Source organism: Brachyistius frenatus, unplaced genomic scaffold (genome assembly GCF_029030835.1).
Source record: "Brachyistius frenatus isolate BFR_SWC_R1_liver_20210118 unplaced genomic scaffold, ASM2903083v1 Contig_4, whole genome shotgun sequence".
Classification (NCBI taxonomy): domain Eukaryota; kingdom Metazoa; phylum Chordata; class Actinopteri; family Embiotocidae; genus Brachyistius; species Brachyistius frenatus.
Window position 1 is genome coordinate 7,202,175 of NW_027210603.1, and position 125,762 is coordinate 7,327,936.

Consider the following 125,762-nt stretch of genomic DNA (forward strand, 5'->3'; position numbering starts at 1 on the left):
AACTGTTATAAATAAGAAGTACATTGAAATGGTACTCAAGTAGACAGCAGCCTGGTACAGGTACAGGTGCAGGAGCAGCGCAACAAAAAAGGCATAGACTCTAATCAACTAATGCCAAGACATCGAAGAACGTATGATAACTGCACGACTACACCAGACGACCCTGTGTCACCCTACCTCCCTCTGGAAGTGAGTTTGCTACAACTGCAGTCCTTTCTGCCACTTTTTCCTCTGATTACCATCCCAGTCTATATTTTGGTGTTGAGCACAATGACTTGCTTACCTACTGTATGTTTTCTCTTTAGATATTTGATAATGAGGATTATGACTGCCGGACACCAGAAGACTGGCTTGCCCAGGGCAGTGCCGAAGGATCACTTGGTCGAAAACCTATTCATGCAAAAGCCCTGCTGCTTACAGATGACGAGATTCCTTCTGGTGAAATGTCCTTGTTATACTGTGTAAACACAAACAGACATTCTTTTCTGCTCTTTGATGGTTACTCTCTTGTCTCTCTTTTGTAGATGTGTCAAAAAGCATATCCCTAGAGTACAGCTGGCATTTAGTTGTGGTTCTCCGCTATAGTAAAGAGAAATGCCAGTAAATCTCTTTGCTGTTTTTTATGTCTTTGCTCTATAGTAACACAATATTGTATTATCATTTTCTGTGGTCTCTGTGTCTGCTGTTCCTGACCATCTATCTATGCCTTGCTAGCAGGCTAGGCCCTACAAGGAGACAGGAACCTACATTCTGAAGAGCCCAGAAGAAGCGTCCCAGCTGCTGGATGACCACATTGTCTTGACACAGAGCATGTCTTTCTCACCCTTCAAAAAAACCTTTGAGGAACGCATCAACACCTGGGAGAGCAAGCTCAGAATAACTCAAGTACACACATACACATGAGGAGGTCTTATATCTTGTGTTATTGTCCTGTAGTGTCTTATATTGTGCTACTGCCCTCTTCTGGTACTTGCAGGATGTGCTGGATGAGTGGCTGACGTGCCAGCGCTCCTGGCTCTACCTGGAGCCCATCTTCAGCTCCGATGATATCAGCCAGCAGCTTCCTGTGGAAGGAAAAAGATACGAGCAAATGGAGGACATATGGAGATCTGTCATGCAAATGGTATTTAATAACCGAAAGGTCAGAGCTTCTATTTTTTTCTGAAAACCAGGTGATATTGGTGCTTACTATTTTGTTGTAGACTATTTCTGTGCATTTCTGTGCTTGTCTCTAGGTGATTGAATTGTGTCCTGATGCTCGTCTACTGAACTTACTTAAGCACTGCAACAAACTTTTGGAACAGGCACAGAAGGGTCTCAATGAGTACTTGGAGACAAAGCGAGGCTCCTTCCCCAGGTAAGCCAGACAGTGGTCCTTGAAATTAGTTTGACACTCAACAACAACAACAACAACATTTTGTGTATAATGCACTACACAGTAAATTCTTGTTTGTAGGTTTTACTTCCTCTCAGATGATGTAATTGTGAGATATTGTGGGTGCAGAATGATTGTTACGCTGATCTGATACTGCTTTCAGATATTACTGGGCAAATGGTGACATGTGCAGTAAATGCAGAGTTCTTGTATGGATATGAGTACCTTGGGAACTCTGGACGTCTGGTCATCACTCCACTAACTGACAGGTAATCGTGGAGTCTAATGAATATCCATTCTCATTTTGCCTGAATGCATTACACTCCTTTGAACACACAGTCTTCTGGCACTTTCAGATGCTACCTGACCCTGACAGGAGCTCTACACTTAAAGTTTGGAGGGGCACCTGCTGGTCCAGCAGGGACAGGAAAGACAGAAACCACTAAAGATCTTGGCAAGGCTCTGGCCATCCAGACAGTGGTTTTCAACTGTTCTGATCAGCTGGACTTCATTGCAATGGGGAAGTTTCTCAAAGGACTGGCCAGGTAAGAGCAGTTAAGTGTGAAGGAATATCACAACACATGGCATCATACATGTGTAACTCCTTACCTCTCCTCAATTTTGCAGTTCAGGCGCCTGGGCATGCTTTGATGAGTTTAATCGTATCGATGTGGAGGTGCTGTCTGTGGTGGCACAGCAGATCACCACAATACAAAAGGCCCAGCAGCAAAGGGTGAGAGGCTGATTCACTGAAAATACAAACTCTGGTACTTGTTGCTCTTTTACACCTACTGTACTGAGTTGTACAAGTACTATACTGGAAGTACAAGAAGTATTTCCATTTTTTGTTAAAATTGCTGTCCTTTTTTTCTGCTTTAAGTACATTTTACATTTCTTATATTTGAGTTGAATAAATAAAAGTTACTAAGTTACGTCTTACACATAGTTGTGTTGATATAAATATTGCTTATATGAATCACACACAATGAAAGGGAAATTATCTGTGATGTTCAGAACTGCCTGACAATCTCAAGGTTTGAGATACTAATTCAAAATTATGTTTAACTGCATAACACTGAGGATAAACAAATAGGGTTCAACAAACAACATTATATCTTCTACAGGCCCTGTTTCGTCCTGTGGCCATGATGGTCCCTGACTATGCTATGATAGCTGAGATCTCATTGTACTCATTTGGCTTCAGTGGTGCCAAAGTCCTCTCCAAGAAGATCACAACTTTCAAGCTGTCCTCTGAACAACTTATCTCGCAGTTATGGACTCAGAGGAGGTCAGAATCTATTTGATCTCCTCATATCTCTAAAAAGACCTGCTTTTTCACCTGGGTGATGGTTTAAATGATACTGGAAAAGAAAATGAAACTGACAGTAATGTATGAAAGAGGTGAGATAATGTTCCTCATCGTTTGATCTAAAAAGCCATGAGAAACATTTTGAATGGAAATTGAACCTTCCACATTCTTGCTGTCCTGCAGGAGCTGATCTGTTTTCGGGCCAATCAAGACGTCAATGTACCTTTTGCAGGACGACCTGAAACTCTGCTCTGAAAGCCAGTCAATTATGGCACTCTGGAAGAGTCTGTGCGTAATGTCTGCACCACAAAGAACCTCAAAGATGTGGATGGTTAGTGTTTCTAAAGGCACAGAGTATTTTAGCTGTTGCCTTTATATTTAGAGTGAGTAGATAACAGTGTTGTGATGTTTGTAGGGTATATTAATAAGTGTATTCAGCTGTATGAGACCACTGTGGTGAGACATGGCCTGATGTTGGTGGGACCTTCTGGATCAGGTAAAACAAAGGTGAGTCATTTACATGTTGTTATACTGTTTACAGTTGTCTGCACAGAGATTACATTGATTTCTGTTTAGTTCTGCTGGTTTGTAATGCTTTCTTTTCAAAATTGGAGACTCCAAGCCAAAGATGAAATAACCCTGATGATGTCATAATGATGTCATTCGTATGATGTCATCAGTTTACTTTCAGCCACAGCTTTAAAAAGCTCCTCCAGAGACACAGAGTACATACTGTGTATAAGAGTTACAGCTGTATAAAATACTCCTAATGGCCTGTATTCAGATTTTTCTGTGTAAAATGAGTGGAGTGTCCCTTTAATGATTGTAATAATTTATGTAAATGAATGAGATATTTTTGTTTGTCACCATCTTGATGATCCCCTGACCACCACCAGGGGGAGAAGTAGTCACAGCCTGGAACTGAGTTAGTCCGGTTTTAAGGCACACACACTTGAACACAAAGTAGATCAGCTGCCCTGTGTTGTTGCTCCCAAGTCTTTTTCTATAATTAATACAAAAAGTAAATCCCTGTTTTCTCAAATCAAGTCACTGTGGGGTTAATTCCCCAATACTGCTTTAAACGTTTCCGTTGAGCAATCACATTTTTCAGTGGCTGTAAATGACGAGTAGAATGGAACATTCCTGAACAGCTGAATGAGCAAGTTTGAAATGATAAAGTATGAAAAGACCATTTTCAAAATGATATGCACACAATACTCCATTATTCAGTTCTGCAATTGGCACTGCTGCATTGTGCAAGAAATTCATAGATTGCATTCATGAACAAAAGAAACCTTCTCAATAAGCACAAGCCAGAGGTGGCACTCTTTCTCCACAGGCAGTATGGATAACGCCTGATAGATGCCTTTATTCATAAACAATAAAGGATGTAGAGTTTAAGAGTTCGCTCTGAGGCCTGTTTTGGCTCCAGTTTCTCTTGACCTCAGCACAGGGGCGACTTGAAGTTTCCCCAACTCAAAAATGTTCCCAGACTGGGAGAGCCCTGTCCACCTTCCTAAGTTTTTCTGCACAACATTTTTTTTTTATTAAATAGCAGTTAGCTGAGTGGCTGACCCTGAAGAAATTGATTGACATCATGGTAAATGTACTTTTTTTTATTGCTCTTGCCTTGAGTTGAGAATTAAGAAGATTGATAATATGATCAAAGCTAGCAGTCAATTGTTTTAGCTAAAGTCTGTCTGAATCTGTCCTAAACTGAACAAGTTGTTCCAACCCAGTGATCTGATTGGTCAACTGTACATATGGGATGTGCTAAAATCAGCATTACAGCACACCCTGCTCATCACTGGAAATATCACTCCGCCTTCTCAATGTGAACATATAATTGGAATTGAATTTCATGCAATATGCAATACAATGTTGTTTTTACGTGTTATAGGTCTGCTAATTGTGACCCATTTGGCGAAATTGGGTTTCTTTTGGTCCATATTTGTCGCTCCGAGCACCGGAACCATAACACTAAAGATAATCGCGCAGTTAAAAACCTGCTGGCGGCTCACATAACCGGTTATGTTTTAACACATGACACCGTCGATGTCTTTTTTCTGCGGATATCTTCCTTACAACAAGATTGAGTGAACTAAGCAGTTCTGTGTTTCTATGTGCTGTATTTATTCAGTTTGAGAAAACATCTCTAGAAAGCAGTAAAACGGACTAGATCTCGTCTCTGTTACTCGTTCGGCCTACTTTATGAAGTGGTGAACATTGCAACCTTTTATGTGGAAGAAAACACAGAGCGGTCATTCCGTAGCAGAACTATCAAGCTAAAAGACAGAAGAAATCTGTTGGTTGTCCTCGGTGTCAAGAGTCAACCAATCAGAAGACAGGGTTGATATCAATGTGCTTTAAAGACTCAAACACAAAACAGTCTGTTCTTGGTAGAGCTCCAGAGAGAAACTTAGAAGTGGAGATGGAAAACCATATTGAGATGCTTGTTTGATACTTAATACCACAAAAAAATACCCTCATATGGATATAAAGACTGCAAATAAAACATCAAAATGTGTAAAATATGGGATCTTTAAACCTTCCTATCAGCACCTCAACAGCTCACTCATCAGTGTCATATCTCCACAAAAACTGATGTCAAAATATCAACTTGTGGTTTTAGTGGGGTTCATGTTCAATATGTCTTAGCCAAGAGTATCAACTTCCTGATGTCTCCATAAGTTGCCTCGCAACTGTTCTCTGAAAAACTCTTGGTCGTAATCCCTGTTAAAACCGCAACTTGACCTTTTTATATTTTGTCTTTTGTTTCACCAAAAACTTGAAAATGATGTGTTAGTTAATGTGGTTTAGATGTGCGTGTTTGATTAATTTTGTAAGCTTCTACAGAGCCAGGCTAGCTGTATTCCCTGTTTTCAGTCTTTGTTACGCTAAACTAATTCCCAGCTGGCTGACGTGACATATGTAACGTGCATGAATGATATCCATTTTGTGAACTGTCAGTAGGAAAGCACATAATTGTAAAACTAAAAGCAACAGTTGAGATCCTCTGACGCTCTTCTCCACCTGATCCTCTGCCTTGTTTCTCACAGGAAGAGATGACCAGCGCTTTAGCGACCATGCGTGTGGACTACGACCAGGTGAAGATCAAGGATCTCGACACGTCCAGCAACCCTCTTCTCAACAAGAGGCGCAAGAAGGCTGCTGCAGGGGCCAAGAGTGGGTCCACAGTCTGCCAGAGTCAGTGAGACGAGGAAATCCAGCCAACAGAGAAATGAAGCTCAGAAATGGGAGAAAAGTTCATGTGCAAAAGAGGAAATTATTTAGAGCTGCTGGTGACTCTTCAAAGACTGGACGTTCTCTGGAAAGGAAATGTTTTTTTGTTTTTTTTAAAAAGGGAGAATATCGGAACACCGGTATCAAAGCTGGACATTTATCAGACATATCAAGACATGATATCATGTGTATCTTGTCAATGGTAGGAATCAACATCTATGTTCCCTGTGGGCCTGTTTTTAATTATTTTTATGTACGTATGTAATTTTTTTTAGAGCTTGCCTGTTTGTAAGTGTCTGAGCAGACTTGATGTATTTGTAGTGATTTTGTGTATTTGAATGCTGGATCGCCTGTTTGCGGTCTCCTTTGCAACTATGCACTAGAGTGCAGATCACACACACACACACACACAAACACAGACACACACACACACACACACACACACACACACACACACACACACACACACAGAAACCAACTACACTGTGAAACTGGAACACTCTTTATTGCCTGTGTTATCTTAATGTTGTCTTTCTTGTGCTGCCTTCCTTCCAGGGTTTAAACAAGTCTAACTCTGACTGTCTTGTCGAACTGCAGCCTCCATAATGACCTGACAGTTCAACCCCAGGGAGTTTTTTTGAGGCAAGTATCAAGTAAAATATTTGACTCTGCGTGTCACTGCTGCACGTCAACATTGTGTCCTATTAATGGAGCAACAAGAGGCAGCTCACAGTCTGTCTGCTTTCTGTCAGTGTCTGGCCAGAGAGCTTCATGGAAGCAGTAGTTGGGCAACAGTTGATTGTGCTACACTGAAGAGTTGTGACACTTTTCTTCAGAAAGGTGCGTGTTTATGGAGGTTGAGTAAAATGGTTCCTGTAAATAGTGGCTGCAGTTTCCTTTCATAACGCAACACAAGCAAGTCAGTGCAACCTTTAAGGTAATCTCACTAAGGTGCTCTTCTTCCATGTAGATTGTATTTCTTATGTGGTTTTGGATTAAATTTATGTGGTCTTCAGGCTGATGTTTTTTTTAAATCATGCTGCTTTGTGCAGCAACTATAAAAAGCAGCAGTGGAGTAGCCATTTGGGGGCTGTCTCACTTGTTTGACAGCAAAAGGTCAACATTATTATGTTTAGATTATAAGGTAAGAACCTTTCCCCCACTTTGATCACATGGTCCTCCTGCAGTATTTAGTGGATAGGTTAGGGGGAACAAATCATAAAAACTCTTTGGCTGCCCTGCTGTAAATATGGCACTTGAGCCATTAATAGAGCGAGACCTCTGTTTTTGTCTCAGGAAAAAGCCTAACAGACAAACAATGAGAAAGTCTGAGAGTGTTTGTGGATGGAATTTTACAGCATGTTGTAAATTACATACTTCCTCATTTAGAGACAGTGGTGAGACTTTTCATCTTTGTTAGTCAGACATTTTGTGGAAACAGCCCAAACAATGATTAAGCCACCTGTGTTTCCCATTAATAAGATGTTGACATAGTGACAAGTGGCTCAGACATGTCTGACTTCAGCTGCTGATCCTCCCTCCTGCTGCACAGAGCTTTGCAATGAAATTTAAAAAAAAGGATGACTGATACTGTTAAGTAAGGGGTTAGTCATGGATCAGTTTCATTTCTGCTATTGGTTTATTTGTCTGTGAAGATTAATTTCAGTATTCAGAAAGTATGTCATTAATTGAATAATTAAGGCTTTTATTAATAAGCTATAACTGAAAGCACTGTTTACTGAAAAGACAAATCGCTCTCAAAGCACAGCACATGAAAATTGTTTGTGTATGAAATATTGTGGTTTGTGATGAGGTGGGTTGATCTTAAATGCTGCCCATGACAATATAAAAGGTTTGATCGAGGCTCAGGGTTTGGTGGGTGTTGGTGGTGGATGGTGGTGGTGGTGGGGGCTGGGGGGGGGGGGTTGATCACTTTGGCCTTTATGGAGGAATGTGTTGAAGGTCAGAGGACAGGCGATCTGACCTTCAGCTGTTTCTTCTGTGTTGTCTGAACCCCTTCTGAGCCACGTCCCTTCCCCTATCTGCACGTTTCATTGTCTGTGTCCTGTATATACCTCAACATTATCCCCGATGTCTGTCTTTCCGCCATCTTTTTATATGCATGTCTGTGTCTGAGACTGTCTTGTTAATTCACAAATGAGCCGTTAAAGGCCTTGCTTGAAAATTTGTGTCATCATTATCAGAGGCTGCTGGTATGAGTATCATTACTGCCACCTGAAATAGCCTCAAGTCCTCACAGACAGGTCACGTGATGTTCACATTATCTCCAGAGGGTCACAGTGCTGGCAGCTCAGCGCCAGTGTGTGTTTGGGCCTCCTATAGCCAACTAAACTGACATCACAGCATTGTGATAAAATCATTATTTCAATGCTTATACACACTTTGTCTCCATCTTTACTTTTTTTTTCTCACTGTTATTTGTTTCACAGATTTGAGTAAATGGATCATGTTGGGTCTTTTAACACAGCTAAGAACTGGAAAAAAGGAAAAAAAAAAAAAATCAAGTTTCTATCATTGGAACCATAGAAACTCTCTCACATAGTCCATAGGCCTCAATTTCCACAAGGGATGACTACATCTAATCTTCACCTAAAAACAAGTTCTACCACTTAGACTTGTCACTGTAAATCTCATTTTCTCTTCTTGTTATATTGCTTTTTGGGCATGAAATTTGCATAGCAACACTCAGGGGAAGTATATACGTGATTTTCTTTTATGCTGTGTTGAGGGTGAAGGCAGAGAGATGAATTCTTTCTCAGCTCAGGTTCTGGGTTCCATACACAGTCCGACTCTAGAACTATCTCCTTATTTGGCTCCGGAACCAGCCGTCGACTTTCACACTAACACACACATCACAGGCAGTTACATTAATGCCCAACTCGTGTCAGTCATGGTGCTTACTATGAACATTCGAACAACCTCTAGGCATTCTGGGAAGAACCGTTGCTATCCCGACGCTGCGTTATGGTTGGTGTTCATTTTTGTATCATTTAATCAGTGTCGAAGACGTGTAACAAAATATTACAGCATATTTATCACTAATGTTGAACATTTGTGAATTTCTATTGATATGGCTGATCATGCTGGACTAGTTTATACGGCATCCTAAATGTCACCGTGAAGTCCTGCCCTGATGGGGACATTTCCCAGTTGTCCCAGGGTGGGTGTGGTGGAAGGAGGGTGCAGAGGGCAGGTACCTCGTCACATCCATTTTTAGTGTAAAGCCTTCCTCCTGTTTCCAGCTCTCACACACACCCCCAGCGTGTGTACAGTGAGCATCGGCGGAGGACAGGAAGCTGTTGGACGCACGTACACACACACACACACACACACACACACACACACACACACACACACACACACACACACACACACACACACACACACACACACACACACAGGCTCTCCGCTCTTCATCAGACAGACGCCCATGATGAGAGGCTGCTCCAGCCGGTCCAAACTCGCGCACAACCAGGACAGACCGGGTAAGAGACGTCGCTTTGAAGGCTCTTATCATCCTTGCGTAATGTAATTTTAAATTGTGCACCTTGAACCGGATGATAGGCGGACAGCGAAGGGCAGGTCGAGCAGCTCTTAAAAAAAAAAAAAAAAAAAAAAAAAAAAACGTAAACAAGAGGACGTGCTCGTCGGCGTGTTGGCGCTGTCACCGAGACCTTTCCCCTACATAACAACAACAGCCGATGATCTTTGGTTTCATAGGAAGCGGCCTCAGCACTTGTTTTACTAGAACACAAATGAGGAGAGAGGCGGATATGACAATACAAATAATGCTGATAATAAAAGAAATCTGTGGTATCCGAGTAGAGAATCGGATCTCCAGGGTTCTTTCAGTTTCTATTGGGCTGTTGTTATAGTCACATTTCATTCACCGGTCGTTGTAATAGATGTTGCAGGAACTGATTGGTGGTTTTATGGCTGTTGTGGTTGTGCAGCTCACACTGTTCTGCTGCGATGCGATGCACGACACTGATGTCTTACTGCAAAGGCTGATCTGTGACTCGTGAGCGGAAAAGGTCTGGGCATGCTGAATGTTGCTGCCAAAAGTAATGTTAACATAGACTACTATATAGGGAAATGACTTGTCCTGTATGACAGACACAGACTAAAGGCAGCTAGCTGCAATCAGAGCCTGGCAGCTGCTGGGAGGAGGAGCTCAGTCCTGTTTCCTGTTCACATTGTTTGTGTACAGTGTGTTAGACACCTCATTTGCCCTCCCTGGGAAATATCTGACTTCATACAAAGCAGATATATACAGAACTGTGTAAGTCCTCTTAAAATAGGGCAGATGACTTTTAATACCCATATGCCTCTCAACTTGTATACAGCTGACAATATGTCATGGGACTATCAAAAGTCTGCACTGCAGCATGTTTACTTTCCACTCGCTGAAAGTCTAAAAATAATCCTTAGCATGCTTTACTGTGCCATTTCTTTGCACCTTTTGAACCTGACATGAATTATATTCTACTAGCAGGCAGGGAATTTGGGAGCGTTTAATTAGAAAACCTACATCTCCCCATATTTAGGTCACAGGCCCTGTTGCTCCACCACCAAGACTGACTTGAAGCTTAATATAATCAGTACACCATGATAACACATAACACACAACAGATGAGCAGATAGGCCGACTAACCTGAAACTGTGAGCTATAAGTACACCTGTGCAGTTTCATTTAATCCAGTACAACAGCTCTGCAAAAGTCTTTGTTTAAAGGCTTATAATGTTCAGTTATTGTTGACGGTGTTAGTGTGGTGTGGGTCATCTCTGAGGTCATTTCTATGGCCACTGTTGGGCTGTCTCACTTGACTGCATTGTACTGAAGGCTATTCTGTTTACCTGGTTTGAGCAGAATTTTAAAAAAACAACTTCTTGAAACAGAAGAATCTCTGACACCTTATGAACAAATGTGTTATTTGTTGCAGCACCATTGAGTTGGATTGCATTCCTAATGTGTGGTGTATAGATAGTTTGCCAGCCTGGGTCAATATACAGCAAAGGAGAGAGAGGGTGTAATGCTGCCATCTCATGGACATTGTCAGCCCATGACTGAGGTGTTTTACACAATAGCTCACCTTGTTGGTTAACATCGCAGATGGAACAGAAAATATTTTTGACTTAATGACTGACAATTTCCCAGCAGATAGTTTGATTGATACCATTTACAATCAAGTCAAGTTTCTCAGTTAGCCATTAGTGTGGGAGTGGTCAGTAAAACCGAAGCAACTAAACAGAAAACAGCCATGAATAATGTGAAAAGGCCAATTATCAGTAGATTGTCTAATCAGAAGAGATGCTGACGAGTTCCTCAATATGAATCATTACTAAAAGCAGCTTTTGAGTTGTATTCTATCCCTAACGCACGGCATCATGGCCAGCTTCACATCTTCGGGGGGTTGTTTCATAAGAGCACAAATGACCAGCTGGGCTACTCGTGGATGACTCTTGAATTGACACTAAAGCTTGAGTGGTTACCTCAGATTTTCACATTCCTGTGAAACAGGCAAACACAGCCAGGTGTCTTTTGCTGGCAAAAACTACACCAAACCACTGTGCTAAGATAAGATCAAACAGTTTTTAAGCAACACTGAAAATGTGGTTTCTTGAAGGCCCTTCATATCCACACTGTGCTTCCAGGGCCTTTAGAGCCATAGGTTTACTGCAGCAGGTTTCTTTGTCGCTGTTTAAGAACTTCTGATGCTGTTTGACATTACAACATTTCAAGAAAAGCATAACTACTCGCTTTTACATCCTTGACTCTAGCTAGGAAGGTGCTCTAAGCTTTCCTTATCAGTCAGCTGCCGCACCTGAAAGACCAAAATAATATGGATGAATTTGCTCAAAGGTTACTGTGACCTCACAAAACATGTTTGTGTCCAAACCTCAAATGTTCTTATACTAGTTCATGACAAAATTTCACACATATCTATTGGGACAAAAATATGACCTGATGACATTTCATATCCAGAAGGTCAAAGGTTAACTTCACTGTAATATCAAAATGTTCTGCAAAAACACTTTTAAGTCCATTATTCAACACCATTCAACAGAAGGGGAGAATAGTGACCACACTTAACATTTGGTCAGACTCTTGGCTGATTGCATGGATCTTCTACTGTCAGGTTGAAGATGTGTTCATTCTTTCCAAGTCTCCATTACATTCATAAAATAAGTATTGCCAGGATATGGATGTAAATTTCAGCTTCACTGATTGGCGGAGGTAACTGCGAGGCGCTGATTTGTAAAAAGCTGTAAAAATGGACTGCACACTTATTGCTCAGAATAGAAAGCCAGATGGTAAACATAGGGGAGCACATTGTGCAGCTGAAGAGCATTTTTTTTTTCTCCAGAAGACCAAACCAGCACTTTCAAAAACAGTCAGTTTTGTAGATAAAACAAGTTAGGTAATTTCTTAGCAATTCGTTCTAATTCTAATTCGTTGATCTAAGTCTGCCAGAGTAGTAAATATATAGAATAAATAAACTTTGCTCAAATCTTCTCCAAGACAACTCCATAAGGTGGCAACATCAGTGTTTTGTGAGAAGCTAAAAAAGATACTCAACACTGCTGTAAATATTTGTCAACTAAACATTTTTACAGGAAACAGTTCGAATCATCGCAGGAACCTGAAGTGAACAATGACATGACTCTTTCAGCATTTCGCACAATTTTGATAAGTTCAGGAGTATTATCATACTCTCTCTGGTGCATTCAAATTAAAAAAAATTCCCCTCGGGGCTTAATAAAGTAAATACCTACCTGCCTACCTTCATGTATTCCCTGTAGCTTGGGTTTTTGGGTGCGCTCAGCATAGGTCACTTACGGTTTGAGCAGAAAACCTTGTTGCGCTCGCGCTGCGGTCATTACGGCTGCCCGTCGGTTTCCAGTGTGGCCAGACCGGGGCACGTGACAACGGCACGGGGAGAGAGAGGGGAAGCGCACGAGCGCCGGGACCTTCTCCATCATCCCCGCAGAGCCTCGCGGATGAAACACCGGTCACCTTCAGAGCAGCATCACGGGAAAAGGCCCCGCGTTCCCGTTCCCGCTGCGGCTGCCTCCGCCTCAGCGCAACACGGAATGGAGGACGAAGCGCCGTCAAATCCGCGGGAACTCACCCAAAACCCACTGAAGAAGATTTGGGTGCCGTGTAAAAATGGCCTTCCTGAAAAACACATTTCCCAAAGAAAGGGTGCGTACGACGAACGTGGCCGGCGTGGTTAGCGCCGGCGCGGAGCTGCTCGTGCGCGGTTTACCGAGCAAAGCGTATTTGAACGTGTCCTCCCGATGCTCGTGGTTGTCCAACCCACCGTGGAGCTCGCGCTATCTTGCCCGGTGTTACCACCTCCGTCTGGTTTCATGTGCTAGCTAACGTTACTACAGGTGAAAGCGCGTGGCGCTCAGTTCTCAAGGGTTCACGTGTTATGTAAGGTCTCATTCACACGATGTTCACCGCAGAGGAAGGCTGCTCGTGTCGAGGAGAAAGGACTGGCACCGGGGATGCCCGCGTTATTGTTGCTCTGTGCCAAGTTAAGCATCCGTTGTTGGTAAACAGGAATTGTATCCCTGCAGTCATGTGAGTGATTCGCCTTGTTGATGTGCTGCGGTGTTTTTATCATTGGTCACTCGACTGTTTTCCTCACTGTGCCCTGAAAGAGGATTTTTTTTTTTTTTTTTTTTTTTAGTTAAAAATGTTGGAGGAATGGTGAGCATTGGGGTCTGTTTGGTTGGTGTGACATGTTGGACATAAGCTGGTTTGCGGCATATACACATATATTCAGATTGCAGAGAGGTAGTGTCGTGCTCAATATGTTAAACTTCAAAACAAACGCATGAACCAGCACCCTTGAAAGCCATCGTGCTCTCTGACCCAGTCATCTGTGCACACACAGCGGCTCAATGTGGAAACTAGCTGTTTGCTTTCTCCAGATGTCTTTGAGTTGTAAAAATGTTTCACAAGTCCTCTGACACATCCTGAAACCAGCATGATCTCTGCTCTTCGCCCTCTCGGTGTCTCAGAGTGGGCAACTTTATGCTTTGTACTGAACTCGGTTTTATGTCTTCCATCTACCTTGTGTGATCATCGCATGACTGAAGTATCCACATCTCTTTTGTGTTCCAGTATGTATGACCAACTGTCCCACCCTGATTGTGACAGTGGGCCTTCCTGCCAGAGGAAAGACCTACATCTCCAAGAAGCTGACCCGCTATCTCAACTGGATCGGCGTGCCCACCAGAGGTACAACCTCCACCAGCTGTTCGCTGCAGCCTAACAAACTAGAGTGAAACATAGCACGGCTTTAGAAACATCACTTAATGAGACTTAAATCAGTGTTGTGTTTGAAAGTCAAAGTAAAAGGGATGTCAAAGGGTTTTGCCTCCATATTTTTCTCCACAGAGTTCAATGTTGGGCAGTACAGAAGAGAGTTCGTGAAGATCTACAAGTCATTTGAGTTCTTCCGTCCAGACAACGAGGAGGGGTTGAAGATCAGAAGGTAAGAGTAGTTTATGGCCTCAGATGGACTCTGCAATTTCATAATCACCAGTCATGTAATGTTTATGGGTTATCTGTGATTTTGCAGACAGTGTGCTTCTGCAGCGCTGAGCGATGTGCGACAGTACCTCACAGAGGAAGGAGGCCAAGTTGCGGTATGTCAAATGATAAATGCTGTATTGGGAGAGATATTATATACAATTTAAATAGCATCAGTTGTATAAATACATACAGTCCAATGCTAAACGTCTTCTCCATTGCTGTTCTGTGTTTAAAGGTTTTTGATGCCACAAACACAACCAGAGAAAGAAGAGAAACCATCGTCCAGTTTGCGGAGCAGAATGGCTTTAAGGTAACTTGTTGGGTCGCAGCGCTCAGTGAGGACACTGCTTTTTGTGTTGATACTGAGTCAGTGTTGTTTCCCCTCTCCTCCCAGGTGTTCTTTGTGGAGTCGGTGTGTGAAGACCCAGATGTCATACAGGAGAACATAGTGGTGAGCGGCTGTGTTTGTCAGATGTTTTTGTCTCGAGGAAATAAGCCCGTGTCCTTGTTGTGCTCACCGCTCTGCTGTTGCTTCGTTTATAGCAAGTGAAGCTGGGCAGCCCCGACTACACAAACTGCAACACCGAGGAAGCGGCGGAAGATTTCATGAAGAGGATCCAGTGTTATGAAAACTCCTACGAGACGCTGGATGAAGTTCTAGACAGGTGAGGTGGAGGCTGTGTTAGACATGATGTACCACCAGTCCTCGTGTCACAATGAAAAATGAAAATATCAGTCAGAATTTCTTAGCGCAGGTTTCCCTAAGTATTGAAAGCCTATGCTCATAAAACTTGCTCAGAACCATGTGAAAATTAAAGCTTATTTTACTTTATATTTTAATGCATTTCAGTACGGTTAAAAACATTAGTTTGGCTGTTTTGGGTTTTTGCTCATTTGCAGATATGAATACATTTTTAATGAGCCTTTTCTGGAAAGTTTAACAAATTTATAAAACAACCTAACTTTGTGTCTGAACTGTTTTTCCACTAAGGGGTTCAACTACCTCATTAAATCTCTGTTTATTCTGTCTATTTGATTATGATTGGCTTCTAAACTTATGATGTCACACGTGCAAGATCTAAACTGAGATTTAAGGTGAACACAGAAACCTTCCCTATGCAGCCGATCGGTATCAATGAGAACAACCTTGTGGTGTCAGACTCTGTACAGACAACATCCTGCACACTGAAACTCAAGTGACATAAGAACAACACAATGATGAACACAAGTCTTTTTTTTATTCATGGTCTCCTCTCAGGGATCTGTCCTATATTAAAATCATGGACGTGGGTCAGCGCTTCCTGGTCAACAGAGTGTTGGACCACATCCAGAGCCGGATCGTCTACTACCTCATGAACATCCACATCACGCCGCGCTCCATCTACCTGTGCCGCCACGGAGAGAGCGAGCTTAATGTTAAGGGTCGAATCGGAGGAGACTCAGGCCTCACGTCTCGGGGCAAAGAGGTACAACAGACTTCGCAGTACAAGAGAAGTGTCCTCAGAACTGCGACTTACTTTTTCCTGATGTGGTGTATTAAAAAAAAAACCAAAAAAAAACGTTGTTTACCTCTCTGCAGTTCGCTAAGAAGCTGAGCCAGTTCATCGAGGCACAGAAAATCAGCGACCTGAAGGTGTGGACAAGTCAGATGAAGAGAACCATCCAGACGGCCGAGGCTCTTAGTGTGCCCTATGAACAGTGGAAGGTCCTGAATGAGATCGATGCTGTACGTGTTGCTCTCTTGGCTTCCAAGCACTTGTGTTCACGGTCTCTTTGTGCCGTGTTGGTAGAATTTAACCTGTGTGTAATGACATTTTAGGGTGTGTGTGAGGATATGATGTATGAGGAGATCCAGGACCACTACCCTCTGGAGTTTGCCCTGAGAGACCAGGACAAATACCGCTATCGGTACCCTAAAGGAGAGGTCAGTTATATTTGTCTATTGATGCTATTAAAGTGTGTTGCTGTACGTCCACGTAGAAGAAACATGCTTGGAGACGGCGTCTGATTGAATTTTGGAAATTGCCAAAGCAGAGCCGAATCTCCTTTGTGAATATAATGACATACTCTCTCCACGTGTGTGTGTGTGTGTGTGTGTGTGTGTGTGTGTGTGTGTGTGTGTGTGTGTGTGTGTGTGTGTGTGTGTGTGTGTGTGTGTGTGTGTGTGTGTGTGTGTTTTCACCTCCAGTTCACCCCATTACTTCTCCATTAATGTCACACAGGAAGATGGATGTGGGCATTAGTTGGTTGCCCGGTCAGACCGTGCTGATGTAGCACTTTGGGACTGTTTTAAAGCCAGCGTTAATCTAAACAGCCTGTTTGGAGTTTTCCACTTGTTGTGCGTAATTACTCAGAAGAACATGTGAAGAAAATGGATAGAGAGAAAGTGTTCATTTACAGAGGTCTTGTTTTTTATGACGATGCGGGTATTGCTCTGATTTCTTATCTATTTCTTTTGTCTTTTTTCAATGTCTCGTCTCACTCAGTCCTACGAGGACCTGGTGCAGCGATTGGAGCCGGTCATCATGGAGTTGGAGAGGCAGGAGAACGTGCTGGTCGTCTGTCACCAGGCTGTCATGCGCTGCCTGTTGGCCTACTTTCTGGACAAGACAGCAGGTCGGTCATTGAACTCGGAGGTCCCCGAACTTCTTGGGTCATGCACCGGTGTACGAATTTCCCAAGCATGACTTCCCACTGCAATCACCTAACAGTTCTTTTTCATTAGATCAAATTCATCTACTTAACCATGCAATGGCCTCATAAAGGGTAAAGAACATCAACATAGGGCCACCGTTTCATAATCAAAGGATACAGCTCTTGATACAAACGGTGCCACTCTGCATCTCAACTTCTAACTCCGACTCCTCTTCAGCATTGAATGGCTCGTCTGACCCGTCGGGGCGAAGCCAAATTCCCCTCGTTCCAAAAATCAACAACCGAGGAGTCCGTTCTGTCGGCGTCCAGCTAACATGTGTGCTCTAAAGTCTAGTTTTCATCCAGCCAGACTCTTGCGTACCACCAGTGCTACTCGTACCACAGTTTGGTAATCACAGCAATAATTGAACCTAAAGGAGCCTTAATGTAAAAACCTACATCCAGAGGCAGCATTGTGGCAAATGACACTGAATTCAGTTAATGCATTTAAATACAGTAAGTTTGGGGACAAGAAGACACAGGATGAAACTATAAAATAGTTGTTACTGGAAAACAGACCAAACCCATAACTAGGACGAAAGGGTCATTTTTTTTTTTTTTACTTTTTAAGATCTTTCCAACAAATATCTGCCCATTTTCCTTTTACTTACTCCTGCTGAAGGCCGTGCGAGGAATGAATTCACGTGTACGGTGTGTTTCAGCACCGTCTCCAGCTGCTTCGTCACTTTATCGGTCCGCGTTAACCTCTGTTCCAAATTTGACCGTGCGGACGTTCGTTGTCGGCCAATACAGACACGGATGCTCCGTGTTTGGAAACCGAGAATTCATATTTGTAGCAGGTTTCATCACCATGTTTGGTGTATTGTCACACTACCAGACCATGAACTGTCGTGTCACTCTCATCCACTGTTGAGTGTTTGTAATTGCTCTGCTCAGTATTCATTTATTACCCGCATATAGAGAAATATATAAATCACAGCCTTTTTCAGGCCTGTGTGCCGGGCAGTTTTATAAGACGCACATGTCATAAAGTATTTACACCTTGCTTTGAATAAGGTACTGGATAAAATGTTTTGTTCACTCACATGTTCCGTGTAAAGCTCTGACATACTTTTATAGAGTCTCAAGATGTGTGCTTCACTCCTGGCTGACCGACCTAATTTCTATTTTGTAGTTCAGGGCATTGTAACAAAAATAGTCCAATTTATCTTCTTTTTTTTCTTCTTTTTTTTTTTCTTTTTTTTCTTGATTTCTCCTTTTCAAAGTATGGTTTATATCGAGTGCAGGATACACAACAAGTTGGGCTCTTTCCGTCGCAGGGAAAAATGCCACCAGAAATCAGATTCCAGAAATCGTCTGAAAATACAAGACAGGATCCGCTGTTCCTCTTTTGTTCTGCTGGTTTAATGAACTGCTGATTTGTCCTTACAGAAGAGCTGCCGTACCTGAAGTGCCCGCTGCACACTGTGTTGAAGCTAACGCCAGTGGCCTACGGTAGGACTGCTCTCCTGTCAGTATGTAATGAACCAAATAAAAAGAATCACGAGCTAACGAAACAAACCTTCTGTCTGCACGATCAGGCTGTAAAGTGGAGTCCATCAGCCTAAATGTGGACGCGGTCAACACACACAGAGAAAGACCAGAGGTGAGTGTAACGACACACAGACACGCAAAACAGCACAACTGACCCACTTTTGTTTTTTTGACAAGATGTCTCCATAACGGGTTAGTCCGACAGTTTGAGGTGCTGAACCATCTTCTGCAGCTGTTATGTTGTGTTTTTCCTGCACTTTATGCTGATGGACATTTTTTTTCATAATCAGTGCAGAGCAGGTTTTTGTGTCAGACTGTGTGTGGATTAAAGGTCCATAGAAACAACCTCTAATGCTCTTACTGCTTCTAAGGCGCCACATTTTCACCCTCACATCCATTAGGTCAGCATGCCTCTCAGTCGACGTGTTACAATCCTGATCAGCATCAAAAGCTGTATATGAAGTATTATACCAGTGAATTGACAGTATGAACCGCACATGAGTAAACTGATATGATGCAAGGCAATCAGCACAAGCAGAATAATTGAATTTAGATGATGGTTCAATACAAATACAAATACAAATACAGCCTCTTTGTGTGATCTTAACTTTTTGCAGCTGATAAATCCAGATTTTTTTTTTTTTTTTTTTAAGGATGAGCATCAGATAAACAAGAGCATTAAAACTTTGCATGCAGTGGTTTCATTTCTTCTGGACACACAACTGATGGACACGTCTGACAGATAAAACCCTCAACCATGTTTAAGAACTAAATGTCATACATGTTTTCAAGTCCTGGTGCGTGCAGTGGATCTCATGTCTCCCTTGTGTTTTGATTCCTCCTCCTCTTTGTTTTTTGTTTTTTATCGAACAGAACGTAGAAGTGTCGCGGATGTCAGAGGAGGCTTTGCTAACAGTGCCAGCTCACCAATGAGTCCCCCCCTTCCCCTTCCCCCTCCCTGAACCCCCTCCCCTCCCTGAACTCCCCCCACTCTCTTTTAGCCTTCATTACGCACACTGAACCCTTCCGACGCACAATGTACCCTCCAGACGCACAATGTACCCTCCAAGTGAATGCTGCTGTCTTCTGTTTTATCTCCACTCATATTTTAAGACGTGATGACGGTGGTAATTGACTGGAATCCAGTTTCTAATTCTCAACTATTAATCCTGTCACGGATCTTGTGTCATGCACATTCTCTCATTTTTGGAGAATGAATGAGAAGCAGATAAAGGTTTATTTGAACTGATACTGCACTCCCAACTGTGAAGCAAAGAAACTCACCTTTCCTGTTGAAGTATTAATTACATGTAGCTGATTTTCTTATTGGTCTTGTCTGTTGAACTGATTTAACAATGTTTTGCCGGTGTCTCATCACTTTATATTTCTGTTGGTAGGAGTCAGGGAACTGTAATCTTAATTTTACAGCACTGCACAACAGAACAATGTTGTGCATTATTTCTAGTTTGCACATGAAAATCAACTGTTTAGTTATGTTGGATGTCTAAAACTGTCTAATGAAAACCCTGGAAGTACAGAAGTCTCTTGGTAATTTGTTAAACTGTGTGAAGTATATTCATATCACTGATCAGAATTAAAAGCAAAGTATCTGTTTATTGTTTCTAAATAAACTCCACTCAACCATTTCATGTATCCTTACCACACTCTGTGCTTCATTTCAAAAAGATTGGCGTGAAAGTTTGCTTCAGGGTTCAATAATGTTAAGTTAGGAAAACATAAAATAGGTACAAAACGTTGGTCTGGTCATCTCTTCCTGACTCGGTATTTCCTTGATATCGTCACTATCTCTAGATCCAAGGTTCAGTGGCTTCCTGCTTCACTCTGCTGTTTAAACTGAACACTTCATTCAAACACTCCTCTGGGATGAATCTGCTGCCATTCACCAGCCTAAACAAAATACTCGCCGTGTAACACAGATTTCTGTCTGCTGACAAAGTGAGCGCTTGTTGAAATATCAGCATTGCGTTTTTAAAGTATAAATCATATTTTTTTAGAAATATAAAGTAACATTTAGTACAAAAAAGTTGCAACGGATTTGAGTTCTACAGAAGCAGGTATTAGGTACATTTCAGGATGAATCACATTTACACAAATAAAAGGAGCATATTAGTAACATCTGTTGGGAAATATTCAATTTGATCCACGCTTCACAGAGAGAAAGGAGGCTTTCAGCACTGTACCAGAGACCAGTCTACTCACTGATGACTGTCTGGGTGATGTGGCCACCCGATACAGTGCCTCAGTCCAAAAGCTGAAAATGTATCTGAAGTCTTGGAAAACTGCCATAAAAACCATGACAACAAGAGCCAAACACATCACTGACAAAGAGCAACATGGGTATGATGGACAGTGTAAAGAGGCGTTGACAGATGGAAAAAGGAGCCGGACACCTTGATAAAGTGTTTTAAGGATGGTAAAGCTTCATTGTTTTCTTGCCTCCTTGTAAAGGTGGATATATGTGTGTGTGTGTGTGTGTGTGTGTGTGTGTGTATATATATGTGTGTATATCTGACGCTGCTGCGTTCGTCCTTACAGAATGTAAACATCCACCGGACGACTGAAGACGCCCTGCAGACCGTCCCTCCTCACCTCTGATGCCTTTGCTGGCGACGTCGGACCTCTCCTCCCCTCTCGCCACCTTTCCCGGTGACAAGACTCTTCGGCTTTCCCCATCTCTCCGATCTGCACCACCCGCTCGCACCGGTGACCGTCTGGGTGGTGTGCCTCCTTCACCGCTGTCACGCGCACACACACACACACACACCTCTCTGTTTATCTTTTCTAAGGGATTTTGAAGGAGCTCAACCAGAGCACACGAGCATCGGGGCCTCAGAGCTCTCATTTGAACACAGTGTTGCACGCGGCATAGCTGCTGCTGTATTTATGAATCAAACTGCTGTCTCTCTTGCACATAAGGGTGTTGGCTTGCAGCAGATTCCTGCTTGTTGCTCTGCTCCGTATGGTTTCACTGCGTTGATATTGTGCCGCTGTAGAATTAACACGGAAGGTTAATGTAATGTGTTTTGAGGTATTAACCGTGTGGTTTCATCTGATGAGCCTGTGATTTTTCTGCTACGTGATTGGTCAAATCAGAAGGTGGCAGCTGATGAAGGGAGGAGGGGCTGGTGATTGGGAGGAACAGGTGGAGCATAGAGGTGTAGGTTCCATGAATACAATCAGATAAAGTGGGATGGTAGAGTATAAATTTATGATAATAAACCAGGAGTGTTCAGGAACTAAACACCTTTTGTACGTGGTAATTAGGCCATACTGCTCCTCCTTGAAAATATATGCCTTCTTCAAGCAGTATCGATGCAGTGCAAATCAGTTTACCTCCAGCAGTCACACGCTTTGTGTGCCTCTTCTGTAGGAATGCATTGCGTGTCCAGGAAATACTGCTGATGAAACAAAAGTGAACTTCAAAAGTGTTTGAATCGATTTTGTAACACCACGTCCTTGTCGTTGAACGAGTCTTTATGTAAATCATTTGGATTCAGTTGTGACGCTGTCTGCAACACTTCCCCTTCCTCTCAGCTGAAATAACACAGCGACTGTGCATAAGGTGACCAAAGTTTTAACTAAAAACAACTTCCTCTAAAACAGAACAAATGCATTTATAGATACGGCGGCAGCACAAACTATGAACAAGCAACAACCGGTAGAAACAACTGACTTTTATTGTCTTTCACTTTTTCCTTACATGGGTGATGGTGGCTTCTTTACAGACAGCTCTTTGCTATATGTGATTTAATGCCACAATTCCTTATGTCCTGAACAGAGAAATTTTGGAGACAAATTTGAAACAACAGTGACAGGACACAGACTCACACACACAAAATACAAAAACCTGGTTGTTTTATTTGCCACAACACGTCCTCGATGCCCCTGTATTCATGGCTATCAACTTGATTAATACTTTAAGGACCCGCCTTTGTTTGGGGATTTGTTCTAAGTGGCTGAAAATGAAACTGGTAAATATTTCATTATATACAGTAATTGATACTCATGAATACAGGGAACTATTCGAGACGGATGCAAAGGGTGTCTCTGCCGGATTGGTCACGTTCCTCTCATCTCCTCGCTGATTGGCTGTTAAATCCTTTAGTTCTGCACTCTTGTGCTGATTGGCCCACAAGAGTGTTCCCAGGCTTGTACGGGACCAAGGACAACACCGTCATCAGAACTGTGAAGAAGACAGCATTTCATTATTTTTCATCTTTGCATATGTGTTGTTGTTTTTTAACAATAAAAACCACATGCAGTTTGACCTTTAAATGCAGAAAAAAACCCACAAGCAATATCCCAACTTGAGCAGCAACAGCAGAGAAGAAGTTGCTTACGTTCTTGAGGAATTCTTCAGCGACGATACGGGCCCTGGCATTAACGGACAGTTTCATCTCGCTGATCTCCTTGTCGATCTCCTCCATGAAGTGGATGACAAAGTCCACAAGCTTGTGTTTGTACATCTGCTCCGTGTGGAAGTTGGTGATCAAGAAGCTAATATCATATCCCTGAGGAACGATACCGAAAGGAGTCAGAGAGACTGGTCAGCACATCTGACAAGAAATATTTTGAGGTGTTTGATGTTTGTTTACTGTCTTGACTATATTTGAGCATAAAGAGCCTTAAAAAAGATCCCACTGTTCCTCATTTTATATATTTGTATTCTTCCTGTCTTACTGTACATTGATTCCTCTTCCGCCATTAGCTGCTTTTATTCTATTATATAAAACCCATATTACCCCTCTCCCTGTCCATCCCTTACCTCGACTGGTTTCCTCCTCAGAATGAAGAAGTTCTCTGCTCTCATCATCATGAAGCGCATAAACTTGTGGCAGAGGATCTTCTCAATCTCATCAGCCTGTAGTCAATAACAACATAAGTTTGTTTTGATGCATATTTAGACTGTGAAAGACAATTATCAATAGTTCATGAAACCAGTCAAAATCATGCTGGTTTTAATGACCTGCTTGACAGCAATGCTGACTCTGACAGAGTTGATGGATCCCTCAATGAGAATTTTCTCCTTGTCATTGCGGCTGATCACCACGGGCTGAAGTAGCAGCTCCTTACTGCTCCTGTAACCACATCAAAACGCATCATAAACAGTCCTTTTCACTTAAGAACTAATCTGTTTTCCAGATACAGGGACTTATTATTGTGCCTAAGACCCTACAACGCAGTGTAGTGACTCTTACAGGATGGAGCAAGTCTCAATTTTAGAGTCTTGACCCTGCTTGTTGTCATTTTTTCTTCCCTCCTAGATTTTCTTATGCATATTTGCACAAGTCCTAACTTGTGTGACAGCAGCAGATGATCTGCACACAGTTTCAGGGCAGGAGAAACAGGAGGAAGCAAAGACCGCGGACAACTAGGCGACACTTCTACCTCTACAGGCCAGTGTTGGTTTAAACATACCTGACCTCCACCTCCGGCTTGTTGTGACGCTCCACCACCTGAGAGGAGAAGTTTTCCAGACAGAGGGCAGCCTGCAAGGTGGCCCTCACAGCGTTTAAGTAGGGGCGCAGAGTCGCTGTCTGGGGAGAGATGGAATAAGATCAGTGGCTGGGTGGGTCACTACTGTGCATGATGTTATTCTTATATAGATCAGGGTACATGCAGAGTGAAGCTCCCAGCTGCAGGGTCAGACGATGAGGTCAGGTTTGATGAGTGAGCTGTGGGTAACCTGACGTCCTATTAACCCACTTACAACCAGGCTTGCCCACTTTGATTTGAAAAATAAAGCTATTCTTCGTTATTTTAGGCAGAAAAAAACCCATAAAACCTTTAACAAATGCCAGTTTTCTATGAAGATTTCGCATGGAAGGAAGTGATTTGGCTGGCAGTGGATGTGATGCGTTCAAGTGATCGAGATTGCGGTTCATCCAAATTCATCACGTCTAGCTTCATTATCGTGTCTTATGCCAAGGATATACGCTATTTAATGACGGAGCTCGGGGAAGCAATGAGGAGAAAAGTGGCTGAGATGAAAAGACAGTTCAGTCTCTGGTTTCTGCAAACCGTGTCAAGGATGCCCGTCAGCTCATTTTACTGCAGCCAACCAGAAACCCTGTCTACGAGAGACACGGAGCTAGCTCGCTAATTTTGGCCTTAAATGTAGCCGTATTTAGGGAAAGTAAATCGCTAAATAACAAAATATAAAGATACATTCAGTGGAGGGGACTTACCATTTTTGCGCTGTAAAAGACGGAAGTTCCTCAGCCACGCCTGCGACGAGTCTTCCGTAAATCCTACATAGTCAAGTAAAGCTAGGGTGCGTTTGTTTTGACTTTGCTCTTAGTTTGAGGAAGCGGATGTCCTCACACTGGCGTTTGAGTTATTTGTCTCCGCCCAGGTGGAGTATAATTGTAGAAAAACGAGCGCACCCTAAGGTGTGCCCATTTCGGCCCAGGAATGGGAGGTATATTTTTCGGCGGCCGTCTGGTTATGAGTTATTTTGACCTTCTGTAACACGTTTTTTTAAAAATAAATGATGTGAATGAATACGTTATAACACACGTATGACATAGATGGACTTCTGGATGCTAGGTTCAGTGGCACAGTATTTGTTTTAACGCAGCTTGACACAAAATGGTTTCTTCCGATTATACCATTGTAGCGTGAGGGCCATGTATTTACAATTTGTCACGGTTGTTTTTCTAGCTACTACGATTTAAAATGCTACATTAATTTTCGGGGCGCTGTCTCATTCTCCATGGATTTAAAATCATTATCTCTTTGTAAAATATTTTCTAATTTCATTTGAATCTGTTTCACACACCCCTCTTACCACAATGTTTGTTCCCAACATGGATTCCATTCACTGACGGTAAATATCGTTGCTTCGGACTGTAAATATGTAAATATGGGCTTTCTGTTGGTACCATTCAGCTCCTGCAGTTTTCAAACAATCGTGTGCAAAACGTATGTGTACAAACAAGCGACCTTTATCAGATTTGAAGCGTTCTCGGGGTCAGTTTGGGCCGAGCTGGCTGGTGCTCTATGAAGCAGCCCGTCCTGTACGTGTTTCGGGGGAATGCGTGTCCGCAGTCTGTGGTTCAAGTACGTGTGTGTGTGTGTGTGTGTGTGTGTGATGACAATTTATCATGAACCGCCCTCTCGTTTTAGTTTAATCAAACACTGCCGAGTCGCTGCTACAAAGCACCATGAGTGAGCTGAAGGACTGCCCCCCGCTGAAATACTACGACTTCAAGCCCGTCGAGCATGTGAAGGTGTGTCCCCGCTACACTGCCGTGCTGGGCCGCTCAGAGGATGATGGCATTGGCATCGAGGAACTGGATACCCTGCAGCTGGAGCTGGAGACACTGCTGTCCTCAGCCAGCCGCCGTCTCCGAGCCCTGGAGGAGCAGAGACAGGTAGGACAGAGTGGGAAACCCTTTTTCCATTTAGCTTGGTTATGTGGAACCAGGTTTCCATCCCAGTTCAATGATACGTAACTGTGAATGCTAAAGTTAGAGACCTTGTACATTGTCTCCTTTCTTCTGCACTGCATCCCAGATCCTCACAGACTGGCAAGACAAGAAGGGCGATAAGCGCTTTCTGAAACTAGGAAAAGACCCAGACCCCGCTGCCTCCTCTCGACACAAACCAAAGAAGCAGAAGCTGGATGGTAAAGGAGGCCACGGGCCGGGCCCAGGTCCCGGCAGACCCAAATCCAAAAACCTGCAGCCAAAAGTTCAAGAGTACGAATTTACGGACGACCCACAAGACATTCCCCGCACTCCGAAAAATGATGCTCCCAACAGGTGAGCAACAGCAGCTCTACAGATCGTTAGCCGTCAGTTCAGTTTAATCAACTGATGTCTTATTCAACTATTAGTGAGGTTGTTCTCAGACGTGTCAGAAGAACAATAAGGCAAAATAAATCTTGTTTTCTTCTGGTACTTATATTACTGTATTGCAAATGTTTTTGTTTTTCAGATTCTGGGCGTCAGTCGAGCCATATTGTGCCGATATTACGAATGAGGAGATACGGTTGTTAGAAGAGGTTTTGAAGGCTCCAGAGGATGAAGCTGAATATTTCAAAGTATGACACAAAAAGCCATGAACCCGTTGCTCTATTACGAAGAGCTTCATCAGCAGAAACTGCAAAATGTCGATGCCGTTGAGTGAAATGTGTCATTCTAAACAAATGCTTGGTGCTGATTGTGTTCACTGAAGATTCCAGCATTGGGGAAACACTACTCTCAGCGGTGGGCTCAAGAGGATCTGCTGGAGGAGCAGAGGGAAGGTGCCCGAGCCAACGACAAGAAGAAGAGCCTCATGGGAGGACCGCTGTCTGAGCTGGATGCAAAAGGTGAAGGAAGACTGCAGCACATGAACTGATTTGCTTTTAGTCTCGTTGTGCCAGACTGTAGCTGCTGCGCCAGTGTGTATCCACCTTCATACTCATCTTCGTGTTTAACTGCTGCAGACGTGGACTCGCTGCTGAAGAAGTCGGAATCCCAACATGAATCTCCAGAAGACGGCTGCCCCTTTGGTCCTCTCACGCAGCGTCTGCTGCAGGCCCTTGTAGAGGTCAGACTAGTTTTTTTTTTTTTTATGATTCAGCTTTTACTCTTGATAAACTGAGATACAGCATCTGAAATATTGACGTACGTATTTTAAAATATTGCAAAATTAGACCCTGATTTTAAGATGATTTTGCCTGTTTTCGTCCAGGAGAACATTATATCCCCCATGGAGGATTCTCCTATACCAGATATTTCAGGGAAGGATGCTAACGATGGCGCTGGGACTTCTCCTCGGAGCCAAGGAAAAGCTTTTAGGTGCAGTATTTAAAACATCAAATCAATGTTTTGCATCTGTTAAGCCTCCACATATCTCATATCAACTGTCTTCCTTTCCCCTCTCCAGTGTTCCTCACACCCGTTCCTTGGAGGCGCGTATCAAAGAGGAGCTGGTAGCCCAGGGGCTGCTGGATTCTGAGGAGCGACCCGGACCAGGAGGAGACTCTGAGGACGAGATCCTTGCAGAGCTACAGAAGAGACAAGCAGAACTCAAAGCCCTGACCGCTCACAACAGAGCCCGAAAGCAGGAGCTGCTCCGGTGAGGACAGAAGCTGAACAGTGGTTCCATTTACCACCTAAACCTAACGACCTTTTAGAAATTGTGAATAAGCTGACTTGAAACGTGATTTTCTGTCGTCTAAGCAGGCTGGCGAAAGAAGAAATGCGCAAGCAGGAATTGAGACAGCGAGTCAGAGTGTCTGACAACGAAGTGATGGAGGGATTTCGGCGAATCATGGCAGCCAGGCAGAAGAAACGTACTCCAACAAAGAAGGAGAAAGACCAGGCCTGGAAAGCACTGAAGGAGAGGGAAAGCATCCTCAAGTTACTGGATGGATAAATGAAGCAACACTTGGTGTGGCTGCAACAGCTGTGAGTGAAGAGCTGCCTCCATAAAGAAGTGAGCTGGTGTCCTGCAGGTCTGCATGATTTGAGTAGGGATGTCTCTGTAGTAGTTTTTTTGTGTTGTGTACAGCAGGAAGCTCATTCCATCGCCAACATTGAGTATGCAGCAGAGCAATTTTACATCTTTTGTTGGATTTTTGTCATCAGTTGAATTGTTTTTGTTGCTTTTTATTTTGTTAACCAATGTAATGTTATGAAAACAATAAATAACTCTTTGAATAAATCTGAAGTTTAACTATAAATTGGACAAATCAGAGGAGATGTGCCTGGAAAAACATAAACAGACTGTCGCTTCTTTTTCAAAAAATAATTAAACATCATCAGATCTGTTGATGTTTCTTCTTTTGCTCTTTTTATGTCTTTGCTGTCCATTTTCATGCCTGCTTTAGTGACATTTTTTCATTCATCAGCAGAGATGCATCCATTCGCGAATGCTTTCCAGTTGAGCATGAAACAATGAGGCTAACTAGTCATTGTACTGACTAATGTTTCACTGAAAGTGTCAGCTTCTCATTAAACAATATAACTCAAAGGCATTACAGGACGCATTATGTTTGAAGAGATGGAGAGGTCCATTCACTCACACAATTGCAGGTACAGTATCTATGTATATACCTGCATGACACCAGGAACACTGAAAATGAAATTATTTTCAGTGTGAAAAATATCTTCATGCTTTATTTGTCTGTAAACATACAAACAATCAAATAAAATAAAAAGGGTGACAAATATAGTTTTGCAGTAATATTCTAACACTCCTTAACATATTTACCAACATATACGGTGACACCTGTGGAAAAAATGTTAATGAGCTACAAATTAACATTAAGACCATTTTTCCTCTAAAATGTGACAAAGTTGGCCAAAAGCTTGAAGTGACTTATGTTAAACAAGCTCCACTTTTCATTTCATGGCAGTCAAATAATGTGTATTACTATAATATTGTTGTAGCAGTGAGCATCAGAAGAGCTGAGAGTTCAGACATAATAATGCCACCTATTTTTTTGTTGGTGTGGGTGACATGTTGGCCAGCAATTTCTACTTTTGTGCAAAGATCTCTTACAGCAGCAGTATTTTCCTTTATTTTTCTTCATTATGAGGCCACATTGACAATTTCAGTATCCTTTGTTTCCTGGAAAACCAGAAAATATTTCAAAGCTCTCCTTTGCACAGAGGCACCAGTAGATGGCAGTCATTGCCTCTTGACATAGCTGAGGGACTGTGGTTGACTATGCCCTAGCAAAACGTGTATAGTTTTCACTTGAAGGTATTCCCACTGGTCTTGATCCCACGATAAAGCAGGAGACTGTGTCCCACAGTGAGCAGCTGTGTGTGAGGCTCGCTCACTTCATCCTACAGAGTGACAGAGCAGCACAGTCATCCAGAGGGATCTGACAAGGGTAAGCAATCAGAAACGCTGATTTCCGACCAAGCTATCACGTTGTCCCAGCAGCAACTCTCGCGCTGCTGTTGCCCTGAGTGGATTTGGTATGTAAACTTAACAGGCACTGAAAAGAAAAATGTCCTCCATGTCGTCACTGATGCTTAAATTTTATTATCCCTCTCTGGCTGAGAGTAGTTCCAAAATGCTTCTCCTTGTTTTTTTTGTTTTTTTTTCCATCATGTGTTTCTTTCTGTCCCCTAAAAAACAAATCCTAAAAGAAGTATAATTCATGTAACTTTCCAACTCAAAAGACGTGAACAAAAATACGCCCTCGCATGATTTGCTTCCTGATGAAACTGCAGTAACTTTGTCAGTCGAGTCACTATCATTTCAGTAACATTTAGATTTTATTGTTACAAAGTAATGCTCCGACACTACAGCATTAATGTCACTAAAATCTTCACCATCCTTTCTAAAGTTGATGTCAGATCTTCCAACATTTCTGACACTACAGATTTCAGGCCTTGGTACCACATAGTCAGCCTGCTTGTTTATAGTTTAAACAGGAAAGAGGCGACAGACTGCAGGTCTGTCAGAGGGAATTCAGATTTTTTTTTTTTTTGTGTTACCTTTAGATTCAAGCAGGTTTGCATTTCTTTTTCTCAATTTCACGATTCAGCAGCCTATGAGACAGAAAAGTGTCTCTATAAACCCCTTTCTCTCCTTATTTGCATGTTTAGTACGTGCTGTAATGGCACAGCCTTCGGTGGAAAAAAAAAGATCCATAATAGCACAGCTACTGTCTTTTCAGAAAAACGGTACACGCATGGAAAAGTAAAAGCTTAAGTTCAGTGTCCCTGAGCCCCATCATCATGTAAAACCTCCTGTATTTTGGCCGGTGTCCTTTACACAAATTCATACTGCCATCCGCCTGTGTGTATGAAAGCTTTTAATGCCATGCAGACCTATTGAGTCCTCCTCACAGGTGAATGAGAGGCTGAATAAGCTGCTGTGGCGGCCCCTCGAGGCTGGGCGTATCACAAGGCTTTTGTTGCATTTGGAGACCGACACTGAAGGGCAGGTGGGCTTTGTGTTGATAAACTGCTCATACATGCTCAATGATGCTCGTCCACTGTTTACACATACCATATTGAACTCTTTTTTTTTTTTTTTTTTTTTTTAGGCCTTGCCAGACTCCTTTTTGACAACCAGGTGGTGTGTCCCTGAGGTTCCTGGGATCTGCGAGGCTCTTAACTTCAGCCTCAGCTCCACTCGGTCACGTAACGCTCTCCTCTCCCCATGTGAAATTCAGCTACATGGTGAGCTTCTTCACTCCTCTCTGTCAGGGCCTGTAAAGCTTTATGGCTGTTTGAAGAAGACAGCTCTCCATTGGAGGGTCTGGGTTTATAACCTGATCTTAAGTATTCCAGCACGAGATTGCTTCACGTCAGACAGATAGAGAGTAATCGCAGTGCTGTCATGTGGGCAGAATGTGTCTTGTGTGTTATGTGTTTACATGTGATCACGTACACACTTATCTATGCTACCATCACCCCCAATCAGTGGGGAGCTTTTCTGTCCATTGGCTCTTTGTTTTGCCACTGATTACAAACTATGTTTCTTTCTCTGGGGCTCTCCTACTCCACCTCCGTCCCTGCGTTCCTGAGCTGGAACTGAGCATGGACAGAGAGAGGCTGACACATACACACACACACACACACACACACACACACACACACACACACACACACACACACACACACACACACACACACACACACACACACACACACACACACACACACACACACACAAGCACACAGCAACAGGGAGAGATACACAGGGGTAAAGAGCTTTAACATAAATCTGTTGATCCTTTGTCCTAATGCTATGTCAGCTTTCATGCTGAATTGAAATGGTGTGTGTGACAGAGATACAGACAGAGGTTGAGACAGCTGCTGAGGCTGGCTGGTCCACTGACAAGAGCCTCTGTCCGGCCAGGCCACGCCTCGGTCCTTCTCCCGCACAGAGAAGTATTGTCTTCAACGCTGCTTCCACTATTCTGATGTCATGGCTTGTCCTTCCCCAGAGGGCTGCTGTTGCTGCTGTAGTAAAACTGGACAGACCTTCGAGCCCAAAAGTCAGACGCACAAACAACCGCAGGGATGTATGATACACAAAATAAAATTGCTCTCCCCTTTTTGACCGCCTCCTTTAACTTGGTCTGGTTTGAATTTGATTTGGTTCCCATTTGCATGGCAGTTGATGCTTTTCTTGTGTGACCCCTGAATCTGTCAGCTCATATGCAAAACAACCCCTCATGCCTTGTTCAGCCCCACCTGTATGGGCTTTGCTCAGTGATGAGGTAAAGATAAAGATTCTTGGGCCCCTTTTCCAGACAGTTGTCATGCCTCCAGGCTATTTTATGGAAGATAAGCATGATCAACTAGGGACAAGCTGTTTACTTACATTATTAGAGGAAACAATCCAGGTCATAAAAGACTTTTCTATAAGTTGTGGGGATGTTGTCTATTATTTATGGGCACAAGAATTTTCATCACTGAAGTTTGGGGACTTAAGATGGGCGCAAGTTTTCATTATAGCCCTTGCACCAAATATCAACTAAAAAACAAATAAATATGGGCTCAATTCTCAGCCCAAGTTTGCATGGGGTTTTATGAGTCTTTTATTTGTTAGGGATCAAGCCAAGTTCAAAACCACTACCAATTTTAAGCTATATGAGCCAAACTAGCAATGGCACCTGGTCCATAAGTCCATTGAAATATCTCGAAAACCATTTGAAGGATTGTTATGAATAATTGTTATTCGTGACTTCTCATCAGTGTTTGTTTTTAGGGACATGTTTCAACCACTATTGGATGGCTGGATTTTGCCATGAAATGTGACCCAGATAGAGATGGTGCTCAGTGGATGAATGACTTTGGTGATTCCCTAACTTCTGATCTTGTGCCACCAGCAGGTCAAAGTTTTCACTTGTTCTACAAAAATATCTCAGCGTCTGTACATCGTATGGGGTCGTATAAATGAGAGGTTATTACCAAACTGTCATTTCTTCAATAAATTGTTATTTACTACTAAAGATTTCTTCTTTATTGAAATACAGAAAGTCAATTCTGAGCACATGTTTTCCTAAAGTTTTATGAGCCTTCTCTTCATAAGGGCTGAAGTCATGCCAGGTCCATGACCAGCACCCGTCTGAAGCTAAATTGCACCAAAGCTTTTAGTCACCTCTGCCTCAGTAGCAAAGGTTCCTGAGTGCTGGCACAGTGCCAGTTGGGTTTGACTATACTTTGTTAGAATCACCGGCAATAAGGAAGATAAGGGAGGAAGAGATAGGTGGATAAGAACACACCTTGTTCAAGAGCTCTGTTTGTCATTGGCAGTAAATTTGGACAGCAGAGGTCAAGGCTCTTGAGAAATATGCTATGCACTGGAGATGAGGCCTGTTAGCATGGGTATGTAGAGGGGGACCTATAAGTGTACAATGCATGGATATGTATACACATATTTACACACAGATTTAATGCAGCAGCGTTTGCCAGCTTATGTTGCGGGCAAACCGGAGCAGGACGGACTGAAAGAGACCCATCCGGTGGTTGTGGGATACAGTGAACTGCCAGTCTCCTCCTTGCGGAGCCAAATGAAAAACATTCCCCTTTCCTGAGACTTCCTACACTCTGGAGGATTGTGGAGCAGAGAGAGGACATCACCGGCAGTGTCGCTAATAGCTGTTGAGGAGCGAGGGAGACACATTGAAAAAGGCTTCTCTCACCACCCACGGCTTCTTTGTCATGCTCCCTCCATCCTCTCCCCATCTCTCTTTCGTTTCCTCTGCTCTGTTATTATCAGCCAGATCATTATCAGGCTCACTCTCCCCTTGCTGTGATGGAGAGGAGGGCCGGCCTCCCACATGACTTTGGTGAGAGATTTCTAACAGCAGCAGCAGCACAGGAGGAGGGAAAGGGGGGGGGGGGGGACTGAAGACAAGAGGCCCAATAAAGACTATCTAAATATAGAGGCAGCAGGGCCTTTTTTCCCTTGTCCTTATAAAGAACTGCTGGTAAATCCGGGCAGACTATCCTCCTCGCTGTACTGAGCCCTGATCACTCCCTCCAGCATTGGGAACATAACTATTGGTGCATGGAAACACACGCTCATGCACACAATCACACAGGCCTAGGCTGTTTTATGAGAGAGAGAGAGAGAGAGAGAGAGAGAGAAAGGGGGCTTAGTGAGTTTTTTTTTCTTTACACTAGAGGGCAAATCATGTTTGGTGGAACAGACTAAAATAGGAGCGGTTTTGAGGAAACCACCAAAAAGAAATGATGGGAGAAATGAGTGACTGGGGGAAGTTCCTGGCCCAAGAGTTCACGTGCAGAAGATTATGAAAGTAGATACAGAAGAACCTCTGGCCAAAAATATCTCAGGAGGATGGATTATGTATTTAAATTTATATCATCAAAATCTCCATCCCCTGTCCAAATGATGCCCCTATTTGGTTCTCACTCATAGTCGCAATGTTTTCTAAACTAGGTCCTAAGCTCTAGTTTGGGAGAACTGGTTTCTTGCCGAGCCTCATTTGGGTCGATTGATACCACACTCATGTTGGACCCTCACAACATAAATTTTTTTTTGATTTTGTACACTTTATTAATCCCCGAGGGGAAATTTCTTCACTACAGCAGGGGGGCTCTCAGGGGGGAGATGCTGCAGCAGGCTGCCACGACCGCGGCGCCAGGTAACCTGACCTGAAGTGCATGTTTTTGGATGATGGGAGGAAGCCGGAGAACCCGGAGAGAACCCACGCAAGCACAGGGAGAACATGCAAACTCCGCACAGAAAGGCCCAGGACCGGATTCGAACCCGGAACCTTAGACTGGAAACAGGAGGAAACAGCGAGTCCGGGTCTGACCGAGGGGAACAAAACCCATCACCATCACATGAAGCTCACTCTTTAACAAGTTTGTTTGTATCTGTGCAAAAATATTGATGTAAAATGACCATGTAATGCATATAAGAGAGTTGTCTTGATCTTCTTATCTAAATGTAATGCTCAAAAGGTCTGACTACCCTTTCATTATATGTTGTTGACCACTTAGTTTCTCTAATAACTCTCTCCCTAATCCATCCTTCATTTGCATCTGAATAACATGCTCTTTGTCCAGAGTTGAAGCATCCCACTATAAACAATCAGGCTGCAGTCTGCAAACATAAAAGTAACCTCTTGACCTAGGATGTTCTCCTCCTGATAAATTAACAAATTCAACAGCTGTGTCATCGGTGTAAGCGTCTAATGTGATTTCCTCCCATATGCTGCCCACTGTTGTTGTCTGTCTGGAGTGCAGTTACCAGTAACGGCCTGTCCTGTGTGTGACATCAGCAGCTGCTTTTATACTTTATACCTTTGCATAAATAAATACCTGAGTAATACACAGGTCATGGGCTGTTTGAAACTGTCAGACATGTTTCTACAGGACACACAGAAACAGATCAATTATGGTTCACCTTTTGACACGTAGGCACAGATAAACGGTTCTCTGTGTGAAGCAAAGAGGAGGTCATTTTAACAGCTGTCTTCGTATGCCAACAGTGACAGCAAAGGGTCAGATGTCAGACTGGGGAAAAAAAGCTTTACTGTGTGTTTTAAAAACCTCTTTTACACCTGTTGCTTTATTCTGCTCCCTGTGGTGTATGGCTACACACCAAGACACTTGTGGACACACATACAGGCACCCACACAAATTGGTATTGTTGTGGCTGTCTGAGCTGAGATTGTGCACCAAAGGCAAGCATGGAAAAATATCACACTCATCCAGACTCGCACACTGAATATCAGAACTTGTTACATAAGAGCTTCTCTTCCACACTCCGCAGCAGTCTGACAGAGTCAATGTCAAAGTCTTTATTAGAGGCAAAATGGGTATAATTTATTCATGGCCACTGTGCTATGTGTAAAGCTGAAATGGATCAATCTGTGTGTGTGTGTGTGTGTGTGTGTGTGTGTGTGTGTGTGTGTGTGTGTGTGTGTGTGTGTGTGTGTGTGTGTGTGTGTGTGTGTGTGTGTGTGTGTGTGTGTGTGTGTGTGTGTGTGTGCGTGCGTGTGTGCGTGTGTGTCACTATGTCAGTTTGTGGTCATGAAAGCCCCCATGAGAGAGGAAGCTCAGCTGTCAGTAGTTGTCAGGCACTGGGCTTTCCTTTCTCTCTCTCCCTCTCTTTAGTTGCTGCTCCTGCTGCAGTTAACCTCAACCCGCTTCTCTTTCCCATCCTCCCTTCCTCCTCTTTCTGCCCTCCAACAGCGGCCGGCCCGCTGGGTTTGAGGTCGAGATGGAGGTACTGCTAGTCAGTATAGGCATGTTGGCCAGAGATAAGGAAACATGGCACAGAACCAACAACCCGCCTGACCACCGCTCCTGGGCTGAACATATTGAACACACACATACAGCAAACAAGTGTCAAATATGTTGGCTAAAGGTCAGAGTATTTACTGTCTGGTGTAATGTCTAGAGTTGATTATGGCAATGCTTTTTATAATCTGGGCTTTGACCCAGCTTCACTCTTGGATTTAGCACTTCTCGCCTCCTCACCTCCTCTCTCGTGTTCCTGCCCTCTACCCCACTGCTCTGTCTCACCCCATGCAGGGTGTTACCCATGCTACATTAGCTGCTCACATGCAGAATGACAGAACAACTAGCCTCTCACTGCAAATCTCGCTCCACGTTTGATGGTGGGTGGAAACATTTCCCTGTGTGCATGCCAACGCTGCCAGACTAGTGTGGCATGGTGTGAGATGGACATGGGGGGATGATGTGAGGAAGTGTCTATGGCGCCTCAGCTCCACTTGCTGCTGTGAGCGGTGGGGGTGGGACAGACGTTGTTGTGGAGGTGAGCATGGGGGTGTCTGAGTTTGGGATTACAGCGTAGCTCTGATGGACATGCCCTGGCTCTGCTGGAGTAAGACACTCAGATCAGATCACATTACAGGGATGGGGGCTTGGATTATTGAAGAGAAGATGGATCAAAGACAACAACTACAATTCTTACAGGAGACACACAGAAGCCCAGGTTTCTGGGATGAACTTAATCACTTCACTTCAGTCAAGGTCCCATCTCTTCCTGCTATCATTGTGTCTATGTTTTTCTGTCCTTCAAACAATTAAACCCTCTTCCTTCCCATTTACCTCACGGTAAGTATCAGTCCTTTATAAAAGCTATCTCCTCTGGCTCATCTCAGAATCACCAGCCTGAGTGCCAGAAGGAGCTGGAGGTGTGAGAGTGGCACGTCTAACAGCCACTGATGGGACACAGGCCCGCTGTCGGATAAGCACTTCTTTCTGCCAGAGCCCTGAAAACTCACACTGATCCACATAGATCATCATACCTCAGCCCTGGTTGTGCATATTCCAAATCACTTTCCAGTAACTTCACTGACTTACCATGGTTAGCATGCTACGCACACTTTACACCGTCCAGGTAACATCAGTTATGGCCAGTAAAGTAAAGTATTTCCAAGTTAATGTGAGTAAACGTTGGGATTCGGTTACATTTTGTTTTAGGATTTAGGTTTAATCTGTAACTGTGTCCACATGGCTTCGCTTTAAATTGTTGGGACATGATTCTTTTAATCATTGGGGCAAATGGACATGTTTATGTAGAAGACAATGAGCAAAAGCACAAAAAAGATGACATGAAACATTGGTATTCAACGTAACCTTGAAACAATGTTGTTGTTTTTTCTAATAAGAGAGCGAGAGTTAGAGGCGATTTACTTTAAACTTCTTGTTACACCCAGGGCCAAATATGCAAAGCACTGCAACATAAAACAGAACAAAATAAAAGTTTGAGAAGATGTGAGAACCTCCAACATACACACCTTGACTAACTTCATCTATTAAACATAATTTAGATCATGAACATACATGTTAACGGGGACAAATACACAGTTTTGGCACTATTCTACGAGGATCTCCTCAGTCTTTATGGGTTCTAGAGGGGTGCCAGAATTGGACAAATCAGAGCCTTCATCTTTGGAAAATTCTTCACGCTGCAGCAGCAAAAAACCTTTTTTTCCCCAACACTTGCAAAAACATTGAGTGCATCTCAGAACAACTCAACGTTTTTGGAAGTTCGACAGCACATTTCCAAATTGTTGCAGAAATCGAGCGGACAGAAAGAACGGGGAGAGAGGGAGAAAGCAAAAGGACGAAGCAGCTGGAGAAGAAGGGGAAAGGTTTAAAGAGGGGACGGGACGGGTACATCTATTGGTTTAAGGCTCTCCTATGTGCCCAGTCTTACTGGCCTCACCTGCTGAATTCTTCTGTTCTCCTCTGAATGATCAGCTCGTTAGGGGTTACTGGCAACTTTTCAATGAGTTAAACTGCTTTCAGTCTTTATCTCCTCATTTCTCTTCCTACTTTGTTCAGGATTGTGACACCTGTGTAAGATACAAGTTGCCACTTAGTGGTTTTATTTCCTCCTTCATTCCTCCTCCCTCATCTGCAGTAGTTTGGGTAGTTAAAGGTAAACAATACAGTGGTATTCTGTGTGATGTGGTGGCATCGCAGGCTTCAAACACTTTAAATTACAGCAGAGATTTGCACAGCTGTATTGTCACACCTTCAACTCAAGGCAATTTGATTGCTCTGTAGGTGCTTAAAAAAATCCACTCTGCTCTGACTATCTCCAGACCCCTACATGTTATCTCAATGAGTTGTTGGTGTTGGAAAAGGCCACAGGAGAGAGCATGTGATGGCTTTCTGGGGTCTGGTAATTTCTTATGAGGGGCCGGGTAAATATAGTCTGAAGCTGAAGCCTATCTGACGCCACAGCACCAACACTCTCCAGGCCCAGACAGGCCCACCGGGAGCTGGACTCTGATGTGCCTCACAGACACAGGAGGCCCTATAGACAGAGCCAGTCAGGTGTAAGATGTTAGGATGGAGGCTCAAGGGAAATTTAATGAGGGAAGATTTGCGTGAAATGATATTAATGCATGGTCAAAGCCCATTACAAAATAACAAGCTCATACAATGTACATTTACGTCTATAAAGCATTAACTGCAAATTACTCTTATAACTATTTATTACTGAAGGTTGATGCAACTTTTTGATAGATGGCCCCACTCCACTTTAATATAAGAATTCATGCTGTTACAACTGTTTACTAGTCCAAGGCTTGTAGTTATTTTTTAATTAAGCCTAAAAATAATAATCAATGTTGTTCCATATATAGCCTATCAGGTAGTATATAGTATTCGACCTACCTACCTACCTACCTACCTACCTACCTACCTATCTATCTATCTATCTATCTATCTATCTATCTATCTATCTATCTATCTATCTATCTATCTATCTATCTATCTATCTATCTATCTATCTATCTATCTATCTATCTATCTATCTATCTATCTATCTATCTATCTATCTATCTATCTATCTATCTATCTATCTATCTATCTATCTATCTATCTATCTATCTATCTATCTAATAAATACAAATAATAAAAATAGGTATTTAAAAGTGTGATGGGAAATATGTGATAAGGACAGGGGCACTATATCAAATTATACATTACCTAAAATTAGGGCACAAATATGCCTTATTTTTGTTCTAAGTTTAGGAAATCTTCTGTTTCTCCTCATAAACTTGATGTAACTTAAATAGCCCACGTGTTTTTTTTACATGACATTACCAGATCATGAAAACGAGGTGTCTGTGCCAGGTTGTGATTAAAGTTGAGCTGAGGCCTGATAAGGTGGGACGGTCTTAATGACACTTCTGAGGAATCACTTGACGTCAGAGTTGCACGACAGAGCGAAGAGTGTGCCCAGAGTGAGATTTGACTGAACCTATTTTACATGTGCATGTGAAAGAGAGATGGAGGGAGAGCCCGAGAGAGGCCTTATGGTGACTCAGCATAACGAAGTCTGCTGGGCCTGTATGACCTCGTTCATCAAGCTGACACCCGGCTCCGTTTCTGCTGTGTGATTCACAGGGGGAGTGCAAGGAGGAGAGAAAGATAGTGAGGATGAGAAAAAGGCGAGGAAGGAGGGGGAAAAAGAGGCATGTGAGGAGGAACAGGACTACGAGCACTGAAGCCGGGGGTTGAGGGGATGGGAGGGGCAACAAAAAGCACAAATGACATGCAGAAAAGTTGAGTAAACAATTGTGTGAGAGATCACAAACAGAGACCAGGGAGGTGAGATAGTGAAAGATAAACAGTGACAGAGAAGAGGTGGACCAGAGCCGCCTCACGACAGTAACAACCAGCAAAGACAGCAACAGCAGACACATCCATTCTGCTGAGTGTTTTAAAATTCTGTGACATGATTCAGCCAGAAGAACTGCAACTTGTCGTCTGTGTTGGCATCTTCTACTGCATGTCCTGACATTCTACCTTCAAGATTTAAATTTTTTCTTACCTTACTTACTGTAAAGTGACATAGTCCCTCTAAACACAAACACACTCTGTTATCACTGACAAACAAAAAGCTCATCTATCGCACACCTTCACCAAATCTGTTCAATACACATCAATGTCTGTCCTCTCAGCACACTCACTCACACTGACCTCTGTGGCTCCCATGGCAGCTTCCAAAACAAAGAAACCTAAAAATTATATTGTGATTATTGTGATATAATTTAAGATTTGGGCACAGCAATATGTCCAAATACCTGCAAAATAATATCATTCCCATCAGCCACCTGTTCTTTGTGATAGTAAGTGTTAACATGCAAAACTGAAATGGTGAACATAGTTGAAATTATACCTGCTAACATCTGATGATAGCATTGTCATGTCAAGATTGCATTTATGTACAGCCTCAGTGCCATGGATGTAGACTCTCAGTCTTATTTTAATCTCTCTCTTGCATACCCCCATCTTAAAAGGAGTTAACATCAGACTAAAACTTATTTTTATTTTTTTATTCTTGGGATTATGTGTAAAAGGAAACTGAATGAGGGATCACAACACAAACAGCCACATGAAAGTAAACTCGCTGGGTAAAAGGGAAGCGTGTCCATGTAATTAAGAGTAAACAGGGTCTGAATGGGTTTTAATTGAAACAAAACCATCACAAAAACAGCTATTGAACTTGAGCCTTATTGTAAATCATTACCGAGTGGATAAATTACACTTTGGGTGAGGACAATAAGATAATGGATGTGTTTTTGTTTTTAACAACCTTGCCTGTGTTTTGTTCTCTGGAATTTAGAAGTGTCACATCGCAAGAAGCTGATGTAAGCACAAACATGGAAATACGCTGCAGGGAAGAGAGCTTGTTTAGCAGGATTAAAAAACAACAACAAAAAAAACAACTTATTTCCAGCTTTGCAGCTCTCTTTTTTTCTTTTTTTTTTACGAAAAACTCTTAGCAAGGGAACGAAAGCAAGTGTGGTGGCCAAGGGAACACCCAGCACCCCTGGCAGTGGTGGTGTTGTGGCTTGATAAAAGTGTGGGCCTCCTGCCTGCCACCTCCTCCTCTCCCCCTTTGCAGGATCTGACAGCACACACAGCCTTGATAACAAGCACACACACACACACACACACACACACACACACACACACACACACACATATATAACTGAACCTCCCCACCTCACAGCAAGATCTGCATTTCAGCTTGGTTGTGACTCCAATGACACTGCAAATAACATGTTGTAAACACAAATAACTCAAGCTGCGTCATGTTGATCTGCCTCTTCACCAAAGAAAGAAAGAAGTCAGGAGGCATCTTCAAGTACAAATTCTTTATTTTAATTTTTTTTTGGTATGGCTTCTTTGAAGGGACTGCAAAAGACATTCTTATTGAAGAAAAAAAAAAAAAAAAAAAAAAAAAAAAAATCGAGAGAATTTCAAATGAAACCAGTCAGGGATCTACAAGCGAGCACGCTGGCAAATCCACTGACATGGTGACATAAAATAGACATGACACCTGTGGATCTGCAGCTATATCTCGGCAAGTTATATGACATCAGTGCCACAACTAGACATAGTAACATTAAAAAAGCTACTTTAACTTAGTACCTCTTATAAATACCTACATATAAATATTGTAAATTTACTTGATGAATGAAAACATTTAAAAATGCTGTACATGAATGTCCTTTTGAGAGCAACAGTTCACGACAATCTCAGTGACAAAAAAAAACAAAACACTGGTGTTTGAGCTCAGTGTCAGCTACCTTTCAACATTGATATACAAAGCTCCAGGTCCCCATATGCCCACATACTGCTTGTGATTATCTACATCCATCTGAAATTCTCTTGACCCCAAAAAGTCAGATTAATGTGACTGTTGAAAACAGTCAGATCAGTTACAAGGGGCTTTCTGCACTTGGGGGAGAGCACATACATCAGGAGATTGAAAAAGGATTTTATTTTTTAAATTTTTTTTTTTATTATTAAGGCCTCTTGAATTAAAATTATAATAAAAAAAAAAGTGTGTAGTCCTGACATCATCTCAAAACAATGGAACTCCCACAGTCTTGTACAAAAACGTTCTATTTTGTCCTTGAGGGGAAATCTCTCGTCCTCGTGTGAGGAGCCCAACGCTGGAGGTTTGTTCATGGGGCAGTGATCAGCCTTACTAAGGCTGGCTGTTTGCCTCCTCAATCACCACCATGTCTCCTCCCTGCACCCTCATCTATGACTCTCCCCCAGACTCCTAAAGCAGCGGTGCCCATCATACCCACTCCAGATACCCTGGAGGAATGCAGTGTTACATGTCCCAGACAGCTCTTCACACATCAATATGTACCACGGACATATAGAACTTCCACTGATTAACATTGATAATAATGGCATACAAACAAACATTGACAAAGACATTAATACAATAATAAAAATAATAATAAAAAAGGAAGTGTCAGCTTCTGGAAGCCCTTGGAAGCGACCACATACTTTATGCTGTTTAGCTTCTCAACCTGAACCCCAACAGTCCTCCCGCCCCTTTTACCCTTTAACCAATGAGCAAACAGCTCATCCTGATCGTATAGTGCAATAGTCCCACCCTTTTTCCTGAAATCCGCTGCCAACAGCAACAGGGTCACCCTGTAGGGCGTTTCACTATTCTCCATCCAAAGGTCTGCAACGACAAACCGCCAACCTCCTCCTCCACCTGTACTGCTCCCTCTTTTCCACTCCGCCCTCAGCTCACTGCATACGGTCCGGCTGGATGTGCTGCTGTGGGGCGTAGTGCAGGAAGGCTGGAGCTGGGCCGGCTGCAGAAGGGAGCGTGGGGTGTACGGTGGCTGGAGCTGTGGCGGCGGCCGGGCCGGCGGTGGCTGTGGGGCTGGTGGCGTAGCTGTAGCTCAGAAAGCCGGCTGGGGAGGCGGCGTACGGGTACTGCTGCTCAAAGGCGGCCTGGGCGTACTGGCTGTAGGCTGTGCTGTAGTCCAGGTAGGGGCTGGTGCTGACTGAAGAGGAGACCTGAGTGGGCAGCACCAGGCTGGGCTGCACATATGCTTGTGGGTAGACGTATGGCTGGGCCAACCTGCACACAGAAACAAAGACCGAATGAGGGGTGGGTTAGACATAAGGGATGCAGCATCAGAGTGGAGAAACCCCACCGTCTGGCTTGTTTCCATTTCTCCCGGTGGGCGATTATGTTGGGAATATAAACTCTGTAGGTGTTCGGAACTTAAAGCGTTCTCACATGGATATCCACTGTTATTATATGTATATTAAGACTGAACAGACGAAAGGCAGAGGAGGTTAGGAGGCGAAGGTGACTCATCCCTCTGTCTGTGTCAGTTAGTAAAACCTACCAAACCTGTTAGGTAGGGCCTCCTGAGGGGAGCAGTGGAGGGGGTGAATGACAGAGTCAGCCGTTACTGGCAGGTTTTCAAGCTCAGGCATCAGCGTAGTGTTTTAACAGCTGCTGCTCTTCACTCACTGAACACACACACACACACACACACACACACACACACACACACACACACACACACACACACACACACACACACACACACACACACACACACACACACACACACACACACACACACACACACAGGCGTGCACACACAGGCGCAGACACACAAAAAAAGGGAAGTGCATGAAGGGTGTACAGAAGTTGCAGTTTCCTACTTCTCACTTAGTTTATAAATCTCACACAGACTGTCACAGGTGATGACGCTGGCTAGGGCAGATAATGGTGGTAGGGGAGCTCATCAGGGTTGGGTCCGAGTCTCTGCCAGGCCTCATGGGCTGCCTCTCAGTTGAAGCTGATTAGAGCTGTGGGGTTTGGGGACTCTACTGTCTTTGCTTTGCCACACAGAGGACAGGGAAGGGGAGTGGGTTTTAGATGAGCCTATTTTTACTCTTTATTTGAAGAATATTTCCAGAGTGGTTGTATAAAGGGAGGGATGGTGGGAGTAGCAGGCAGAAGACCCCCCTGTTTCATATAAATGGTGATATAACCGACTGTTTTGGGAGCCTTAACAACGCTTGTGGGGGGAAACAGCCATGGACACACACACACACACACACACACACACACACACACACACACACACACACACACACACACACACACACACACACACACACACACACACACACACACACACACACACACACACACACACACACACACACACACACACACACTTTAGGACAAAGGGAGGATAGTAACAACAAACTTCACTTTGACTTACGCTCTTCAGCTGCATCTCCATGATAAAAATCTTCCTCTCATGGACTGTTCTTTAATTTCAGTCTTAGTTCTTTTCTACAGACCATTTGAAGAAGATCAGTAATAAAAGGCAGCCAAGAAGTCACAGCAAAAGATGGAGGCATGCATGAATAGGGATGTCATCACTCACACATATATATACACACACACACACACACACACACACAACACACACACACACACACACACACACACACACACACACACACACACACACACACACACACCAGCCAATTACCTCTGCCCCCTTCTATCCACCCACCACACACCAGTTATCACTGCAAACCCCAAACCATGCCATAATAGGGAAAGAGTCACACCGCAATCAGCATTAACCTCTTCACTTCATATCACACAAGATAAAAAAAAAAAAAAAAAAAGGCACTCCAGTCCATCACAGCACACTGCACTGCACTCTCAAGCCATCACTGGCACCTTGGAGAGAGGCTGGCTGAAGGAGGGAGGGACGGAGGGAGGGAGGGAGGTAGGAGGGGGTGGGCAGATATTTTCTGTCATACCCCTCCTCTGGACTGTACTGTGGGCATCTTCTGATCCTCTGCTGGTGCACTGGTCAGCTGGCAGCAGAGAGCAACCATGGCATGAGGGTGGATAGGAGGAGGATTATTATCATTAATAACATGAAGGTCCGAATGTATCATCAAGTCATTACATGGAAGAGTACATGAAGCATGATGAGAAAAGAGAAATGTCAGGCAAGCATAACCTGAAATTCAAAATCTTTGAAATCAGAAAAAAAAAAGTCAAGCCTGTGATATGATACGATTTTAAACAGCTGCGTTTCAAACAACAGTTACAGAAGCTAAATGAGACATCTGGCAAGCGAAAGGGAAGTAAACTCATCGCGTCAGTTCCCTGAACACAAAACTAGACAACACTGACTTGCAACTAGTAAGCATAAGCAAATGAAGGCAACCCCCACCCACAAGCCCAATCTACACTTTGCCCCTGCAGTGCCATTGAGCTACTTACAAAGAGGCATTCACTCTCACACACAGCTTTCAAAGATGACCATACATTAATGCTGTGGGGCATATGTGCTTTCACTCGCCTCGTGTATAATGAGTCTGCCTTCTCCGTGGCCTTGGCAGCGTGTCGCTATAGGCAAGTGACCTTGTGTAGGTAAAGTGGAAAAGAGAGGAGAGACAAAGCACTCCCCGTGTTATATCTCTGGTGTGTGCACAGGGATGAAGATGCCAGCTGCAAGTTTAGCTTTTATATGAAGAGGAAAAAGGAATGGGGGACTAAGGCAAGTTTGGGACAGAAGAGAGTCCCCTGGGCCACAGAGATGCCAAGTGGATTGGAGGGGGGGGCAATAGCAGGGGGAATGTGGATGACGGCCGGAAGATCATAGGTCAGCTGGTTTTGTGCTGACGGCCAGTCGGGTGTGTGTTTGACACAGTGCCACTCTGCTAACGGCAGGCTGAGACACGAGCGAGGACAAGCGCACCAGAAAACATTTGATGCCTGTCAACATTTTCAAACAGCGGCTAGAATAGTCATCAGTAATGAAGGCCACATCATGAGCTAATGTGAAAAGCCTGGGCGAGATCACACCGAGCAGCTAAATATTTCTACACGATAACACAAAATGACCTTCAGTGAGTGACTCACAATGACTCAAAGTGTGAAAACAGCCAGGACTGGCTGGGCAGGGGAATTAAACAAGACCTTACAATACTTGTAAGAAGACTTGATATTCCTTCTTTACCTCTTTGTTTAAAAAGAACTCATTCTTCTTTGAAAGCCCGAGGAAAGGGAAAAAAAAAGGTGTTTTGTTTGACACCTGTAGGAGGTGAGTTTCCTTGGGAACACACTGCCTCATTAAGCATTAAGTCTCAAACAGCCCCCTTCCCCCTCACTCTTCTCTTTAAGCCACACCTCCTTCCCAGCCTCACAGAGGTGTCTGTTTTTAGTGTCTCCAGCTGACACACTGGTAGTGGCAGAATTGTAACTGGAGAAATTTAAGTAATAAATTAAAAAAAAAAAAAACCAGACAGAGTGGAGGAGGTGATGCATGAGAAGAGATGAATCTGCAAGCCCACTGACAACTCCTCCCCTCCCCATCAAAACAATGTTCCTGGCCTCGGTGACCCCCTCTGGCCCTCCACAGCATCTGCTGACCACAGCTACACACACACACACACACACACACACACACACACACACACACACACACACACACACACACACACACACACACACACACTGTTAAAAATGCTACCTCAGACCATGTCCTTCTCATGCCATATGTTGTCAAGGGGTTTTGTGTGCGTGTGTGGAGGGGGAGAGGGATGAGGGAGTGGGGGCTGAAAGAAAAGCCACTTGTATGCTCTGCATCTTAGCGAGGCCTGCGTCTGTCACCCGCCGTACAGGGGCAACTCGGAGACAGGAGGACAGGTGCTCTGTGTGCCTGCCTACGTCTCTGGGGTGGTGGTGGTCATGGGAGATTAAGAGGGTGTAAAAGGCTGTAATATGAACCAGCACCTGTCAGGCATGGCCTCAGAGGCTCAGCACTGTGCGCCACATTTCAAACCCTCTAGGTTTTCGTGGCTTCCATGCTCACTGTGGTAGCTTGGATGGGTGTATGGACATGGGGACTTTCCTGTGCCCTCCTGAGGTCTTGGATCATGATGGGACATGTCTCTGGGAGACGCCTATATTTAAAATGTAGATGCAGTGAGATCTGACAGAAGGTCGATTAACGCTCCTTGTCAGTTCGAGAGCGTGCCCTATTTTGGGGTTCATTAAACTCCAAAAACCACCAAATATTTAATATCTTGTCATCGTCCCTGGGGACTGTCCTGGGATTCCCACAGAGCTCACAAGCTTGGAAATCATGTACTGTATTATCTGCAAGCTATATGTTTGTCTTCCTGTGGTGTTTTATTGAAGAGATGGGCCACACCATCTGAAAAAGGTGAATATGCCCAACACAACAGAAGAAGCCAAGGCCAATTTCATATAAAAATTCAGTTCACACCAATATAAACCAGAAAAAAGTGAAAATTTGTTTGTGTAAGAAGCCAACTCTAGCAAAAGCTTTGCATTTTTGGTGGATTCATGACTGAATCCATCACTCGCTCCTTTGAGAGAGGCGTTATAAAACTTAACTAAACGTCAAAGTTGTTAATGATTGATTTTCTGTTTATTGATTAGTCGATTATGTTACAGTAGCTTAGCAATAGTAAAGACATTAAAGAAATGCACATGTTCATCAGTTTGTTGTTGTTTATCTAGAAGAACAGGACTTTTGTTATTTTATCCTTCCAGGCAGATTTAAGGGTTTGTGTGGAAAGTTATGAATGGTGCTGAGCTGTAGCTTGAAGCGTGATGTCTGGGAGCTGCAGGGGGGGAGGAGAGTCATTATTACACTGAAATGCACATTAGCTGCTCAGCAGACTATGGCTCCTGGACGCCATGCAGGCTGTTTTTACAACAGAGCCACTTCTAGAAAGCCTTCTCAGTAACGGAGCCCACTCGGGCAGGTACAAAAGACAAGAGGCTCCCGACCGAAAGTCAACAAGCGAGTCACACATTCACCTCTGGAACGCACTTCTATTACCACAGATATGTGAACAATCTCCCAGCCCTGCAAAACTCGAATATGCTAATAGACTACTTGTGGAGTTTGCATGTGGACACAGAAACTGACATGTACTTTCCAGAGGCCCTGTTTGTCAAGGAAAGAGCAGCCTAGCGGCATGGCACAAAGCAGAATACAAGAGAACACAACAAGCGCCCACTCCCGCTCACTTACCCATACTGCCTCTGGATGAGCGCTGGGTGAATGGGCTGCACTCCGATGGATATGCCTGGAAGAGAGGAGGCTGGCTGTCAGACACACACATCTGCATTTACAGAGGAGGACCAGAGAACAATACACAGAGGGCATGGAGAGACAGAGGCATAGTCTGTTTCTAGCCTAGCAAGGACTGTTTCAAATGTGCAGTAGGCAACAGTAAAAACATGTATGCAACTGGGACACTGGACGTTAGTTGGAGTCAAAATAAACTCTGCATGAACTGTCCTAATGGACACAGCGGCAAGCAAAGACCACGTCACACACAGTGTTCAGTGATGACCTCGTCCTGTCACACATTGAGTAGTTTGTTGGGTGTTTGAACCCCGTTATACCTGCTCACATGCCTACTTTTAGCCGTTTTAATCTGTGGTTTTATGTTATGGGTATTCTTAACTTGTGTTCTATATCTTATGTTCCAATCACAATAAACCTTGAAATAAATCCTATCTCACCCGTCTGTATGCTGCGAGGCTTGGCCCCCAGGTAAGCCAGGTTGACATTTGCCTTCCTGCCATCGATGATGGGGTTTGGATCCTTGCAGGCTCTCTCTGCTGCTCCTCGGTCTGTCATTGTTACCTGGTGACACGGTCAGACTCGTCAACAAACAAGGAAATTATTGCCTTGTGTTCCAAACAGACAGCATTGTGGCATTGGTGTGTTACATGGACAAGGCATTGCAAAACACACACAAAAATACAACACTCAAATCACACAAAAAACAAACAGGCGCTTGGTCTGTTAGTCTCATCATGAAAGTCCCCCTACAGGCTTTTTTTCTGCTATGAATCTTTTTCTCTGAAGAAGAAACTACAAACAAAGCACAATGATAAGCTTTGAAAACGGCCCACAGCAGCAGTAGCCAGCCACTCGACTGCCACTCAGCCATGGGCAGAGCTGCTGAAATATGGATCTGGGAAGAGCAACAAGGAGCTTATCCAATTAGGGACAAAATAAGGAGATTGGTATTAGTCAACCCCTCCTCTCTCCCTCCTGGCATTAGACGAGCCCTTCTGTTTTGATTGCCATGTTCTGCCAACTCACAGTCACCTCTGTGCAAGGACCGGGTAGTGAATGTAGGCCACGGATCACATTGTTTTAGGAGGACATTTTTAAAAGCAGTATTCCTCTACATAGTGGAAGGATCCGGAACAAAGCCCACTCCAGGGCCACTGTTGTGAACACACAGGAAGGAACAAGGCTGTGTTTACACTGAAGAGCCTTGCTGTGTGTGTGTGTGTGTGTGTGTGTGTGTGTGTGTGTGTGTGTGTGTGTGTGTGTGTGTGTGTGTGTAGTGGGAGGTTGGGGGGGGGGGGGGCCCTACTAATCCACCTCTGAAGTGTGTTTAGAAAAAAGGTGTGCTAAACTTTGGCCACCCTCCCTCCCCTCGTGCCAACAGCTACCTCTCCAACTGGAACGCTCAGAAAACAGAAGTAGCAGGTTGCCATGTTCCACGCACAAAAATGAGCAGCGTATAAAAGTGCTGATCACTTCACTATCACAGGTATGTGTGCAATCATCCCGGGAAGCACCCACACTGCCGTGAGCCTGTTTAACCTGTAACACCAGACTCCAGATGCAGCCGTTGTTCGATACCAGCTAGACTCACTGGACAGCTCCCCCCCCCCCACAGCTCCATGTGTAAACACAGAGAGCAATTGTCTTACAATTCTGCCTTTCGAGGTAAACACGCACACATAACAGTTTTCCATTCCTTCTTTGGCCTGATAGTACGTTAGTGCTGATGTGTCTGTCCAAGGTTCTGGTAAATATTTGCATTTCTTGTGCTGCTTCTGCTCTTTGTGTCAAAGAGAGTGGCTGTCTTCATCGGCCAGGAACAGTATAAGTCACCAATTAATATAGATTTAATTTGGGCTCTTGGATATTTATCATTAATCCAAATTAAAGGAATAAAGTATCAGTGAACCGCACTGTTTACATGAGCTGAGATCAGAAAGGCAGATTACACACAATAAACAACCTGGAGTATGTTCTTTTGAAGTTTACAACATGAAGGTTTGGCCTGTCCGCAGACTCAAAAAGATGCGATCAAAAGAATATTTAGCATAAATTTGTGGAACAGGATAGAGACAATTTGTTCATGTTGGAATTTCTAATCATCAGCCAAGACCTGATGTAAATCATGTGCTAAGGCTGACTGCTCTGGTACTTGACAATGGAGAGTAGGGTGGGCAAGGTCAACCTCCCCACGGCTCCAGAATAACCATATAAAGCAAGTAAGAAGTGCAGACGGTCTCACACACACACACACACACACACACACACACACACACACACACACACACACACACACACACACACACACACACAGAGAGAGAGAGAGACATTAGCTGGGGCTGCTCAGGGGTGAGTGAGGGGGACTTCATTGGGTGGGTATGGGGGGTTGGGGGGGGGACATCAGACATATGTTGAAATATAATCTCCTTAGTTACCCATCAACCTGTGTGATCCCTCCTCCTCCTCATTAAGCTAAAATAACAGCCAACCAGGCAGAAAAAAACAGAGATGCTGTGCAATTATGCGTTTAAGCCTCAGTGGGAGATTACCATTGACATTCATCTGAGTAACTACACGCAGTAGATAAAACGAGCACGTATATTTTAGTCTATAAACTCACATATGAAGCGAAGGGGGCATATAAAAGGTCATTGTCATGCAGAAACAAGCACTTAAAGCGTGTTTTTAAAAGACATTCGCCTGGATCCAAGTTGTGATGAGTAGTTACAGCAGATAGATAAAGGGAAGTGTGGTTCGATGGTATGAAATGTTGTACTGGATATTATGCGTACTTACAAAGCCGTATCCTCTGGATTTACCGGTCTGTCTGTCCGTTATCACCACGGCTTCGTCAATGTCCCCAAAGGCTTCGAAGTATTTTCTCAGCGAGGCATCGTTTGTGTGGTACGGCAGCCCGCCGACAAAGATTTTGGTAAAAGTCGTGTCTTTCTGCAGCGATGTGTGATGCATGACTTCCAGACCTCCGTTCATGAACTGATGCAGAAGCATTGGCCAGCCGGAGAGAAGACCGAGGCACACGGAAGAACTAACCAAGCGCCTAACAGTGTCCCAGCATCAGTCAAACTAAACTCAGTCTCTCACAGCACTTTGCTGTTAGTTTCCCTCTCTTGTTGCACAAAAGTTATGGCAACCTGATGACACCTTCGAGTCGAGCTGAGTGAACTCCTCCGTCGGCGTATAAACCGGTTGCTTCTTTACGGTTGTGAGAAAATGTGCCGGGAGAATTTATAGAGCAGAGCATACGCCCCGCCCCCGAATAACTATCGACCAATCAGCTTCAGACTCTCGGTGCTGAATTGCACAGCCGCTCCTCCCATTTTCCCGCCCTCTCGCGGCGCCGTGCTGCACCTGCTTTTGTCTTTTACAACACAAAGAAAAAGCCGCACTGTACGGCAAAAAGCGGGGCTCTGCCACATGGTGCATTGTACTACTGTAACGAGGAAGTAATTGTCTCGGCTTCTGACCTAAGTCACCTTTATTAAACGTAATAAGCAGCAATCTGAGCTTGCCTATTGTACTGTCCCTTGACTTTAAACCGTCACATGGCAGATATAGCCCGACGGTCATGCTAAGTTTCTAACCTTCACGTTAAACAATTCCTGTCTTTTTAGACACAAACAGATCAACACTGGCCTGCAGCACTGAGACACTTCTAGTAGGGATTTTATATTATTAACATTGTTAATAATGTTTTTCCTAGTCTTCCTAATAGTGTCAAAAATATATTCTCTAAAGACACTTGATTGATGCACAACAGTACAACATACCACAAGAATAAATTAATAAAACTATTAGCATGTGTTAAGTTAGTGTGATTCTATCATTTTGGAAATGTAAATTTACATTGTGTGTTCCTTTATGAATCTGACAGGCTAAAGTACATATCCATATTGGGCAAAAATTAGGTGGGTTTGAAGTGTGAATGGTGTTTTAAGCACCGTTTTTTAAGCTGCCAGACGTTTTCTGCATGTTTAGGTAGTGGCAAACACACTGATAAGATATGTGCAGCACAGGACAGCTACAAGGGTCCAAAGCAACAGGTCAGTCCTGATAGTCCTGTAATTACTTCTGGTATTTAGAAGTCAGTCTTTAGGATCATGAGTGAGGTCAACCCAGAAGACCTTTCTGTTCAAAATAAACTTGCAGCCTGACAGAATAGTTGAGGAGGCAGCTGCCCAAAGAAGTGATATGTCATCCCATGAGCGCTGAGAGGAGTCGGTGAACTGTGGCAGCAGCAGCAGCAGCAGCAGCAGACCTTCCTGCCCTCAGTGCCTCGGAGCTCCACTGCCAAGTACTGTGGGTCAGCCTAACAGTGAGGTGATACTCTAATGACCTCAATAAAAAGGCATTTAATTCTCACCTTCTCCTCTATGAACTGGTTCACTTTTCACACATGGCCTTTGTAGTTGGCCATGCTACCTCATTCATATCCTCTTGATAAATTCCCCCCTCTTTCCAGCTGTGGATCCCAAAAAGTAAAAAGGAGTGGATGAAGAATCCCACTGACCTGCTTTGATATAATTTGTCCTGTTTAGCTCCCTGGCCTCAGCTGATGGTGTTTTATTTGTGTTTTCTCTACCTGTAACAGCTGGAGTTAACATACTACAGGTCAAAATGCTCCACCTGCTGGTTAACTCGGATTAAAACAAGCACACAGGAGGAGTCACTGTGGTAGAGATGTTTTAAGTTTATGATTTTGAATTGATGATTCCAACGTCAGAGAGCTACACAATGGACAGATTGACAGCTGAATTATGAGAAAGTGGTGAAGTTTCAAGGCGATGTCGTCACATGCACCATAAAATTCTGTAAATCCCCCAAAAAACATTTACACAGCAGACACGGGTTATTTTCAACCTACTTACTCCTTCAAATTGGAATAAACATGTTCAAATCTAATAGTGTGCACATTTATTTTACATCCCAATTTCATTATTGGAGCTAAACCATGAGTAACAGCAAATCAGAAGAGAATGCTTTTGGAAAGCCGTAAAAAAAAAGAAAAAAAAAGGAGGCACTGGACACATAAAAATGATCCTCAAAACATCACGATGAATGACAAATAAAACCCTCCCCTTCAGTGATGACCCCTAAGACCAAATGTCATGCAGCTGTCCTCAAAGCCAGGTCAGGTAGGACCCCTCTGATTGGTCCATGCACAGTACACAGCACCACGGCATTGGTCCAGGTGTTTGCCAAAAGGAAGGAGTCTCGAGTCTTGAGTGTATATACACACTAAAGCAGTAGATCTTCCGCATTTCCCCACGAGAGATGCGACTTGGCACGATGAATCTAGAGACAGGAGGACGCAGTCAGTTACCAAGAACATTTTTCTGAGGTTTCGTTTATTTCTGACAGTGTCCCTTTTTGCACAGAATGACCAACAAAATATTATTCTACTCAGCTGGAAAAAAAAAAAAAAAAAAAAATCAACCCTCACGAATGACGGTTCATTTATGCAAATTATTGCTTGCCTATATATAAATATTCCTGATTTTCTTCATAGTCCATAATTTAATAAAAAACTGTCCATAAATAACTTTTTATGCCAGGAGGTACACACTTCAAAGCAAAACTACTTACAAGCTAAAGGCTGTAAATAAAGCCAGCAAGCTTCATCCTATATATTCCTTATTGTACAGGTGCAAAGGCAGCTTGTTTGAACCACTACAGCAGAAACCACAGACGCCTTGAACATAATTGCACTCAGGTCAGTACAGGCTACTTGGAGCTGTTCACAGCAATACTGATATCTGAACCATGGCACTGTCCTCTCTGCCCACATTCATGCATTCCCCTTCAAAGCCCCTAGTGAGAGTCATAGGGACACTGAGGAAATGGGGCAGCCCCGTCCGGTGACCACGGTCTCCAGCTTTACAGACAGTGTAACCAGTCTCACCATTTCTTGTTCCGAGGCTTCAGCTCCTCGGCAGCATTCCTCAGGAAGATGTAGTTCTTTTTCTGGGGGTTGTAGTACTCGTGGCCCTGAAGGATGTAGAGGTTCAGTTAATGACTACTTAGGTACTCAACTCTGAGTAAAGGCCAGAATTAAAGAAGTAAAATGAGTGGGAACAAACAACAACCTTTGTAAAAGACTTTACACGTCATACCTTCGACCAGTCGTAACTGGAAGCGTATGCAAAGATGTTGCCGTTGTGGTTGAAGCAGCAAGCTGTGATGGGCTGATCGAGCTGCTCTGAGGTCTTCAACTTGGTGCGGGCGTCTTTGTCCCAGAAGCTGAAGCGTCCATCTGAGCCCACAGTGGCCAGTGTGCCATGGACGGGATGGAAGGAGATGGCATTCACCTGACAGGAGAAAACAAAACAGTCGGTGGAAACATTATAATTCGGTTTGTTAGTGTAGCAGAGAGACTATATTGTAATGATCTGTGAAAAGCAACACAGGCAGTCCAGCACAACAGTGTCAACCAAATTGTTATGAAATTTGGAAAATATTACAAATTCTAGAGAAATACAAGAAATCATGCCATTGTTCAAAGGATAATGTAATTACATTAAAATGACTGTATTTGAAATGCTAATTACACAGATACCAACCCACAGTCACATTAAGACTGAACTCTGTACTGAAACAAAACTTGAACTGAACTTTGTGACTGCTGACATGTCACAGCAGGAAAAGCACAGCTGTCGTGAATTACACTCATTTCAGTGGATTTAACGGATTCCAAGGAGTCAAAAATCCATTAAAATTTGTCTGTTCCGATACAAAAATATGCGAGCAAAATCTTATTGAAGATACATTTTTCTCAGAAATGTAGAACAACTTACAGCATAGATGTCCTGGGGAGTGGCTGTGTTGGTGCCATTGGACCTGTGGCACTTGAATGTGAAGTTATCTTTGGCTCTGACAGGGATCAGGGAACATGTTTGTGGCTTTAATTTATTTCTCAGTTAGTACAGCTTTTCCCTTATATGCATTTAACAGGCTCAGTATTATTGTGTGGTATCAGGTCAATTCACACACCTGTGAGTGAAGCATACAGATGAGAAACTTTACACTGAGCTAATAATGACAACACTGAAAACAGTGATTACAACTACAAGCACGATGTAGATGCCAAAAAGTGAAGCAGCAAAGGTGATCACATCTTCCACCGTAGGGAGAACAGTCCTGCAACTTCACCCGAGTGTCGCACAGTAAACAGCAAACACTCATTTGTTAGAAATATGTGAAACATATTTTTGAAATATTTGTGAAACATCTGAAATATCCATCTTGATAAAAACAATACTAGGTATCCACATGCACCGACATTAGTACTATGCATGAGGGCCACAGTGGTTGACAATCACAAAGACAACAGACCATTCCCTCACAGACATATTGCCCTTAATATTCTTTGGACAGGATTCCCTTAAAGAAATGTAAAATAATCTAAGTTATTTTATCACGTAAAATCTCATTACATTCAGGTCCATTTTTCAGGTTTGATAATACAATAGAGAGGGGATTGAAGTTAATTGTGGAAAAAAAGGATAGTTCAGAATGAAGAACTGGGAGAGTAAATGACTGCTAGCTAACACCAGTTACAGACACCCAGTGGGTGATATCACAAGAAACTATGAACTTGTTTGTCAAATTATATTCCATTTTTCAGATGAGTCAAAAAGAGAAGAAGTAATGGTAGTGATGTAGAGGAGGCTACTTCAGAAGAGTTAGAGGAGAGAGGAGGTGGGTCTCTGCTATCTGACATTCATGTTTTGAAAGGGGAGTAAACCAAAACAATTCTTTGGATGGATTTGGAGGCAGAGACCGTTTGGATTGTTTTATTATTTCTGTGATGAGTCTACTGTAAATGGGTGGTTGTTATTTTTCTTGTTCAAAACATGTCAATAATTGATGTTGGGATTCAACTTTTATTTTGCTAAATAGAAGTTTTATTGACTAAATCTTGACAACTCGTACGTAAGGCAGACAGACATTTCCCTGCTCATTACTGTGCACAAATGCACTGTATCTATTAAGGCCTAAGAGCCTTTCTGGTGCCAGCAGATACATTGAAACCTTTTGACAGAGTGTGCTTTGTGAAGGCAATTATATTTTTTGCGTGCATGAATGTGTGCGTCACTTTTGCCGTTACAACTCCGTCCTGGGGGGGAAACACTGAAGTATCTTTTTGTAAACCGTGTAAACAAAATAATAATCAAAACCATGAACTTGACTGAATTTGAGAAGTGGATTGCTTCAGCTACTCACGGGTTTGGAGGATTGATATAGTGGATCGCCACTCTGCCCTCAATGCTCCCCAGTGCAAAACCTGTCGGCTTGTTCTGCTTGTCCTTGAATATGGCAACGCAGCGATGCTGCATGAAAAGAGCGGGATGGTACAAAGGGTGAAAAGGCAGTCGCACATCAAAAATGGTCAAGCTTGGCTTCATATTTGGCAACAAGTTAAAATAAATGAAATGCTGCACATAAAACTACCAGTGTGAGCAACATACTGTATATAATGTGAGCAGGCATTACATATGGGGAAAAGATGAGGAGAAAATAGTTCATGAAAGATGAAAATTCACCTGATGTTTGAGAGGAGAGTCTATTCGACGGAACTCGGAGGGCTGGTTCTCCAGCTGATACACGATCAGGCCTCTCTCCGCTGTGGCAACCACCGCCATGGGGTACACCTACAAGTCAGGGAGGCACAAGAAAACATAAAAAGCAATTAGTTAGCAATCAATTATCTTATCAGCTAATATATATATAAAAAAAATAAAATGTCAGTAAAAACAACATACAACATCTGCACAGTAGCATCTCTCTGGCATCTGGAGTGACATCATGGGATTGGGAGAGCGGGTGTCCCAGAACTGAAGAGAAAAACAGAAAATCTGTCAGGTTTCTTGGACTACATTAGCTTATATAACAACATTTAATATGCAACTCTTATTGGCTCTTTTCACGTGATCATGGTTATATTTAGGTGTCTACAAAAAACAAAAGAAATCAGAAGAAAAATAAATAAACCTGAAAGAAGAAGAAAAAAAAAAAAAAAAAAAAAAAAGGCCATCGATGTTTAATAAGATGCGGATGGTCGAGATATTAGTCAAATAAGGTTTACCATAAAGCTGCTTTGGGAGTGCCATGTCCCACATGAGGCTTTGACCACTTTCAGACAGCAAAATTCAAAAACCTTGTGTGTATAAACAATAAAGTTTCCTGTTTCATTTAAATGGGACCAATTCCACTGCCAGGCATGCTAAAAATAGATGCACTCAAAAAAGAAAAGAAACATGCAGGGTCATCGAGACAAAAGTTTAATCAAATGCAATTTTTGCCTGATGTCAATATGATCATGTCATCTGGCAAACTGTTAAATTGTCCAAACAAGTATGTTTAAGTGCAGTTTCCTGGTAAAATTCTTTGTAAGTTGACCATCATATTTCTACTGTTCAGCTGCATTTATTGCAATTAATTTTTTTTAATAATAATTACTGCCATGAAAACAGTCTGGAGTTGTACAATCATGTGTCAGCAGATCAAAAACCATGGTACATTGTTTTGGTACTCAAACTTATGGATCCATAACCAAATGTATGGAATATGTTTAATTGCTAGTGACCCTAAAGAAAAAAACTAATTGTATGTCTTATCAAGCATTAAAAGTGTTGTACCTTCAGTGTTTTGTCCCAACTGCCAGTCATGATACAGCTGTAGTTCGGGGCTTTTATCCAGTGGATTGCTTTAATGGGACCATCATGCTGCGAAAAGAAATGATGAGAGCTGTAATATGATTTTACTTCATTTTTTTGACCACATAGTTAATCTGGGAGAGCTATCGTCCAACCTGTGCAATCTGCATTGCTTGATTGCTGTTCAGATCCCACATTTTGGCTGTCTTGTCACAGGAAGCAGTGAAGACTTTACTTCCATCCTGGTTGAGTAAAATCGCACATCATAAATGATTCTACAACCCAACAGACAGCAGCTACTGCAAAGCTTTCAAGGATGAGACCTACATCGCTCCAGCATGCATCCAACACTGGACCTGTGTGCATCTGTTGAGCTTTGGGGACAGTCTGTCCATTGTCCTGCACCTCCCAGCACCGAACCTGGGGTCAGACGACACAAACGAGTTTAACTGTACAAACCTCTGAGCACACTACAAACTCAGTATCCTTTGAGTTCACGTAATCAGTCCACTACATCATGAGTGAATAAACAGCTTACATCATTGGCCCAGGATCCCCCGATGAGGAAGTTCCCCGGCATGGTGGGGGGACTGAAAGCCAGACAGCTGATGCTGTCATCTGGAGGTGAAGTCACTTCAACATCCTGGAAGGCAAATCAGAGACATCCACATGAAGAGGTCAGGTCAGTACACGAGGGTGAAGGTTTCAGTCAGCTGGAGGATAGTTTACCTTCATCGGGTTATGGCTGTCGGTCGTCGTGCTCCCAAACACACCGGTGCCTCCTGCCCCGAAACCGGAGCTCGTCCCAAACAAACTCATGGTGAAGTCACGGTGTTTTCTAATGCACGCGTGGGAGAGAAGACAGAAGTACTTCACATATACTTTTACCATATTCATGTACACATTGTTGTTCTTCAGTGAATTAATATTAAAGTACGTAGCACCGAGTCTAAAACTAACAAATACTGTTGTACTAAAACTAACGTTGCAGAATCCCCCTGGTTGAAAACACGAGTCTTTGCTACCAGACAACTTATAATCGCATTCAGTAACTTTGACACTGAAATTATGAATGAGGTTAATAAATATGAGAAAAGCAGGACGTAACTTAGCTTGCGAGCTAACGTCAATGCTAACTACGTCGGTTACTGCTGCTAGAGCTCGTTAACCTGCAAAAAAACAACAACAACCAGTCAGTTTATCTGTGTGTAGTATTTTAACTACATCTGAGCTGGTTACCATTTCACCCATTACAAGATTCAGAAAGTAAATGATTGAACAGTTGCAGATAGCGGGCTTTTAGCGACGTCCGTTTTCGTGTCAATCCCTCAAAACGCTCCTCTGTTGCCACATGTCCAACATCACAATCAAACATGAAATCATCAACAGTCCCGTCTCGTGGCTACGTGAATGTACATACCCCCAAATGTGTTAATTGATGCTGCTGAAAATTGCCTTAAAATCGCACCACTTTAAGTGTGGCGCTTTCCCCCTCCTCTCGAGTGGTTAGTCGCAGTTTGATGACGCAACGGCACAGAAACTCTCTCTCAAATTTCCACAGCGGACACTTGGAGGCAGCACGAGGCAGTGCGCGACGGCGCGCGAGGTTATATAGCCGGTGCGAAGCAGCAGGCCGTGCAGATGGTGCTGCGTTCAGGACACGTCCCGGCTCTCGTCTGTGCCCGTCTTAAAACCAACGCAGTGCACGACATACAGTATCATTACATGGGTGAGGCTGAGTAGGCTGCACATATATTTTTACTAATCGTAGGCTAATTGTAGAAACACCACCAAATGTAACGTTACAAGTCAAAGCCCTGCACTGAGACTGAAACATTGTGAGATAAACTAAGGCCTGTCTGAAGAGACGCAAATAAAGGTAGCTATAAAAACGGCACCTTTCCCCCCCCTGAATGTCATATGACTGGATTATTATTTGAATAGTGCTGCAGATATATGTGGTAAGTCAGCATGCTGCAGTTGGTTGAGAAGATGAAGCAACATGTTTTGTACGATGAAAAATGTATAACAATTCTAAAATGTTTGATATGATGATCATTTGTTTTAAATGTAACATCTACATGTGAAAAGTTGCAATTTCCAGATAAATGCGGTGGAATATAAAACATTTCCACCTGAAATGTAGTGAAGTTATATCAAAATGAAATACAAGTAAATGAAAGTACAAGTTTTTTTGTTGTTGTTGTTGTTTTTTTTATCAACTGCATCTGGAGTCCTCTTAAATTCAGTATTTGATTTATCCAGCATAGATAGGCCTACATGATAAATGAAATGATAAAAATTAAGCAATTTATGTGAAAGTAGATGGGGATCAACTGTAAAGGGAGCTTCAATACAAAATAAGAATCGGGTCTATCGATAATTAGTTCAGGTATATAGGATAAAGACTTATTGTGGTGCAGGTTCAATATGATTCAGCATGAACCCATCGGTTTCACAGTCGAAGAGATTCAAGCAAATTCACAAAAGTTGCCTGTTTTTAATCTTCTGCGTGCATCCAAACAATATTGGAGCTTCAGTGGGAGAAGTAAAAATAGCTAAATGATCTGTACTGAACTGAGTCAGTATGCAAAAAGAAAATTATGATGTATGTATTAAATTCAAGATAAAGCACATCCCCGAGCCTCGAGAATGTCAGAACAATGTGCAGCATCAAAGTTACACAATGGTGCTGCTGCAGCAAAGTGGAAAACATTTATTCGGGATGATGATGTAAAGAGACCGTCTTAACCTTCTGAGTTTTTCTATCTATTGTAGAATACACCAGGCTTGTTTCTCAGTAGTAACAAAACTTAATTTATACAGAGACAAGCAAAAAAAAAAAAAAAAATCAAATCAAAATCAAATCAAAATATTGACAAAGATAAAAAGATTGTTTTATAGGTTACTGTGTCATGTTTTTTGTATTTTGTGTTCAGAGAAGTCAGACTTAGTTTGTGCTGGAAAAAGATACCACACAAATGTACAAATGCTTAGAAATCTTCAAAAATGAACTAATGTGAATAGAGGGTTAAATAGATACTTTTTAAAGGAGTGGTAAGACAAGTACACATGTTTATAGTTGACATGAAGGACTCTTGAGTTTATATAGGCTATGTTTGCGGGGATGAATCATGTAGTGACCTCTTCTGGGATAAACATCTGAAGTGACTAATGTCTGGTGCTTGAAACTTTGATTTAGTGTTGTTGGATACTTTTAGTGAAAAATGTATTTGTTTAGGAAATACCCCACTGATTCCTTTTTATAGAGACAGAGAAGGTGAAGTTTAGAAAATAGAAAACACAATTTATAGAAAGAACTTTCAGTGTGTTGCTGTTAACTTCTTCCCTTTGGTATTATGCGTGGCAGTCGCTGCTGTCCCTCCCCGAGTAAGAAACATGTATAATTCATCCTGCAGTGTTGGATTCTTGCTTTATATGCATTGCCTGTCCCCATGTGCTACACAATGTCAAATAGTAATTCATTGGAGCCATTGGCATGTCCCTTCATGTATCTGAACTCACTCAACAATTTAAGGTGGGCGTGAGCTTTACTGTTTCAGTTCAAAGGTGTTTGTTTGAAGAAGGGATTTTTTTTTTCCTCTTTACTTTTCGTCTGATAATTTAGTGTTTGAGTAGCGGCATGTGCCCAGCTTTGAGCCACAGTGACAAAAGTAAACTGTCCAGATTGGTGAGGAGCAAAATTGACGGGATTGTAAATAAATGAGCATGACGTTTGAGGGCTTCAGAACCATAGGAAGGTCCCAGATGTCCCAGAGTGATTGCGAGGCTACTGGATGAAGAGAACATGACTCAGCTAAATAATGTGCTAATTAGATCCCACCTTCACCTTCATCAATGGCCAAATAATCTTGTCTAAACAAAGGTGTGACTTGAGTCACAAAGGTTCACACCCAACTAATTACCAAGATAGTGCACTTCGCGATACCACCCCGATCTACATTCCCCTACTTTTCATTGCCTCTCCCCCACACGCTGTCCCAATCCCTCCAGTCTTGATCCTATTCTGGACCGCTCCTGCCCCTCCCCTGACACAGCGCCTCAATAAAATTCATTCCCAAATTGCCATTAAGGGGAGCGCACGGCTGTATCACATCAAGACAATGCACAACGGCAGATGATGAGGGAACGATACTCGGCGTTCACAGAGGGTAATGTGTTTTACTTCCTCCGCATGTAAGAGGTCTCTTTATGAAGGAATCGCAACTCCAGACCAGTCTTTCCACTAGTTAGAACTGCGCGTAAAATTGGAGTAAAAATGGTAACCAGCGCCTTGGCAACGATAACGATCCTCCTGTCATACGGTTACTGCGTGTTGGCCACGCGAGTTGCCGTGTCCAACTTCTCAGTGGACAACGAGGTGCGCTCCAGCTTCATCCAACGGCGGCTGCGGAGCCAGGAGCGCAGAGAGATGCAGCGGGAGATCCTCTCCATCCTGGGGCTGCCGCACCGTCCGCGACCGCACGTGCACACTAAACACAACGCTGCCCCGATGTTCATGCTGGACCTATATAACACAATCTCTACAGACGCAGAGCCCCCCGGATATTCATACTTCAAGACCGTTTTACCGACACAGACCTCCTCTATGGTGACCCCACAGGACAGCCAATTCCTAGATGACGCAGACACGGTGATGAGCTTCGTCAACCTCAGTAAGTAGCCTATTGGTGACTTTTGATGGTTCTTGTAACAAGTATGCGTATTAATTTGAATACACTTTAACTCTTTTGAAGGGACGTAGCATGCTACTCTCAGTATTGACATTAAAGTGCCTCAAAATTATGATTTCTCACCAAACATTTACTGTGAGGTTCATTGTGATATTTGTGTACTGTGTTTCATAAAGACGATGACTTCAATATATGACTGTTGCTTCATCCAGTTTAGGGGCACTTTCACCTTTGGTTTGTGATTGAATCAACTTAAGAAACAAAGTGTTAAATGCTTTAAATTTTTTGTCAGTTTCCTTACAGCCACTTACAGTCCCCCAGGGTTGATTGGTAGTGTCTGACATTAGGGCATTGAGATCAAGCATTGTGCATTCCAAGCTGTAAATATTATGACAACATGCATGTATCCCATTTCCTAAATCCCTTCAAAGCTCTGGGGCAAAGGCTTTAGCATGGCTTTGTTGCGCAATACTAGGAATTGAACAGGCATTTGTAAACCTTGAGAGTGGGAGACAAGTTGACATCAAGATCATAATAAGTATGTTATTGTTGTATTAATCTGTGTTTGTGCAGGTGTATGCACTCTTTCATCTATGTCTGTTTGCTTGGAGGATGGTTGGAGATGGGGCTCACTCAGACATGATTGAATTTATAAAAGGAAAATCCAGCTTTGTTTCCCTTGGAGATCCTGTGGAAGCTCTGATATCACTATGGGAACCAGCAGACAATATGGTGCCAGAGCCTGTGGTTTCATCCAAAACTAACTCCTACCTCGGGGCTTGGCTGAGGGTTATAGGTCAATGTGAAGAGATGAAATTGGTTCATTAGGGATATGTCTCCAAAAAAACCTTTCTATTGTGATTGTTTGTCACGGGGATCAAACTGAATTCTTCAAATAAAGAGCCGTTTCAAGTTATTTTTACAAACAGCACATAAACATAGTTAATACAAAACATTTAGAGACTGAAAGAAAATCTCTAACAAGAGTTTACATCCTCAGTTGTGAACTTTTAACTGACAGTCTTTTGCTAATGAGATCTGGAAACACTGTGTCTGAAAATCAATAGCAGATTTATGTGGTTTCACATTTGAAGAGTTTCATTATAAAGAGGAAGGAAGAAAAAGTACATAATGAGTGTCTGATTATTTCTCTCTCAAGACCACCATGACCTCCTGTGCTGATGAGTTTTTAGCTGTGGCTCCCACATTGTGATGGAGTGACTCTCTTTGGTGGTCTCTTGAAGAGCAAACTGGATTAGGGTATTTGCCTTCCAAAGACCACAGTTTCCAATGCGACAGTGCTGTAGCTTATTGTATTTTTTATATAAATCCACAGTCACAGTTACTCAGTATCTGTTCTGAAATTGATGGTATCAGAGGGAAAAGATTCCAAAAAAAGATAATGGGGGCCATTCACTTCTGAACTCACATTATAAAGTCACATCCATACACTTTATATACATGCTCATTAATGTACATTGTCTCATTGTCACGCAACATTACGCAAGGCAGCTACTGCTGCACTGCGCATTTGTAATTTGAGGCCTAATTATTTGCTGTCTTATAGCTGTTCTGCTGCTCTCTGCTCTGCTGCATGCTCATGTCCATCTCCTTGTTTACTGCTGTTGGAGTCTTTGCCTAGAGACGTGGACACACACATTCAGAGTGGGCTTGTTTTTTTAATTTTGTATCAGCCACAACATACCTGCAGAGCATGAGAAAGGGGTTAATGAGCAGAAATGTCAATGAATGAGTGCAAAATGCTCTCATAACAGAACAGCGACATGGTCATTCTCCATGTCGCTGAAGAACAGAAGGTTTATTGTGTTTCTGAGAACAAGCAGGAAGAAATGTGCTTGTCTGGTAAGCTGGTCTGTAGCAAAAGGAAATCACGCAGAGGATTTCTTTTGCCACCACAGAAAATCTCTTTAACCTTCCTTTTATTTATATGTTCACGTACAACATAATTGCTTTTTGACTCTGAAGCTGAAATTATAATTGCACACATATACAAACAGACGTGCGTGACACATTCACTCTTCTCCTTTCCCTTTTATAGCAGATTTATGAAAAGCTGCACTTTCTTTTTATTAGATTGCTTTTTTGGGGGGAAACAAATTAAGTTTTCAAACCTGCCAACTCATGAAGATATTCATTGATTAGGTAGGAAACAAAATGAGTGATATAACGCAACCTTTAATACGCTGAAGGTCCTACATGTCACAAATGAATGACAGTACAAGTATTACTCAAACCATGTCACATTTTCATGGTAGCCATTGTGAATCATCTTAATACCCCCCACGTTGACTTGTAAAAATAACAAAACAGAACCCCAAAACATTGACTACAAAATTGCAATAGGTTAATGATAGCTCCATGGCTCCATGTGCAGCCGTGCAGCGTCAGAAGTAAGGTGAAGTGTTGAAATGTCTCCCAGAGGGAAGTCTGCATATCTGAGGTCTGATCTCTGCAGCTAATGGTCCCTAACGTAAACACACCAAGTCCTTACAGGCAATTATTGCTTTCATAAAATCACAGCTCGTTCACTTCCAGCATTTAATTGCGGTCAAAGAAATGACTAGCAGGGTTCAGAATGCACTGCTCTTAATGACTAACGGCTTATGTGTGTTTTTGTGTTGGTAAAAGTGTTTTTAGAAGAGTGTGTGTGTGTGTGTGTGTGTGTGTGTGTGTGTGTGTGTGTGTGTGTGTGTGTGTGTGTGTGTGTGTGTGTGTGAGCTCTATAGTGCATTGAAGAACATTCTGTTTTTAGTGTGAGGATGAATGTCTGTGCATTGAAACAATAGTGGACCATCAGTAGGAACACAGGATGATGTCATGATGATGATGTCATGGTGTATGGCAACGGGCAGGATGTGTTTAAGGCAGCTAATCGCTGCTCTGGTCTGCTCTGCACACCTTCACCAGAGACCTCCATGGCTCTTTCCAAGGACAAGCACATTGAGTAATGTTGTAAAAACACAACTCTGAAAAGCTTCAGGAAGCTTTGGGGTCTTTCTGACCTACCATTTTTTCTGGAAACTCTGAGTGTTAGAGAGCTTCAGCTAGCTCAGGACTGGGCGGAAACCTCACAGTGTCACCAGCTACTGCTGCTCCACTTCCCCCTCTACAATCAGAATGAAATCACTGGATGGTGATACATTGCAAAATGATCAAGGAGGTGCGGTGGGTACAGACTCTGGTATTAAAGGCACACATGAATTTCTGTAGCTCTCTATACTTTATGTGAGTGTGTTTGTAAAAGCACACAGGCTGCTGTGGTTTTCCGGGCTGGGCCTTAACAGGCCTTTTCTTGTGGTCAGCACATGTGTGCAATTTAAACAGGGAGCCAAACTGAGCCATGAATGTGTGTTTTGCTCCCCCACATTGACATGTATGGCAGACTTGACTTAAGTGATGTTTAGATCAATCACTTTGCTCATGGATGCTGGATTTTTCATATTTCTGACAAAGTGCTTCTGAGCTGCGGGCAGACCAACACACAGAAGAGAATCGCATGAATCAATGACAGTTTTGACAAATACTGAAACCACTGACTGGTTTACCATCTGATTACACTGAGCGATTTGCCTTTTCCATGTCTTACAAACTTTCCCTTTTAGGGTCATCTTACTAAGTGTGTGTCATCTAAAACAAAAAAAACATTTATCCTGGTGTCATAATCAGGAGCCCAATAGAGGGATGTCCTCCTGAAGCAAATCAAAGTCACCAGCCGTTCTTCAAGTTTGATTAACATCATGTCTATCTGTCTTCTTCTGATAGTCGATCAGGATCAAGATCAGGATCCTCTGTTTGAGCAGCATGCAAAAGAGTTTCGATTCGACCTTTCCCGTATTCCTGAGGGAGAAGCGATCACAGCAGCAGAGTTCAGGATTTACAAGGACTTCATCCAGGAGCTGAAGGAGAACGAAACATTCAGAGTCAATGTCTACCAAGTCCTGCAGGAACCTTCGAACAGGTAAAGGCGTTTTCTTTTCAGCTCCTGTCCATGTTTCCACGGTTTACATTTCTTTTGTTAACGTGAATACTTACATCATTTGCTTATATCATGTCATCGGCTCAGTCCAATTTTCACCCTCAAAATGTAATTTGCATAATTTCTGACTTTTTGCCATGCTTGCTGAACAGCACTTGTGAAGGCAGAGTTGGTCTGTTGGTCATTCTATCCATCCAAAACTGGTCTCCAATATCTTACTATTGGATGAAATTTGTAGAGACCAGTCTCCAGAGGATAAATATTACTGACTTTGGTGATATCTTGTTATTTATTGTAGCAGTGCCATGAGGTTGGCATTTGTGTGAAATATTTAGTCTTGCTACAAATATTCCTAAAAGGATAAATTCTGATGACTTAAATGACCCCCAGACTTTTAATTTAGCTCCAGCAAAAGTTTTCTCTTCTTTTAATATTCATATTTCAACAGTGATAGTTCCCACACGATCATGTGTCTGGGGATCCCATGACATTTCAGCTAGTGTCACCATGTAACTTGGAATCTTGCCCATGTGTGTAATTCACCTGCAGTCCACCAGAGGACAGTGTGTCACGGCTCTGCATAAGCTTTAAACACCATGGGGTTAAGGAAAACAAAATCGTGCAAACCATGTGGTTTAAAACATCTATTTTCCGATTCAAATCAATCTTTCCTTAAATAATCCGATATGATTAATAACATCCTGAGACCAATCTTTTAATATGTGCCTTTTACTATGTATGACCTTAGACCGTAGATGAAGCTTTAACCACGTTAATCTTGCGTGACCAGCCACCTCCCGCAACGAGATCTGCTGAGTTAGAGATAATTAACATGACATGAAGCTACTTTCGAGCCAGTTCTCCTCCTCCCCAAAAAATAACAGAGTGTGTCAAAAGTTTCATATGCAAAGATGACCGCATTGTTGAAAAGGATGGCTGCCAAAACCTCATTAACACTAGAACCATGTTACATTTTACCGACACGTAAAAAAATGTAAGTCTCAATCCAAAACCTACATGCACATTTGAAACATAGCATCACAACTTCACGTCAATTGGCAGAGGGAGTCACTCTAACTTTCCTAATCTTTTTTAAATTTCTGATTGTTGGCTGTTTACTTTTATAGGTTTGTGTCTATAGAACGCTCATCTTCTGATACATGCTGTATTTATTTAGTGTGTATCCCAACCACTTTTGTTCATTGCGCAAAACTTTTGAGACAGTCAGCAAAGTGGATGTTTTCCAGATGTATTATTGATGTTTACATTTACTGCAAATTCTTCTTTGCAGTAGCTGCCTGATGATATAAAATCTAAGAGGTGTTGTTTATAATACACTGAAAGAAGATTTGTATAAAGATTATCATTGTAACTGAAATAATTCTAACCAAATGGATATTGAAGCATATTGAATTGAGTCAGGACCTTGTGAACTAGAACTGAAATGATTTTGGGAAATCAGTAGCAATACCCAGCCCTTGTGGTTAAAGTTAGGAAAAAAATAACCCAAGGTTAGGGTTGCACCAAAATTGACATGTCACGTGTATTTACTTTTCACCCCACTGCGACCAAAAACGTCACAAAGACATGCTACCCTCTAGTGGACTTGTGGGTGTATTACAAGCTTTTCTGTTGTGCTGTTTTTTTTCCCGTGTTAGTGGTTTTGTTTTTTGTGAAATATCTCAAGAAATTGTGGTACAATTTGTTTCCTCCTCAGAATGAAGGGGGCTAGCTTGTGCTAAAATGCTAAGACTCCATTATCCTCATACATCATAAATCAGTATTTATGCATTTTAACAATTTCACGTGCTGACCATAGACTTTAAATATCAATAAATATAAAAGTGGAATCAGCTAAGGAGGCTAATGCAGAAGTGCCTTAAACTGCAGTACCACAGAGGACAGCCAGGGATTGATTTGAAAAAGTGTCAGCTTCCATAGACCCCCATTCAACTTTTATACTGAAATACTGAAACAATAAAGTTTTTCCACAAGTCATAATGATATTAATTGCTACATTCGCTTCTCATGATTAGTTTCAATTACAATTCATAGACGATCTTCCAAGTCTTTCAAAGTAGCTGGATGTTTCATCTGATTATCTTCTTATATTGGTAATATTGTATAAGTTGTGTGGTTGATTTTGAAAGGCTAAACACTTGGTGCTTCTGTGTGTTATTCTGTAAAAGGCTGGATGTTAGGCTACATTTCCCCACAGCTTATTTCTGCTCCTGTTAGTGTCAGCACAGCACTGTTTACACAGACATTAGAGTCAATTATAGAACTGCAGCAGTTCTCTCCAGAGCAGTTTACTCTCTGACAGTCAGAACAGGACAGTTCCCAGGAGATGTGCATTTATATCGCGCAGGTCAGACCTCAAATAACACAAAACCCTCAAGACGTCACCCTTTCTATTCCTCCATGTGTCTGTTTGTGTGGCAGTCTCAAGCTGTGTGTTGCTTTCACACTGTTTTCTTGTTTCAAACCACATGTGAAGTCAGAACTTATTAGAGACTCCACACATTTTGCCCTTTCTCACAAATCAAAGCACCACCAGCTACTCATTTTTTTAATTATTGCAAACCTGCTTGATTCATCTTTGCTGTGGTATAGCTGGATTAACCTCCTGGGAGGTCCTTGGTTTCTAAAGGCAAACATTTCATATAGGGCCCCTGATGGACCCTCATGAATGGCAACTGATGCATTATTTCCCCAGTCACCCAGAAACTGACCAGTGCTCTGGAGCAGGGGTCTTCAACGTTTTTCAGGCCAAGGACCCCCAAACTGATAGAGAGATGGAGCAGGGACCCCCTACATTATATATTGTATAAAATTGTGTTTTATATTAAAGTGGAGGAGTACAGGAGGCTTGCGGGACAGGTCCAGGCTAGTCTCGCGCTGTGAGTGAACCGGTGCCCAGCTCCTGTGTGTCGCTGAATGTGTGCATTTCTGACTGAAAGATAACATCTTCTGCCTCCATTTGTCCATTCGCTACAATATGTGGGATTCATGTTAATGTGTATTTAAAGACATTTAAATTTGTGGGAAAAAAATTAAGGGATTTAAAAAAAAAAAATTGTTTTATCAACCAAAAATTTCATGGACCCCCTGCAGTACCTCTGCGGACCCCCTGTTAAAGACCTCTGCTCTAGAGCTTAAGTCAATCAATCAATAAGTCACTTGAAAATTGGTATTTTGATCATTTATGAATAATTTCATTCATTTTTAAGCAAAACTTGCCAAAAATTATTTTCACATTTTGTATGTTTGATGGTCTTCAACAACTTTCTGTTTCGACTGTTGCTCAGGGTAAACAAGACATTTGAATGTGTAAAGTTGACATCAGGGAATATTGTTGTGTGTAGTTATCATGCAATCCATTATGAAAGGAAATTATTATCTGATGATAAGACCAGAACCAAATGGTGGGGGTTCTATTATACTTGCTGTTTTACATAAATGAAGGAAATTTCCTGAAAGATGTACAGTCTATTTACTTTACCTGTCCAGTATGCTGGCCTTATTGAGTAATTTCACGTCAAGTGTTGTGGTTAACTATGCAGCCATCAGTCACCAATAGCAGGCGATTCCATGTATTCTGGAGGATTTTCTTCACCATCACAGATGGAATAAAATCATTGCATTGTAAGGCTGTGCTTGTAGAAGCACAAAGTGCACTACAGAGCTACAGGCTTTGTGTAGTAATCTGATCCTGAAGTGGCGATACGACAAGATAACTCATAAAAGGCTTAAAAATCTTGCAATAAAACATCCAGGTTGCTTCTTTTGCAATACCTCCATGATTTTACATTAGCTACCATCATTACCAATAATTAATCAGGACAATTTCATCTAAAGAAACTGCTCATGTAAGGGAACATGAGAAATGTCCATCTGTAAAAAGGCAGACTTTGAGGCATGTTAGGATTGACTACAGGATTTATAGAAAGGAAAGAAACATCTTTTTGAACTTGTTATAACTTGCTTAATTGCTTGTAAAACACCCGGTGACACGCAGTATTTGACTTGTCTTATTATACCAGTGGGAGTGGATATTGAAAACAGCAAAAAGGGGCCATGAGCAGCAATTAGATCTACATTTAAGTGTTAAGGGCAACACCATTGTCATTCATAGACATCCAAAGGCCTCGCCACACAGACGAGCAGGCAGCAGGACAAAAGACATACTTCTGCCTGACATCTGACACTCCATCTGTAAACAAAGCATTTGTCTGTGAAATGTGCCCTGAAGGAGACACATCAGTGTAGGTTTTTTTTTTTTTTTTTTTTTAAAGGATTGTTAAGAAAGTGCTGCTTTGATGACGTTCACACCAGGGGCACTACATGGTGCCGAGTGTTAGTAGCCAAAGGCAATTTAGCCTGAGTGTTTAAACTAGGTAAGCCGAAATGATTAGAATTCAATTTTTTGAAGGAAACTTTACCTGAAATACACCAGCCCATTTGTCCTTCCTGTTGAGTGAATCTCCAGAAAATCAAATTAATTTCTTTGTAGAACAATGTTGTATTGTTTCCACTCACCTGCAGGGACTGCAGATGGAAATTAGCTGGTTGATAAATCTGGTACAAAAACATTGTCTCTCTTTTTGAAATTGATGTATTTTTTACACAGCCCCTCTTGTAAGTACATCTAATTAAAACAATGTCTGTCTTTCAAAAGGTTGTAAGGACCAGCCTAAATATCCTCACAACATGTGTTCTAAATATGTATTTTCACCAGAATTGGTCCCCATAGCTATAGAAAGACATGTATATACGCACGCACGCACGCACGCACGCACGCACGCACACACACACACACACACACACCAGCAGACTCTTACTATTATCACTGTTGAGGCTCTGAAAAGCTGCTACTGCAGCCATATTAATTATTATTAATATATTCTTATTTTCAGCAAAATTTGTATTCAGTCTGGTCATCAGCTAGTGAAACACACGTAACATTGACCAATCAACATCAAATTTCTTGGTGGCTTTCAATGTAAAATAACCTAATAGAAAATCTCCTTATACTTTCTTACTGCATTGTCAGTATTACAGGGCCACACATGTAGTTTAAAGTTTTGCACCAACTAAACACAACTTGTACATTGTTGGCATGACAGCCAAACATTTTCCAAGGCATACCAGTCTTTTATCATGCTCAAGTATTTTGTTTCCATTATTTCCCTTAGAATTGAAATAATTTTGCAAGGTAACATAACATTTTTATCAACACTGCCTTTTGTCCAATTTATGTTTTTAATCTGTGGAAACATGTATTGAGATTCCAGTCTGCTGCCAAACAACACTGAAATTAGCTTTTTAATCTGGAAGTCGCTTGCATTTATTTACACGTTGTTCTCTCCTCAGTGAAGTGGAGCTACTGCTTCTGGACCAGCGAGAAGTTTGGGCTTCAGAGGATGGCTGGCTGGTCTTTGATCTGACCACCACAAGTAACCTCTGGCTGGTCAGCCCTGAACAGAACCTCGGCCTGCACCTGGTCCTGAAGGACAGCCATGGTAAGTGACTGCTATAGTGACGACTCCTGTGGTGCCAATGGGCTGGGATCCATAGCAGCAAAATTGTTTAAGACTGTAGCCTTTGTTTGGAGTAATGATGTAATGCTCTTTAAACCCTGTAGTTAATTGAAATAATCTGGGTGGAAGCGTTCTTCCAGAGTTTTCACTTATGATTGGGGTTGTTGTGGTCATATTAGGATGAATAAATATTGTTTTCAAGGGACTTAGATGTGTGTTTGTGTCACTTTCAGTGGTTTGTTCCCCCTGTCTCCCCCTGTAGGCCAGAGGAGGAACCCCCGACTAGCTGGGCTGGCAATAGGCAGTGGGCCCCAGGACATGCAGCCCTTCCTGGTTGTCTTCTTCAAAGCCAATGAGGTGCGATTTCGCAGTGTACGCTCAGCCCACGGCCACAAGGGGCGCCAGTCTAACCGCTCCAAACCCCAAAGGGCTGTCCAAGATGCACTAAAGGAAGTGGAGGCTACAACAGGTGAATGACACTATAAAATGTCATCACCACATAGCTTCGTCATGTGATAATAGCTTTTACCAGCTAAACTTTTGTGTTCGTATATTGTCAATTTCAGATAACCTTGGCATTTCTAAAGAGGGATGTAAAAAGCACGAGCTATATGTCAGTTTCAGAGATTTGGGATGGCAGGTACAACACAATATTTTTATTGTACTTCATACACATTCCTTCAAAAGCGACAAGTAACTGACCCTTTGCCTTTGTTCTTAACTCTGATAAGGACTGGATCATTGCACCAGATGGCTACGCAGCGTATTACTGTGAGGGAGAATGCGCCTTCCCTCTTAACTCGTACATGAATGCCACTAATCATGCTATTGTGCAAACTCTGGTAAACCCCAAGCAGCCCCTAATCCCAGTCACTTTCACTACAACTCTCACTTTCTCTCAGCATTTATTTGTACTTTTTCTTGCAACAGGTGCACTTTATCAGCCCAGAGACAGTGCCCAAACCCTGCTGTGCCCCTACACAGCTCCACGGCATCTCAGTGCTCTACTTTGACGACAGCTCCAACGTCATCCTCAAGAAGTACCGCAACATGGTGGTCAGAGCCTGTGGCTGTCACTGACTGCTCGTAACCCCTCTCTGAGTTCTACAAATCTGGAGAGATGCTGAAGAAAGGGAAAAGGGGAGTAACCAGAGACGAGAGATGATTGACTGGCTCGTCACCAGGGAGCTCTTGGCCACAGAGCAAGCTTTAATCTGGAGTTCTGTTTTTTATGACCGGCAGCTGAGCCGGCCTTAACGACTACCACAGCCCATTACAACTACTGGTGAAAGGCTGGACAAAGGATTTTATTTTGTTTTCCTTGGAGTAGGATGAGAAAAAATGCACTACAAATATTTTAAGCAGTGTGAAGTTATTTTACAAGCTCAATCTGAACTTTTATTTTTAAAAACATAATGTAAAAGTCACAACAATTTTCCCAGTGTGCAGATATTATATCATGTGCAATACGTGCATTTGAATATTTTTTTTAGATGAGAATTTGACAATATAAAATGTAGCTGGTGTAGCAATGTGCATTTGATAACAGGTTTCACAGCTCATAAAACTTTACGTCTTCCTGTTAAGCCCAGTGCATCTTTGCTTTTGGAATAGCTGGATGAACTTGAACTTGGTTAGAACTAAATAAATCCGTGTTCTCCCACAAAATTCACTAGTGTTTTTTTACACCTAACCAGATGGACCAAGTCAGGTGTAAAACATCTGGCAGCTGATGTAGATGAGCTCAGTGACAACGGTTAATAACAGTGTGTGGGATTCACAGGCTTGGCTGTTGCGCCTAGTTTCCTGGAGCGGACACATATTACCACACCTGTGAAAGGCTTAAAGTCAGCAATATGTCAGTGATTCATGTTCACAAGGGAAACATCCGGGCATGTACCATCGGTCCAATGCACCCAAACCAGAGCTGCAGGTGGGCAAAGAGAGGCTGTAATTTTACATTGTCACATTAAAGAAGCTGAATAAATGGAAACCATAAAACAAGAAGCAGATGTGATTGTTTTTAAGCAAATAATAACATTAACAGCGGCATCAGGCGTGAATAGGTTTCTACACCAAAACTACTTGGTTAAGGTTGGGAAAAAATTGGGTTTGGGGTTAAAATAGGTAATTTTATGTAAGGTTATAAATTACTTAATGTACATTATGTATGGTAGATATGTTATGTAAGTAATTTATCTACTTTACTCAAATCAAATCCATGTTTACTTTTGCTTTCTCAAGGACTCAAACATCATTCATCTGGGTAAATGTCCTGTGTTTGTTCCATCCGAGCACCACAAACCTCATCCTGACACAGATTTATCACTCTTTGTACCCCTGGGAATGAGATGGTGCTGGTTATACATGCGTGTACTTTTCACGCCTAGGTGAGGCAAAATATGACACGTGACACACTTTGTCATGACACCTGGCTAAACACTTGGCACCAATAGCCTGTAAATGAATGTTTTTCTAAGGGATGAAGGAGTAGGAAATTCTAAAAAAGAAGCAAATTTTACACGACATATTTATTTTTTCTAACTTTGTTCATGAGTTAAAGACACAATCTGTATGTACAGCATCTTGTCTGTGAGATCATGGTTGAAATCATTTCCTCTCCATTTCAGGTACATCCCAGTCAGCTAAATGCGAACTGCGTGTACTGTGGTGAAAATCACCCTGTTACAGATCTGACATGTTACTGTACTATAATCACAGACTGCGCCTTTAGTAGCATCAACATCTCCACTCTTAACAATGGAAGCACCAGTGCAAAAAGCAAAGCATACAGTATGTACAATGTATGCATAAAACAGGCAGGCAAGTAAAAGCATTTACACTTACATTCACCGAGAAGCTGTATGCTTCCAACAGAGTACATTACATCACCGCCCACACAGTTAAAACACAGATTATATCTGTAAATAGAAAATAGAGGTAGAAGCGTAAAACTAAATCCGAGTCGTATAATCTAAAATTCCGTTGATTGTCAAATTCCAGCTTAAACTGAGGAGAATATGATTTGGTTTATAATTTGGAATGGAATTTCCTTTTGTGACCATGAGAAACACTTACATAATATTAGGCATAAGAGAGATTCACTTTTAACAATATCAACAGCAGTGAAAGACCTGAGGGAGTATTTTTTTATGTGCTTCTCAAGGAACATGGGCTGATTTAGTCAGAACTGCTAGAAATAATATGAACACTCACTTCAGAACTAAAACTCAAACCATAATCTTTGAACCCAGAGGATTTCCCTTAAATGCACTGTGACTGAAGAAGCTCCCTGTGGCAAAATAGACTCGCAGTTTGGTTTTACATTTTTACACTTTTTTTTTTTTTTTTTTTTTTTTTTTACAAAGCCTGAGTTCTCTTAAATAAATAAGATTAGAATTTGGTGTTTTTACACATTTTGATCAGGCTCACAGAAAATATATTAATATTGAAGTCTGACACAACTCACATTGTCTATGTGTAATCCCTGACTATGAACTGATATAAATTTACCTCCGAGTGATCGTGAGAGTTAATCTTACTGTTCCTTTCCTCGTTACTCCTTAAATACAGATCAGAATGACAGTCAAGCACATACATTTGATTCAGGAGGTAGAAAGACAGCAAAAAGACGCTGATTACAGCAGAGCAAAAGACAGCAGCCGGCTCTCTACCCATTCAAACATTGACCCTATTCACTACATGCAATTAGTCCCTGGACCTCTTAGCTCAGGGGCTGAATAGTGTCTCCTGCGGACTGCCTCTGCCCCCATCTTCTGCCCACCTGCATGCTGCTTCGGCCCTGAAGGAACCCGGTTGTACGGCGTAGTTTGAGGGGATGCCTTTAAGGGCTCACACCCTCCCTCTGACTTCTTGGATGATGTTTTTGGCTCCAGGGTGACTGATGATGGAGACTGAGGAGGTGAGATGGGTGTGAGTGCCAAGCAGACGTCCCCCACGCTGAGCTGGCGGCACTGCAGGCCACAGAGATGGGTAGTCCTCTGAGGGCTGCAGGAAGACCAGCCGTGACCACGCACAAAAAACGGGTACTCCACATAGACATCCACCAACTCCTGGAGGAGGGAAATACATACATACAGTATCCATTAGAATTAAATACAAAAACACAGCTTGGAAGTTGCTCACTAGGGGGTGTTGTTGTTCCAATTTGAAGAATATATTTGTGCTGAAATCAAACAACATGTATAGAGATGGAAATAATGATTTTAGCCTTATATAAAGCCACCAACATACCAGGTTTTTATGTGCCTAATGCGTTCATAAAATTCAGTGGAGACTTTTGGTTTAACTGCAAGTTGGAGTACCGGTAATTATAATTTACACACATCTACCTATGAATTTAAATTATTGTATAGCTCTTTTTTTTTTTTTATTGTTTTCCAAAATGATCTTTATCCTGTCTGTAGCAGTCAGTCCCATGCACTTTCATTTCTACTAAAGACATACAACTTTAAAAACACATTTTTAGCTTTTTAAAAAGATGCTATATTTTCCCCAAAAAATGGCTACTGTAGTTTTTAGCAAATGTTAAACAGGAAAAAGTAGTGCAATTGTTAAGGAATTTTTTTTTTACCCACGAATTAATACAAACCTTCTGTGCTAGTGTATTATGACACCAGGGTCATGTATGCCAAAGTGCCCAAATTCAGGGTAATGAGGGAACAACTCACCCAGCACTCTCAAAGGATAATAATGGAGCTCTATAGCATAGAGGAGTAGTGCAAGCTTTGGCTAAGCATGCCACACTTATTAGATTTAAGATCAATTCATGGCTTTTTCTTTTCATTGAATTTGTTCACAATAGAAAAATATCAATGTCATGTAAAAGCTTGAGGAAAGATGTAATCATTAAGAATTTTGGAGGATTTGTCCTCTACACCTCAACCACCTTCAATCAGTAATGCTTAAAACTATGAATTTATAAACATAAATAAAAAAAATATATCTAAACAACATCCTACACATGACCTGAATGCAGCATGTGGTGGATTTCCTTTGTAAAAAGGACTAATGACAGCTACTTCTGAGGGGTCTGCTGCAAATAATGACACCACAGAGTGATTATTCTTCACCTGGGACTGCTGGTCGTGAAGCAGGATGAGGAGGCGAGAGGTGGAAGAGGAGGCTGATGGGGAGATGCTCTGCACCGTGCAGCAGCTCAGGCACAGGTCTGGACAGGCCAGAGAGCCGAGCAGAAAGTCTTCAGTCTGCAGGTGCTCCACCCGTCTCAGCCGACCGTCTCTGAGCTCGATCAGAGAACCTGCCACAAAGTGAGGGAGCAGCCAGGGGAAATGGTCAGGAGACGCAGAGGAGGAAGAAGCATGCTCGTGAGAGGGGGTAGCTGGGGATGTTGATGTGTTCTCCCTCTTGGTGATGCCTGTGCTATTTGTGTTATCAGGGCAAACTCTTATGAAGGAATGTCCTTTTGTTGATTTGTGCGATGAATCCTGTTGCAGTGTGAGGTCCTCATATGGAGACTGAGGTAGGCACGTGCTCAAAGATAGAGGACTTGCTTTTTCAACGCTGGGAAAATACACAGTTTTTCTGTCTCCTTTCCTCACATATGGACCTTTATGCCTGCCATAGCTCTGCCTCTCTGGGTTCAAACTCTTGTCTCTTAATGTCTTCTCCCAGCCGTTGCTTCCACTTAGTCTGTTGTAACCCTCAGTGACCAGGGAGACAGCACTGACTCTGGAGGCGTAGTGTGGATGGCCCAGGTGCAGTGCAGGTGTCCCACACAAGTGGCTTTGGTGCTGGTAGTGGTGGGAAAAGTCCCATCCAGGGTGCAGAGAACTGAACTCACTCCATTCTGCCCAGCCATGATGCTCCCTAAATACAGGAAGGGCATGAGGTTTGGACCTGGTTGGTGTCTGCATCCAGGGCTGATAAAGAGCAGGGACTCGCCTTGGTACAGGCTGAAACAGGCTGGTGGGTTTTGTTTTCAACTCACTGCGGCTCTTGTAAGGGTATGGTGCCTTGAAATGTGCAGCATCACACTCCTGTTGTTGCTGCTGCTGCTGCAGTGGCGAACTTGGTCTTTGGTCACGCTTTTTGAGTGGGAGGCTGTCCCTGTCTGGAACCAGAGTCGGGTTTGTTGTGAAGCTCATTGGGTCACGCTACCTGTCACTCACACCAACACTGCATGGCCTCCGGCAGAAGTTGAGGTGATGCTGTGATCATGTGACACAGACTCCATTACAGTCTTTGTTTCAGATCCAAGCTCGTCAATCTGACCAATAGACAGAAACAAATATCAATGCACTTTATATTCTGACAAACAAAGCTGAAGAAAATCATTTCACTTGGTGTAAAGAGTCTCTTCCTCCCTGTCACTTCTCTCTCTCCTAAAAGTTTTGACAGAACTTTTCCTCGCCACTCTGAAAGTACCACATGGTGAGATCACTGCCTGTAAATATCCCCTTGACATCTGAACAATAACTTCACAATCAATTTCAAATTGCAGCTTTCCAACCACCAATTGCTGTATTGACAGGGTTCAGTTTAATTGACATCTACCAAATCCTTTGTAAAAAAAAGTTACTATGGTAACAAAGTACTGCACAGTGTGGTTGGTGAGGACAAGGCAAAGTAAAATATTATTGGTTGGAGGTTAGATTTTAACAGTAAATTCACCTTCTTTGAGGTTAATAGTTTGTCTGATTAAACTATTGGTTACATGTTCCACTGGAAATGTAGTATTCAGTGACTAAATATATGCAGGATGTTAAACACACTGACCCAGCATGCATCTTTCTCATGGGACTGAAGTTATCACCAACACCATAGGCTACTGAAACCCCACCATCCTCTTACACGCACGCACAGTATTGAGTCAATTCATTGAGGTGGGCTAAATATAAGCGCCTTGTGGCCACACAACCGTATCTTACCTCAAAGACACTGCAAACACTTTTTTTTTTTTTTTTTTTTTTACACAAAGTGACGCAGAAAGGTAAAGGGCACCGGAAGACTTTTAAAGCCTGTGAAGCTCATGTCATTATGTCATCATTGTAGCCGAGCATCACCACTGAATGGACCTCCTTCACTCTCCCTGACAGGCATGTCTCTGATATGAGCTGTTTCTCTATTATGTGTGTGTGTGTGTGTGTGTGTGGGATCAGGCAACACCCTCACACTGACATTCCTGTGCAAGCACTCAGTGTTATAGTCTGAGACGTGAATAGATAAGTATTTAGTCGGCTAAATGCCTGCAGAGTAAATGTAAATTAATTCAAATAGCATCGAGGTGTGGGTTACTCACTCACAGTGACCTACACAGGTATGATCAGAGCATGACTCAAACAGGCCTAAACTGTAAGGCTCTTTCAGGCTTCGCAACCATATGCGGCGATCATGATCACTGCAGGTCTCACATCTATTGCATAAAATGCAATAGCAATAGTATTTAGTGTGTGTGGAGCCATCATGATGGTGGTAATCTGTGCTGAGGGCAGGATTATTTGCATGTCAGTGGTGACAACATTGCACTTAGAAAGCTTGATGTTTCTTTCTGTGAAAATGCCTAATAAGTTTAAACGGAAACGAATCCAACAAAGAGTTCCTCAGACATTCAGAGGATATATCATAACTGGCTCTTGTGGTAGAAAAAAAAAAGATGTGCAAGAATTTCTCTACACATTAATCAAGTTGTCAAAAAAGACTTACTTACATGCTCCTCCGGTCACCCATCTGTGTCTTTATGCGCATCCGTCTTCATAAAACATGTTCATCCATGTTCACAGCATGAAGACAGACGCTCCACACATACACACATACACACACACACACACACACACACCTGTCTGGCTTGTGGCGTCTTCGAAGGCTGCAGGTGAAAAAGCAAAACAGAGCCGAATGAACAGAGGCATCGAGACAAGCTCAACAGACTGCCTACCAGACTCACACTCCTCCTTTTCTCCTCTCTTCTTTTCGCTTCCCTCCTACTCGCCTTTACATTTTACACTCCCACTCTGCTCAGTCAGTCAGTCAGTCAGTCCTGTTAACCTTTCTCAGACAGGTTTGATGTCTCCCCCTCTTCCTCTTTTTCTTTCTCTCTCACTCTCAATCTCTCACATCTGAACTTGTTCACCCTGTGTTTGCTGCTGAGTAGCACTCCGAGCCTCTCTTCCATTTGTAATCACCCTCCTCTTCCTCTCTCCATATTCCACACACTCTGCCTCACTCTGTAGCACTCTCGTTGGGTGTATAATTAGAAATGAGACTGCTGTGCAACTCCTCAGCTGATGGGAGGCGTATGACTGCCTGATGGCTTTGGCGTTTTGCCCGGTGTAGTGAAGGCGGGAAAGCGTTGCTTTAGACTAGCCTGGATGCACACATCCACAAGCTGGAAAGAAAGGGGACTGAAAAAAACTAAAATCTTGCAATCACATCTACAATCTGAGTTTATGTAGCCCTCACTTGCTGGTAATTCTCCCTGCTGTTTCTCACTTCCTGTTTTTCTCAGCTCAGTGGTCAGATGTGAAATCATATTATTTCATCCCGAATGATCAAGATGCCAAACCTAATGACCTCTTTAAAACTGCTTTTGACCAAAGTATTTAAAGGTCAAGAAAAAGTGCTGATGCCAACCATCTGCAGAAAAAGAAGGCCTTTCATGGTTGTGCAGACAACATCCTATATCTTTAATCTCATTTTAAAACACAAGACAGAGGACATGGCTTTTGCTCCAAGGCTGCCTCAGCAGCACAGCAGCCTTGGTTTCAGCTATTGATTTTGCAAGGCCTCAGCAGGTGAACCCCCAGTCATGGGAAAGCCTACGCATAATTTAGTTTGTGGTGAAAAGGATTTCTCACTTTGAGTCACATTATGCTTCCTCTGCCCACTCTCTCTTTCTGTACCTATCGCTCTCTGTTTTATAAACTGATATCACAAGTACAGACACACACACGCATAGTGCAGGAAGTTCTCAGCATTTTAAGACACTACATTGCATGTCTTTCCACGACTAGCATTTTTAGGCTAAACCACCACAACCACTGACATTTACAAAGAAAGTGTTTTTATTGATTGAAATTGCCAGTCACTCCCACCACTTCCCAACTGCTACTTGTAGCAGCTTGTATTTACAGTTTCACTTTTCAGTTTGGCACCAACACCAAGTGAGTTTCAGTAATGTTTCCATGCATTGGTAGATAAATGTAACTTTTTTCAGTAATTTATAAATAAATAAAATATATTCAAAACTATTTTAAAGGAATATATGTATATACATGTTCTGTTGATCATCATTTTTGTACATGATTAACGAGCTCCCTTGGCTCTTGATGGTACAGATTCTTGTCGTGACTGACACCAGTACCTTTTCTTGCATGTATCTGAAACAAGACGCTCTTCAAAAGCCTCTCTACTATGCCTGTGCTGTTTTAGAAAAAGGCAATGATGTAATTCTGCTTTGTGAAGCCTTTGCACGAAAATATTGTGTAATTATCAACTGCTGCTCAGAGACCCTGGAACTGACACCTCTTGCCCACTAGATGGTGTCCAAGATACAGAAATGATCACACTGTAGTCTGAAAGTTACTTTCCTGACTGATTCACATGTAGTATATGTGACTTTCTGGTGAGAAATGATTACGGTATTTCTTTTTCCCTTGACAATAGATTTCAACACTTTTAAAGAAAAAAACAGAGAGCAACTTAACCAGCAAATTCCTTTAAATATATTTTAGAGAGTCTAAAAAGACACTTAATGATTATACTTTTTTTTTTTTTAAAGGTCTAATTTTATTTAGAAAATTTCAGAAAATCCACTTTTTGCTCAGAATTCAAAATGTATTATTGTGTGAGGGAATACATTGTTATTTTTTAATAACAAAACCTGCAAAAGCCTTTAAATTGTTCAGAGACATCAGTGCTATTTCAATCATTATTAAAGATAATTGAAAATAACGACAATAAGTTCTGTAGCTAATATTGTAACATTTTCTAGTCACTTGACCCTGAAGGTGAAGCAGGAGAGAGAAGGTTTAAATCTCAGACAAAAAAAATGGAGACCGGGAACAAGAGACAGGAAGGGAGGAGGTAAGGGGGAGGGAGGGGGAGTTAGAAGACAAAAATAACAAAGGCATGTGTCTGTCTCTCCTTGGTATTTTCCACTCCGTTACATAAAATCCCTCCTTCCTTCTTCTCAATCCCTTCCCCGCTGCTCTCCCTCAGCTCCTCCCTCCTCCCTGTCATTGGTGAGCTGGCCATCTCCACAGAGCCACAAACTTGTTCTTGCCTTTCGTCCAAGTGGCTCAGAGTCCACGTGGGGAAGGAGAGCAGCAGGGTGGCAGTTTGCATCAGTCCCCCCGGAGCACCTCGAGTGAGCGGAGGAGCTTGGAGATGCTCGTCAGGCTCTCTGCTGAACTCTCACAGGGCTGACCAGCCACCACAAACTCATCACCTCTGACTGACTGTAGCTGACAACTTTCCAGCAACATGAGCTCCTCATCAGCCAACCTGCACCGCAAACGCCTGCCCTGTAAGTGATTCTAAAGCTCCTCTGTACTATTAACAAACGTTATTAGACATAAAGCAGGACTTAAGAGAGACTAACATTCCTCTCCATATTTGGTTGTAAGAAGCAAGTAACACACTCAGCCTGAACATTTAAGGCAAGTTTGTGTGTGCTGTTCGGCTCAACTGTGGGTCTATGATGTTCAATGATATATTTGAATTAAACCCAACCATTGCCGCCACTTGTTTTTATTTTAATCTACATTTGTCCTCTTTAACAGCTTAACAGCGTTTAACACTGTTCAAAGTAGTCAAATGTGTGTCAAGCAAGTGAAGAGAATGTAAAAATTAGCATACTATCTTTGCATTTGATCTATTTTTGAACAAAATGTATTTACAGCTGTGTCACTAGGAGGCATGAACTGTGTGTCTGTGGGTGAGTGTGTCAGATATGATGGTAAAGCCGGTGTGACAGCTCAGCTGGTTAGTTAAATAGGTGCCATTGTATTGATGCTGCCTGAAGTGACTGGTCCAAGTGCTGTGCCAGCCAGAAATCAGACAGGAATGTTGAATCATCACCCTGAGTAATGTTCACTAATTCTAAGTGAATAGGTCACACACTGTGCAGAGAAATAGGGATGTATTACTGTACACACACACACACACACACACACACACACACACACACACACACACACACACACACACACACACACACACACACACACACACACACACACACACACACACACACACACACACACACACACACACACACACACACACACACACACACACACACACACACACACACACACACACACACACACACACACACACACACACACACACACACTTAGGAAAGCTTGGATTGGGGCCACCACACAGCTCCAGAGAAAGATCTCTTATTTCTAATGGGATTGCACCTGCAGATCTCATCAGAGTTGACTCACTGCAACGGGGTCTGGAACCTGTTTCACAGACAATCCAGATAGGACCCAAAATTGAATTAGTCCCACTGAGATCACTGATTTCATGAGGCTAAAAAGGATCAGGGCTGTGACTCCAGAGAAGACATATCCCATCTATTGCTCTGCCCAGGCCTGTAGTTCACTCTGTCTTGTTTTGATCATTGTGGGAAAGTGCCAGAGAGAGCCGGTGTGCTGTGGAGTGATGGACTGACCAGCTGTTAAGAGCATGCTACAGATACATGTGTATTGAGTGAATAAGGAATTGTTTCTATTCTCCATGTTTTTTTTTTGCTTAGTCCCATTGGGCCTGACCCAGATAAGACTGAGGAGGTGTAGATGCTGTTTAATGAGCAAATTAGAGGGGCAGAAATCCCTATCATGTGCTGTCTGTAACCCATAATTGATCACATTCTGAGGGATTCATACAGTGTGCATCTCTGCTATGTTGCTTTGCTTCTCATTGGATCTCAATATATAAGCTAGAAGAGAGACAAATAGGACCAAATGCAACAACCTGAAGAGGGTGTAAGCCCAAATATATAGAGGTGTTTTTCTGAACCTCTTCCTACAGAAGAGATTCTTTTGAGTGCTTAGAGCAGTAGCTATTGAACACGCCGGGGTTATTTTTGGTGAAATAGAGGGTTTTAACAAAATGGCTGTCAAATTCTGTAAAAGACTCATTATAGGCGAACAATTTATTCATTTGCTTAATTTTTTTTATTTCATTACCTATGTTAACAAGTTAAAACAGCTACCCAGCCTGCTCTAAAAGTTCTGTAAAGATCCTGTAAAGTTTCATCTGACTGGATTTGGGTTTAATTATATTGACTAATACTGGCACTGTCATGTTAATAGATGTTACACAATAACACACAATAACAATAATATACAAAAGAGTTTATTTTTTAAGTATTGGTGGTTGCTGTCTTTTTCCAGCAAAGCCACAGACACCACAAAGTAACATGTTATGCTCAACAAGAATACTGGCATGATCATTGCTCACCAATGTGAAAGGACCTCACATGATGCGATAACAGTGATTATTCTATTACAAACAATGCCTCACGCTACACATGCTAAATGTGTGTTTGTGTGTTATTATACCAACATATTTGCATGGATGCTTGCATTAGATTCCTATCAATTCAACAGTCTAAGCTGTGCAGCCCTGGGGACTCAAACCAGCTCCTCATTAGTTTTCTTACAAATCCATCTACTCACTGCTCAGCTGAATCCTCCGTGCACATAGAGAGTAAAATGTCTTCAGGCATACAATGAGTGCCAAGAGCCCTACAAAGAGAGACAGCAGTAATTTATCATGTGAATACTCTTTCCAAATGTGTAAAGCATGTGACACAAAATCATTTGTTTGGTCAGTTAATCACTTTGTTTACTGGGGAGAAGATGTCGCTGGGAGAAAACTGATTCACCTGACAATCCAAGAAAAACGTGGGAAATTGAAGCTGCTGTAATATGTATGTGCTGTATAGATTGTTTCACATCTACAGTGTATTGAATGACTATGTGTGTTGTGGGATGGCTGGTATCCCGCAGAGGAATGTAACCTGACCGTTCCCCTCACCTCCACGTAGTGTTTAGATCATTATTTTGGTTTTAAAGCTGTAGCTTTACTAGTTTCATTCACTCTCTCAAGTCTAACCAAGAGTTGAAACTATTCATGTGTTAATCCATCAGCAGAAGATAATCATCTATGTCACAGTCAAAACACTAAAAACAAACTCTTGCAGGTTAGAGTCTCTTCTAGTAAATTTGTTTGGGTTTAGAGTTGATTGGTTAGTTAAACAATTGAGTTAACATTTCACCTTAAGGTCAGGAAAATTGTTGTGGGCATTATTGTCTGTTTTCTGACAGGTTATATATGAAATAAAAATAGCATAAAGCTGCAGTCCTTAGATATAAAGACCGACTGCTCACAAACTGCTCAGTTCAAACGGCAGACAAAGTGTGGGACTGGCTGGGAAACATGAGTGAGTGAGGTATTTTTCTCAGGGGTTGGAGGAGACCAAAAACAGAGCAAAAAGATGGTGGATATTGGAAATACATTGATCAGTTTGACACATTACAATTGAATGCTAATGTTACTTTTTGTATATGATGGAAGCACATGTTCACCATAAAATACTTGAATGGTGATGACATTGTCTGTTGCCTTGGCAACACGTTCCTGCTACCCCAAAGTGAGGAATCAGCTACAGCAGGAAAGCTCATGAAGTGCTTCTGGAAGGATACACAGTATAGACTATATATGTACAATATACTATATATACATTTAGATGTAGTTTATTGTACAGGATTAATCAAGGAAATGAGAACAATAACAGACATTTTTAATTGGTTTATGTGTGGCGATTTCAGTTTCAAGTTTATCAAAAATAAACAAGAAATACAGTTCTATTACAGTTGCAGTGGAGTATTACGTTTCGCCAACTTTAATAAAGAAATAAAAAATTTGTTTCAAACATAACGAACCCCAAAGCATAAAGAGACATTAGTTGAGCTTACAGTTACACAACATATCAGATGAGCTCGAGTTCGGCTTTAATATTGGTCTAAATTCAGTTATACTTGAAATTGATCACTTCTGTTTTTTGTCACTGTGAAAATATTCAGTAATTAAAACTGTAACAGTGATATGCGGCCCTCGCATGCTGCACGTCGGGGGCATACTTCAAAGAATGAAAAAAAAGTCATAAAATAGCATGTCGTTCAAAATATGAAAAAAGTCACGCTATGGTATATCGTCTAAAATATGAAAAAAGTCATACTGTAGCATTTTGTGCAACTTTATGGAAAAAAAAATCATACAATAGCATGTCGATCAAAATATGAAAAAAGTCACCCTATGAAATGTCTTCCAAAATATGAAAAAAAACTATACTATAGCATGTCGTCGAAATTATAAAAAAAAGTCATACTTTGCATGTCGTCCAAAGAATGACTTTTTTGTCATAATTTGTGGTATAGAATGTCTACCAAAATATGAAAAAAAAGTCATACTATAATATGTCATCCATATTATGGAAAAAAAAGTCATAGTATAGTATGTCATCCAAAATATGACCAAAAAGTCATACTATAGCATGTTGTCAAAAATATCTAAAAAAGTAATACTATAGCACGTTGTCCAAAATATACAAAAAAAAAGTCATACTAAGCATGTCGTCCAAAATATGAAAAAAACTAATCCTATGACATGTCGTCATAGCATAGCACTTTGTCAAAAACATTTTTTTATGGTGTCATAAATATGAAAAAAGCTATAATGTCGTCCAAAATATAACAAAAAGATTCATACTATAGCATGTCGTCCGTTTTACATCATGGACTATATGCATAAGTTAGTCGTCAATAATTAGGACGACATGTTTTACTTTTAGGTTATTACTAATGCAGGAAAATGCAAATCCCTATTGCGTTGCCTGCCATAACTTGAACGGAAGTCATACTTATAGCATGTCGTCAGAAATAGCACAAAAAAATCATACAAAATGACAACTAAATTAAAAATGGCAGACTTCATGTTAAGTTTAGGTCTACATGTCCACCGAATTTCGTGCATGTAGGTAAAACTATGTGCAGTTTAGGGTGCGCTAGTGAGCCATTTGGCCACGCCCACTTGCAAAACCACTACAATACGTCAATTTACGCCACGACTGACACAGGTTCCAAGTTTCAAGAGTTTTTGAGTATGTTAAAGGCGCAGAAAAGGCAATTAAGTTTAAGGAACAAGAATAATCGAGAAAAATAATTCCTTGAAGAACAATAGGGCTTTCGCACCATTCGGTGTTCGGGCCCTAATAATTGCATCTTTGCTGTAAGTGCGACAATACATCATAGTGACATTGCACTGGGTCTTCCAAAGCTTATACAGCAGCTGCAGGCTACCCTGCCTCAACACACAGAGGCAAAATGTCCAAACCTTCTCATAGTTCTCTCGGCTGAGATGGAAATAGCTTTAAACCTCCCTCACAAATATGAGGAGAGGCAGTGAGGCTTTTACAGGGAGAGCAGCGAGAGAATGCAACATGTGAGCATGTGAGGATTTAATAAGTGTCTTTTAGACAGAGAGCATGTATTCAGTCAGCATTCACTGGAAAAGGGAATGTTTACAAATTTCATAATCATACAAAACAGTGAGGGGATTTTCTGTGCTCAGCTGTGTTGCCATATCCTTTATTAGTCTGTTGGCAGTCATCAGAGCAAACTCAGTGCAACTATTTGCTTTAATATAATGCAGTGTTTAACTTGCTGATGCACACAGTGGACATTTTAGCATTAATGGCTGGTTGAATTTCTTCAATAATAGAAAATAATCTTATTCTACTGTTTGATTAATAGCCTTTCTGGATGAGAGGATTTGTACAACATGGCTTTGTCAGTATTTTGTCATCTGGTGAAGCCTTTTGTGTTCATCAGAACTCATGACAGTCTGCTGGTGGGCCTATGCAGGGCAGTGGGACAGGCCACTGACCTACAAATAATCCTATTGTCAGTGTAATCCAATCAAGAGGGAAAGAAGGACAGGGTTAACACTGATGTCATTGTTGTTAGAAGGTGTTGGACAATACTTCATCCCAGCAACAACAGCCAAATATATTATGCAAATGAAAACACACACACATATGCATGCTCTGAGAATATAGACCAAACAGGCGTTCAAACACACATCAACAGCTGTCATAAATAATTCATTGTCCTTGCAGCTGCAGCCCAGGACATGTCAGTTTTTGGAGATATAACAGAGAGGGAGATTAACCAAAAATACAAGTGAGAAAAAACAGAGCAACTATAGTCTCCAAAAATATTCTTTTCCCTTTTACAAGTGTGACCACCTGTCTGTTCCATTTCAGCTCAAGGCATTTTCTCTCTCGAAAAAGAAGAATATACGAGCAAGAAATGCATTGGATTTTTTAAAATTGTAGTTGCTCTAATAGAAATCCGTAAGAGAAATGTCCTTACAGGGACCTTCAGTATATGCTGATCAGGATGTGATGAAGCCCTCAACAGGATGTTTTTTTTTTTTATGGTAGTGATATATTAGTGCTGCAATTAATGGTTTCATCTGTGCTGCTGCTGTTAGGATGAATCTTCCACCTGTAGACAGCCTGTGGCTCCATCATTATTCATGATCACTGAGACACTATTAATTACTGGAAACGCAATGATCCACTAATGACCAGCTGTAGACTGTTAATAGCCTACCGATTCTGTTAAGGTCAATGTTGTGCTTGAAGGTAAATAAGACTGTCAGATAATGAGCACCCAGAACTCCCTCCACAAACATTTTAACTAATCCCTTTCCCATCATATAGATGCTTGTACTCCTCCCATTTAGCCTTTCTGCAACTTGCCTCCCTGACCTCTCCTCGTGCTCCTTCATTGCCCTGCTTCTGCACCCTCTCTTGCTCTCGTCGCAGTCGGGAACATGTTCACTAGAAATAAAATATCTCTCCTCTGACAAACTAAAGTGTTTGGATGGAAAGGGCACCCAGTCTGTTCTCTGTGGTCAAACAAGTGTTACCTCAGGTCTGTCTCAGTGTTCAGAAGTCAGCAATGCCGTAACCATTTATTTGTTATTCTGTATTTATTTGATCATTTATTAAATCTCGTAATTAATTATTTAATTTAATTTCTGTGATGAATTTAATATTTATTCACATATTTATTCAGGTAACTGCTAATTGCTACGTTTCTGTAATAACGTCTGTACTAATTTAGAGATGATGAAAAAGACGTTTTTGTCCTTCGTGCTGAGACTCTTGTTTGCACAGGGAGTAGGCTTTTTTACTTTCTCTTGGCAGTCCGCTATTTAAATCTAATGGTGGGAAGGCTGAGGCAACACATGGTGGTATGTACCACCACCAGAGCCATTTAAACAGTGATGACTTCATCCATTTGCTTAAGGAAACAGCTTCCCAGGAAAAGCCTCAGCTTGGTTGAGAATCAAACTGAGAGTCTGGCAAACTGCTGTATAATCAACGCTGAAGAGGAAATGATGGTTCCCACTGGTGTTTCTGTTTAACTACTGTTTTCTGAGGGGTTTTAGCTCATGCTGCTCTGACAACTAAAAACAACTGGTTCATCTGGAGAGGCTGTTTACTCTGCTTTGTGCTGCTCTGACCTTCCCTTTCTTTGTCACAGGGGAACCTGCCTGTTAGCTCTCATTTTCATTGAACACGGTGATGGGCTAATGGCAGCCTGTGGGTGACACCAAGCCCTCCTATCCTGACAGATCAATGTGTTGCATCCACTGTTTGTGCAGTTGGTGCTTCTAAACTGGCATCTCAAAGGCCTGTCCTTGAAAACATGAAAGAGGCACATGACATGCAGAAGCAAGACAGATACAAAGGGTGGCCTGATTTGTTTTGCATAAATGCACTTGCAAACAAGAACATGTGCTGCATTTAGATAATAAGATTTGGTCATACTGAATAGATTTGTCTTTTATCATGTGGGGAAGATGCATTGCATTTCTTGGATGCTGTGTCAGTCTTTTGAGAAGTCTGTCTCATCATGACACAGTTTTCATGGAAATCTAACAAAAGCATAATGCAGGGAGTCCTCACAATACATGCAGTTACACTCATGTCTTTAATTTAACATCTTTTCATTGGCTTGTAAAGCTAAATTAGCTTTATTTGACAAATTATTGGCTGAGATGAGATGTATTCACTGTCCACTTCATTCAAAATGATTTCCTGTAACTGGCATCATGGCTAAGGAGTGCAGTTCAGTCCCGGTCCCTTACATCTCTGCCTTTGTCTAGCTCTGAATGGGCTCTTTCTCTCTCTGCTGCCCGAGCGGAGGATCTGGGTTTGTCTTTATGTGGGGAGGCAGAGTGGCACGCAGACATGTCCGGCCTGCTCGGTCTCTCTATCTCTCCATCTGTTCCAGTCATTCTCCTTGTCCAGCTGGTCTTGAGTCCTGATCTATGACCTTTTCTTGCTCATGTCCCAGGGCACTGAGAGAAAGGAAGGAAGGAAGGGAGGGAGGGAAGACAGACAGGACAGAGAGGGAGATGGAGAGAGAGACAGGCATAAAGAACGAGCTAGACAGCAAGGAAGAAAACAAAAAAGAAAGAATAAGCTTGAAAGAAAGAAAGAAAGAAAGAAAGAAAGAAAGAAAGAAAGAAAGAAAGAAAGAAAGAAAGAAAGAAAGAAAGAAAGAAAGAAAGAAAGAAAGAAAGAAAGAAAGAAATGAAGTCAAACTCATACATGCAGGCGGTTTTTCCCTCTGTCCTCTCACTTGTGAGCATCGGGCCCTTCTGACATTTTGCGGTATGAAACTAAAGACTTTGGGTTGTGGAGGGGCTGCAGCAGACTGTACATGTGATCCCATCAGCTGTGGACACTGTGGCCAAGCTTTTCTTTTGACAGAGGATTTTCCTTTGTGAATAGTTGTGCTAATCAGAGGTCAGAGGGGTTGTCTGCGGCTAGGGAAGCCGTATCGATCAAGGTGATTCACTGGAAAAAAGAACTGGATAGGGAGGCAAAATCAATGTGAGGACATACATCTCTAAGCTAACCTTTAGCTCTCAGCGGGCCTCAGCCTTTAAGTAGCAACAATCAATGCCGTGCTCAATCAGTGTTTAACTGAGCAGGAAAAAACTTGAGGATAAGCAATTTAACTAAACCTGTCGCTAAATTTGGAAGTCATAATTTTTTTCCAGTGCAAACACGCTATTTAACTGCTGTCTGCAATCGTTTTGAAAAATAAAATCATTCATCCACTACAACTCCAGTGTTTTCTCTAACATGATGTCATCAGCTGGTCACATTAAATGAGGGACTCTTGTCATCTAAACACTCACATCAAACAGACTGCTCCTGATTGTAACTGACGTCTTGCTTTGTCAGCGCTGCTCCTTTTTCTTCCTGAAGGCTCTGAAGACAGTAGCCTTTGTGATTGTGTGACAGTGCAATGAGAAGAGTGTACCACAGACTCACAACCTCAGACATCCACAGATAGAAATGCAGGAAAACAAAATACCAGCTTGTAAAAATACCCTGTCCACCTCAGGGTACCACTTTTTTTGTGAGATTGCAGGGCAGCTGCACCTGTCCAATCACACTGACTGCACTGTCAAGACTCCCGCATTGCATAATCATAATCACATCACCTCCTGTAGGGAACTACAGGCAGTGACGCCTGCTCTCCGTCTCTGGTAAAGATGTGATTGAAATTATTTAAAGTGGAAGTGAGTTGATTTTATACATCAAAGTATATGTGAAAAAAGAAACACTGTAAGGGTCGTGTGGCTCACAAAGCACTGCTGAAAGTCCAATAAACCTTTATCACGGCAGACATTTTAGCTGGTCATAGCAGGAAACGAGCAGAAATAAGTGATAATGTTAGAAATAATAAATCTACTTCCAGGGTGCTGGTATGTGAAATCCTGTCCAACATTATTAAAAGAAGTGCTATGCAACTCGGTTTGACTTAAAAGTATACAATCAATAAGGCACACTTGTTGACTCCAAAAAAATAACTGTCATTATGATTGTCTTTGTTTGGACCTTATAACAGAGGATCAAAACTAGGGACCTGAAAAGCAAGAGTGGAAGAACCTGGATCCAAATCTTTGTCAACATCTCCCGCTCTCCCTGAAACTAGAACAGAAGACATGGTAGAAAAGCACTGATGCCCATATGACCAAGGAAGTAAATGATGTGTTACTGATGGATGAACATAAAGTTAGTCATTAGGCTGTAAGCAGTATTGATGCCACTTCAGGGTCTTTATGAGTGGAGTTTTGGATCTGTGAAAAAGTTGTCACGCTAAAAAAAAGTATTAAGGCATATAAAATGTAACTGAGCTGTTAGATTAGGTAAGAAAGAATAAATATGAGAAAAAATATCAGCACAATGTGATCCAATATTTCAGTCCCATTGTTTGTTCCCACAAAATAAATAATCAATGTGACAGTGCAGATATTGTTAACTCATGAATGTATTTTGTTTTCAGTCTTTGGGCACTATTGTATTTCTGAGGTCTGTCTACACTTGGTACTGCAAGCCCATAGGTGGTGTCAGCTGGACCCTGGGGTTTGGATTGTCCTCTTCCTCTCTTCCCTCCGAAGCTGTCTGCCTGTGTGACTTCAGAGCCAGCGCAATCCCTGCAACCAGGACGCAGGCTGTCAACCAGGGGAAGAGCGGAGCTGCAGTGACAGCCTCGTGTCATGCCGCCACAACAGACATGTGCCCGGGCATGACTCATGGGGGAAGCTGCGCTGATGCAGCACTCCAAATCACCTGTTACTTCTTTTTAGGGCAACTCTGCAGTTTTGGGATTTACAGTGATTGCAGAATTTGCAGCATTTATCAAGTTTTTATAGCTCATCATGAGGACATTAAAGAAAGTTTGTGGCAAAGTTAGTTTCTTGAAATTGTCAGGAACAACCAAGAATTCCGGGTATTCCTGGTAAACATCCTAAGGCGGATGTGTTTCAATACATCACTCACTGGTGTATCTATAGAACTGCTGTGACTGCTGCTCTCAACACAGACTAGATATTCCCAGTTTAGACATGGCTTGAAAGCCTCACCCAATTAGCTCAATCCCTGCCTACAGGTTGTAATAGCTGTGCAAAACTCTGACACCACTCTCATGAGTGCGCAACATATGGATCCTAAGTATCTGATTGCAATATTTCTTAGTGCATAAGTATATTTATTGAAATATGTAACATAACTTAATTTGAAAACAAGTTTGCTTTCTTGCTGATAGTTTGATCTGATGAAGAAAAGAGAATCTCCTGAATCTGTGGCCAGGATAGTTTTTTCTCCTAGATTCTAGTCTTATTTTAAGTTTACCATTTGTTGGCTTCAGGTTCACATTTAGCATGCAAATAAGTGAGTTGAAGTGATCATCTTATGCATCGCTCCTTTCTTGATTCAATGTATCTGAAAATGTTCAATGTCCTTGTTCAATGGCATGTTTTTGTATTTTTTTTTTTTAAATCTATTTTTATGTTTTTCCTTTCTTTGTGTTCTCAGATAATGTCTGTTGCTCAGAGATGACCGTTTGTCTCTTTATCTTCATTTCAAGTGCTTTTTCCTTCACAGTCATAGGCTCTGATGTTTACATTATTTACTGCTTACAGCATTTCCCTCAACATTTTGTAGTCACACTCTGCGGCAGTTCACCCCTGCTTTTGCTCACATTCAACCTGCACTCAGCTTTATTACAATGATGCTGGTGAGAGGGGAAAATGGGATTGTGTGGTATCTTAAACAAGAGTAATTTATCAAGCGACCTGACGGCTTCCGTTTACATAGAAAGCAACATTTAAACCACAAAATAAAATACGAGTGGAAAATGGAGAAGCTAATGGTTATTATATCTACAATATTTTATTGTTCCTCCAGATTCAAACAAATTCAGAGTCAAAAGAGAACAATCCACCTCCTTAGTCTCATTTACAGCTCAATGTCTCCCCCTTCTGGCTACCAACGTTTGACCCCCATGTGCCTGTAAAGTGGGTCTTGTAGTTCTGTGTACCCCACCAGATGATCTCAGACCAGCACACCTACTTCCAGACTGGGAAAACTAGTCTGTGAGGTGTTTGCATCCTTACCTACCGTCTGACCTCCAAACTCCAGGTATCAACTTTTAGGTGAACTCATATCTCTCTTCCTGTATTGTGATTGCCAGCAGAGACAGAGCGTGGACAGAGGCTCCCAGATGTGGACGCAGCGCAGCAGCTCAAGCTGAGAGAGAGACAGCGCTTCTTTGAGGAGGTCTTCCAGCATGATGTGGACGTCTACCTGTCCTCGGCGCACCTTTGCATCAGAGACTACAAGAGACGTGAGTTGGACTGATAGAATTTCAAATACACATTCATACACAGATGGACATAATATCATTGCCTCCCTACTGTTTGCAGCTCCTATTGGCAGCGTCTCTTCTATGGAGGTGAATGTGGACCTGCTGGACCAGATGGAGCTGATTGACATCTCTGACCAAGAGGGTTTGGATGTCTTCTTCAGCTCGGTGGGAGAGGAGGGAGTGCTGGCATCCCCACTGCCAGGTAGGGAAACTAAACAAACATCACACAACTCGGCATCATGCCAAAACACGTAATACACCAGTCCACTACTGCATGCTGTGTCTTGTCTTTTTGCCTTGCAAAGGAGTAAAAAACAATGGGGTCAGTGTTTCTATAAAGAAATCCAGGTTCCTTTCTCAAGGACTTTAAGTGTGGACTTCTGGATTTGATCCATCGAAATTCAACCTGCCTTTCTCTGTGGATATTTTTGCTAAGTGACCTCTGTCACATGACCCTCGTGACATGATGAACTCTGGTCATACGTGCGTGTACTTTTCTCCCTGAGGCGAGGCAAAACGTGACACTGACACAGTATCCTCTATTGGACTGGCGGATGTGTTATAAACTGTGGTGTGATAGTGGCTGGATCACAGGAGATATAACAGCACAACTGCACCTCTAACAATGTTTTTGTCTGACTTTTTAGTCCAAGGAAACAACAACAACAATGAGGAAGCCATCAGTAATGGACCCTTTCGACATGTCCTTGAGAGTCTTGATGCCAAGTCACGCATATCCTCTACATCTTCAAACTCCTCCTCGGACAGCCAGGCGACCAATGCCAACGGGGAAGGCACCCCTGTGGTCGGATCAGACGATGAGGACACACACACCAGCACAGTCAAGCGGAGAGCTGCGTCACCAGAGATAAATGAGGTTTAAAGTCAGAATCCATTTGTCTTCATAGGATCACCCTCTCCACAGAAGATCTCCGCCTGCAGCACGGAAACACCTCAGCTCGGGACGGGAGTGAATTTTGGGATGAGCGTTAATGAAACACGCCTCTCAACTGCGACTGCCTTCCACAAACTTATCACTGCTTTCAACCTTTTCTTTTCAGTTATGAATGGTTAGTCGTGTTGTGCGTGTTTCAGAGATGGTTTCCATGGACTGTAAATATGGAGATTTCCTTTCAATTCTCCATTCCTGTTTGGGCATATTTTGAAGGACACGATTTGTAACTTGTTTTTGACCTCCAGTAATTAATGACTGATGAGTTTTAACACAATGTGGGACCGTAAAGCAACGACAGGAATGAAAAATAGATGAAGCATGACTTGAGTTAATCTGGTAAAAGATGGCTTCTGGTTATCAAATGTAATGTTTTTAAGAGCAACACATTGTCCTGCCAATGCAAATGTATGGTTTTCTAGCCCCAATTTTGACCCTTTTTTCCTTGTAACTATAAAGGAAGAAAAATGTTTTCATGTGTCCCTGAGAGTCAACAAAACATTTCCTGGTTATTTCAAGCTTTTTGGGTGAATGTAAACAAGTGCTTAGCTGCATCCAGACAGCAATTATAAAAGATGCTTCAGGGGAAGCTCCAGGTTGCTACGACTAGAATCCACTGGGGCAGCCTCATAAAAGAACTCATGAGAAGGCATAAACAACCTGAAGTTTGCAGAGAGCTAACACCCCATAGTGTTGGTTGAATCACATCAAATAGTGAAAAAGTGAAAAGTTTCTCAGTCTTTGAAAAAAAAAGAAGATGATTGTTGCGCAAATACTACACGCTGTGGGTAAATAACCTTAAAACAAATGTATCAAAAAGTCAGGTCACTGTAAGCATTGTTAGATTATAAAGAAAACCTGGTAAGCAAACCGTGACGTGTTAAAGGGTACTGGTTGATTATTGTGATTATTATGTTTATGTGTGTATGGGCATGGAAAGCAGAAGGCAGTGTCCTCCTGCCTGTCTGCCTGAAAGCAGTCAGTCGTCACACACTCTGAGTTGGATGAACTGACAAGCATCATGCTCTGCTTCTTCCTCTTGGTATGTGTAACACTTACCTTTTCACTCTCTCTGTATTTACTTTCAAATGAATGCTAGTGCTCAGTTTTATACATTTCTGATTAAATCTAGAATTACTTAAACATGAATCTCTTCTTGTGTTTTTTTTACATCTTTGAAAAGTGACACCAAATATTATCTCAAGGTGTGTAAAATGGTTGAAAGATTTTTGATTATTTTTAATAATCATTCCTTTAACTTTTCTAAAAAAAGATTATGTCTTCTGCTCCAGTCTTATTTCTGTACAAATTCCTGTGCATATACACCTTATAGAAACTGGTTCACCAACTATGACTCGTATACAAGTTCATTTCCCAGTGAAGGGATGACAGAATTATGCAGTCCTGCCTATGGCTGTGAATAAACATTCCTACATTGCACAGTCCAACATTGTAAAGATTGTGCTATTCAGGTTTGGCTGGCTGTTTGTTTTTCAGGGTTATTACTTTTCAAGTGCAATGTGCTCAGAGCTGCTGAGCCATCACAGAAGGATTTGGATCATTATTTCCTTCGAGATTGAAGAGGGGCATCCTGGGCCCTTCCCTTATGTGCTGGGAATGATGAGAAAATTAAAGAAAACGAGTCAGACTTTGGAATTTGTAATTCCAACAGAAAAAGTGATATACTATTTTTTTTAACCTCAACTACCAAATTTCTAGTTTACACACACCAGATATTAATATTAAATATATCTTAGGAATATCAGCGCTTTAATAATTTGTCTTGGACACCTGCCATCATTTTCTTGAATCATTTTCACTTCTATCCAACAATACATTGCACATCAAAAGTTCTTCATCATAGAAATTGATTATTTAATATAAATCTCAGATTTTCAAAAGTTGACTGCAAAATGTTTGATGTTTTGTTGTAGATAAGTGTTGACCACAAGTATCAAATGTACTTTGAACTGTATGGGGAAGGCGTGGATGAGGAGCCAAAGGGAGTCCTCTCCATCCACCTTATATGTTCACAGGGCTGTTGACTGTGAGGAATGCACATTGCTAATGGAAAGACTCAACACACATTGTACACAAACTGGGACTGGGGATGGATAACCACTTTCTAATACTGCTGTAAAATAATTCTGTCGTCATTTGGGATGCAAAGTTTGTCATACACTACTTACTTATATGTAGTTACTGGTGCTGACTTAATGAGTTTGCTCAAGAAACACACTGAAAGGTGCACAGGCTCAATGCTCTAAATACTTTAACTGAATGATGAGGGATTCTGGGCAATCATTGGTGTTCATTTAAAAAAAGATGTAAGTTTTTTTTTTTTACATTTTATCATACATCAAACTTTGCACTTTTGCCAGTATATCAGAAAGGGATATTTCTGAATGCATAGTGGATATGTAGAACAATATGGTGAAAATGATTTTGAGTTTGTTGCACAGCATTATTTTCTTTTGCCCATATTAAATTCATAATATCCGGTATTTTAATCATATTGCTTGATGTTTCCACTTGTAGCTCAAATTTGAGGCCAGAAAGACAGATTTCTCCATTGGCACTAAATTAGGAGTTGAAGTTTCCATATGGGACATCAATGACAACCCACCAGAGACCAGAGAGGAACAACAAACTCGACTTTCCACTATGAAACCAAATCTGTGTCTCCAAACCCTCCAGACACTGAATTCTCTATCAGTGAGTTTAGAGCAATCTCAATGTTTGGATCATGAGGCAAGAATCTCTTTTGTCAGAAACACATCAGATATACAGAAACTCCCAGACCGGCAGTGGCATTTCATGTTGTGCGAGAACTTGACTTGATAAGAGAAACATGATGTATTTATGCAGTACAGAATGCTTGCTGTCTACATGTAAAGTTTTTTGTTGTTGTTATTGTTTCTTAAACCTCAGCAGATTAATTAAAATGAGATGTAGGGTGATTTCAAAGAATATTTGTGTCAGTGACGACAGATTTTTTGCAAAAATTACATCAATATGCAATAGATTTCGACATAATAAACAAGTAGCCGTCCAGTGATAAATAAAACTAAATTAAAACAGTAAATTTTGTGCGACAGGATATTTTAAATACTGTATCTTTTTTTTTTAATTTGCCTTTAATTGTAACCGTCTTTATTTACTTGTGTTAAGGTGGCTGAAATGTTTAGTGCTAGCGGAGGCCAAAGACCACAGTGACGTAGTCAGCCATGTCAGGGATGGCAACAACCACTGTCTTATCATCATTACATTACATTACATTTCATTTAGCTGACGCTTTTATCCAAAGCGACTTACAATAAGCGGTCAGCGGTCAAACCATCTTGGCTTCTCACACACACACACACACACACACACACACACACACACACACACACACACACACACACACACACACACACACACACACACACACACACACACACACACACACACACACACACACACACACACACGTAACCTGATGCTGTTGTACAGTGCATACAGAATTGTTGGGTGAGACATGATGCTGTTGCTACATGAAATTCTATACAGTGGGTGAAAAGAAGAGATTGGCTGACTGTGGCCTCTCTAATAAACTGGGATTCTGGAAATCACAGCCCACTACTGGAGTGACTGGTCAAATCACCATTGAGTCCAGAGGTTCCAGGGAAAGAACTTTTATTCAAACTTAGTTGGTCATATACAGAACGGATTTGGCGGAATAGTCCAAGTGAGCCTGGCCTTTTCAACAGTGGGTATTAGCAGACACCTGTTTGACCTTTTCCAATTAATGTTAGAAAATAAATTAAAAATGTACCGCATTATTAAATTAAAAACTAAAAAAAGACAAACTCATACTTGAGTAGGCCCATTGAATGTATTCACACTCAGTTTAAAACCTATGCATTCTATACATTACAATGACACCCACCTCTATTCTGACATTCAATTACTACATACATGTTTACTCATCTTGCATTTGACCTTGGTATTTTTGAATTCGATTCTATAATTATTATTACAAAAAAAAAAGATTTAATATCACATATAATACTTCGAACCATTTTACAAATATGTTGTAAAATTTCAGCATTTAGACTTTGAGGAAGGGGCTCATCTCAGTAGAAAATGAGGTGTCATATTTCTCCTGTAAAGTGAAGGAGAGGATGTCCTCTGGCCTCTGGAAAGTTGACTTCAGCAAAGGCGATGATCCTGGTGCAGGTCAGCCCCATTCGGTAAAAGTCATCATCCAAGTGGAAGATACCAACGATGCCCCAGTGTTCAACGCGACTGTCAAAGAGGCTTTGCTGGAGGAGAATGCACCCGTGGGAACCTGGGTGGAGAAAGTGACTGCTCTGGATCCTGACTCCAGTCACGCAAGAGATTTTGTGTAATTTGGATTATACATCCAACATGTTTGAGCTCTAATGTGGACACTTATGTTAAAGTGCATTGTATTTGTCCACAGTTACAAGGTGGGAAATGATCCTGCTGGCTGGGTGACAGTGAATCCCCACACAAGTGACATCACTACAGTGAACACACCCGACAGAGAATCTCCTCATGTCGTTAACAGCCTCTACACCATCTTACTGCATGCAGTTGATGATGGTAAATGCACACACAATATTAGGAAAAATATCACTGAGGTGCTTTATGACATTATCTTTTTATGTTGGACAGGTAATCCGCCTATGACAGGCACAGCTACAGTGCAGATCCATGTGATTGACCAGAATGACGACGTGCCACAGCTAACAGTGGACTTTGTGGATGTCTGTGTGTCTTGACAGCCCCTCCAGCCTTTGACCGGATCAAAAGCCCTTCAGAGGGCCTTCCATGTTTGAACTGTTGGGGGATGTCAAAGGAGAATGGAAACTGAATCCTGCATATGGTAGAAACAGCTTTGCTATGCAGTGAAACATGACACAAAAAAAACATAAAAGCCATAAAAATACAGTGAATTTTGTGATAATTTCTCACAGGTTATACACCACTGGCCTGGTGAAGGAGCCTAGTGTGTATGCTGATATACACACAATTGATGTGAAGATCTCTGACATGCAGGGAAAGTTTGGTGTTTACAACCTCCGTGACACCCAACTGTCACAGCCGCAGAGACACTGCAATAAAAGCTGCCTCCGTTGATGTAAGCATAGTGTTTGCCTCACTGTTGTTACTTCTGTGTAAGGACTGGAAACACAGCCTTTTCATTCAGCATTGGAGTACTATGATTTGTACTCAGATTACTCACTGCAAATTTAAATTTGTCATCCAACAGTTCTGTTGCTGATGGCAGTCATTCTTTCGGTCAAAATGAAGTTCAGCAGTTTGCCGACTGGTGATTCAGTTGGAAACACCATCCTCCCATTAAACACTGAGAAACCAGGAACAGACTGCCAGGTTGCCACTTAGAAACATTTGCATACAAACCAGTAAGCCATTTTGATGCAAATTTCATTGACCATTTCATTTTCTTTTAAATGTACCCAACAGTGTCCCGGCAGTGTCTGCGGATAAGAAGCTCCATGGTCCATCTAACTGGCAAAGTCTGCATAATAGTGTGAAAAACACATTTTCAACAAAGGTGAGTACGGATGGAATGACAAACATTTTCCACATGTTCAACTGTAAAAATGAGGTCTGTGTTATATTCTTCACATTTTTGGTGAAGCACAGATATATTTTTTTCACATTCTTCAGTGAAAGCATTCTTTGTAAAAATGTAAGACTGCCATTCTGAATGTGTGAAAACCTTCACCTCAAATGATCTAATGTCATTCTCATCAACAGGATGTGGAGCAAAGCTTCATCTGCAAACACTTTGGAAATGAAAGGGAGGAGGGAACGTCTTTCCTACCAATTCAGCAACAATTGGAACCAGGTAACATGAATTCATTGAAGGTCAATGATATCAGTCAGTAGTAAACATTCAAATAACTATTTGGTCTTTCCTCAAATCTCAAACAACCAGGAGTTTTCCAATAACCGATGGCCACAACTGCACTCAGCAGGCAAAATACCAGTGGTTCAGTTTGAGCTTTTTGTTACTTTGAGGCAGGGGCTGAAGAAACGAAATCTCAAACTTTTGTGTAGTTTGTGGACGAGTACTACGAATTTCCTGCGCAAAAAGAACTCCTGTTATGCGACTGATGCGGTTCTCTTTGTTATTCTTCATCAGGTTGGCAGTATTGTCTTGCCATAATGTCTACTCTGTAGCAACAGTAAAAGCACGCATTTATTTTCACTCACCTTTTTTTTTTTTTTTATTTTCTTCCGTGTACAGAGGCTCGCTTCACTCCAGGAGACAGAAATGGATTTGATGGACTACGAGCCGCATCCCTATGCAGAAGAGGGGGACTCTCACAACTTCTCAGTGAGAATATCACCGTTCCTGACAAGGATTCATTTCTGAAAGTGCTGGAAGACCTGGGCCCAAGGTTCAACCATTTGGCTACCATTTGCAAGCCACCACAAATTATAAACAATGATTTCTGTCTGTAGTCAACAAATGTTTGATCTGTGAGTGAGGAATGTTTTTTGGTAACATTTAGAATCGATAACATTTTTGTTTGTTATCAAGTTTCCCAGTGAGAATTTACAATGCCACAGAGAAAAGCCATTCTGTTTTTCACGTTATTTAATAGCAACTGTTACTCATTTCTCCACAGTTTTCATTTTACGTGTAGGGGGAACCAAAACAAAAAAATACAGCTGTCAGTCCAATCATTTTTTTTAGAAGATGGTCTTCCAAGACCAATAGAGTTAAATTTGGACAGTCAAGTTGACAATTTAATACACTCACACATTTAGAAAAACAAAAACTAAATGGCCAAGCATGCCTGCTGGTCTGTTCATAAGACAAAATCCACATTGCATGCTTCCAAACTAACAACCAATTATTACATTAGCACAGCTGCTGGATTTAAAAAGAAATTGCTTTCCCCATTTTATATCAGGATCCAAAGTACAACATCCCCTAAATGCATATTTAGGATGAAGAAAAAAAATTTGCTTTAAGTGTTTCAAAAAGGGGTGAATTTAGGAAGGTACTTTTTAAATAAGTAGAAAACTATGGTATTTACAGGTAATGTTAACAAAAAGAAAAAGCCTTCACACTCTCCCGCTACCAATTTTTGGGAGGATTCGCTGCTCAGCGGTGCTCTGCCCTTTGCGTCGACGTCCCCTGAATCCTCTACCTCTCAGGAAGCGACCAGGAACTCCAAATGTTTCCATGTTCAACTTTTTCTCCTCTGCCCAGGTAGTTCTCCTGAGGGGACAGGAGAAAAAAACAAAAAAAAAAACAAAAAAAAAACAGACAACAAAGTAAAAGATACTGTTGAGCTTGACAAAACTGAAGTTTGACAAAGACAAATAGCAAAGGTCACCATAAACACCTGGGCTTAAGGTCAGAGGAGATGTTGTCAAAGAAGCACTTGGCTTTGTCATAGTACTTTTCTCCAAGAGCTTCCTCCTCTTCCTCCTCCTCCTCTTCCTCCTCCTCATCAACCTCATCATCATCCTCCTCCCAAAGCTCCACTTTCTCAACTGCTGCAATTATCAGGACAAAAACAAACATCCTGTATATATGCACACCTCACAGTTAATATTGTGGCCAAGGGAATTTAACTGAGACGTGGCCTTTGAAAAGAGCATACCTACTACCTCCTTTGTAAGATCATCCTTAAACTGAGCATTTGCTGTTTCGAAATCAAAATCTGACTCAAACTCCAAAGTTGTAGCCTTTGAGTCTTTCACAAGAAGTTGGCCTCTACTTCTGTTCCTGGACCTGCGACTGCCTGCAAACAAGCACAAAACAAAAAATAAAAAAATAAATAAAAAAAAAATTGAAAAGGTGACTAACCAAACTGGTTTGGTAACCATTTAGAGCAGCTTTATCTAGTCTTGGATATTATGTTCCACCAACCATCGCTCAGACAAATTAGAAAAATTTGTTTACTTTGATAAAAATCACTTCTGCCTTCCTCAGATGTTTGTCAGCTGAAACAGTCAAGACAAATCACATTGTCCTCTTCCATCAGTAAGAATTAGCTGCTAATGTGCATTTTTGATACCTTGCTTTTGCCTTTGCTTCTGCTTCTCTGCACCTTGTCCTTGAATCTTAGCTGCACTTGGCTGAGATGGTGCCCGGCCTAAACACAAGTTAAATGTCAAAACGCCGTTTCTTATTTGGATGGGAATGAAAGCAATAAATTAAATAATTGAGGGATTTCTCGCCAACAGCCACGGTAAGTGTGCTTACTGGTGGGGACATTCTCCTTCTGAACCAGGGAACCATCCTGACCGGAGCTCTGGGTTGGACAAACAAGCTTTCTGGTCTGTGGCTGGGTTGAAGTTCTTCCTTTTCTCTGTGCATCGCTGGCCAAAGGCGCAGTCTGGACAGCCTGTTCGACCATTGGGGCTCTTCTGGCTGAGCCGTGAGGTCCTGGTCCTGAGGGAACAGGAACAAAAGATGGTGTCGCTGCAGGTATTAAAAAAACAACAAGAAATGGTACATGTCCAAGAGATCATTATCTGTACCCAGGCCCAGGGCTGCATTGTACTGCTGGTTGAGTAGGGAACTAGCAGCCAGCTGGCTGTAGGTGGGCATCATATCTCTGTATGGACTCCAGCGTGGGTGATACACAGATGAGCTGCCAATGGATGACTAAAAATCACAATAATAAGGAAAAAGAAACTTGTTCTGTCACCACTGTAGAGTTTGACTTTCAATTGCAATCACAGTGTGAAATTTAGATTAAGTCAACCAAATCTCCTAGACCAACATACCTGAACTATAGCTGGGTCACGAGGCAGTCCGTGGTGCGGTTTTGGAGGTTCACACACAGTAATATCTTTGATGTCACTTCCTCTGAAGATGATGTATTCATAAATTTCATTTTTGGGTGGCACTGGTCTATCTGTGTGCCGGTCCTCTGTCCCATAAGATTTAACTGGCGGATAGTTGAAAAAAAAAAAAAGTTAACCATCAACAACCAAAATTTAAGGCAGAGATTTTTGTTAAAGTTAGACAGGCTTACCCTATCAGCCACATTCTACAAAGTTTTAACCTACCTTTAGCTAAAGCAACCGTGGACCTGTCTGTGTCCACAGAAGACAGTATTCCCTCATAACGAATCTGTGCCCTGGATATCAAACTTATTTTACTGCCAATATAAGGGGTTCCTCCTGCAGCACTCATGCTTGCAGTAAAAAAAAGACGTTTTCAAAATGAAAGACTGCAGCGAAATTTCAAAGTAGCTATTACAGCACGACACTCAGACATGAACTAATCAGTGTGCTCAATTGTAGGCACCTGTGCGCTTTATAAGACTGGCAGAGACGCAGATTTTCGCAGCTGGCGGGGTAACCAGCGCGTAGCACAGGGTTCGTTTCTTTAGTCAGCCGGCGCACACCGTTAGAGACAAGAGAACATTGCGGCGCCTGCAGCCAGGGTAAATCGGTCACGTGTAAAACACCCCGCCCGGACAGGCAAGTGGCAGGCTATTAACCAGAAAGTGGTTAATTTGGTTAAGCAAAATGACTATTATTTTAATCCCTTGACTTCACAAATATGAGCTTTTATGGCTTACTTCCATAAACGGACGAACAATGCCTATGGAATACAGGTGGATTGTGTCCAAATAGAATTCAGCGAAGAAGAAAAATAAGATACAGACTTTATTAATCCTGCAATGAGCATTATTTTCGCTACAGCAGCATATACAGGTACAGAGCAAAGCAATACAAATGACTAAACTAAACTAAACTAAACTAAACTATCAGGCTGTAGATTGTTTCATCCAATAGGCTAAATCAAATTTAATCATGGGTATTTATTAAAAATTAATGAAAAGAAAATTGGACGTTAACTACTATGCAAACTGGGGATTTGAAAATGGACATTTATGTTTGAGTTATTTTATTTTACGTTTTAGGAGATTAACATTTTTATTCTCACAATTCCTCGACTTTGGTATGCAATTTCAATATTTAGGCTATTTATTTTACTTTTTTCAGCTTTCCCTTTCTTTTTTTTTTTTTTTTAACAATTGGGACTTTATCAATTTGAGTAGTGTTATAATTGTCTGCAATTTCTTTTATTTTTTATTTTGTGGCCATAATGTAATACAAACGTGCAGACTTCTTGGCAGATGTTTCATTGCTTTTCAAATAGATCGGGATATTTGCTTGTCGACTCTGTCCAGGCTATTATAGGGATACCTGACTGCACAATTTTAACTTGAATAAAACACTTTTTCCAGTGCATGTGTGGTGTTAATCACACGATATATCCCACGACTGGTCGACAGTTCATTTCCTCTCTATACACGAGGGTGGGGCGCCCTTTAAAGCCTCTTTACAACAGCAACTTCACTCGGCTGTAACACTGCAGCCATCTTGCACAGCGCACGGAACGTGAATAAACTCCGAAATTTGTTTTGTTATCTTGGAGCAAACCGAGTTATTATTCCACCAAAAGTCACAAGGTGAAATTCTGAAACGGAGTAGCCGTCGTGCCGGCGTGCACACGCCGGCGGAGAGCTAATATTTGATGAAAACATATTGTCCGCTGTGCGATGTTCTTCCGTCTCACGCGTCCCCAGGAATGACAGCTGGGGCCATTGGTACCGCCTTTTAGGATGCGGACCAGCCAATCACAGCTCGCAGAAATCCTCGGTCGGAGCTGTTTCGCTGTTGTGCGCACGCGCGTTTCAGTCGGTAAGTCCCATACTTTTCACAAGCTCGCAGGAGTGCGAAGATGGCGGTCGGCTCCGGTATGCTGGATGAGTTCTTTTTACACACAGGGGTGAATAAAGCGGTAGTTTGTCATCCTGTCCGGTCCGTAGAGTCACACCTGTCGTTTCTGTGTCACAACAACCACTGGGGTAGGCGCGAGGCAGCCGGTAATTACACGGCTATAGTTCCGGGACAAGGGGGTAGCTCGAGCTAATGTCCAGCTGGGACTTGGTCAAGACGATTGCTAAAGCAGGTAACTACTAATGTTGTTTTCCTCTTTGTCTCTCCGAGTATACACGAACAACAAGCGCCGGAGCTGACAGAGAAAAGCAGTAGATGTGCCATAGTTTTGCCCCCATCACATTCAAGATTGTTTGTGCTCCTTGGTTAACAAGTTGAAGTGCAGGGGGTCTCTACGAGCTCCCTATGGTTCCGCTATGGACGCATCGACGACCAGCACGGACCCCACCGCGGGACACGACCCCGACAAAACACTTGTTGGTAGCAGCGGTGTAACTTTTCTCCCTAATCACCGGGGGAAAGTAGGCTCATACTCAGTGCCCACTTTCAATGGGAGCCAAACTATGAACTCTTACAATTCAGGAAGCGCTGCCCCTCTCGGGGGGACGACAGTGACGAGTAGCGCTGCGGTGTCGGACGCGGCTGTCAGAAGTGGACCGGTCCTGTCTAAAGGGCTGACCGGGGCGACAATGCCCCCGTCGTCAAACAGCGTGATTCAGACGCCGCTCGTGAACTCTCAGAGTACGGTGGCTTCAGTTCAGGCTGTGAGCCAGTCAGCGGGATCCACTGTGACACTCATCAGGCCGCCCACGCAAACCGGGGGGTCTGGTACGACTTTGAATGGGAACAATACTGTAAACCCCGCTGTGGCCACGCATCCAACAGGTCAGACAGGTATCTGCATACAAGCTCCGCATGTAAACAATAGCCAGCCGTCCAACTCTGTGTCAGTCAGCGCAGGGTCACACATCATCAAGGCAGAGCCACCCACAACAATTATACAGCCAGCCCCGCAGCCTGCTGGCACTCCCGCCGCCGTCAGTGCTCTCCGGACCCCTGCGACGGTAGCTGGCGGGAACCGAGCCCTGCTGCCTCAGATGTTGGCCCCAAGGCTCCCTCAGACCGCCCCGGGACAGCCCAGTATACACAACATCCAACTCCCCCCGGGTGAGTGAAGTCAAAACTTTTAATGTGCAGAGGCCCACAGTTGATTTCATTACCTAATCTGATTTAATTTCCAGTTGCATCTTGGATCATTTTGCAGAAATACATCTTGATAGAATTGTGTATCTTTAGAAAGTGTGAGTCCCCTTAGACTCACTCTGAGAAGCACACCCAAATCTTCAAAATGAAACCACTTGCTTATTATTATTTAAAGGGGCTTCTTTGTGAAATGTTGCACATTTCATGTTGATCATGTTTATTGTGACTCAGATGTGTGCTGCATTTATTTTGAAAAACATGGGTTTTGCTGCCGTTTCTTCCTTGCACTTTAATTTGGTAGCATTATTTTTAAGCTGTCTCTTACAGGAAAGTTATATTTGAGCTGCCTGATGTATTTTCCGACTTGCTTCAGGGATGATGCTTGTACGTAGTGAGAGTGGACAGCTGCTGATGATCCCACAGCAGGCTCTGGCCCAGATGCAGGCGCAGGCGCAGGCGCAGGCCCAGGCCCAGGTGCAGGCCCAGGCCCAAGCGCAAGGAGGCATGGCCCCTCGGGCTGCCACACCAACAAATGTGCCTACGGGCCAGGTAAGATCTGCACTTTGTTGTATATTTGTGTGGTATATTATTAGTCCTAATTTATACAGAATTGTAAAACCCATTTATTAATGCATTTGGACATAGTAGATATGTTTTCTGGTGAAATGAAAATGTTTTTCTTTGTGCCACCTCTCAGGCTCCTGGAAGCAGCATCAACAGCAGACAGGTGGCTACCAGCACCATCATCCGACAGGGCTGTGCAGCCGCAACGTCTCTCACTGCGACCACCAATCTTCAGAGACCTCCTGTCTTTCAGGTCTGTTGGTGTCAAAGCATTTCTCTTAATGTTCATTTATTTTCTTTGACACAAGCTGCAGATGCACACATCCCTGGAGTATGATGTTGCCAGACACTTTGGCCCCACAATAAAAACTTTCCATTTTTGAGCTGACGGTTCACAAACCACTGTATACTACTGTTGACTAAATGCCACTGTTTGAATTAGAAAATTATTCTATTATGATTATGTGGCAAAGTGACACCAGAAGCATTTTATGAGTGAATTTTCCACAATGATAAACATGTAAACTCTCATTCTCTAGAAGATGTGTCATTGGGTCATACTAGTGCAAATACATGTTTTTCATTTGCATGTGTGCTTTTTTATTAAGTAGAGATAAAACATTGACTTAAAGAAATTGTACTCAAGAAATAAATTCTATTAATGCCAGCAGCAAGAGGGATCAGGAGGTAGTGGATTCCAGACAAAATGTATCATGCCATCTATTAGGTGCAAAACATTAGAAATCAAGATACAAGTAGTTCGGCTTCTGTAAAAGTGAACGTGTGTACTTTTATACATTTTTATGGAAATGTATGCTCAAAGCCTACTGCATATATATTTTTTTAATTACTGAAGCACAAACTAGACCTTTTGATAGAGGAGGTAAAAACAGGAGTTGTTACTCTTTAATATGGCATTTATGGTTCAAATTGTGAAGGATTTTTCTTCACAGTTTGAACCATTTCATTTGGATTTCAATAGTAAAGCATTTGAAATCGAGATCAAATTCACTTCAGGTGAACATGAAGCTACATATGTGGCACTTATTCAGTATATTCTCTGCACAATTACTTGTCTTGTTTTGTTGTTTAAAGAAATTAATAAAATAATTGGATTTCTATCATTGTATAGCTTTAACATTGATTCAATTCAATTTCAATCACAACATAGGTTATTTCATGGCACTTAACACATTAAAGTCCTTACAGCAAGACTTTACAATATTATACAGAGAAACCCAACAATTCAACAATTCCCACATAAGCAAAACCTCCTCTTTAAGGGAGAAAAACCTCCAACAGAGGGAAGAAAAACTCCCTCTTAACAGGAAGAAACCTCCAACAGAGCCAGACTCAGAGGTGGGCGGCCATCTGCCTCGGCCGGTTGGGGTGAGAGGAGAGCAGAGAGAGAAAAGGACAGCATAGAGATAGAAGAGAAGAACTGTTGATGGAGACGACAAGCGCAGGACAGAGACATGCAGCTCCATGACGGGACATCTGCAAAAGAAAGAACAGAAACTACACGAGCGAGGGAACTGAATGGAGACAACAGATAATAAGCAAAAACTATGGGAGAGAAAAAGATGGTGAGGTATGAGTCAGTTAAAGAGTAGGAGGAAAGAAAAGAAGCTCAGCATGTAACGAGGTCCCCCAGCAGCGTCGGCCTATAACAGCATAACTAAGGGTTGGTTCAGGTCTACCCGAGCCAGCCCTCACCAATTGATGAGTTGGCTTTTCTATGCATGTGTCTTTATATGGGACTGTGTCCAGCCAACAGAGATGTTGCTGACTAAAGCAGCGTTCAGATTGAGGTGGTCGTGCATGTCATTGGGACATTTGTCTAATGTGGATTTTTATACAATCTAATAAATTATATGTTGTACACGCACAGAAACATGTGCACAGGTTTTAGATCAAACTAATAAAGAATTTGAAGTACCACGGGTGCAGACTTTTTTCCTCATATCGTAACACCAGCAGATAAAATATTCCTTTTTGAGGAGGAGCACCCAACTGACATTCTACATGAATTCTGCACCTGTTTCCTCTTATAAAACTAGAGTTTGTTTGATGTGCTTGAGCAAATTTGAAACCGCTCACAACCCACACTGTTTTTTTTTTAAACGGTTCAGCGATTGAAATAACATTTTTGTGATGGTGATATCATATCTTACCAGAGCTCAATTGGGGCTGCAGCACCAGGAATGACCCCAAGGACCGTCAGCCAAACAGCTGGGACCACTGTTACCTCAATAACAGTGAGCAAAGTGAGTTGTGCGAAACCCAAAGGATCTGATGGAGCTGGGCAGCTGCATGCTGCGATGTATAACATGGTTAGTCACAAATAAGACTAATTTATTAATAATTCTGATGTTTTGTGTTCCTGGCAGGAGACAATGGAGAATGTGAAGAAATGTAAGAACTTCTTGTCGACGTTGATCAAGCTGGCATCCAGCGGGAAGCAATCCACAGAGACTGCAGCCAGTGTGAGAGAGCTGGTCAAGGACCTGCTGGTGAGTGAGCCTTACAAATACACTGTTTATGACAGGAAGTCAACATGTCATGTTTTTAACATTTCCCGGGAACATTAACATTTCAGTTGTAAACCTGTCACCGTGAATAAGACATATCTCACTCCCAGGGCTTTATGTGTTTAATTAGGAGGGCAAACTGGAAGCTGAAGAATTCACCAGCAGATTGTACAAAGAGCTCAACTCTTCACCCCAACCTTACCTTGTGCCTTTCCTCAAGGTAAAAAAAACAACCTGCTTTCACTTTCAGCAAAGAACATTATAATATATGGTTTATAGGCATTTGATGTTAACTTTAAGGCTACATCGACACGAAGATTTTTAACATGAAAACGATCTCCATCAGCATCAGTGTTTTACCACCGTTTTAGAACTAATCTATGTCCATACTAACCCACCTGTAAACACATTTCATATGATCTACACATGATCATGATTTACTTACACTGGGCATGCCACCCAAAATTGGTGATACATAGCAGTTGTTGACCTGCAGAGTTGGTTTGCAGAGTTAGCTTTAGGCAGGGCAGGTCACAGAATCTGATCATACAGAGCAACACTGGCGCTCCATGTCGGACTGATAACGCAGTGGGACACGACATTTGCTGCAAATGGCTTGAATAATAATTTGCCTCCTATGCTTAATGGCCAGGATTTAACTGCACAACAGTTGTTAGCACAGACAACAAGGTCAGTCTGGAGTTTGTTTTTAATGTTGAATTTAGCCCTGGTAGTCAAGCTGTAGTTTGTTTTCTTCTGGAAAAGGGTCATGTGACAAAAGAGGGTGTAGGACACATCATGACTGATAATACCTGTGGCTGTCTCCATCATTGTTGATCATGGTCTTCATATTTGCCCCTCTGAACCTAAAAGCAATGCTCGACTTTCAAACTAAAACAGGGTCGGCAACATTTTTAAAAGTCACAGTTTTGGGGGGTTAAATTTGGGGAGTGGTTTAGACATGAGGCGTAAACATAGCAAAAGTTGTCTGTTTTAAATGAGAATGTATCAGTGTGGATGTAGCCCAAATTCATTTATGTCATGTTTGCCCACTGCCTGTATTTTTCAGAGAAGCCTCCCAGCCTTGAGGCAGCTCACCCCAGACTCGGCAGCTTTCATTCAGCAGAGTCAGCTCCCCCAGCCAGCCTCAGGTTCAGCCTCCTCCACCTCACCCACCACCACCACCACCACCACCCCCACCACCACCACAGTGGTCCTGGGTAGCCCGGCCCCTCGCCTCACTGCTCCAGTGAGTCGGCCCCAGCTTCAGCCAGGCGTTACCAAACCTGGCCAAACACAGTCAATGGTAACTGATATGAAATCAGATGTCAGCTTAACTAAAATCTAAAACTTTGACTTGGATTTACAGATGTGGTCAATTGTGTTGGTACCGCTGCACCTCATTGAAACAATGCTTCATTCTTCCTGAACAATTCTGAAATGAACAGCTCTTGTCATGGCATAAATTAAAACAAAGAAGCTTTGAGCAGAGCTGCATTCTTGTAAAGATCTATTTAGATAGCCTGGATGAAGTTACAGATATCACTTAAATGAGGGATCACTGAGAGGATTGTAGGGATATTTCAAACAGACTGTTGTCAGTTGTTAGATCCATCTGTTGTTCGACCAATTTAACAAGACAAGATACAGAAAAAGGAGATGAGGAAGAAGGACATGCATGATGTTCCTGTGACCAGGAAGGTTCAATGTGACCATAACCAAACTTTCTGGACTTGGTTACAGTCCTGTTCTGTCATGTATTCAACTGAGCAACGATGGAAAGAAGTAAATGATTACAGTGGATGTTTCAAAAGGGCGTGCCGCAAAATATCAGGTTAAGGGTTCCAGTATTTTTGGCCATGCAATTTTCATTTGTTCTGTTATTTAAAATAACATGTTGCATCAAAAATGTCAACTGCTCAGTTGAATATGGAATAGAAAAGGGTGGTTTAATTACTTTTGGTTGGTTTTTTTTTAAGTGGAAGAGATAAATCAGAATCAAGCTTTATTTACCAGTTACATGTACAAGGAATTGAAATGAAAACTGGAAATGAAATGAAATACAATATATTCTAGGAATAAACACATAACCTTAGTGTTAAATGTCACCCTTACAGGTTCTCCAGCTTCAGCAGCAAAGAGCAATGTTGAGACCTCAAGTAACCTTACCGACAACCCCCGTGATGGCCCTCAGGAATCAGGCCCCTGGTCGCATCATGCTGGGACAGCAACAGGTGCAGCTTAAGGAGCTCCAGCCAGGTGAGGATGTCATTCTAACAACACTCCTGCCTGTGCATCTGCATGTGTGCAGGTCTCATTGGGCTAGCAACAGCATTTCTTTTGTGAATTGAGGTTCATCGATTTTGTGTCTGCCAGTTCCCCTGAGGCCGGAGGTGTCACCTGTTTCCAAACAAGTCTCTGCTACAGGCTTGACCCCGGTTCAAAAGAACAAGCTGAAAGAGGCCGCCGGCACTTTCAAGTCAGTAGCGTTCAAATCAGTTCCACTGTTAATGGTATTTGTGATCGTAGTATCACTTGTTAAAATGAACTGTCCTGGCAACATTAACATTAATGTCAGTTTCAACATGGTTTTGGTGCTTCAAAGACTTTCAGTAGCTATCAAATATAGTGTGATAAAAATATAACACAGTAAATAGTCTTTCCAAGTTTCACGACTACATGTGACATTTCATCATCAGTCTAATGGATGGATTTTTCCTTGCTTCATCATACTGACAGAGATGATGACGACATCAACGATGTGGCCTCCATGGCTGGAGTGAACCTGACAGAGGAAAGTGCTAATATCCTAGCCACTAATTCTGGACTAGTGGGAGCGGTGACACATTCCTGCAAAGATGAGGCTTTTCTGTCCTGCGCCATGCTGCAGAGGATAATGCTAGAGATTGGTGAGAAACTGACATTATTATTCACCATATAAAATCAAGGCATTGATCAATCACTTATAGCCCTAATGTGTCGTGGTGTTTCTGCTGCAGGTAAGAGGCATGGTGTGAAAGACCTGGGTGCAGAGGTGGTGAACTTTGTCTCCCATGCTACTCAGCAGCGACTTCAGAATCTGCTTGAAAAAGTCTCCCAAGTAGCCCAACAGAAAAACATCTATATGAAGGTTTGTTAACGGACATGACACAGACAGAGTCGCACTAGTACACTGTTTTTTCCCCCCCAAGGAGTTAGATTAAGTATTACCCAGATCCTCCCAGACTAATAAAAATGTCTCTTCAGAGCAAATGAAAGGTGCATATCACAAGGTCTCTCCTGCACTGGCTCATTTTGAAAAAAAGTATTCTGGTTCTTTCTAAGATAACATTGTAACACCGCTGTCTGTTGGCAGGAGGATGACAACTACGAGCAGAGCAGTGATGTTCGTTCTCAGCTAAAGTTCTTTGAGCAGCTGGACCAGTTAGAGAAACAGCAAAAGGAGGAACAGGAGAGAGAGATCCTCCTGAAGGCAGCTAAGGTACAGCGTCCCGCACACACATCAAGACAATGTATCCACAGGCTATCGTTAACATTACTTAAAATTGTTATTGTATGAAAAAGTTGAGTAGTGGCTCTATGTTAGGTGAGTAAAATCAGTAAATTCATACTGTGCTGCGTTCAGATTGTCCGCTTGTCCACTATATGTGCACACTGCTTAGTGGACAAGTGGACAGTCTGAACGCAGCCCTTTGTCTAATTAAGTGTGAATAAGTAGTTTTATATAAGACTGAGGAGTTTTGACGTTTGCAGAAATACTTCAAAAGATAAAATATGGTTTGAGAAATTGAAACCACAGCTCATGCAACGCTGCCAACTCAGCAACTTCGTCGCGAAATTTAGCGATTTCTGAAACGCCTTTAAAAGACTTAAAAACATATTTTTTTTAAAAAGCAACTTTTTTGACATACTGTAGCTACTAGCCCAAATCACACCACAGCCTTTGTCTTTAAATTATGTGTATATTGATTTCATTTGATGATGTGGCTGCTTGATAATCAGAATCAGCTGCTATGTTAATTAGCATATGCCATCATCTTGCAATATTTAGCGACTTTTCGAGGAGTCTTTAGCTGCTGTACACTGAAAGTGGTTGGCAACATTGAGCTCATGTAACCATCAAAACACGCACTTTCTTGCCTTCTTGTATCAGAAGGTACGTTTAGGTCGATCTTTTAGGTTTTAAACAGTTTTTTATAATGATAAAGTTTTAGTATTTCAACGCTAACTTTTGGCCTCCATTTGCAAATATTGATGGATATGGGACCATTCGGGCGACTTCAGGCAACATGTAGTTGGTCTAGAATCTGCTTTCCAAACGAGAAAAGTTTTCCATGTGATTGTAAATTTGAGATATCTATATCAAATTGAGATAAATCATTTAAAAATACTTGCAAATTTTAGAGTGTCTACTCTTACACAACCTGGGCTTTGGTTTCTGTTCTGCCTGCATCACTTATGAATTATTTGTGTCTCGTTTGTGGCCCTGCAGTCTCGAGCTCGGCAAGAAGATCCAGAGCAGCTTCGCCTGAAGCAGAAAGCAAAAGAGGTAAGATGAGAGGAGGACGGTTCTCAAGACTGTTTTTGTAAATTTACACACTGTATGCTTGATTTCCATGTTGACGTGTGTGTGTGTGTGTGTGTGTGTGTGTGTGTGTGTGTGTGTGTGTGTGTGTGTGTGTGTGTGTGTGTGTGTGTGTGTGTGTGTGTGTGTGTGTGTGTGTGTGTGTGTGTGTGTGTGTGTGTGTGTGTGTGTGTGTTGTCCAGATGCAACAGCAGGAGTTGGCACAGATGAGACAAAGGGAGGCTAACTTGACAGCTCTGGCAGCTATCGGCCCCCGGAAGAAGAGGAAGAATCTGGACTCTCCATCATCCTCTGCTTCAGCTGAGGTAACATTCAAGACAGTAAATCCCCCCTGTACTTTTTCTTAGCCTATGCTCTTAGTGTATGTAAACCTGTCAACATATCATTATTTACCTTTGCTCATCTGATACTGTCCTTATAAACAACCATGGTAATTTTCACCATGTGGAGAGCTGTTGTTTGCATTACTTAGTCAGCAAGAGCAGTAATTGCTACTGTGGCTGAACAGAGAGAGTATCGAGAGCCACTTGGCTCACATAAGACACCAAAGCTATGTTGAGAGGTTAGATGACCCACAGCCTTGCATAAAGGCATATAGAACTTAGCTGTTGTGTTACTTCATGTTAGAATGACACTAATATCAGATGGGAAACCTGTTTTCTTATCCGTATGAAATGTTGGTTACAAAGAAATAGATCATGTTAAGACTAACAGACAGTTCTTCTCCCTTGTGACTGTATCAGTCAGACAGATTTGATTTGGTGACAAGCATAGAATGCAAATAAACGTGGATGTAGCTTCCAGGTCTGAAAAGTGAGGCCAATCAGTGCCTTAAACTGCAGTACCAACGAGGGCTGTTAGGCGTTGGTTTCAAAATGGCTCCATAGAAGCTCACAAACCAGTGGGTGACATCATGGTTACTGACAGCCCACACTACCCTGAAACCTGCTTACAGTCCTCTTTGCAGCACTAACAAAATAATAGAATGAAACCTCTGGTTAGTTCCGGCAGAGCTCTCCACTCAGATGGCTCTTATTATCACAGATCACATTTTAATTGGTTGTCAGTCACATTCACTTGCAATGCAATGACAGTCATCATAATCTCTCATATACCATTACTACCGATCCACACAGTTGCTGGTTATACTTGGTGTTTCCTGCAGTGGGTTTTACTTTAAAACAACGTCTACTCTCTGACCTGACCCTTTAAAGGTAGAAAATAGTTCCAGCAACTTCTACTAAGGGAAAGTTCCACATTACATCCTATTATGTTTCCACTTGCACTCATTGCTGTTCAGGTTGTTATGACCTGAGGTCCATCCCATCATGGCACCTTTGGGCAGATAACAAATCTAGAAAAAAAAAACTAAAACAAATAAACTGTAGCTCATACCTACAGGTTTACTTGAAAGTTTTCTATTCATTTAAACCAGTGGTTGTTTTTCAGACCTTTGTCTATCTCTTTTTGCTATTTTAACTCCATTACTGCAACAATTTTAACTATTATCCACTACTTTGGATTTTCAGATGTCACCACTGATTCCGCACATCAAACGAGAAATATCTATTTCTTTATATTAGTTGAGCTTCTCCACAGTCTTTCCATGATCTCCCCTCTTTGGGGGTCACTGATGATAAGTGTAATCTGCTTGTTTTTGGACTCAGGAGGAACATGCAAACTCTGTTCAGGAGGGCGCAGGACATATGGTGCTTTCACACAGATGCAGCCACTGTGCTGCTCCATACTGCTCAACAGTATTCATCTAGTTGTAGGACATTAAAAAAAATATGTGAGTCAAGGCGCACACATGCATGAAGTTATAGGACTCATAGGACCGTTCACAAATAACATGTCACGTGAGCCACTCAGCACTCTCCCCTCTGTCTGTCCTTCTTATCTCTCAGGGATCAGGAACAGGTCCCTCTCTGTCTGGTGGTCCTGGTTCATCAGGCTCCAGACCAACAAGGCAGCGCATCACACGTGTCAATCTCAGGGACCTGCTCTTCTGTTTGGAGAACGAAAGATTCACCAGTCGTTCCCATTTTCTTTACAAGGGCTTTCTCAAATAGGCTCGATTTCGGAGAGGAGAGGAGGGGGCGGGGGCGGGGGGTGGGGGTGGGGGGTATGAAGTGTGTGGCGAGACCGACCGCTCCCACCACAGAGAGAGAATCTTAGAAGTGAAGAGGAGGAGAACAGCGACTTGGCACATTTGAAGGTTTTTCTGATGCACCTGATAACCTGAAATACAATAGTAGCCATCTTGGATGGCCTCTCTACCTCCCTCCTCTAATAATGCCTTTTTTTTGTTTTCAATGCCCCTTTGTTTACCTTGTATAACCTCTTTTTCAAGGCAGTGCAAAATTCTGATCGTATGTTTTATGAATTAGGTTATTTTTCATATAAAAACAAATGACAATGTACAAGTATGCACTGTAACATAGTTTAACATTTTATTTTCTAAATATTTGTATGCACATTAGGCTTAAAGCAATGAAAGTCTGTTTTTTTATTAGACCACCAACTAATTTTATTGAATGATGATTTTATTTTTGTTGTCGTCAGCTGAGTTTTAGTTTGAACTCCAAACTGTGTAACCTACTGAGTTGCCTTCCTAACTATGAATAAGCCATACAACCATCCCTGAAGCAATTGACCCTGCTGTAACTGATGAAGCTGTAGCTCACTCTGTATCTGTCATCTCCATTTCCTTACTTGATTTTTTTTTCACCATATTTATTTACTAAAATCAAGCTTAAATTAATGTTTAGTTATTTATTTAATTCCATGTGACACCTCAGTTGTTTCATGTAGCTTAAATTCAAAACAAAATGTGCGTTTAGTTTAAAATTAACGTGTTGATTTCAGTGCGTGACTACAGGTGTGTTCTTTGCTTTAAAAAAAAAAAAAAAAAAAAAAAAGGTTAAATACTTACTTTTAAATTAGTTTCACTCGTATTGATTTCTACAACTGAAACAGGTTTTCAAAGGCTTTTAACCTGTATCGTTATACCAAACATACATCTACCTGAAACTCTATTTTTGTAGATGCCCACCAACAAACATTTTTACTCTTCTAACAGTGACTGACAATGTCCTCCAATGATTTCTTTACCTGCTTATATTTTTATGTGCTCCTGGATAGCCCATAAGGTTTTTTTTTGTATCTATGACTTAAGAAACTGGAGTTTTTTCTTGTATATTTGTAAATGTTACACCTAAAAGTTTTACACACGGTTTTGTATAGAATTGAGAATTTATGCATACAGCGTTAAGAAAATCACATTTTCTCTATTGATAAGTTTGAATAAATAATGATTTTACAGTAACAGATGTAGTTTGGTGTTTGAAGATATTTTCAGTGGGTTATATACCGTATATTATTTTGTATTATATTGTGTTGCACTAGGGGGCACCATTGCATTATTAGATCATCTGAATGTGTGCTGCATGTGGCAAAGAGGGTTCTGAGGGAGGCTTTGCACTTGATTGAGCTGAATGCCTTTAATTCCTTTGTACTCTACCTGTTCACAGATAATTCTACATAATCCTCTACATCTGTAAAGCCACATGTTAGTACACAGTGTGTGTCCCCTGGGCCTCTACAAGCATCTATTGAGCACAACTCCCATGAGCTCAACTCTCAGCTCTTAACCCACAATGAAATCACGCACATAGTCTGCTACCAGTCTGCCTGCTTCTTTGTTGGGTTGTCTTGTTTGAGTCCGTCTCCATTATCAGCCCACTCAAGGCGCGCTGGCAACATCTGCCACATCAGCTGCTAACATTCACCACAAACCATGGGCTGGAAATAATGAGGCCATTCTGCCACTGGGACAGTAGCCTGATGTTACAATGATTGGGAGCAGCTTTTGTATCCGCGCCGACCAAAGAGGAACAATAATATTTGGAGCCATCAGTGGTAATGAGCCACAATTTCATTTTGTATAATGGAAGGACATGTGGGAGCCACTAGGTGGTAATAGCTCATTTTCTCCACATTACAAGATTATTTTTGTAGCTGACATGAACTCAAATTGCACCTTCAGGTTCTTCTTTACACTTAACATCACCTGGTTATATTGGTTGACTTCACTCACAATACAGTGGCTGGTCTGTCAGGCACTCTCATTTTACATAACATTTGGTGAAAATAGGAAATAGACTCCGTATTGGTATTTGGTGCAGTGGTTAGCATTGTCGCCTCACAGCAAAAAGGTTCAGGGTTCGAATCCGGTCCTGGGCCTTTCTGTGTGGAGTTTGCATGTTCTCCCTGTGCATGTGTGGGTTCTCTCCGGGTTCTCCGGCTTCCTCCCATCATCCAAAAACACGCACCTCAGGTCAGGTTACCTGGCGCCGCACTAGTGGCAGCCTGTTGCAGCAGCTCCCCCCTGAGAGCCCCCCTGCTGTAGCAAAGAAATTTCCCCTCGGGGATTAATAGAGTACTATAAAATAAAATTAAAAAAATATATATATATAAAAGCATTGTGCTGCTGCAAGGAAGCAGATAAAACTAGTCTTTGAGTTGTGAGTACAGAACCAGCGTGGCCTGACGGCGTCTCTGTCTGGTGCCGTTGGTGATTCAGGTAAGGCCTCACCCCTTGCGCCTCGGCCCAATCCAATATTTTTCCTGGTAATCCCCCTTCCACTCCTCGACACTGCTGCTCTTTCAGAGTTAAGTCCACATAAGCTCCCACTTGAGTGCCAAAGGCAGAGCAACAACAGGGATGGTGCGGTTGCCTAGCGACGTCTCAGTCACTGCACCTGAGGATGTTGGGTAAACACCCTGAACCTGCCAGTGGGAAGAAGAGAGAAGTGACATCACTGTTTCCTTCCATGATATTTATTAAAGGGGGCTGTTATTAATTTCTTACATTCAGTGTTGTCAGCTCTCTTCCCCTGGGGTGAGATTATATAATAAATCTACATCACATTTGTGCTTGTGTGTGTGTGTGTGTGTGTGAGCGTGTGTGTGTGTGTGTGTGTGTGTGTGTGTGTGTGTGTGTGTGAGTGTGTGTGAGTGAGCGTGTGTGTGTGTGCAGGCACGCTCATGCCTGTGAATGTTTGACTGTTCATCTGTACGTAGCTGCGGGTGCTTTTGTCAGATTCCAAAATGGGATTTGACTGATCTGATAGTGCTTCTCAGCAGGGTGTTCCTCTCGCACTTTTATGATAAGTCTCCAGTCTACAAAGTCTTTGCCTGTTTATGCTTACAGAGGGGCTCAGTTTTAATGATGGTTAGGGGCTGATGAAAGGCCCCCTAACCCCTGTTACTTACATGAATTGGAAGGTTATGAAATTCTTTATTAAGGTACGACCCTTATAGCTATGTGAATAAGAAGGTTGTGATATAGCAGGACTTTTTCAACCCAATGAATTCAAATTACCATTTGTAATGCCACTGTATTCATGCTGTGAGACAAATGCATCAGTAGAAGTCAGTTGATCAGATTTACTCTACTCAGCGCCTCCTTGTATAATGTTGATTAAGTGTTGAACTTATAAATAAAACTGTCTCTGAGGAGAGACATGAGACTGTGATTTGGATGAACTGATGTAATACAGTGTGATACAGTCACTGCACTTTATCACTATACGATGCACAACTCCAGCAAACTATAACCACATATATTCTTAAATGAATAAGGCTTGATTCCGTGAAATATAACATGCAGCAACAGTTCATTACGCTTCCTCGCAACACCATTTCCTGTGCGTCTCTGCCCTTGTCCTACTCGGGTTAATGCTGACTTTAGGACTCCTTTGTTACGGGGTCGACCGGGGCATTCTGCTTTGGCCCAGAGATACTATAATAAGGCCAGTGTTTATGACTGCTGCTGAAATGGTTTTGTAAGCGCAGCTGAACCTGTGAGGTATTGACACAGGGGTTAATAGCCTGTTGGCCTCTTTAATGGAGCTGAATCAGGCCAAGCAGCAGACGGTGTGAGCCCACAGGAGACAACCATCTACACTTACAAAGTCATCTCCTATATAAAGTGGGACAGCCTCCAAAATGTGTTGGGTGGACATTACCTGTGATTGACACAGACAAATATGCACTTGAACAAACATACTAGAACAAACTAACCAAGGTTGCCAGACTCAGGACAGTCTGCAGTACTTTGTTAGATAAAGATCTTGTCACACTGCCATGCCACCACTTAATTTTAGTGAAGGCCAATTCATGACTTCTGGACAGCTGAAGCATGTTGGTATGCCACCATTCTTCTCTCGCTGTTCTGACCAACAATCCTCTGAGCAGCGGACAATATGAGACAGAGTTGGTGGCGCTAATGCTCCACCTGTTTGCAATTCACAAGTGGAAGAAGAAGAAGAAGAAGAAGAAGAAGAGGCATTAAAAAGAAGTGAAACAATAAGTGTAGCACTCCAAATCCTTTCTTTATTTTACTTTAAATGTCGCGCTATATATCAATACGGATATGACCAAGAGCGGAAAAGTTCAAGGCACATTTTGATGATGAAGTTGTAAGTAGTAGTACTATGTGACAGTATATACTTTGTAAGGGTAGCTGCAGTACATACTGAGAGTAAAAACAAAAAGTATGTGATTCGGAATGCAGTTAGTCACTTCCTGCTGTCATCACACCTGAACCACCACCATAGCTGCAAGTATTTCTCATGAGATGCTGATTGGTTGGTTCCAAGAGCATAACTCAAACCCTGACAAGATAAATTCTCGTTTGATTTTGTGCTTTTGTGAATCAAGCTGCCTCGCAACACTGATAGTGGCATGGCATAAATATGGTCAGAAAGTATCTGCAAATTATCAATCGGAAATAAAAGAAACACTAAAAGATAAATAAATAAACATTCAACTCAGTAAGTCCTTGTCAAGATTCAGTGAGACACAAATTCATTTTATATGAAAGGTTTTACCCCTTCATTAGGGATCAGCATGAAAGCATGTATAAATTATGCTCTTTAGAAGGAACAAGGAGTCTGTGTACACAGAGAACACAAGTATAAGAACTCAGATATCAAACAACAACTAATCAGCTTATGCGTTATATACAGAGCCATTCCTCCTGTTGTGTGACTATAATATCATCATTGCAACACTAATTCTGTTACACACGTGTGATAATTAATTATTTATTCATACTAATGACACAGCTATACATCCATTATTCATGGTAAGCGCTGGTCTTCCTCAAGTGATGCTGATGGAGGGAAATGGAGGGCCAGATAGGAATGGAAACTTGATTGTACCCCCAAAGGACACCCGAGATTGACTTGGCTGCAAAGGAATCATCTCCTACTATTTAGAAATGTAGCCAGTGTCCCGGGGAAGGCACTTTAACCTGTGGCTGAGGTGAAGAATTACATCCAGTTGATTAGAGCGGCTGAAGGTGCAGCTCGGATTTCCCACTGCACTCTAGCATGTAATCACAGAGATGTTGGCCTCAACAGAGCTGCTCAGCATCAGCAGCAACATCAATTCTAAGCACTTATATAGAGGAAGTCAACAAATTTAATTATTCTATTTTAATTTTAATCTATTTATTGTATATACTGTGCATTTTTATATTGAATACTTTTTACTGTTATTTTATTGCTTTCCTGTACCTATAATGCTGCTGTAGCGAAATCTATCTATCTATCTATCTATCTATCTATCTATCTATCTATCTATCTATCTATCTATCTATCTATCTATCTATCTATCTATCTATCTATCTATCTATCTATCTATCTATCTATCTATCTATCTATCTATCTATCTATCTATCTATCTATCTATCTATCTATCTATCTATCTATCTATCTATCTATCTATCTATCTATCTATCTATCTATCTATCTATCTATCTATCTATCTATCTATCTATCTATCTATCTATCTATCTATCTATCTATCTATCTATCTATCTATCTATCTATCTATCTATCTATCTATCTATCTATCTATCTATCTAAATAATGTAAAAGTGGTCCGATGACACAGCTTGCAATCACTGTGATTTTGTATTTCATCTCCAAAATATTTTCGGCAACTTACAGACACACTGTAATAAAACCAAATAGAACAGTAGAGGATATACTGTAGTCTAACAACGAGATTGTTCTACTGGTCCAGAAATAATGGATTTCCAGCAATGCCCTCCAGCGTTATCTTTTACTAGGCCAGCCTTATTCCAAAATGGATTAAATTCATTTTTTCCCTCGAAATTCTACACACAATACCCCATTTGCAAAAAAAAAAAAAAAAAAAAAAAAAAAAAATCAGTTTTCACGTTATCATTATGGGGTATTGTGTGTGGAATTCTGAGGAAATTTAATCGATTTTAGAATAAGGCTGAAACAACAAAATGTGGAAGAAGTGAAGGGCTGTGAATACTTTACGGATGCACTGTATCTCAAGTAAAAGCCCACATCTCACCTTTCAAAGAGTCATAGCAGCTCAGATATTTGCAACCAGTTCATCTGTGCTGTAGTAATAGTACTTGACCCATGTTACTTACTGCAATAGGAGAGTATTGATGCTTGCAGATGTAATTCTGTACGCACTGTGTGCAATGTTTATTTTTTTTGTATGCATTTTCTTTTGTTTAAAAAAAAAAAAGAAGCTTTGAAAGCTTTGGCACAGACACCCACATTTGTGACTTATTAATCACAACGTTTTCCAACTAAAACAGGGTCAGCAGCATTTTTAAAATTCTTTGTTACACGTTTTAAAACACAGCTAGGTGTCTACGCTAGTAGCTGTTGTGCATTTATTTTCAGCATTTTATGATGCTACTGCTGCCTACATGCACCTTATAGCTAATACTCACAGATTTTGCGACAAGACGTAGTGCTTGGTAGGATCATATTATCAACAAAGGTCCTGAGGAATGGAGACAACTGCAATGTTCAGATTGGCCCTCAGGGACAGACTGCATACAGTATACCACAATTATATACATCTCCAGGTGTATTAGTAATGACGGGGATTAATTCTGAAATGCTGCTAAAACACTTGTGTGGACGGAGATTGTTTTTGTATTTGTTTGTATGTAGCCTAATATTGTGTTCAGACCAAACATGAAGCGAATTATTCCTGTGGAGCAATTACATTCAAAGTCAATGCAAAGACGCGAACGTCCGTGAATTCGCGCTGGGGGATGCAAAAGGAAATTTACAAATTTGCATTCGCGCGACTTGAAAATAATTAACTTTAACGGCTTTACTTGTGTGAATTTTTGGCTCGCGTTTGGTCTGAAAACACAGTAAGAGTCAGCAGCAACACAGCAGCCCTGAACTGAGGCACACTGATGCAAAATACAAATAATTACCGACTAATATACTCACGATGACAGTGCCAACATGCTGATGTTAAGCAGACATGCTGTTTATCATGTCTACAATTTTGGTTTAGTGTGTTTGCACAAAGTACATCTGAGGTTGATTGAACATTAGTGCTGTTGGAGGAATTTGTCATGTAGTAATATATTTGGTCCAATAATGGTGATATTTTTTGATTTGATTTTATACACTTTATTAATCCCCGAGGGGAAATTTCTTCACTACAGCAGGGGGGCTCTCAGGGGGGAGATGCTGCAGCAGGCTGCCACGACCGCGGCGCCAGGTAACCTGACCTGAAGTGCATGTTTTTGGATGTTTTTGGATGGATATATATAAAAGGTATATATAAAAGATATATAAAAGGTATATATAATATATATATATATATATATATATATATATAATATATAAAAGAGCCCTAAGGCTCTCCAATGAGATTACAGTTTAACTTGACGGGTACATGAATTTCTACCAAAAATGACTTGCAATTCAGTCAACAGTTGTCAAGATATTTCATTCAAAATCAAAACTGTTGGCCTCATTGTGTCCACCAGTCATTAGGATTCACCCTCTCGGAACGATGAATACCTGCACAGGATCCTGGGATTGTACTTGGTAGTTTGCTGTGACACTGGTGCACGTAAGTACAACAAAGCCATCAGTATAGTAATTAGTGATCAGCACCTGTAGACCTATTGTACCGCAGTGTTCTGAATCACCAATTAAACGAACTAGCTGACATGAAATGATCCTGGTGCATCTGCTTCAGGTAGGTCTACTGTACCATTACAAACAACTGCAATAGTAAAACTCTCTATTTTGAGGTAGTTTAATATATAGCGATGCATCCCATTAGCTCAGTTTTTCATATGTCTAATGTAAAAATGTAATTAGTAAGATAACTAGTAACTATTTGCCACCTAAATGTAGTCAAGTAACGACGCTGAAATGTCGTGGTACAAAGTGAGTAATTATTGTGACGGCAGATTTATTTATACAGCATATCTAAACACAGCAGAGGATGAGCAAAGTGCTCCACATAACAGAATTGTACGTAGTTATTGTCTACCACTAATAATAGTTGATATTTATTTTGATAATAATACATGAATTCCTTCCAATTGTACTCCGCACAAAAAAACAATTGTGGTTGGTAGGAAATGCTACAGTGATAAAACCTTTCATTTACAAATCTTTTTAAATGCTGTCTGATGCACTTTTAGAGTTTAAGCCCTGAGTGATAATGGAACTATGTCTTCGTAATAGTAAAGTGTCTCCACTGGATCAGTCATCCATATATAAATGGCTGGTCGTTAAACAGTAGATATTTTCTCCCCTACTTAGAGCAGGAACATGAAATTTATTCTGCTGCTTTGATCTCATTTTAGACTTGAGTCCTGAAATAGCAGGAGGCTCAGAGTGGTGTCAGCAGAAATAGAGCTAGCAGAGCCTGCTCATCCTGGGCTGAATAACAACATCAACACTAAACTGTGAGCAGTTGATCACGCAGCCGGTATCAGAACTAACATCCAGTGGTGTTTTTCAAATTGGACTGTTCCCAGCGTCAGCC

The 125,762-nt window shown here is 41.9% G+C and overlaps 10 protein-coding genes and 1 pseudogene across 19 annotated transcripts; 6 read left to right on the plus strand and 5 right to left on the minus strand.

The window, feature by feature from the left end:
* The first annotated feature begins 9,309 nt into the window (after positions 1-9,309).
* Positions 9,310-22,357, plus strand: pfkfb4a (6-phosphofructo-2-kinase/fructose-2,6-biphosphatase 4a). Of its 4 annotated transcripts, none has more exons than XM_069713237.1 (14): positions 9,310-9,433; positions 14,086-14,202; positions 14,362-14,458; positions 14,546-14,612; positions 14,735-14,809; positions 14,894-14,950; positions 15,043-15,164; positions 15,758-15,965; positions 16,079-16,225; positions 16,319-16,423; positions 16,986-17,115; positions 18,586-18,648; positions 18,735-18,799; positions 21,244-22,357. In XM_069713237.1, exons 1-14 carry the CDS (start codon positions 9,379-9,381, stop codon positions 21,301-21,303), a joined length of 1,368 nt encoding a protein of 455 aa, XP_069569338.1. In that variant the 5' UTR covers positions 9,310-9,378; the 3' UTR covers positions 21,304-22,357. The 4 variants fall into 4 exon arrangements, with proteins under 4 accessions (XP_069569338.1, XP_069569330.1, XP_069569321.1 ...); XM_069713229.1 differs by lacking the exon at positions 21,244-22,357 and adding an exon at positions 19,561-20,333; XM_069713220.1 differs by lacking the exon at positions 9,310-9,433 and adding an exon at positions 12,867-13,155.
* Positions 22,358-22,367: 10 nt separating this feature from the next.
* LOC138629506 (actin-related protein 2/3 complex subunit 4) lies at positions 22,368-24,994 on the minus strand. Its single transcript, XM_069713251.1, has 6 exons — positions 24,897-24,994; positions 24,127-24,245; positions 23,675-23,786; positions 23,474-23,569; positions 23,049-23,219; positions 22,368-22,891 (listed from the first exon to the last, which is right to left on the minus strand). The coding sequence occupies exons 1-6, from the start codon at positions 24,897-24,899 to the stop codon at positions 22,886-22,888; spliced, it is 507 nt and encodes a 168-aa protein (XP_069569352.1). The 5' UTR covers positions 24,900-24,994; the 3' UTR covers positions 22,368-22,885.
* A 328-nt stretch (positions 24,995-25,322) lies between these two features.
* tada3l (transcriptional adaptor 3 (NGG1 homolog, yeast)-like) lies at positions 25,323-32,626 on the plus strand. Of its 4 annotated transcripts, XR_011311561.1 has the most exons (10): positions 25,323-25,537; positions 25,837-26,084; positions 26,227-26,474; positions 26,650-26,755; positions 26,890-27,025; positions 27,143-27,246; positions 27,391-27,497; positions 27,586-27,777; positions 27,882-30,607; positions 30,710-32,626. XR_011311561.1 is itself a non-coding variant. In XM_069713271.1 (8 exons), exons 1-8 carry the CDS (start codon positions 25,875-25,877, stop codon positions 28,075-28,077), a joined length of 1,299 nt encoding a protein of 432 aa, XP_069569372.1. In that variant the 5' UTR covers positions 25,574-25,874; the 3' UTR covers positions 28,078-32,626. The 4 variants fall into 4 exon arrangements, 1 of the variants encoding a protein (XP_069569372.1); XR_011311560.1 differs by lacking the exon at positions 25,323-25,537 and having other exon boundaries at positions 25,574-26,084; XR_011311562.1 differs by lacking the exon at positions 25,323-25,537 and having other exon boundaries at positions 25,575-26,084; positions 27,885-30,607.
* An 8,658-nt stretch (positions 32,627-41,284) lies between these two features.
* Positions 41,285-51,296, minus strand: LOC138629528 (RNA-binding protein 38-like). The gene is made up of 4 exons (XM_069713288.1): positions 50,885-51,296; positions 48,526-48,649; positions 48,029-48,083; positions 41,285-43,044 (listed from the first exon to the last, which is right to left on the minus strand). Exons 1-4 carry the CDS (start codon positions 51,095-51,097, stop codon positions 42,705-42,707), a joined length of 732 nt encoding a protein of 243 aa, XP_069569389.1. The 5' UTR covers positions 51,098-51,296; the 3' UTR covers positions 41,285-42,704.
* A 1,480-nt stretch (positions 51,297-52,776) lies between these two features.
* On the minus strand, positions 52,777-59,286 carry rae1 (ribonucleic acid export 1). Of its 3 annotated transcripts, XM_069713316.1 has the most exons (13): positions 58,871-58,954; positions 58,492-58,600; positions 58,301-58,405; positions 58,090-58,182; positions 57,918-58,004; positions 57,745-57,831; positions 56,869-56,940; positions 56,650-56,757; positions 56,330-56,436; positions 54,901-54,976; positions 54,220-54,414; positions 54,009-54,094; positions 52,777-53,401 (listed from the first exon to the last, which is right to left on the minus strand). In XM_069713316.1, coding segments are annotated over exons 2-13 (1,107 nt in total). In that variant the 5' UTR covers positions 58,582-58,600; positions 58,871-58,954; the 3' UTR covers positions 52,777-53,400. The 3 variants fall into 3 exon arrangements, with proteins under 3 accessions (XP_069569417.1, XP_069569408.1, XP_069569399.1); XM_069713307.1 differs by lacking the exons at positions 52,777-53,401; positions 58,871-58,954 and adding an exon at positions 59,182-59,286 and having other exon boundaries at positions 54,005-54,094; XM_069713298.1 differs by lacking the exon at positions 52,777-53,401 and having other exon boundaries at positions 54,005-54,094; positions 58,871-58,955.
* A 2,589-nt stretch (positions 59,287-61,875) lies between these two features.
* On the plus strand, positions 61,876-73,982 carry LOC138629562 (bone morphogenetic protein 7-like). The gene is made up of 7 exons (XM_069713351.1): positions 61,876-62,438; positions 66,240-66,435; positions 71,827-71,975; positions 72,256-72,462; positions 72,560-72,633; positions 72,725-72,835; positions 72,924-73,982. Exons 1-7 carry the CDS (start codon positions 62,042-62,044, stop codon positions 73,071-73,073), a joined length of 1,284 nt encoding a protein of 427 aa, XP_069569452.1. The 5' UTR covers positions 61,876-62,041; the 3' UTR covers positions 73,074-73,982.
* A 523-nt stretch (positions 73,983-74,505) lies between these two features.
* LOC138629553 (uncharacterized) lies at positions 74,506-80,188 on the minus strand. Of its 2 annotated transcripts, XM_069713329.1 has the most exons (4): positions 80,104-80,188; positions 79,684-79,839; positions 77,087-78,243; positions 74,506-76,066 (listed from the first exon to the last, which is right to left on the minus strand). In XM_069713329.1, exons 3-4 carry the CDS (start codon positions 78,119-78,121, stop codon positions 75,692-75,694), a joined length of 1,410 nt encoding a protein of 469 aa, XP_069569430.1. In that variant the 5' UTR covers positions 78,122-78,243; positions 79,684-79,839; positions 80,104-80,188; the 3' UTR covers positions 74,506-75,691. The 2 variants fall into 2 exon arrangements, with proteins under 2 accessions (XP_069569430.1, XP_069569440.1); XM_069713339.1 differs by having other exon boundaries at positions 79,680-80,130.
* Positions 80,189-82,239: 2,051 nt separating this feature from the next.
* LOC138629570 (dysbindin-like) lies at positions 82,240-96,386 on the plus strand. The gene is made up of 4 exons (XM_069713363.1): positions 82,240-82,497; positions 94,118-94,270; positions 94,350-94,493; positions 94,939-96,386. Exons 1-4 carry the CDS (start codon positions 82,455-82,457, stop codon positions 95,172-95,174), a joined length of 576 nt encoding a protein of 191 aa, XP_069569464.1. The 5' UTR covers positions 82,240-82,454; the 3' UTR covers positions 95,175-96,386.
* Positions 96,387-96,461: 75 nt separating this feature from the next.
* LOC138631056 (cadherin-like protein 26) lies at positions 96,462-101,747 on the plus strand (annotated as a pseudogene).
* A 137-nt stretch (positions 101,748-101,884) lies between these two features.
* Positions 101,885-104,581, minus strand: LOC138630904 (protein LSM14 homolog B-like). The gene is made up of 8 exons (XM_069715545.1): positions 104,319-104,581; positions 104,034-104,197; positions 103,785-103,911; positions 103,507-103,695; positions 103,319-103,396; positions 102,902-103,042; positions 102,641-102,794; positions 101,885-102,513 (listed from the first exon to the last, which is right to left on the minus strand). The coding sequence occupies exons 1-8, from the start codon at positions 104,443-104,445 to the stop codon at positions 102,357-102,359; spliced, it is 1,137 nt and encodes a 378-aa protein (XP_069571646.1). The 5' UTR covers positions 104,446-104,581; the 3' UTR covers positions 101,885-102,356.
* Positions 104,582-106,200: 1,619 nt separating this feature from the next.
* Positions 106,201-116,981, plus strand: LOC138629577 (transcription initiation factor TFIID subunit 4-like). Its single transcript, XM_069713376.1, has 15 exons — positions 106,201-107,171; positions 107,581-107,756; positions 107,905-108,024; positions 109,949-110,038; positions 110,162-110,284; positions 110,433-110,522; positions 111,372-111,608; positions 112,420-112,561; positions 112,679-112,781; positions 113,042-113,211; positions 113,302-113,432; positions 113,658-113,783; positions 114,795-114,851; positions 115,070-115,192; positions 116,795-116,981. Exons 1-15 carry the CDS (start codon positions 106,421-106,423, stop codon positions 116,957-116,959), a joined length of 2,604 nt encoding a protein of 867 aa, XP_069569477.1. The 5' UTR covers positions 106,201-106,420; the 3' UTR covers positions 116,960-116,981.
* Positions 116,982-125,762: the final 8,781 nt, after the last annotated feature.

Excerpts from the sequence above, each read along its gene's own strand:
- pfkfb4a (XM_069713220.1), top strand. The coding sequence starts at position 12,951 with ATGAAACACCGGTCACCTTCAGAGCAGCATCACGGGAAAAGGCCCCGC. Across the intron at positions 13,156-14,085 it reads ACACATTTCCCAAAGAAAGG|TATGTATGACCAACTGTCCC; the intron begins GTGCGTACGACG and ends TTTGTGTTCCAG. Across the intron at positions 16,226-16,318 it reads TCCTGAATGAGATCGATGCT|GGTGTGTGTGAGGATATGAT; the intron begins GTACGTGTTGCT and ends ATGACATTTTAG.
- LOC138629506 (XM_069713251.1), bottom strand. Across the intron at positions 23,787-24,126 it reads AAGCCGGAGGTGGAGGTCAG|GAGCAGTAAGGAGCTGCTAC; the intron begins GTATGTTTAAAC and ends ATGTGGTTACAG. Across the intron at positions 23,570-23,674 it reads TCAGCATTGCTGTCAAGCAG|GCTGATGAGATTGAGAAGAT; the intron begins GTCATTAAAACC and ends TATTGACTACAG.
- tada3l (XM_069713271.1), top strand. The coding sequence starts at position 25,875 with ATGAGTGAGCTGAAGGACTGCCCCCCGCTGAAATACTACGACTTCAAG. Across the intron at positions 27,247-27,390 it reads TGCTGCAGGCCCTTGTAGAG|GAGAACATTATATCCCCCAT; the intron begins GTCAGACTAGTT and ends GTTTTCGTCCAG. Across the intron at positions 27,778-27,881 it reads CGAAAGCAGGAGCTGCTCCG|CAGGCTGGCGAAAGAAGAAA; the intron begins GTGAGGACAGAA and ends CTGTCGTCTAAG.
- LOC138629528 (XM_069713288.1), bottom strand. The coding sequence starts at position 51,097 with ATGCTTCTGCATCAGTTCATGAACGGAGGTCTGGAAGTCATGCATCAC. Across the intron at positions 48,084-48,525 it reads GCCTCGCAGCATACAGACGG|GCATATCCATCGGAGTGCAG; the intron begins GTGAGATAGGAT and ends CCTCTCTTCCAG. Across the intron at positions 43,045-48,028 it reads CTCATCCAGAGGCAGTATGG|GTTGGCCCAGCCATACGTCT; the intron begins GTAAGTGAGCGG and ends TTCTGTGTGCAG.
- rae1 (XM_069713307.1), bottom strand. The coding sequence starts at position 58,581 with ATGAGTTTGTTTGGGACGAGCTCCGGTTTCGGGGCAGGAGGCACCGGT. Across the intron at positions 57,832-57,917 it reads AAGCAATGCAGATTGCACAG|CATGATGGTCCCATTAAAGC; the intron begins GTTGGACGATAG and ends TTCTTTTCGCAG. Across the intron at positions 54,977-56,329 it reads TATATCAATCCTCCAAACCC|AGCCAAAGATAACTTCACAT; the intron begins GTGAGTAGCTGA and ends GATCCCTGTCAG.
- LOC138629562 (XM_069713351.1), top strand. The coding sequence starts at position 62,042 with ATGGTAACCAGCGCCTTGGCAACGATAACGATCCTCCTGTCATACGGT. Across the intron at positions 62,439-66,239 it reads GATGAGCTTCGTCAACCTCA|TCGATCAGGATCAAGATCAG; the intron begins GTAAGTAGCCTA and ends TTCTTCTGATAG. Across the intron at positions 71,976-72,255 it reads GGTCCTGAAGGACAGCCATG|GCCAGAGGAGGAACCCCCGA; the intron begins GTAAGTGACTGC and ends CTCCCCCTGTAG.
- LOC138629553 (XM_069713329.1), bottom strand. The coding sequence starts at position 78,121 with ATGAGCTTCACAACAAACCCGACTCTGGTTCCAGACAGGGACAGCCTC. Across the intron at positions 76,067-77,086 it reads TTCACGACCAGCAGTCCCAG|GAGTTGGTGGATGTCTATGT; the intron begins GTGAAGAATAAT and ends TCCCTCCTCCAG.
- LOC138629570 (XM_069713363.1), top strand. The coding sequence starts at position 82,455 with ATGAGCTCCTCATCAGCCAACCTGCACCGCAAACGCCTGCCCT. Across the intron at positions 82,498-94,117 it reads GCACCGCAAACGCCTGCCCT|CAGAGACAGAGCGTGGACAG; the intron begins GTAAGTGATTCT and ends TGTGATTGCCAG. Across the intron at positions 94,494-94,938 it reads GCTGGCATCCCCACTGCCAG|TCCAAGGAAACAACAACAAC; the intron begins GTAGGGAAACTA and ends CTGACTTTTTAG.
- LOC138630904 (XM_069715545.1), bottom strand. The coding sequence starts at position 104,445 with ATGAGTGCTGCAGGAGGAACCCCTTATATTGGCAGTAAAATAAGTTTG. Across the intron at positions 103,912-104,033 it reads GTGACCCAGCTATAGTTCAG|TCATCCATTGGCAGCTCATC; the intron begins GTATGTTGGTCT and ends TGTGATTTTTAG. Across the intron at positions 103,397-103,506 it reads GAAGGAGAATGTCCCCACCA|GCCGGGCACCATCTCAGCCA; the intron begins GTAAGCACACTT and ends ACTTGTGTTTAG.
- LOC138629577 (XM_069713376.1), top strand. The coding sequence starts at position 106,421 with ATGGACGCATCGACGACCAGCACGGACCCCACCGCGGGACACGACCCC. Across the intron at positions 107,172-107,580 it reads CAACATCCAACTCCCCCCGG|GGATGATGCTTGTACGTAGT; the intron begins GTGAGTGAAGTC and ends GACTTGCTTCAG. Across the intron at positions 112,562-112,678 it reads GCTTAAGGAGCTCCAGCCAG|TTCCCCTGAGGCCGGAGGTG; the intron begins GTGAGGATGTCA and ends TGTGTCTGCCAG.